This window comes from Hermetia illucens, chromosome 2, assembly GCF_905115235.1.
Source record: "Hermetia illucens chromosome 2, iHerIll2.2.curated.20191125, whole genome shotgun sequence".
Classification (NCBI taxonomy): Eukaryota; Metazoa; Arthropoda; class Insecta; order Diptera; family Stratiomyidae; genus Hermetia; species Hermetia illucens.
The window spans coordinates 108,639,521-108,761,416 of record NC_051850.1 but is presented as its reverse complement, the minus strand read 5'-3'; the positions used below and the strand labels follow the sequence as shown (position 1 = coordinate 108,761,416).

The 121,896-nt window shown below is 42.0% G+C and overlaps 1 protein-coding gene across 2 annotated transcripts; it reads left to right on the top strand.

Moving 5' to 3' along the window:
• Positions 1–7,326: 7,326 nt before the first annotated feature.
• LOC119649460 (cadherin-23) lies at positions 7,327–90,339 on the top strand. Of its 2 annotated transcripts, XM_038051615.1 has the most exons (9): positions 7,327–7,594; positions 7,674–8,566; positions 73,916–74,556; positions 74,659–75,892; positions 81,567–81,828; positions 81,893–83,498; positions 83,599–83,901; positions 88,749–89,878; positions 89,941–90,339. In XM_038051615.1, exons 2-9 carry the CDS (start codon positions 8,377–8,379, stop codon positions 90,044–90,046), a joined length of 5,472 nt encoding a protein of 1,823 aa, XP_037907543.1. In that variant the 5' UTR covers positions 7,327–7,594; positions 7,674–8,376; the 3' UTR covers positions 90,047–90,339. The 2 variants fall into 2 exon arrangements, with proteins under 2 accessions (XP_037907543.1, XP_037907542.1); XM_038051614.1 differs by having other exon boundaries at positions 7,327–8,566.
• The last annotated feature ends 31,557 nt before the right edge of the window (positions 90,340–121,896 follow it).

Genomic DNA, 121,896 nt, shown 5'->3' with positions numbered 1-121,896 from the left:
GAAGACACATGATAGGGCAACCCCTTCTCGTAGACCGTTGTTGATGTTGAATGGTCTTGAAAGTGATTCTGCTGCTTTTATCTGGAATCGCACATTGGTCAGGGTCAGCCTAGTCAGTCTTATAAATTTCGTCGGGATACCGAATTCTCTACAGTTTTACCATGGCTATGCTATCATAGGCGGCTTTAAATTCGATGAAGATGTGATCCAACTGATGTCCATATTCCAACAGTTTTTCCATCGCCTGCCGCAGAGAGAAAATCTGATCTATTGCTGATTTGCCTGGAGTGGTATGGGCCAATGATGTTCTGGGCGTATGGGGCTATCCGGCTTAGCAAGATAGCCGAGAATATCTTATAGATGGTACTCAGCAACGTGATACCTCTATAATTGCTGCACTGTGTGATATCTTCCTTTTTATGTATGAGACAGATAATGCCTCTTTGCCAGTCCTTAGGCATTGATTCGTTGTCCCACACTTGGAGCACAAGTCGATGAACCACTTGGTGTAACTGGTCACCTTCATATTTAACCAATTCAGCTCAGGCGACTTACGATTTTTAAGCCGATGAATTGCACGGACTGTTTCTTCTATTCTTGGTGTGGCAGTACTTGTCTTCAGTTGGCGGGACCTCCAACTTGCAGATGTTCTGATTGTTCAGTAGTTCATCAAAGTACTCAACCCATCGCTCCAATATGCCCATTCTGTCGGAAATCAGATTTTTCTCTTTGTCTCAGCAGGATGAGCATCGAGGTATATAAGGCTTCATCCTGCTGACTTGTTGGTAAAACTTCCACGCCTGGTTGGTTCTCCCAGGCTTCCTTTTTCCGACTGTGAAATCGCTTCTCCGCTCGCCGGAGTTCGTGATCTACGCGAGTGCTCGCGTTCTTCGACAATGCAGCATTACTCGGTATGCAGCATTCTCCCGTTCCGTTGCTAGCTTATATTCATCGTCAAACCATCCGTGCCGACTCTTTTTGCGGTTGGGGCCAAGTATGTTTTTTGCCGTATTTATGATAACGTTCTTCAGGTGATTGTGAAGATCATTTGTTGATGCTTCATCTCCAGGATCTGTGTTGACTGCGGTTATTACGGTATCCATTTCCCTCTTATAGGTGTTGCGGAGGGCTGTGTTGTGGATGGCTTCAATGTTAACTCTCACCTGATGGTCAAAGGGGATTCTGGGTGGTGTTGTTATTCGAGCTCGAAGCACCATGCCAACGGGATAGTGATCCCAATCTCTATTGGCCCCTTACATGTTCTGACATTCATCAAGGCTTAGAGGTTTGGACGTTCGATCAATACGTAATCAATTTGATTGAAAGTAATAACATATAATCAATGCATAATAGGTATCTCAACAATAGAAAATGGTGAAAACTAATTAGAAGTTAAGGGTTTTTCTTAAAGAGACATAAATCATGGTGTGTCGACATCTTATACAACTCACCAATTTGGTTTCCGTAAAACTCATTACACAATTCAATAGGTGTACAGAATCACGAAAGCGATTGAAAATGCAATGAAAAAGAGCAGCTAAGTAATTTTTCTTGAAATTGCCCAGGCTTTCGATAAGGTGGTATATAGTATCAAGGTGTGCTGTATAAATTGCGCAGGGACCTCCCGGAGGAATTCTATGAGATCCTAAACTCTTGTATGTCCGAGCGTCTATTCAGAGTGAAATACGAAGAATATACTATAAATTGAAAACAAGTCGGGAAACCGGAAGCTGGGCGCTTCAGGTATGAAAGGTTTTGTTTGCTTCTTGTGTGAGTATATTTGAGTGTAGAACTATTCCATTTGTACGCAGTCTGTTAAGAATATGCATTTACCATGTCAGATTTAGTGCTTCGGGTTGTAGATTTACAGGGTAAAGACAACTTTGAGCTACTGTAACTTTGTTACTAATAGTATGATTTTGATCAAACTTGGAGATAATATGCTTCATATTATATTTTATCATATTATATTTTATCTATTTCAACTTTTATAACTCTGAGATAAACTTAAGGGGGGTTTTACTCAATTTTCCCAAACGTATGGTTATATACTATTATTAACTTAATTTGAACAGATATCGATATGGAGAGTATTTTGAGGCCTGAGCACTATATAGAGACAGCTTCATGATTTTTTCAGATTTTTCGGTTGGGTAGTTTCTGAGAATGGGTCCGTTAAAGAAATCATCACCCACACATCACATGTGTGGGGGACCATAGGTCCCAGCTTCTCACCAAATTTCGTGTCAATCGGTATAGCCGTTTCTGAGAAAAGTGCATGTGACAGACAGACAGACAGACAGCAGTGCGTCGCCTTCGTAAAATAAAAATAGCAGAGCCCCGCAAACGGCATAGGAACACTAACATAGAATCCCCAGAGCGGACTCAAAAGCGCAAGAAGGGCAAAGTACAGCAAGTGCAATCAACAAACTTTCCCGGTGAAAATTTACCAAACCATCAGGAGATACGCGTCAGTGACTCTACTTGGACTAAAGTAGAGCGAAAAGGTTGGCCACAAAAGTGGTCACGACCCGATGCGCTTATTATAAAATCAACAAGCGACCTGACATATGCGGAAATCTTACGGAAAGTAAAAACAGACAGTTCCCTCCTGGACTTGGGTGAACACGTGAACCGTATAAGACGCACGCAGAAAGGCGATTTGCTCCTTGAGCTTAGGCCAGGAGAGAGTAAGTCCCACGATTTACATAAGAAGATCGAGTCATAACTGGGCAAAGTAGCTGAGGTAAAGGTGAGCCTGGACTCCATGCTAATTGAACGCAAGGACCTGCATGAGATCACCACAAAAGCGGAGATCTGCGAGGCCGTAAAGAATCAACTCGGGGCTAGATTCGATCCTTGAGTCAAATGTGATAAGGCTCCGAAAAGCATATGGTGGTACTCAGACGGCCACCATAGCCTTACAATTCGAAACAGCAAAAAAGGGTGCTACTGTTGGCAAAATACTTGTCGGCTGGGTCAGCTGTCGACTGTGAGAACAGATATCGCCAAATAGGTGTTTCAAATTTCTGGAATTTGGACACATCTCGAGAAACTGTTCAAGCAAGTACGATAGATCTAAATTGTGCCGAAGATGTGGAGAAGAAGGGCATATTGCCAAAGAGTGCAATGCGAATCTTAAATGCCTGCTATGCAGAGAAACACAGGAGGGTAACATCGATCATATCACAGGCAATTACAGATATCCGGCGTTTAAAAAGGCAATTCCAGCTTTTCGCAAATGAAATTCCTACAACTGAATTTAAACCATTGTCAGACAGCTCAGGAGCTACTTTCTCAAAGCGTGCTGGAACATGAAATTGACGTTGCCATTATATGCGAATATTACAAAGACTTCCACAGTGGTGTCTTTGTATCAGACAGAAGCGGCAAAGCGGCAATCTGGACTTGCGAAAACCGAGCGATCGAAAATACGAGCAATAGGATAGAAGACAGATTCACACGAGCTAAGGTAGGCGGCATTCACGTATTCAGCTGCTACGCTGCGCCGAGCCTTACGCTAGATGAATTCGCATTGATGTTGGAAAAATTAGCTTCCGAAGCAAGCCGCCATAATCCAATAATAATAGCTGGCGATTTGAACGCTTGGACCGAAGATTGGGAAAGTCGCGAAACAAGTGTTAGAGGCCGTATATTGCTCGAAGTATTTTCACGTCTGAACGTTGTTCTGGCAAATACTGGCGGCGTCAATACTTTTCGGAGACGGGATCTGGGATCGGTAATAGACCTCGCCTTTGTTAGCGATTCATTATCTAAGGATCTCCAATGGCAGATGAGCGAGGAATATGCACACAGTGACCATCAGGCTATCATCTTCCAGATGGAGCGAACGACAGGAGGAAAGTGAATCAAGAATACTGCAATATCGGGTTGGATATCCAAAAAGGGCTCACGCCGATCACCAACTCTGGTTTGCTACGGGAAATCATTAGTACTCTCTTCCCATACGTTTCAAGTGAGCCGAACCTATCCACTGTCCAGGTAGATCCCGGTGAAATTCCCGAGGTAACCACGAAAGAAGCCCTGGAAGCCGCGAAGAAGATTGCGGAAAATAAAGCCCCAGGTTTAGACGGCATTCCGAATAAAGCACTGACAGTGGCCGTCGAGACAGTTCCAAGGTGGTTCTCTGAGACATTTACGACGTGCGTCATAGATGGGATATTCCTGGAAGAGTGGAGGAAACAGAAGCTTGTGCTAATCCTGAAGCCAAATAAAGCTTTGGGTGATCCTTCCTCTTATAAACCTTTATGTCTGCTAAACGGCATCGGCAAACTTTTCGAACGGGTCATCTTCAATAGGCTTGTACCAATCACAGGAAGGGAGGGTGGTCTCTCAGACAGACAGTTCGGATTCCGAAAGGCAAGATCTACTGTCAATGCCATCAGCACGGTGACGGAAATTGCGGAAAAAGCAATGGAGGCCAATAAATCTTGCGCGGTAGTTACTCTCGACGTAAAGAATGCCTTTAATACGGCAAAGTGGAGCAAAATAATGCCTGCTTTAGCCAAATTGGGCGCTCCTAAATATCTGGTGCACATAGTCATGGAATTTCTCCGGGAGAGGATATTGTGTTACGATTCGGGCGATGGACCGAAGACGTATACAACAACCTGCGGGATTCAACAAAGATCAGTCCTCGGTTCTCTCCTGTGGATAATAATGTATGACGGAATTTTAAAGTTGCAACTACCCAAAGGAGTGACAATCATTGGCTTTGCAGACGATATCGGAGTAACTATCGTCGCACAAGACATTGATGAGATCGAGGTACTCACAAACGAGGCAATTTTTGAAATCAGGTCTTGGCTAGAGGAAGCTGGTCTGACACTCGCGGAGCATAAAACCGAGGCAGTTTTAATTACCAAGCGAAGGAAGCAGACGTCGATAAAGATCAGGATTGGAGAACACATAATACAGTCGCAGCCAACGCTTAAGTACCTAGGTGTCATAGTTGACCAAAGACTAAAATTCAAGTCCCATCTAGAAAATTTAGCAACCAAGGCTTCCGGAGTGGCTACATTGTTGGCAAGAATGTATAGGTGGTCCTAGGCAAAGCCATCGGCTCTTGATCTCGAGTTTTGTTAGCTCCATCTTGCTTTATGCAGGTGAAATCTGGGCATCGTCTTTGAAGGTGGAAGCAAACAGAAGAAAAATCGCAGCCCCATACCGATTGAGCGTATTACGTACGTCATGCGCTCACCGTACAACTTTAAATGAAGCAGCTTGTGTGATAGCCGGCATGATCCCCATCGACATCTTGGCGAACCAGGGCCGACGCCTGTATGACCCATCATATGCAATCGGTGAGTCCTATACCAATCGTCGGCAATTGGCACAAAGTGATTCTATTTTGGAATGGTAAAAAAAGTGGGTTGATTCACCTAAAGGACGCTGGACACACAGGACACAGGCACGGTGTGGTTAATTACCGCCTCACTCAATTCCTAAGGGGACACGGAGGGTACCGTGCATACCTTTATCGCTTCGGGCGTGACGACTTCACGTATAGTACGACATGCGTTATGATTCCGGAAGATGTGGAGCATGTTGTTTTTAACTGCCCGCGGTTTGTTGCACACAGAGCGGAGGCGGAAATTGACGCCGAGGCACGGTTGACACCCGAGAATATCGTGGACCACATGCTAGCCTCTGAAACATCTTGGAGGGCGGTGGAAAATTTAATGAAGGCGATCCACAATCTACTGAGGAGGGAGGAGCTTCGGAGGAAAGTTACAAATAACGACAGAAGCCGCAGTTCATAAGTGATCCTGCCCCGCGATGTAATACCGAAATGGCACTCCCGCGGGGTAAGCGAAGGAGAAGAAGGTGGTTTTAGTGAGTAAAAGCCTCACATAACCGTATGGCAGGAGCCAGCGGTAGGTTTTGAACCTTTCCACCTTCCAACGTATAAAAAAAAGACAGACAGACTGACAGACATTGAACCGATTTTAATAAGGTTTTGTTTTGCAAACATAATAAGGTTTTGTTTTGCAAACAAAACCTTAAAAAAAGTCAAGTTCCTATCATCCATTTCCAAATCGGCTACTTGGTCATAAATATCCTAAGGAAACGCGACATCGAAGTGATATCCACTAGCAGAAGACATCAACTAATGACACGATTAGGAAACGTCAAGGAACCCAGGGATGAAAACGAGAAAAGCGGAATCACCGATTGCGAAAAATCATATATAGGGCAAACTATACATACCGTCGAGGAGAAGCATACAATAACGGAGTATAACCTAAAGGTAATTAAGGAGGTTAAGAAATACCAACAGTTCGCTTTTTGGGCTAATAAGGTAAGTCATTAAATTAACGAGCAATTAAGATCTAGATTTAGGTATTTAAAGGGCAAGCTAGTCCATAAGCAATTCAGACTAAAACTCACTGGTCCTCGAAATATCGGTATATGAGTAATAATTGGTAATCCGAATTTAGAGAACAATTTAATTTTTTGCTTTTAATTTTTTTCCTTACTAAAAATTAGGCCGGACAAGACGGCTAAAATTGCTAAGAAGCGTAGTAGACGCTGCCTGATACTAAATGCATAAGGACCTGAGGATACAAACGGTTAGTGAGATCATAAAAGACCATGCAATTAAGCATAGTCAGCGATTACGTTCGCATGAAAATAAAATATTTCAAATATGGCGAGATGACTAAAAAACTAAAGACAAATAACTTATTATCATAAAGGACAAACTGCCTAAGGACTTAAGTTCTAGAGGAACAGCCAGTTCAACAACAACGCCAACCAAGGTTCAGCGTCTGACGACTGGATCTTCCAGTAATATATCACCACTTCCCGTTGCTCGATTGATTATTGCTAATAAAAAATTCGCTGATCGTGCTTCTAAGTTGCCTATATCAACATGGGCGCTTATTTGAGATAATTTAAATCTTTTTAGTTTTTGTTTCTATTCGATTGCTTTCAATGTTTTGACTATCATCACGTCGTGCTACGAATGATTCAAAACAAGAAAACATTCCAGTTTTAACTTTTACTTAACTTTACAATCGACATTAACGCATTCTTTACCTGTGAATCAATTCAATTAAATCACCCGAAATTTCTGATAATTTGAATCACAACAGAATGTTAAAGTAAAAGTAATTCCATCTAAACGCCTTCATCGAAAACTGACTTACGGTAAGCAGTGTATCTTTTGACCGCATACATCTACGTTGCGCCAACTTCGGCCGCTCCATTGAAGAAAAACCAGTCTTCGATGGAAACATTTTACTATGCGCTCATATCTTGTATCGCATTGGGCACCTTTGGAGCTGGGAGCATTCAGTCGGCATTATCTTGAGTCAACTCCACAGGTAAAAACCTGATTGTACTCAACGGACGGTGAGACTAGGAATCGGAGTCTGGGACTGAGTATTGGTCTTTTGTCCAAGGCAACGACTTCGAGGTGTAGTGCGAAACACGTCACACGTCTTTCGAATATTTCGTGTTCGGAATTCTTGCCCGCTTTTGCAAAAAAGAATATTTACTAACAAGTTTAACGGTAACAAGAGTGCTACGCATCCTTTCTAACCATGTAACATCCCTATTGGCATCCGAAGTGAGTATCATAATAAGAATATCTTTTCATCTCGAACGGGTGCTTCCAACCTAATCTATCCATACCCGCATGTATGTAGGTTATTGGGTTCGAGGACTTAACTTCCCAGTGATGTCTCTGCCTATGTGTTGCGTTTGAAAGTTTCTTTCCTCGTGACGCATCGAAGTCTTTCTCTACTCGTTCAAACAACCCGGAAGTCTCGTCCACTGCAGTTTGCGGATGTGGCCTTCAAAACATCACACCTTCTTGCTATCTTTTGTGCTACTTCTCGAAACCAATTTGTGCCGTGCTTGTCGCTGATCTGAGTTTCTAATGCCCATTGGAAACGTGCGGAAGAAAGTGCGTAAAGAGTATGTTAGTGCCTAAAGAAGTGTGAAAAGTGTTCTGGCGTCTTGGTCACTTGAAATGCGGAAAAACGAGGCATTATACTAGCCTAAAATATCTACTCGCGGTCGCTCACCCAGAAAGTTTGTCCGTTCCACTTTAGTGATCCCCGCGATTTCCGTTCGAGTGAAAAGTTATTATGTAAATGAGAAGAATAAGAAAAGGTGATAAAAGAAGTTGCAAAAGCATCCACGATTGTTGCATTCCAGAGAAGAGAAGAAGGCGTCAGCCCCATCGCCGCTGAACCATTCACTTTGCCGATTTCCAACTGAAGGTCAACTATTCGCAACTGTGCAGCGCTGCAGGCGTTAAATATCAGCAACCGGATTCCAGTATCATTAGCATCGAGTTGACCCTGTCTCTGTTGCTAACGGCGCCATTATTATCATCTCGGCGCTATGCGGCGTATCTCGAGCGATATCAGATGGATAACCTACTTCTTGGTGGTTAGCTGCTGCTACATTCTCCCCATTTCACGATGCCAAATTATCAATCGCTTACCACATTTCATACCTGGGTCGGGGGACATGGCTCGGTTCAGCTTGTCGGAGAACACCACCGTCGGCAGTGTCGTTTATCAGTTACGAGGTAAGATTTGTGTCTGTTATGCGTTAAAGGTTTACCGCACTATCATTCTAATTACTGAACAATGGAGCAGACTCAGATAGAATGTCGTTTTATGCTTGATGAGCACTCTCGGATGAATGTCACATTTCAGATCGACATGTCTTGACTTTTAATAGGAAGTCAACCGTCCATGGTTGAGGTTTTCGTGGTGTATTTAAGAAGTTAAGAATTTAAAATTGCCGTTGTTCAAATAACGGAAATATTTACAAAGATATGTTGAAAAAAGAAGAACTTGGTATGTAAATTAGAGAAGACTATCTTCATCTTGAATAAGCAAAGCAATCAGGTTAACATACGTGACTAAATCGGTGGTCAACCATAGAATTAACTTACAGCAATGACACACAAATTACCCTCCTGTATTGTAAAAGATACTAAACGCAACTCAACTCAATGTAAGGTGAAAAAAATAGATTGAAGGCTACGTGACAGAGGACGAACCCTAGATATTCCGTATGGTTTCGGCTCTCTCCTTTCCGATGAGATAACGGAACTCTGCAATTCAAAAATATAATACATTTTTGTTGTTCTAAAAATTATTATGGAACATAACATCAAATCCCAACGGCGAAACAACCGGTATCTAGACTAGACCATCTGAGGCAGGGTCTGCCATGTTTGCTTCTTTTCTTCTACCATAGATACGGCTTTTATAGACTTTACGGGCTGGATCATCTTCACCCAAACTGATTAAGTGACCCGTCCAGGCGACGTGGTATCCCTCAAAAATGTCATCATTTTATAGGCTACGGAATCGTTCATCCTCCTGTAGGGAACCGAAAACTCTTCGCAGAATTCCCCTCTTTAACGAGGCTAAGAGTTCTTCTTTTTTTTCGCTAAGAAGCCAATCCTCCAAGGAACACATGTTCGAGTGGAAAAGACTCTGTAAGTTGGAGTAGTCAATTTCACTGTCATAGTTGTTATCCGTTGATTTTCGCCCCTCAATAGAGTAAATTATGAATGATTTGAAAGGTATATGTTCTTACCTTAACTGCAGTGATTCTGCTGTTTTTATATAGCCTCGTACATTGGTGAGGATCAACTTAGTTAGTCTCATTAATTTGAATTTGTTCATGGCCGTGTGCTATTTTACCTTTGTTGTGCTTTCGTAAGCAATTTTGAAATCGATGATAAGATGGTAGAATTGATGGCCGTATTTCCACAGTTTTTCCATCGACTGACGTAGACGCAAAACCTGATCTGCTGCTGTTTTGCCTAAAGTGAAGCCTCTTCGGTGCTATCCGAATGGCCTAAAGGGTAACAAATTCTCATAAACACAAGGCTAAAATTTCTCGCAGTGGGCATGGGCATATCGCTAAGTCAAAGGCGATGGATACCTCCAGCTTTACTAGTGGATTCAAAAAATCAGATATACGAAAGGCTTTGTGCCTTTCTTGTATAAGAAGTGACTGCATTTAGTGAGATATTAACGTTCAAAGGCTTAGACTGCAATAAATTTTCACAGAAGAGGCATAATGTTATCAGTAATAGTGCCATTTCCACCAAACTTGGTATTAGGTTGTTGCACATGAAATGGCCGATTTGGTACTAAAATTTAAAACGACTGTAAAGCTTACAAACATTTATTTAATTAATCAAAATAGGTACCAGTCGATTCAAAACACTTCTCCCAGCGAGATACAAGAGCATGTATGCCAATTTCGTAGAATCCCAATTTTCGGGCGTTGATTTACCCGTCGAAAGCCTCTTCACTCCTAAATTGTTTTTCCGCCAAAAAATTATTCAAATGCTTAAAAAAGTGGTAGTCGGTTGGCCAAAAGTCCAGTGAATATGATGGATGAGGCAGAGTCTCATACTGCAATTCGTTCAACTTTTGAACCGTTGTTCTGGAAACATGAGGTCGTGCATTGTCGTGAAGGAGTACTACACCATCTCTGTTGACTAATCTCGGCCGTTGAATATTAAATTTTTGGTGCATTTCCTCGAGTTGGGCACAGTATTTCTGTGCATTTATCGTTTCTGCAAGTGCCAAAAAAGAATAGTGGATAACTCCTGCTGTAGACCACCAAACAGTCACCATTACCTTCTTCGGATGGAGGCTCGGTTTCGGCATATGCTTCGGTGGCTCATCGGCTTCTAGCCATTGTGCTGATCGGCGACGATTGTTGTATAATATCCACTTTTCATCAAATGTCGCTATTCTGTGCAAAAAGGGATCACTTCTGTTGCGAGAGAGTAAAGAACTGCAAATTTTCATTCGAAGTGCCATGTTTTGCTCCGTAAGGGCATGCGGAATCCATTTGTCGAGCTTTCCACCTTTCCAAGTGGTTGCAAGTGCCGAGTAGTATACTGATGTGTGTCGGATTTGATTAGGAAATGCAGCTCGCCTTTGTCAATCGATGGTCCCGGATGTCTACTTGGCTCTCTTTGAAGGTTTACCTCGCCTGGCCGGAATTTTTCGAACCACCGCCGTGTGGTTCGTTCGCTTACCATATCAGCTCCAAATGCGCTGTTAATGTTCCGCTGCTTTATGACCGAGTTTGAACTCATATAGAAAAAGGGGCGGAGTCAGCTCACTCTAGCTATGTCACCTTTCTTCCACACGCGGCGCACGTGACCGCGCTTTTCTCCTTTCCTCTGCCTTTCGCAATTTATCTTGAATAGACGCGATCATGGAGTTGACCGCATCCCAATTCTCTTGATGTGCTAGCATTTTCGGCACTAGATTTTCTGGTACCAGCACCTCTCCTAGAGTCTCCTCTAGATTCCTCCTTTCTTCCACAAATCTCGGGCAGTGGAAGAATACATGCTCTGGGTCCTCTGAGACTCCATCGCAATTTGGACAGTCGGGTGAGGTCTCCAATTTAAACCTGTGAAGGTATTGGAGATATCCTCCATGTCCCGTGAGAAACTGGGTGAGATTATAATTAATCTCACCGTGTCGTCTCTCCAACCACTCCTTGATGGCAGGAATGAGCCTGTGAGTCCAGCGACCCTTTCCCGAGCATTCCCACCGCTCTTGCCATCTATTTATGGATCTCTCCCTCTCAGTCTTCTTCCTTCGCGATGATAAAGAGGTTGGCTTCGCATTGTATATATTCGCCATCTCATCTGCCAAGATGTCAATCGGCATCATTCCAGAGATGACGAATGCTGCATCATCTGAGACAGTCCTGAAGGCAGAGCATACCCTCAAGGCTGTCCTTCTGTATACTGCAGTCAGTTTGTTAGTGTTAACTGACATGTGCAGTGCCTCCCTCCAAACTGGGGTCGCATAGAGCATGATTGAGGTCACCACCCTGGCTATAAGCAACCTAGATGTATGCCGTAGCCCTCCCACGTTCGGCATCATCCTCACCAGGGCCATACTAGCAGTGGACGATCTATCGCAAACATACGGCACGTGTTGCTTATAACTGAGCTTCCTGTCTATCACCACCCCCAAGCATTTGATGGTCGGCTTGGAAGTGATGATATGATTCCCGATTCTTATACAGGCGTAGTTTCTCTTCCGGTGCTTCGTGATGAGGACCGCTTCTGTTTTTTCCTCCGCCAGTGTCCGACCTGAGCTCTTCAGCCAACTTTTAACAGCACTGATTGCTTCGCTTGAGTATAACTCAGTATCTTCGAGATGCTTTGCGACAACAACTAGTGCAATGTCGTCAGCGTGACACACCACTGTGGCTTCCTCCGGAAGGGGAAGATTAAGTACATCGTTGTACATGATGTTCCACAGTAGTGGGCCCAATACGGAGCCCTGCGGGACACCCGCGGAAACGACGTACTCCTGCGGTCCGTCATCAGTGTCGTACCAGAGCCTCCTTTCAGTTAAATAACTATTGACAATTGCGGCGAGATAGGCGGGAATACCAACCTTCGCTAGGGATTTCCGAATTAGAATCCAATTGGCCGAATTGAATGCATTTTTCACATCCAGGGTTACTACCATGCAAAATTTGCTGGTACCATCATTTCCCATTCACCAATTTCCATGGATTGCATCTTCGGCCAAGCCAGTAATCAATTTGATGGCATCAATGGTTGATCTGGCTTTACCCATAATGCCGATCTGAAAGGCCGCCTTAGCTCTCAAATACCGGGAGTAATCTATTATAGATTACCAGCTCTAACATCTTCGCCACCGTGTCCAAAAGACATATGGGTCGGTATGAGGATGGTTCACCTGGAGGTTTACCAGGCTTAGGCAGAAGCACCAACTTCTGCCACTTCCATACCACTGGAAATATTCCCTCGGACATGCACGCTTCGAACAACTCAGCGAACATGTCCGGCCTGGATTTCACGGCAAGCTTAAAGGCCTTATTCGGCACTCCGTCCAGACCCGGTGCTTTATTGTCTCCTATTCTGTCTGTCTGTCTGTCCGTCTGCCTGTCTGTCTCTCTGTCTATCTGTTTGTCTGTCACAAGCACTTTTCTCGGAAACGGCTATACCGATTGACACGAACTTTGGTGAGAAGGTGGGAACTGTGGACCCCCAGACATGAAGTGATTGATATCCTTCTAGGTTGATTTTAGGGGGGGATTTTATGAAGCTGCCTCTATATGGCGCCCAGGGCTCAAAATACTCTCCATTGCGATATCTTTTCAAATTAAGTTAATAATATTATATTACAATATTTTTGGGAAAATTGAGTAAAACCCCCCTTAAGTTTATCCCAGAGTTATAAAACTTGGTAGTAGTATAAAATATAATATAAAGCACATTATCCCCATTATTATAGTTTATTATAGTTTGATCAAAATCATACTATCAGTAAAAAAGTTACAGTAGCTCAAAGTTGTCTTTACTGTGTAAATTTACAACCCGAAGTGCTAATTCTCCAATGAAAAAAATTTACACTCTCCCTTAAACTCAACGTAGAACAATGTTACTTACTGTATGCAATGGAATTCATAGTTCCCACCTTACCACCAAATGTGATAACTTTTCTGATAAGATGGGTATGAGAGACAGACAGACAGTAAACCAATTTTAATAGGATTTTATTTTATTCAAAACCATGAAAACGAGACCATACTCGAACTGCTCTCAAATCAAAATTCAAAACATAATAATATTGATGCGGGAAACTACTTGTTACCGAGAATAAAAGTAGTTATTATAACTTGTATATTTCCAAGCAATCAATCCAATCAATAAGGATAGCTACCAGCAAATTAGGGTCACAAGTAATCTGGCCGATCAAGTTCCAATCCAAAATACTTAAAAGAAGAACCGCACAGCCGGGAAGGATTACAACTTGCGCTAATTTAAGCAGGATCTGGCTCCCCATCACAAGAGCTTTTAAGTTAGACGCACAGAAACCCGTACAGGATTACGACGGTATGCACAGGCACTTTCCTATAGGAAGACCCGACATACCACTTCCTTTGCGAGTTTCCAGCTCTCGCTAGAGCTAGGCTGCGGACATTAGGTAAACAATTCTTTGGGGACATCAAAGAGGTGTCTACTTTTAGGGTGGGTGGGCCTTTGGAGTTGCTGATATCAAAGAAGGAAACTGCATTGCTAATTGGGCTCCTCGGAGCAGCTTTCTGAAAAGCTTTAAGAAAAACGGCTTACGAAAAAGTCAGTATCATCATTTTCTGGCGTGAAAATCTGTGTCCTTAACTAAGAACTTCTTAGGTAACAGGGAACATTTGACAGAATCTTAGTATTAGAATGTAAACTTTTTAAACAGAAAACTGTGTTGCGCGTTTACGATTATCTTGTTGAACGTTCCATCAGCACATATTTACCTGTTTGTTTGCCAACAACCAGTATAAGTCAGGCCTCAGTGGCTGCTTTCTAAGCAAAGCTTAGGGAGCTGTTTTCCAGATCATTCGCATCTGATATCCTGTATTCACCGCCTCATGGCAAGATCACTGCGTTCGTGTAAGCTAGAAAGCCCGCTAAAAAATCGATTAAGTTGAACAAATGATCCAATCGCTGAATGCCCTTTTCATAAAAACAAAATCTACAATGATGGAAGGACAATTTGACCAAGATTACGGGTAAACGTTCCGATATTTAATTTTCTCTATTAGTAGAAGCAAGCATATAAACAAGTCGGGGTACCGGGAGCTGGGCGCTTCGGGTATAAATGTTTTCTGTTCATCTTATGTGAACAATTCTCTATGTACTATTTTCCATTCGTATATAGCTAAAAATACAAAATACTCCAAGATACACAGATGTTGATACACATCAAAGACATAGATACTGTACTCACCCTAAATAAACAAACATTATATATTACCGCATTGAAATTAATCTAACGCATCTTCAGAATTTCCACTTTACACAAAAGCACGTGCGTAAATTAAAAGCCGCTGGCAACCAGGTACATACATGCCTATTATATTGGTTACCACCCGCACATGTCTCCCGCGAGTAATTGAAACGAAAGCTAAAGCGTCCCTACGACCTCGCGGTTCATACAAGTTCACTTTATATGACAATGACGTCATACACGCAATAAGTTTACCTGAAATACGGAATTTTGACCTTCCATAACTTTGTTAATAACAGTCGCATTGTTTTGCAAAATTATGTCCAATATTATGTGGCTGCCAAATTTTGGATTGCTGGTATGAACTTAAGGGGTTTCCGGGTAAATTTCCAAAACATGGTAATATACTATTATTAACTTTATTCGTGCAGAAATCGGAATGTGATGTATTTTAAGGACTAGATTTCATATAGATGCATCCATGTGAATTTTTCCAGATTTTTCGATTGGATAGGTTCTGAAAATGAGAGCTGTTTCGCTTTCTGGGGCACACATTTCGAGCCCTATTCCTCTATGTTTTACCCAATATCAAAACTAAGAAAGTACTATTCGAGCCCTTTCATTTGATACCCCACATGACCATAAGCTGTGAAAGAAATTGCACCCCCCTTTCGCATCTGTGGGGAGTCCCCCTTCAAACTTAATACGAAATAGCGCCACTTGCTGCATGTTAAGGGGCACACAGACCTCACCAAATTTCGTGTCAATCGGTTCAGCTGTTTCGAAGTAAATCGGGTGTGACAGACGTCTGTCAGACCGACGGACAGCCAGACATTGAATCGATTTTAATAAGGCTTTATTTCACACAAAACCTTAAAAGCGATTTCGCACAGCCCAGGTAAGCTAGTGGAACGACTATCGCAAGGCGGGCAAATTTGGAAGACAGTATAAGGAACTATTGGAAGCAGAACAATTTCCAGACCAAGCAGACACCAAGGCATTTCAAGTTCTAGATTCCGGGCCATATTGGGGTAGAAGAGATTGAAGCAGCGGATGAAGGAAGGATTCACAACCATTAGCACTCAAGGAAGGGGAAGCACAGTTATGGGAACTATACTGGAGGAGTTTATAAACCACAATTCTCGCTGGATTTTTTAAACATAACCAACAAATGCTTTATGATACCGCCTAGAAAAGTAGAGGATAGTGGTGGAAATACCCGAGAGAAAAGCAGTGAAACCTCCATGTATTCCCCACGATAATATCTGGTGCTCGCACACAACAAGAAAATATCTAATACCAAGCGATAGGATAAAACATCTAGGAGTAAACGATGTCGTAAAATGTCGTCGGTTATTGGATGGAGAAGGAAGAAGGCGAGTCTCCTGCACCTAAACATAGGACAAAATGAACCAACTAGTCCTCCAGGTTGGGGGTCGAGTAAGGCTGGCAACCCTTCACTGAAAACCGATGTTACGAACTCACAGAAGGAACCTCAGACAGGATGGACGACGAAGCCGGCAATGACAAGGCAATAACGATGTGGTCTCCAACTCTAATAATTCTATTCCAAATCAATGATGGGATTACGTATCAACTGTGTGCTGATATGTCGCTCCTGCAACAGCAGTCGCTTATGCATTGTGGTGCAGTTGCAGCTGTCTGATTACGCGGTCAAAAGATTCGTCGCAAAGTGTAATCTCGTTTTCTGATCATCCTTTTTTAAGACGAGATACCATACGGAGGGCTGCCACTGTGAATCCGATAACTTCACATTTATTCACAGTCAAATTCGAAAAATTGGTTAACAAACATACTGCATCGGGCTTAAATGCAGCAATTTAATCTATTTATTCCGCATTGTTACATTGTTTATCCTATATATGTCAAACATATAAAATTATATTAGAGAAAGGATAGGCCTCTAAACGCACATGCTGCTCGCCACGTCTATCCCTATGTTGGTCTATTGATTTCAATCTTTCCTTTAAAAAAAGTAGATAAAATTATTGACGGTATTTTACTCGCACATAATAAAGCAGTAACTAGCAGACCTAGCATTCCTTTGATCGACCGTGAGCCATACCATTGTGCTACACAAATTCCGATAGTATCTTTCTCTAAATGAATAAAAGTTTCTATGAATTTGAAAGATGCTCAATGGGCATTGTATTCTAAAAAAATTACAGCCGAAAGCTACTAACATATTGGAATGAAATTGGTGGTACTAATCAGATAGCTATGGGATACAATCCGGAAAAATTAACTTCATTTTCCCAATCTATAATTCGCTTTGGATTCATGAACTGAACAATATTGGTTAATTTTCGGATTATCTATTTTTTAGAATAAGATTATAGGTGAAGATAGAATTAACTCCAAAATTGGAAAGTTTAATTTGCAATTAAACCATTTTAGGGCAATTCAAGCGTGATTCCAATTATATCCACTTAAATTATGAGCTGCAGATAATTGCATTACGAAGATTAATGTAGTGAACTCCTTTTCAGTTTTCTACTGAAATGGAACAAAAACTGATTTTTCAAATCTGGAAAGTTAATGGAATCTTTTTTCATCGACAAATGAAGTTGTTTTGATTTTAGTGAACATTCTAGGTATTAAAAAAGTTACTTGTCACATGAGTCGTAAGATGAACAAATGACGCAGAAGAAGTTGACTCAAAATAGGACTAGCTTTGCTTGCTTGCTATCATTGACACCTTTTCTGTATTTTCGTGTTTTTCCATCAACTGAACACGAACCCTTTCTTTTCTCCAGGTTTTTTTAGGAATATACGAGGAAATCATAAAAATCCAATTTAAATCCTACTATCAAGAATAATACTGTAGAAGATCAAAAGAATATTTTCAATGGAAAATTACTTCAATCTATGAATATTTTACACTTTTTTGATATTTTATAATTCAAGGTTACGTTGATAACTACAATCCACGTTTGTTAATAGGAAATCACATAACCCTTATAATCTAAAACGCCGAGCTCTCGGGCCAGTTTGACATACATATGTACATACTACAGAAAAAGATAGAATATATCATTTACATTTAATCATAGTTATCAAACAACAGAGGTCACAAGAACAAGGTCGACAGTTACTTCTCCTAGTATGTTATGAAATGCTGCTGAGACAGCTGAACTTAAAGATAAAACGATGTTTTGGATTCTTACGAGTAAATGACATTCCACTCGAAAAGCACCTGCATATTTCAACTGCCCATATGTAGCACTAACCTCGTGTTCATGCATAAATATGTAGGTACGTGCACATTAACTCTATGCATCTATTTTACTTCATTATCATTTACGTTAGCAGCTTGCTATTTGGCCCGGCGTATGCAAATTTTCCGGAGGCTATTATACACAGGTAATCTACATTCATACATAATATGGTCAAACGCCAGAAACATATGAATGACTTCCAAGTCAACTAATATATTTATACATGCATTTGGCAGAACGTTGCCAGTGATTTACATTTATAACTTTTATTTCAAGAAAGGTTCACATTCTTTAGCTATGTATATGAATTTGGCCCCCTTATTAATTTGGTTTTGGATTTTAACTTTTTTTCATAACTACCATCGGCATTGGATAAGGCGGAGAAACATGAGTTGTCAGAAATAATGAATTGCATTTTAATCTAATTACCTGCCTTTTGGTAATTAAACATTTTAAATCAATTTATTTCTTACTATGCTCTGTGGCTAACATCCCCGAGCTGTTTCATCTTCCAAACTGCCATGAATGAATATGGCTTACGAAATTAATTTTTTCCTACTATGGATACTGAAAAAATCTTAACATCTCATCATTATTTTAGAGCGTAGTTTTAATCTGCCCAGTATTCAGTGTAGATAATGTTTAAAATATTGCTGTAGCGAACGGACTTCTTTGAGAGAACTTTTAAATAAATCTGCCGTTGATGAATGCAATGATGCAAAGCCATTCTATGGCACAGTTCACTATTGATTAATAAAAGCATTGATCCTTGAATCGTTCAGATCTCGGGAGATCACTGCCACGTTTAATTGAGATCGATCGTCAAAAACTATATTTTATTCAGATTCAACCACAAACTCTGGTGCATGAAGCGATCATTCCAGTTTTGGAGAAATTGTTAGAAACCGACTTTGTTGTGACACACCAGGTAAACATCTTTTGAATAATCATGTAGGGCTCTGGATAGAGGGGCGCTTCTAAGATGGATTCCGACAGAGACACTCAGACACCGGGTTTTGTTGCCAAGCCTACCAGACGATTTTTTTCGGAATCGAGGGAACCCTGAATCCGCCATCTATTTGATGGTGGATTGGACCAAAAAAAGGAGTCCATGAATAAGAAAAGTGAGCGGTAGTTTCTCTCCATTTGGTTTGGTCCGCCATCAAGCGGATAACGGATTCATGGCTCCCTCGATTCCAAATAAAAATTAATTAATAAAACAGGGTGACAATATCTTTTAACCACTTAGGCCACGTTGCTCCTAGGGCAGAGCAGAATCAACATATGATGAGTTGGCTCTGCCTTGAGTGAAACCGTAGTCAACTGCAAAAAAATTGGTCAAACCAATTGGGTTTGTGGGACCCACGGTCAAACGGATTTTCATGAGTGGGTCAACAACCGGATCGGCTTCACAGGAGGAGTAATTAAAATCAAACTCGAAAGAGAACCTTAAGAGGCCCCCCCCCCCTTAATAACAACTGTAGCGAAGATGTACTTGCTATCACCGAGACTTGACTGGACGACTTCCGTAAAAACCGAGGAACCCGCGATATTAATTGCTGAACATACTTAACCTTTTGTCTAGCGGATTTCAGTCTTTTTCTCTTTTGTATTCGTTGAAAGGCATTAGAGATTACAATTGGGGTGCATTTCATGCCCTAAAATATAATGGGGCATATGTTGAAATTGAAGGGAATATGGATTACCGTTGAAAAGGTGATATCATCTATTCATAAAAAGCTTGGAGGGGAGGAAGTTTGCCGAACAAAGGAATAAGTGCGCGAGTCTCGCGACGTGATGCCATATGTCCCGGAAATAGAGTGGAAGGGTAAGGAGGTGGTTTTAGCGGGTGAGATCCCATATAACCGTCTGTCAGGAGCCAACAGTAAATTTTGGTGCTCTCCATCTTCCTTCCGGCTTTAATTAGGTTTTGTTTAACAAAAAATCTTAAAAAGGAGGCGAATTGTGGTGTCTTCAAAGGGAGAGGCAACTCAGTTGCTAGCTCACCTCTGGCCTGGGAGTAGCGTGCGGGAAAGTGGATTCCACGATATAGGCTTGACTCGTATTGAAAACGAAAACCACCAAGCCTAAGTCCAATGAGGTAAAATTAATTTTCTTTTAGGACTCAAGGGATCCTGCGACGCATCCCATATTTGTGGTCCACGAAGACCTCTTTTTGTGCTAAGCAAATTGCAAGTAGTACATGGAATTTCCAAGGCAGCCTCTCACTATGCAATACCTGAAAAGTATTGGTGTGCGTGAAGATTTTTTAGATAATCATACATCAATCCCATTAGTACTTTGCCGATAATACTGGAGTAAGGCAAATGCTCCAAAATTTAATGAATATTGAGTTAAAATACTTAATAATAATTGATTTGAAAGCCGGATCAAAGTAATATTTTAATTTTCTAACGAAGAATTTGCTTACATCAGGAATATTCAGCCACATATATTACAAAAGGGTATGAGGTTCGCTCTCGGAGCCAGTCCAGTTTCAGAGCGAAGGCGTGCGGCAGGCAATCGTTAAGAGTAAAAACAGGATGTTTGAAGTTATTTATTAAAGGATGGTGTGTCCGGATAGCTGAGTGGTTAGAGCGCAAGGCTGTCGTACGGAAGGTCGCGGTTCAAATCTCACTGGTGGCAGTGGAATTTGTATCGTGATTTGACGTCGGATACCAGTCGACTCAGCTGTGAATGAGTACCTGAGTCAAATCAGGGTAATAATCTCGGGCGAGCGCAATGCTGACCACATTGCCTCCTAGTGTACCGTAACGGTCTTGAATGAAGTGCTCTAACACACTTCAAGGCCCTGATCCAACATGGATTGTTGCGCCAACGATTATTATTATTATTATTAAAGGATGTCTAAACGCAAGATGCAATTCGATGCTACGGATCTATGATTTTGAGATTTCGATTACAGAAGTATCATGGTTTCGGGTAAAATAAAACTCGGGGTTTTATAATAACGAGACACACACGTAGCAGTAGTTTCAGCCAAATTAATTACGCAAATGAAAACAACCGGCTAGACGTTTGCCAAATGTCCCTTGATGTTGCAAAAAGGGCAAGAAAAATCAAAATAAAGGTGAATACTGCCTTTCAATCATGGGCCGAATATTAAAGGTGTCAAACTGTTTGCATAAATTCGTAGCATTGTCTTCGTTCATGCTACTGAGTTTGCTAACGCTTGAAGGGTACGCTACTCTAAATATGATTCGGCTGTGTATAAACCTGGAAAATGGAACTACTTCAACTTAAAAATTAATTATAAGTTTAATTTTGGTGGTGCAATTTGTAAGCAATACTATGAAAGTTTGCACCAAGGGTTTCAAAAAACCTAAGCATGTATGAGCTATATGAAGCCAGACGAACAGAAAGTAAAGGAAATTGTTATCTTCTCGAAGAAGTCCAATGTAAATATTTACAGTAAGAACATATATAAATATGGGACTTTCAGCACAATGCTGTCGTACGGAAAGTCCGCAGTTCCAATCTGACTGGTGGCAATGGGATTTGTATCATGATTTGACGTCGGATACCAGACGACTCAGCTGGAAATGAGTACCTGAGTCAAATCAGGGTAGTAATCTCGGGCGAGCGCAATGCTGACCACATTGCCTCCTACAGTTTACTGTAGTGTACCAATATGGATTGTTGCGCCAACAATTATTATTATTATCAATTCTGTTCCACCTAATGCCGATCTTGTTGCATAAATAACGCCATGCAATTCTGAAATCAGAAATGAAATTACAATGCTGACATCAACTAATTTACACTAGCAGTTTAAGGGGGTCATTCCGTGTAAAGGCCGTTTTTTTGGATTTTTTTCGAAATTTTTTGTGAAAAACTGGAGAAAGATACAAATACGAATTTTTCACCATAGATTTAACGATATCTTGAGCGTGCATAATAATTTTTCCAGCTCGATCGCACAGTTCGTTATTGAAACACGCAGCAATTTATACGCCCCTCTCCAAAAAAATGTGTGTTTCTGTTGCTACGATAGAGGGCGCTGCGATCGTCTTAAAGGAAAAAAAGTAAACGGCATTTTAATGCACAGACTTAACTGCAGTCCGCAAACTAGGAATGTTAAAAAATATTAAAAACTAAATTTTTGGTGCAGTGTTTGCGGACCGTAGAAATATGTTCTGAATAAGTCGTGAAAATTTCAAAGAATTTGGTTGGATAGATTTTGGGCTATAGTGGCAGCCGATTTTCAATATGCAGTTTCGAGAAAAACGCATTTAAAAAGTAGAATGCGATTTTTAGCCATAAAACCTTAACTGACCATTGATCTGCTACTCCTAGTCCATAAACCTTAGGTTTTTTTGAAGAAACACATGTACGGCCTTGGCTTCAATTCTTATCCTTTTAGCGAAGACATTCGAACGTCATTCGGACCGATAAATACGAGCTTTATTACGGCGATCGACATAAATCTGGCATGTGACTTATCACGTGTTTAATAGTATAATTTCTGAATGAGCCCGAATATCAAAAAATCACTTGGCCTATCTACACTATATCTAGATACAATTGATGCAAAACAAAAATTCGATTCTTCGGATCCGACACACGGGATGACCCCCTTAAGAAAGGTTTTGATCATACAAATCAAATGCCCCAAACTTCAGTCAATTTTTACTTCCAGTGTATTATCATCATAAATTGAAAATCAAAATTTGTAACAAACAGACCGGGAAATCGGAAGTTAGATGCTTCAGGTATAAAAGGTTTTGTGGTTCTCTTTATGAGTAGCGATGAGTGCATGACAGTTCCATGGGTACTTAATTGAAAATTCAATTGCCTCTATGTATTATAAAAAGCCATCTGCATAAATAATTTGATCTGGAAAGCACTGTATTGATAGCAGTCAACCTCATACGCTTCACAATAGGAGTTCAATATTATTATTTAATGTGAAGAAGTTAACCTACAACAGATACAAATAAGTCAAAATACCAGAAGCCGGTGCTTTGGGTATTAAGGTTTTGTGTTCATCCTATGTGGGGAACTTTTTAGGCACTTTTTTTCCATTCGTTTATAGCTAAAAACCCAAACTATTGCTTCATATTTTGTTCAAACTACAAAATATACGTACATATTACAGACGTAGATATTATGCTTACCCTAAACAAAGATTGCCTATTACCGAAAACTGTATCATATATACACTTATATAAATTGATCGTACACATATTTCTGATTTACTTCGTGCACAAAACATACATTTGTACATATAAAGGGCGTGTATTGACTACCTCTATATTAATGTACAAATATAGTACGTCTACCCGAATTAGGCACAATGCCAAAGCTTCATTAACGTATACATATAAATACATGCATGTGTTTGTCTCGAATAATTGATATTGATCAATCATCAAACTAAAAGGAAGTGTTTCCCTGCTACCCCGCGTTCATATGTGCTCACATTGTTGTGGTATTGACCAATTGATATATTATGATAACATCATACACGTTTTAGAATGCACGAAATTAACATAAAACGTAAAAGTTTCACCTTCTGTAACTAGTAATAGTTGGATTTCCTTCAAATTTTCCAAAGTTATGCCTTATGTTATCCCTTCTACCACTGTACTTCTAGCATGAATTTGAGGCAAGTATGGCATTTCGAGTCCAAAATTTCGTTTAGATACACCACTGTGGTTTTTTTTTAGATTTTTTGGTTGGATAGGTTCTGAGAACGAGACATGTTATACTTTATGAGGATCGAATTCGAAAAGCCGAATAGCCACACACATAAAACCTTAAAAAAAGCAGGAGAGAAGCAGATTCTTCATGAATGGAATTTCAATATTTCACTCGAATGTCAATTATTCTCGTTAATTATGACGTCAGCATCAAACTTGCATGGCTTATGATGCAATAAGTTCGCGCGAAATTGAAAAGTTTGAACTGCTGTAACTTTGACACTAATTGCCAGATTTACATGGAACTTGGCAGGCGTATGCACGATACTATCTTCTATGCTGATGCAAACATTACTGGCATGAACTTGACGAGGGTTTTCCAGTCAATTGGGTAATATACTGTTAGAAAATTGAGCAGATAAGGGAATGGAACATACTTTGAGCTAGATTTCATATAAGCGCACTATTGTGATTTTTTCAGATTTTTCGGTTGGATAGTTCCGGAAAATGAACCCTGTCCCACATTAAGTGTGCACATTTTGATTCCGTACTCGTGCACCCTACAACCCACGTTAACACTTATATCAATTTCGGTACTAATCCAGGCCTTTAATTTGATACCCGACATGACCATATCCAGTGAAAAAAATGTTTACATCCCCGCTTTACATGTATGGGGAGCCCCTTTAAAATCCAAGTAAATTTATCTCACTCACTATATGCATGGGATTTCATAGTTCCCATCTGTCCACCAAATTTCGTTCGGATCGGTTGACTTCACACAGAAATGCAGTGAATCGATTTTAATAAGGTTTTGTTTTACATAAAACCTAGGGATGTATTTATCCATTGTATGATTGTAATTATTATAATCGAATCCATCTAACCAATCTTCTCAACTTCATCGCAACCGTCTGAAACCTTAACCCTGTTTCAGAGCGACTGGTATATTAGAAAGAAGGTTGAAGCGGCATAATTAAGTTTTGACGATCTATTCTTTATTATGATTTCAATCATTCTGCAAATATCAGCAAACGCTTAAGGTTTACGAAACCTCAGTACAAATTCTCATTAACATCTGTAGTCTACAATTTATGTTTCAACAGATTTTTTCCTGATGAAAAACCTCGACATGAATTTTCTCACCTAACAAATATATATAAGCATTTTTTGAACTTGAAGGTATGATAAACTTCCCATTTATCATATTATAATACTTTACTAGGTATTATTTGTCATTTTTCTCGCATGTTTTAGTCCAAGAAGATTAATTTAATTTAAGATTTATTTTATCACATAAGGTAAATAAAATTGTGGAAACTATCAACGGCCTAGTGGAGTTGAGTCAGCGATCTTAATCATACTCTTTAATTAAAATTCGCAGCATTCGTGTGAAATAATTCAGTAATTAACTTAGCAGACATAATTTTTCCTATTCCCGAACAAAAGTGATCACACTATTGTTAACAAATTAGATTCTCACAATTTTCCTCATTTTCAATGATTTCGCCTACAACCGTCAACAATAGTAATGAAGTCAACGCTATCTGGCTTGGCTTAGCACAAAAATGGCAAAGAACATTGTCGACTGGTTTTCGTCACATTTTCACACGACTTTAAGTATTGTAAATAAAAGATAGAAATACCTTTCGATCGGCAATGGGTTCAGTGGAAAGTAGCACACAACTACGATCTCCGACATATGACGAAGAAGATTGGATTGTTGTACCTAAATGGCAAATTGTAGAAAATGCGGTGATTCCGAGAGAGAAGAAAAGAAATTGGTTTTGTTTATTTATTATACGTGGATGAATAGGTCAGGTGAAATGCGATTTAGATTGCCAGAATAAATCCAAAAGGAGAATGATGATTTACGACTGGAGGGTTTCGGGAAAAGATTTAGAGAAATTTCAGATTAAAGTTGCGGAAATGAGTGGCGTGAGAATGTGGGCGAACGTGAGATTTCAGACTCATCCATTATTTCATTATTTTGGAAATATGGGATTTCCTTGATTTCGCGTTCTTTTCAGCCATTGACACGAGCTAGTCCCAGTAATTCCGTCCGTTAGAATTCTAGAACTCATTCTTGTTGAAAATGAGGTTGAGATCAACAAATTATTTCATTTTCTCTACTTGTTCCAGATTCCAATGAGCTCATTTCTTGCCACTTTTGGACCAGTTGATTGGATTGAATGTTTAAAAAATATAAGTATTTCGAATGACACTGCACCTTCACATCAGCTACGACTAATCACACTTACAAAACACAGTTATTGCTCCACTTACACCTCGCTAATGATCACAATACATATATCTTCGCAAAAAAAGCAAGATTTTGGTGCTAGCTAGACATGAGTTCTTGTTGTAATCTGCAAATTTGGTTTTACTTTTCTGAATTAAAATACAATATTCTACTCATTCTACTACTTCTGTTATCTTGTGTTTAGGCAAGCTCTAACGCGGCTATTCATGAAGCTTCTCCATGAAGCTAGTCCTATTGTAAATCAACCTCAATTACAATTGGTTTGTGAAAATTTATTCATTCTAAAAGTAGACAAGAGCAAGAAAATGAACTTACAAGAAATCGTTGGTTTATTCTGGAAGAAGAACGAAGGGTATCTTCTTTCACTTCCCACAGAGGGTCTCCGTCACTCCGCCGGCATGTTACGAGATCGCCTAAAACTTATATTTAGCTGTTCTCATCCATCCTTCCTTCTACAACATTTTGTGCCTCCTTGTTCGTACTTTCTCTACTCCTTATTTGGATTCGCAATTTTTAACATAGATATTTTTCCAATTTTCATTCGTTTCGGACTAATTTGCTTACGTCCTGACGCCCCCTATACGTTAAGAACCCTTGACCATTTGTCGACATTCTGCCGCGTCGATTGAGATGAACGCCTTAGCATTTTTCCGAAGCTTAGGACTCAACACGATCACTTTGTTTTTAGCGATATTGGATGTATTTTCTTGGCCGGTCTGTCACGAGACTTGTCACCAAGAGCAAGTAGTCAAGTAGGATTTAACTTAGTGGAATAACTCCAGCTATACTTCATTTCTGTCTTTCCCAGAACTCAGCATTTTATTTTTGTTTCACTGAGGATACCGGTACGGGTGCCTCAAACCTTCCTCCTCTACCTGGGAGTTCTTTCATTCCTTAAATGAAAATTATCAAATAAAAATTACCAACAATGTTACAAATAAAGCCTGAGATTGTGAAATAGTGATGGTTCGACGATCCCCTACATGATAGGCGAAGGCGATCCGTCCCCTGGCCCGTGGATCCCCCCATCATATTATGCGGTGCCGTTCCTTCTATGTGCAGCATTCGGAACCGCATTTTATTGACTTCTTTCCTTCTCGCAGCCTATGGCGGAAGAATCCGATTATTCAGTTGACTGCATAAAATCATTTGTTAGTAGCAGACTATTTTTTGAACGCTCCCATCGTTAATGCCATCTACTTATAGATCCCTTCTTTTTTTCTGAAGACCGCACTGAGTTTACGGGCTATACAAAATATACAGTGCCAATTCCCAAATTGGAACTGCAGACCGAATCATCATCCGGGCTATTGGCAACCTAAAAGTAAACTGCGGCCATCCTAGACACAACATCAATCTTGCTAGAGTCATATACCCGTAGTAGATAGTTCATCGTAGGTATAATCTACGTGCTCCTTGAAATTAACTTTCGCATCTAACATTGCCTCCAATTATTAGATGGCTGGCTTAGGAGTAATAATATCGCTCCGAATTCTAATGCGAGCGTAATTTCTCTTGGGCACTTGCTGATGAAGACCGGTTCCCTTTTTCCTTCGCAAGTGTCAGTTTAGCACTTTCTAGCCAGACCCAAACAGCACTGAAAGACGTTTGCTTCGCATAAGTTCAACTCAGCATAACCCACCACAGTGGCCTTCCCCAGAATCAATACGGAGCCTTTCGTGACAACAGCAGAAATAACGTACTGTTCCGATCCGGTATCGGTATCAGGTTTTGCAAGTATGCAACAATACGAGGTACGGGAGAACAGTAATCGTTGGCAAAAACTTTCGTATGAGGCTCCAATCGGCCGAACTAAATGCATTTTTCGCCATTACACAGTATTTGCTAATAGTACCCTTTTCGTGAATTCCATTCTCAACCAAGTCAGTACCAAATTTAACCACATTAATGACTGATATGATTTTCCGGAATCCGTACTGTTGATCTAAACAAATGGGTGCAATCTATTGTAGGGAATGTTAGATAGGGTAACATTCCTTTTAGTGTAAAAAAGACATATGTATAGGGTCTATAAGAAAACGGCGCGACTGAACGTGTAACAGCCCGAGGTTCCAACACCAGCCTCTACTGCTTCCATAATCGGGAAAATGTCCCTTTGAACATGCATGCCAAGAATAACTCAACATGTCTAGTATTGATTTCACCTCGAGTTCAAAGGACATAATCAGTATACACGGGGCTTTATTGTTGCCTATTCCGTCACGAATTTCAAGCAGCTCGTCTCTGATCACAGCAGAAATTTTCATGCATTCAGAGTTCTCCGCAAGCCAGCAGCGCTCTTCTATTGTTGACAGAAGAGCCCCTGAATAATTTTCAACAAAAAAGTCGGCCACGTGATTTACGGAGATAAACGGTACTCCAGCCATCCCGTAACAATTCTATAAGCGCTCGCCAGCAGGTTTACGTTCACCGTTGACTAGAGTTCCTTACAGCATTCTCTCTTGCTTCGCTGGATAACCAGCTTATAGTTGCGAGCTTCCTTATATGCGTGTTCTTTGTAACCTTGATTTTTTACTAGCCCGTTAACGCGCTGGATTTTGTATGGCTTTGCGACGCACCACCAACACCACAACTCCACGAGTCCTATTCTCTGCCGAAAAGACGGTTATCACTTTTGTAGGAAAGGAGGATTCATGCGAATTGGTTTGCTGAAGAAAGATTTGATTGGATATACACCTTATGCCGTCGTCGTTTTTAAATATGCTGGAGAGATTTCGGTCCAGAAAATTAAGCCTAAAGAAATTAGAGTAAATTTTGAGTTTTAGCGGAGTGGGCTTATTAAGCCGGAGTATGGAGTATAGTATGTAAAGAGGTAGTTTGCACGATTTAGAACCTTATTGTTGTGGGCGTAGTTTATAGTGACGCCAAGGTAGATAATTTAGCGCACTGTAGAAACAGATGATGTATTGATTTCTGTGGACAGGTTTTCAATATTAGCAACCATTTTCGATATTGTCATCATTTTTCCTTTAAGGAAGGCATTTATGTTGGATGAGGACTAGCCTCTAGTTTGTGAATTTAAATAGAGCACGTCTAAATATAAACTCAGAGGAACACTGTCGCGTAATATGTCCTTTGTGGTGATGTAAAATGTAACGTCGTTAGCATATGAAAGGATCTTCGTTGGATTGAATGTGGGAGCGGGTATCAAAGTAAGAAAGGGATTGCGGAGAGGACTGAGCCTTGTAGAATTCCGACGGATGTGGTGTAAGAAGATGTCAATTGCTGCTGAACTTAGGAATGCTATCTTTCTAATAAGCTAAAAATTAATTTATCATGGTGCGATTGCTTAATACGTTTTCTTTATATAAAGAAGACAGGCTGACAATTCTGCTAAATCGCGATAATATTTGCCTGAGCTCCCTGTATGTGTTTGATTCTGTGAGACTTGAAATTTGGGTAGTCTGGCTTTGAGGGGTTGGTTCAAGAGCCGCTAGATTGAGTTCCTGAAATCTGGGGCTGCGTGGCAGTGTGCTATTGATGCTAGTTACGCTTTCCACAAAACGGGCGGTGTTTCGACTGGGATTTACTCTGGTGTTGCTCTTTATCAAGAGGTGTTTGAGGTGCCGGGCTAAAATGTAAAATATTAAGGGCAGCGTCATATGTCATCAGCCAGTGGTGCGGTTTGTGCTCGTTAGTTTTGATGCAAGAGTCCAACCAGGCATTTATAGTTGTTGACGAGATAGTCGATTGCCCCACAATCTACGCGTTTAGGGCTTTCGTCCGGCATCTTGGAACACTGTCCTGGCCCATGGGTGCCACATTTGACGCAGCGATGTTAGAAGTGGAACTTCGGTGGCGCAAGACCGACTTGCTCGCGTTATTTATTCATTATCCGTTATCACTTTCACTGGAGTGACTGGCCACCACGTTCGTCCTATCTGATCTATATTAACGGGCAGAACATCGAGGTAGTTGATCAATTTGTATATGTAGGAAGCATTGTTTCTGCCGTAGGCTGCTCCAAACTTGATATCATTGAAGGCATCACCAACGTTAGCTCCGCCTTCTTTCTTGTGTCCAAAATCTGTAAATACAACTGGCTCAACATCAACACCAATTTGACACTGTTCCGCACTAATGTTCTCTCAAAAGCTTCAAGCTTTTCATCAATTTATGTGTGTCATTCTTACCTAAGACACAGTTAGATGTGAGAGTATTGATCAGAAAGGCAACAGGTCCGTTACCAGTAATGTCATACAATGGGACTTAACATCCCCATGAGTGGGTCGCCCTAGAACTATGTGTCGTAGAACAATGGAGGAGGAGTGCCATATTATCGGAAAATCATGGAAGGGTTTGTCAGGAATCGACGCCTACGTTACTATTATGGTTGACGCGCTACGCCCCACCTAGGGGTCTATAGCAACCATATCCTTTTTAAGGTTTTGTGTGAAACAAAACCTTATTAGAATCGATTCGATGTCTGTCTGTCCGTCTGTCTGTCTGTCTGTCTGTCTGTCTGTCTGTCTGTCTGTCACACCCGATTTATTCGGAAACGGCTGAACCGATTGTCACGAAAATTGGTAAGAGTATGTAATCTGCCGTTCCCTTTACATGCAGCAACTGGCGCCATTTTGTGTTAAGTTTAAGAGGGGCTCCCCATACAGTTGAAAGGAGGCTGCAAATTTTTTTTTCACAGAATGCAGCCACGTGGGGTATCAAATGAAAGGTCTCAATTAGTACTTTTCGAAACTGGTTCAATTTTTAATATTGAGTGAAACATAGGGGAGTGAGGGCTCAAAATATGACCCCCAAAAAGTGTAACAGGTCTCGTTCTCAGAATCTATCCAACCGAAAAATCTGAAAAAAATCGCAGTAGCGCAGCTCTACGAAATCTAGGCCTCAAAATATATCCGGTTCCGATATCTGCACAAATAAAGTTAATAATAGTATATTTCCATATTTTAGAAATTTACCCAGCACCCCCCTTATGTTCATCCCAAAAGTACAAAATTTGGCATACGTATAATGAAGAACATAATGCACAATTTGGTCAAGTTTGAAGAAAATCAAACTATTATTAACAAAGTTATAGGGAGTAAAACTTTACAATTTTTTGTGAATTTCGTGCACTCTACAACCTGCATGACGTCATCATCACATATCAATTCATCAATACCACAACGAAATGAGTTGCTATGAATTGGGTTGCAGAGAATTATTTTGTTTTAATTTTTTAGTTATTTGTCAACCAGACGTGTGTGTAGGTATATAGTATATGGGTGCTAATGAACTTTGCGGGTAGTGCCTAATTCAGATAAAAATAAGAAATAAATCGAAAATATGGGTACGATCAATTTATATACGTGCATATATGTGTACAGTATTCGGAAATAGGCAGTTTGTTTGTTTAGGGTGAGGATAATATCTATGGCTGTAATATGTACGTATGTCTCGTAGTTTGGAAAAATATGAAGGATTATGTTGGATTCGTAGCCAGATACGGATAGAAAAATGTGCGTTGAAGTTTCTTACATCAGATGAACACAAAACCTTTATACCAGAAGCGCGAGCTTCCGGTATTCCGACTTGTTTGTAGTGCGAAGGCTAGAGTGGGAAGTTATTGTAAACGGAATAGCATAGCCATCGGTCTTCAAATTCTAAGCAATAGATCACAGACATTAGTGCTTTTTGTCGACATAGAAGAATATGAAGAGCTTTCTGGAATTATAACTAAACAAGTCGGAATACCAGAAGTGGGCGCTTCGGGTATAAAGGTTTTGTGTTCATGTGATGTGAGAAACTTTCTACGCGCATTTTTCCATTCGTATAATATATTATTTCATATTTTTTTTCAAACTACAAGAAATACGCACATATTATAGACGTAGATATTATTCTCACCCTAAACAAACAAACATTACGTATTGTATTATATATATAATACATCTATATAAATTGATCGCACACCTATTTTCAATTTACTTCGTGCATAAACGTATACATATGTAGATAAAAAGTACGTATATTGAATACCGCTTGTTCAATGTAAAAACATATAAATCTGATTGAGGCACTACCCTAAAACTTCATTTACATATACAAATAAGTAGATTTTTCGGTTGGATAGGTTCTGAGAACGAGACCTGTTACATTTTTGAGGGTCATATTTTGAACCTTTGAACCTTTAATCCTCAACATTCCAAAAGATATTAAATATGAGACCAGTTTCGGAAAGTACTAATAGAGCCCTTTCATTTGATGGTCAGATTCTGTGAAAAAAATATTACACCCTCTATTCATATGTATGAGGAGAACACTCCCTCCTTAAACTTAACACAAAATAGCGCCACTAATAAGGTTTTGATTCACACAATATATAAAATAAAATATGTATAGAATATATATAAAATAATCCTTTTTCAGATTCATAAGTACATACCTTAATTTAGTGGTATGCTACCCAAGGAAACCCACGTTGGGCGCCATTTGTTATAAACTGCAATCCGAGGAATTTGCACAAAAATAATACAGCATAATGCAGATATTTGAACTATTTGCACTAATTTCAGTAATTTTGAATGTTTGTGTATGTTTATAGTAAATCAATACGAAAATATTGCTGTGTTTCGAAAGGAAACGTTTTCCAGTATGTATTAACATTAATGGATTTAAAGAAATAGATAATGGAGCAAAGTTATGTTGAGCTGTCGAGGAAGTGGTGGTTGAGTTGGAGGGGCGCACGCTCGACTGCGATGAAGAAAAGATAAACACTACAAGACCTCAAACTGTATTATGGGAAGAATGTTTCAGCAAGAAACTAACACGTATATGCGACGGTAGTCGAATTAACTGTAAATTATCCAGAATAGACCACGGCAGAAAAGCTAAGAACAATAAATGTGGATAGCTGAAGTTACAGATCCATGTTCTAACCAAATCGAAGCAAAACAAAAATAGCTCATATCGACATTTCATAAAGTTCATTATGGAGAAATATCATTTTGTTAGCCACCCAATGTGTAGGAAACGAAGGCATCTAAAATTGCGAATCATTGTTCCCCAAACAATTTCATACAAACAACTTACTGTCTACTTCCCTGCTCACATTATTGCAAAATGCTCATGCAATACTTAGCAAAGTAACACTGAAAATCTCATCAGATTAAAAGTCGCAACTAGAGTTAAATAACCTTTGAGATAAGGTAATATTAACAGACAGTACCTCCCTGTCTTTAAAGCATTTCTCAAAACTTAAATGCTGTCTAATTATGACGATGACTTATGAGAAGTCTTTTCATGTGCTCCAAAGTTGACGCAAGTCTACCCGAAAAACGAAAACCTGTTTGGCATCCAACTTACATCAGAGAAATATTTTGAGTGTCATGGCACAAATTTTGGTCGTAAATTAGGAGAGGAACATTATCAACATATGCATATTTAGGGTCAAAGCTTTTAACCGCTTTAGGTTCATATGAACGCGTTCTCTATAATGAGATTACACATGGTGAACGAAGGTAATTTGAATTAAACAAACTGAGGCACGTAATTGCATTGATACGCGGCGGCAGTTATGGTCGACAAAGCAGACAATATGAATATCTGATAGCAATATTAAATACTTATGTAAACCAAGTGACCAAGCTGATATAAGTCCGCTTCCTGCTTTAAAAAACTACTTTTACTTGTGAACGTTGGTTGTCTCCACCTTGAATTTATCTATCTTTTGATCTCGTGCAGACTGTTTTCTTATTACCTTTTCTAAAGCATGCCACACCTCATTGGACGCTGCTGGAACCAAGAAGCCATGCTGATATTTTCAATTTCAATTGATATACTTCCATACCAACGTCGCTGATGCTCACTTCTTGAAAGTTTAAGTTGAGCAAATACACAATAGAAAGTGCCTGAAAGATCAAATCTCCAATTTGTTGAACAACATTAGGTTTGGACCACATAGCATTGAAATTCTTGTATCAGACATTAAGAAGTAGAGTGGCATCAAAAAGCGTATGGTGATGATGGATGATAGCGCAACCGAATCTCTATTTCATACGAAAGAGGTTTTAAAGGTTTGGCATAAAGGCAACACAGGACGGACGTATTGGGTGCGCTGGTAGCCCTCAAGGTGCTAATTACCGAATTTAGTCCATGGCCGTTTCTATTTGTTTTTTGGGTGAAATTCGGAATTTTTCCTACGAAATTTGAAATAAAGAAACTAACTCGAGAATCCACTCAACAATTACAAAATTTTCTAAAGTTATTTTAAAACACAATCTTCTAAATCAGATTTTGTTTGTCTTTTCTTCTTTTTCTTCATTGTTGAAAGAAGAAAAAATTGAAAACTTACTGCTGGCTCCTGCCATGAGACTCTTGCTCACTAAAACCACCTCCTTCTCCTTCTGCTCTCCCCCCGGTACAATTCATTCTGTCTAAGCTGTTCATGAATGTGGTCTGCTGCCGCTCGACGATGGGAAAGCTATCTTGCTGATCGGACGCCAGATACTTTCTGTCATCCATCTGAAAATATTGATGAATGGAAGGGATTGGAAGCTTTATTGATCGCTGCATATTCGAACGAGATGCGCTTGAACTCCAATACCAAGCGAAATCCCGGGAGTTTGCACCATTACAAAAGGGAATGTTATTGTGCTGGGAAGCGAAAGATGCCCCCGACTTTAAGAAGTATATTTCGCATCGCGAAAAAACTTGCATGTGTTCCTCCTTGCTGTCGCAAAGGTATTAATTAAAATAATTTTTGAACGTATCGATTAACACCTCGACAGAGAGCAGTTTGATTCCCTTCTAGATCCTCGTGCATTGACGACATCAATACCCTAACTATCATTCTGAAACTTCACCTGATCTTCATAGATGTCTTGAAGGCTTTCGACAGCGTGAATAGAGAGTGCATCTTAAGTGCTCTATGCAGTAAGGGCACTCCCGCGAAAACTATCAGCTGTTACCGTGGGACGACATGTGATGGCACAAAATGTCAAGTGCTCTATCGAGGTGCAATTTCAGATGAATTTGAGGTCCAAAGCCAATTCCGCCAAAGTGTATCTTGTCGCCGATATTATTTCTTCTTGTTATCGGTCACTTTCTTGATACTGCCTTATCCGGAGGACAGGAAGGACTTCAAGGACAGCCTACGACCCCGGTAACAACATTTGTTTGCTATCTCATGAGCCTTGGCTAAATAGCTCTGGATTTGTAAGGAGAGGCAAATAGAGTCGGACTGAAGATGAGCAATAACAAAACCAAGGTTGTAAGCCTGAAGGTTGATCACACTCTCCCTATCTAAACTACTAGGCAGAGCAACGAATGCCAGGATCAATTTGTATATTGTAGAAGTTCGGTTTAGCATATCAAACGAAAAGTGTTAATACCAGATCTTTTTGATTATCTGCTTGAATTCTGCACAAATTGTTGGCCTTTCTTCTACATTTTCTAGGAAATTATTCCCCAGGTGTTCTCAATCGGGTCCTGTTTATCTAGTAATGCTATATTACTATATTTTAGAAATTCGTTAGAAAACTCCCTTTCAGTTCATTCTAGAAATACAAAAAAGAAATTTCGCGAAAATAAACCATTGTAATACTGGAAAATTTGATTTTAACGATTCGCTTCAAAACAGTACCTAAGGACAGTAGATATTCAGTCAGTTTTTAGGATCTGTTTACTTTATAAAACAGAAACTTTTTCTGTTACACTCCACTCCTCTCCGCCAATGAAATATCGACTATTTAGACGGATGATCTTCGAAACTGTTCCTTGCTCATTGAATCTGAGAAACCGATTTTTCTTCAGCTTTTGTCCCGTTCACAAGCGCGGTTTCGCCATTTGGTTCTACCAAATGCCTGATCTGGATGCAGTCGCGAGGTTTTAAATTCCCCATCCAGGGTATCGAGCCACCGTTTTTTCGGGCGTCCTTTTGGTCACTTATCATCGACCTCGATGTTCAGGCTAATTTTGGCGAGTTAGTTCTCGTTAGTGTGAATTACGTGACGATACCGAAGACGCCTCTTTCAGAAGTTTTCCACAATCAGTGTAGCAGATATCCTCATTTCGGATATGATCAAAATATGTCACCCCACTAGTCCAAAGCAACATCTTCATTTCCATTACCGTAAGACGCCGTTCATTGTCTCTTATGTTTGGCCAACACTCACAACCATAGAGAGCGACAGGAAGGACGAAAATGCGGTAGATTTTAGATTTGAGACGTTCGTTCATACGTTGATCACAAAGAACGTCAGTTGTGGAAAGCCACTTCATCCAGGTTGTGTTAAGCGATTTCATAACACAGTTCTCCCTTGACTGTTAGCATATTTAAATCGCTCAGTTCTGGGCAGATCACTGCCCCTGACAGTGATTGTGCCTGTTTCATAGGGATTGGTCGTCAAAAATTCAGTTTTATTCAGATTCAATCCGAAACCGTGTTGCATGAAGCGATCATTCCATATTTGGACAAGTTGCTCGAGATCATTTTTGCTATAAGACGCTAAAGAAACACCATCTGCGCTGGACGTTGTACGTCCCGTGTGACAGTATCAATAAAAAGAACAAAGTGATGAGGGGACGCTTCCTTGACAAACACCAATAGGGATACGAAGCAACTTTGATACGCGCGCCACATTTAGAACTTTACTTTTCGGATTGTGGTAGAGCAATTGAACCCAGCGCACGAGTTTTTCTGGCACTAAGTGTTGTCGCAGAGCATTCAAACGCTTGCTCCAAATCCAGAAATGCAATGTAAAGAGAGCGATGCTTCTCGCCGTGTTTAAGCATGAGTAAGCGCGCAGTGTATATTGCGCCAATAGTTCCTCAGTTATTGGCAAATCCGACTTAATTCACGGTTATTTTAACGATTTCGCGAATACGGTTGCCAAAAATGCATTCAAAAATCTTCAAGGTATGGGAAAGTTACCGGATGGGATAGTAATTTGAACATGCTGCTGAATTACCTTTCTTTTCCCATATTGGAACTGTGGTACTTTCTTGGCAGACAGATTTTAGTTTGTTCATTTTCCAATTTCCGAACTGCACCGAAGCGAGAACCCTCACCGACAATCTCCTGTACTGCAACTAACGTGAAATCCGAATCAATCCTGAGGATGCGATCACGGTCCAACCAGCAGCCACAAAACACCTCACTCCGAAGATCGAATTCCAGACAATGATCCCAAACGGCTTTCGGGGAAACGCAAATCCCTACAAATTGATTTAGTTCACCGTTATCACCAACACAAACACGACTGTCCGCAGGCGAGGTTGGAGACAGAAGAGACCGGCTTATTTCCATGCGGTCTTTTCCTGTCCCAAACAACGGCACTGTCTCACCGCTAGTCCTCCACTCCCGTGGTGAGTTCTAAAAAGTGGAGAGTTCTGCGCCATCTATTTGTTCGCATCCGCAACATTCGAAATAAATTTCTAATGCTGCGAATCCTGCCGCGCCAGATGGTGTTCTACCTTCCTCAATAATCGGATTGTAGAATTCACTGAGTCACAGTGTTGGGTCCCAGCTCTTCGCTTTCCAGTACTCAGATGCGATTTCGTCAGATCCTATCGCTTCCCTGATTACATTCACTTCATTGCTTTCTCGACTTTACCTGCGCTGACAGGTGGAACTGCTCCAAATATCGGCAATAATTTTGGAAGTACAGGGTGAACAAATTCGTCAGTTGAAATCTGCTCGAAATATTCTCGCCATCTGAGCTGAAATCTGCTCGAAATATTATTCGCAATTTATCCGGCGTCGCTCGACGGACGTACCATTCGTGTCATTAACACAATAGAGGTGTTCAATATGCTCTGTGCGTTCGTGTCAGCTTTCGGCAAGTCGATACAGATTTGCCTTGCCATCTCGAGTGTCCAGTTTATCGTAAAAATTTTTGTAGTGGACCACTCAGCAGACGGCGATCGCTTTCTTTGCTTCCCGGCTGGAATTCTTATAAATTTGCCATTGGCGAACGTTCTATCGTCGAGAAACTTGTGGTAGAAGCGCTTCTTTTCACGGACCTTCATTTCAACATCGTCATTCTAAAGTCAAGTATCTCGGTAGATGTACCGTTTACCTGGCTTAGTGACGCCAAGTTTTGCATGGGGCGTTTTGTGGATCGTGTCTTTATGTCAACTTGGTTCCACGATTCTTTCACAATGGTACGCGTGAGATGATTTCTTCTTTCTTCTCACCAAATCGCCACGATTTAATGTGCAGCAAACCAGCGTATTCCTTACGCTGTTTTATCGGTGGCTCGATTCGCACGAAGGCAATCAACGGTCCATGTTGAGGTGTGATCGTTTCATAGGGAACAGCTTTGCAATCAGTGGCAGTGGTGAAATGTTGGCGTCTTATGAGATTTGCGATTTACTATTCCCACTATAAAATGTGGGAAGATTAGACAATCGTTTGATGAACAATGTGTTCATAAGTACAACGTCATGGGTGTCCGCAAAGTCGATTATACGCTCGTCACCTTCATTATGCCCCCCAATGGCACCTGTTACCATCTGCCGTTTTACCCACGTGACCATTAAGGTCGCCGGGAATAATGATATAGTCATAAGCAGGCACCTTACAGGTCTTCGGCATAAGGTCGACCTGTCTGTGGTGCGCATATCGTGAAAAAGTGAATAATGCGTGGCATATAGTAATAGTGAGATTCATCAGCCGGTCATAATATCGTTCGACTTCTTTAAAGGCACCACGGAAACCCTCTGAATTGGCAATGCCAACACCGTATTGAGTGTGCGGACTACTAAAATAGAGAAGTTTGTAGCCATTTTTACCGCGTTCGCGTTCAATGTCGCAGCTTCTTCAGAGCGCAAATATCAATGCGCCCTTTCCGAAGGGTTCTTGCAAGTTCCTGCCTTTCCAGTGGAGGTGCCAATATTTAGCGTACAGACATATATTTGTTTTACACGGTTCAAATCTCACTGTGGCAGTGTACTTTGTATCGTGATTTGACTTTGGATACCAGTCGACTCAGCTGGCAATGAGAACCTGAGTCAAATCAGGGTATTAATCTCGGACGAACGCAATACAGACTACGTTGCCTCCAATAGGATATTGTAATCCTGTAGTGTATCGTTACGGTCTTGAATGAAGTGTTCTAACGCACTTCAAGGCCCTGATCCAATTGGATTGTTGCGCTAACGATTATTATTATTATATTTATCTTACACAAAACCTGAAATAACAGAAGGACAACCTGTGCTTTTGAAAATACCCACAATATTATTATTTCATGAAAAGAACATCAAAGTTAATAGATTGCATAAGAAAAATAAATCCTTCATGCAGCACATTACAGTTTGAAATTTAATTTGGTTTCATTTTGATGTGGGGGCATCCAAGAAATAATATCTCGGTCCAAAAAAAAAGTGAGCATCGCAACAATTCTCCCGTCGATTTGTGAGCAGCTATCGAGGTAGGTAACACAACATAGAGTGGTATCCTTAACTTCAACAGGGGTTAATGCACTGTATATTTGAATATCTACTACAGCGGTAATTTCAAGAATAGATGCAGATCTTGACGATGCGTCGAATTATTAACGCTACATAAGGAAAGAGGTCTTAAGGGGGTCATCCCGTGTGAAGGCCGTTTTTCTTTGCCTTTCTTTGAAAAATTATTTTGGAGGGCTGGATAACGGTAGAAACGTGATTTTTTCACCATATGTTTATTGATATCTCTAGTATATGTGATAAATTTTTCAGCTTGATGTCGTAGCTAGTTTTTGAAATACGTGTCAATTTATGCACCCATCTCCAAAAAAAGGTGTTTTTCTGCTGCCACGCTGGAGGGCGCTGTGTTCATCTGAGAAAAAAAACTAAAGGGCGTTTTAATGTGGACAATATTTCACGGTCCGCAAACTAGGATAATTAGAAAATATTAAAAGGTAAATTTTTGGTGGGCTTTTAAAGTTAATTTTTTGAATTTTTGTGTTTTTTACGGCTCTTTCTATGAATAAAAAAAACGACGCATCCGATTGCAATTATCCTAGTTTGCGGACCGTAGAAATATGTATTAAAGAAGTCGTAAAAATTTCAAAGAATTTGGTTGGATAGATTTTGAGCTATGGTGGCAGCCGATTTTCAAGATGCAGTTTCGAGAAAAACGCATTTGAAAGTTTAAATGTAATTATCAACAGTAAAATTTTAACCCACCACTGCTATACCTGGTCCATAGAGAGCACCCTCCGTTTCTTCAAAAAAGTCTTATAAGGCCGATTGTTGCTCTCTGGTTTCAATTCTGGCTCTTTTAGCGAAGTCAGTCAATCGTCGTTCGGACCGCCAAATTCGCGCTTCATTCCGGCGGTCGGCATAAACCTGACATATGTGACCAACTTGACATCCCATTGTCACTAGGATTTTGAGAACGCCATCGAATCCTTCATTGAAAATAAAATCTGCCAGAAAAGTGGCTATTTCTACGACCTTGGCCCCAGAATGAAGGTGTTTAGGAGCGAAAGTCCAGATCAATGCATTTAACGACTCATTGTTATTCTGGGTCTCTGCTCCGAAACATCTGTTCAAGAGATCATCTCGTGACAAATCTTCGTAGATTGGTTTGATGACTGTTGGAACTTCTTCAGTCAAAGGTGCCTTCTGGTGGTGGAAACTATCCAGTTCTCCTTTAGCTTCCGCTTTGCGCCATTTGCACCAACTGTCCTCGCCTGCTGTACAAGTTTGATGCTGAGGATTTTTGTCTGTAGAACATTTATGGAAGAAAGTTGCCCAAATTTCTTGCTTCATTCCTTCTATCGAATTTGCGTGTCGACGAATAGCTAGCCCAAAAAATGTAGTGAGGTCGTTAATAACCTTATCAGTAAGTTTTCCAGCCCCTTTTCCACCAATACCTTTGTGATTCTTCTTTGCATTTCTAAGTCGCGTTCCCATTCTTTTCTCGATATGTCCTACGCATTCCTTTCCAATATACAATATACAAAACTTGTCGCAATTGGAACATCCATGTTCATGCTTGCTAAAAGTTTCTTTGCTGATGTTGATGCGAAGTGCTTTTTCTTTTTTGATAACTATCGATTCCCATGAAATACTCGTTGTTTAGTGCGAGCATGACGTTCAACGTTAAAGCGATCTCCCTTCGTACGATCCATTTAAAAAAATCACTGAACACACAAACAGCACAATACTTACTACAGAACATAATTGAGTATAGCTTAAAAGCCTTTCAGTGCTCACTCTAGACTGGATTATCCTTTTTATTCCAAACAGCAAATAAGTTTAGACAATTGATTGGTTTTCCATCTTTTTATATTTCTACCTGTGTTCGAATTTATAAGGCACAGGTAAAAAGCTAACAGGTAAAAAAAGATTGGATGCTCTTTCTCATCGAGTACTCTAGCCGCGGCTGCAAACTCGTTACTTGTTTAACCCTGTAATTTCTGAACAACTCGGAATATCGGAAAATCCCTTTGCCCACATATTCTCCACTATATATAGATACAATCCATGCAAAAAAAATCGATTTCTCCAACCTGACACACGGGATGACCCCCCTAAGACTGACATCCGAATCACACTACCAATCATATGATAATTGACGGATGTAGGCGAAATTGTAAGCGTCACCATAATGACGCAGTATTTCGAAGGAGGAAGGTGTAATCGTTGCCTTTCTATATGCACATAGATGGTCGTTATTCTATTGAAAATGATCAACGATGGCTTTCGAGAATCATATGCTACCGTGATAACTACGATATACCATTTTCCTAATGGTTTTCACCATTATTATGATAATTTGTCAAGTCTTGAATCTCCCGATGTACTACGAACCTACCAAGCAGCTCCATCACGTATTTACTTTCTTGATCTTCAATTTCCTCTATTACCAAGATCAGCATGGCCAAGTAGCAGTACATTTAAGTATTCACTAACTGTGACTAATATAGCTAAACCTGCCGTTGCAAATAATCAAATTGCACGGAGGAGAGATAATTAGAAAATTTGCAAATCAGGTTAGCTCGTTGTTTTCTCAATTATCCACAAAACATTAGTTTCCTGTTAGCATCCATCAACCAGTTTTCAGTGCAGCTACGTATCTATTGCAACAACTTTCCCAACCTACCATTGACTTATCACAAATCTCAATTGCAGCATGCAATTATCTTCTGTAATAGTGTCGTAACAAAAAATTCCGCGAATAGATCTCCGAGTTCCTTATCGGCGATGCGGTTTGAGACTCGTCGACTCATGGGCGAATGTATCCAGGTTGATATCTCCACTGCAATAATGCAAAACAATGTGCATGGATGGCTATGTCGAGCGCTATTGCTAATATTTACTTGTGGACTTAAGGTGATTAGAGATACTTCGAGGAATGTTTCACGTTTACTGCCTTTCAAATATTTCAATACCTTGTAAGGCGTATAACAGCGGCTTTGAGAAATATTCACCAAAGGCACAGATTGGTCAAAAGTTGTGGATCATCTTTGAATACATAATAGTTTCCCAATAATCTTGAAATTATCTTTTAAGGTTTTGTAGAAAATGAAACCTTATTAAGATCGGACATAGGTTTTTCTGTCTGCCCGTATTTTTAAGGTTTTGTGTAAACACAAAACCTTATTAGAATCGATTCGATGTCTGTCTGTCCGTCTGTCTGTCTGTCTGTCTGTCTGTCTGTCTGTCTGTCTGTCTGTCTGTCTGTCCGTCTGTCTTTTTTTTTTTTTTTTTTCCGATGGAAGGTGGAAAGCTTCAAAAGCTACCGCAGGCTCCTGCCACACGGTTATGTGGGACTCTTACCCACTAAAACCACCTCCTTCTCCTTCCACTCTCCCCGCGGGACTCCCATTTGGTATTACGTCGCGGGGCTGGATCAGAATTTATTCTGCGCTCATGTCAACATTCGTGTTCCTCTCGCGTTCATTCTTTCGGATGACTTCCTCCTGCCTAAGCTTCTTTCCGATGGCTGTAATCACTTTTTCTACTTCGGTCCATATTCCCTTGGCTTTCACCATAAGCTCCATGATATTTTCGGGTGTAAAGTGCTCCCCGGTTGTAGCTTCTAATGTAGCCCTTTGGGTTTCGAATCTGGGGCAGTGAAAAAAGACGTGTTCTGCGTCCTCTGGAATGTTTACACACTGTGGGCAATATGGCGAATCATCGCGCCCAAATCGGTACAGATATGCTCGATAGCCTCCGTGTCCGCTCAAGAATTGAGTTAGGTCGAAACCTACTTCGCCGTGAGGTCGCTCGATCCATTTCCGGATATCCCATATGATTTTGTGAGTCCAACGGCCTTTTTCTGACTCGTCCCACTTCTCTTGCCATTCCGCGACAGTTTCAGCTCGTGCGAACTGTCGCCGACGGGCAGGAGATTCTCCGGTGAGGTACGTTCGATCGTAAAGTCGTTGTATTTCTTTCGCCAGAATCTCAATCGGGATCATTCCTGCTATCACGCAAGCTACTTCATTAGAAATTGTTCTGTAAGCGCAACATGTTCGGAGCACACTTATGCGATACGCAGCTCCAATCTTTCTTTTATTTTTCCGTCTGTCTGTCTGTCTGTCTGTCACAGTCGATTTATTCGGAAACCGCTGGACCGATTGTCACGAAAATTGGTAGGAGTATGTGATCTACCGTTCCCTTTACATGCAGCAACTGACGCCATTTTGTGTTAAGTTTAAGGGGGGCTGCCCATACATGTGAAAAGAGGGTGCAAAATTTTTTTTCATAAAATGCGGCCATGTGGGGTATCAAATGAAAGGTCTTAATTAGTACTTTTCGAAACTGGTTCAATATTTGATATTGGGTGAAACATAGGGGAGTGAGGGCTCAAAATATGACCCCTAAAAAGTGTAACAGGTCTCGTTCTCAGAACCTATCCAACCGAAAAATCTGAAAAAAATCTCAGTAGTGCATCTCTACGAAATCTAGGCCTCAAAATATATCCGGTTCCGATATCTGCACAAATAAAGTTAATAGTAGTATATTTCCACATTTTAGAAATTTACCCGGCACCCCCCCTATCTTCATCCCAGAAGTACAAAATTTGGCATACGTATAGTGAAGAACATAATGCACAATTTGATCAAGTTTGAAGAAAATCCAATTATTATTAACAAAGTTATAGGGGGTAAAACTTTACAATTTTTTGTGAATTTCGTGCACTCTACAACCTGCATGACGTCATCATCACATATCAATTTGTCAATACCACAACGAAGTAGGTTTGTATGAATTGGGTGGAAAAGAATTATTTTGTTTTAGTTCTTTATTCATTTGTATATGAATATCAATTATTCCAACGAGACATGTGTGTATATAGGTATATAGTATATGCGTGCTAATGGACTTTGCGGGTAGTGCCTAATTCAGATAGATATAAGAAGTAAATCGGAAATATGGGTACGATCAATTTATATACGTGCCTATATGTGTACAGTATTCGAAAATAGGCAGTTTGTTTGTTTAGGGTGAGTGTAACATCTACGGCTGTAATATGTACGTATGTCTAGATGTCGGATAGAAAAATGTGCGTTGAAATTTCTTAGATAAGATGAACACAAAACCTTTATACCCGAAGCGCGAGCTTCCGGTATTCCGACTTGTTTCATGGTTAAAATCTATCGTGGCCGGACACCTACGGACTAAAGTACCTACATATATTCTGCACATTCGTTCCCCGGAACCACCGTTCAGGTGATTACTGGAGGAGAATTACTGCTCTCCCTAGCTGCGCTAGTTCGTACTGTTAGACGCCTTGTTATTTCGGGTTATTTTTCCTTCCAGGTCTCCAAGTATGTTGCATTCGATTTTTCCATCTAGCTTAGGTCATTTTTCACCGGTAAATGGGGTTAGCCCAGTCTCGAGGTTTCACCCTAACTGAAGAAAATGTCTTCCGCAACTTTGGCTACAAAGTCATACGTAGGATAATCAGGTGGTTCATTTAAGGTGACGTCGTTGGTTCAGCTATTGTATTTGTAATACAACAGTCGTTCAATAAATTCTTAGAAAAAGATAAAAAGATAAAACGTTTCTCCAACCTTTTTAAGCCGTCTAAAAAGTACGATTACGTCGTGAAAATTCGAAAATAAAAAAGTCACTGGGAGCCAAATTCACTTTAGATGTTGCATCAATTCGTACTATGATTCTGTGATTTTGCGCACTGAAACTGGATAGGTGTGCATCCGTTCTTTACGTTGATGGAAAAGAATGTTTTTCTTTTTTTTTAGCTTTAATTTTTCGGCTGGCCGGAGCAATAAGGACTCATAATACTTTCATGTTATTGTTTCTCTCTTTTCCATGAAATCAGCATAAACAGTTTCGCATGCACCCGAGAAAACTGCCGGAACCTAGCCCACCGATTTCACCGTCATTTGCCTTCTTCGGAACGCGTTCGCTTTTGTTGCTTTGTTATTCCTTTAAGTCTGGAGTAAATAGTGCCTTTATCTTTTGCAATGTAATATATAGACGCAGTAATTCATCATGATTGTGGCAAAGCAGCCAAAACGGGACACCTATCTTATGGAAATTTTTCCCACATCCAATTTTTAAGGCCAAATTGAAAATACTGTCTCCTGCGATATGGCAACCTCAATTACTTTCCGCTCTTCAATTCGTCGATCACTTAAAATCGTATCGTGGACTTCAATGTCAATGATTTCAGGAGTAACCACTTCCACTGAGTGTCTCGTACAATGTTCCTCTTTTGTGGATATGCGGCCATGATTACAATTGAAAGTATTTAGTCACTGATCGAACTAATTTTTTTCATTTATCAACCAAAGGTGGGCAGACTCTGCAATATACTTTGAAGTCAAATATCTCGAAAGGCAGATTATATCAGGTTGTTGCATATGAAATGGCCAATTTGGTAATCAAGTGAAGTTAGTTGCAATTTTCATGTATCAAACCACCACCAGTTGGCGTTGTTGGTGCCGGAAAATGAAGTATAAATACTCCTACATTTAATCAAGAAGTCATTTCAGTTTTGACCATCATTGTGATAACAGTGAATAAAAAGGATGGAAAAGAGCCAAGAACGTTTACTTTTTCTCGGTCATAAAGCAGCGGAGGCGACCAGGAACATTAACAGCGTATTTGGAGCTGATACGGTAACCGCACGAACCACACGGCGGTCGTTCGAAATATTCCGGTCAGGCGACGTAAACCTTCAAAGTGAGCCACGTGGCATCTACGACCATCGATTCACTACGACGAACTGCGTTTGCTAGTAGAATCCGACACACAACTGTGAGAGACATTACAGAGAAACTGGGTGTACACTATTCGACAGTTTCCCGGCACTTGCAAAAACTTAGAAAGGTAAAAAAGCTCGGAAAATGGGTTCCGCAAACACTTACAGAACAGAACATGACGCTTCGAATGGAAATTTGCAGTTCTCTTCCGCAACAGAAGCGATCCCTTTTTGCGCAGAATAGTGACATGTGATGAAAAGTGGATATTATGCAACAATCTTCGCTGATCCGCACGATGACTAGATGCTGATGAGCCACCGAAGCATATGCCGAAACCGAGCCTCCATCCGAAGAAGGTAATGGTGACTGTTTGGTGGTCTACAGCTGGAGTTATCCACTATTCTTTTTTGGCACCTGGAAAAACGATTAATACACCGAAATAGTGTGCCCAACTCGAGGAAATGCACCAAATGGCCGAGATTAGTCAGCAGAGATGGTGTGATACGTCTTCACAATAATGCACGACCTCATGTATCCAGAACAACTGTTCAAAAGTTGAACGAATTGCAGTATGAGACTCGGCTTCATCCACCATATTCACCGGACCTTTCGCCGACCAACTACCACTTTTTTAAATATTTGGATCATTTTTTGGCGGAAAAACAATTTAGGAATGAAAAGGCCATCAAAATTGCCTTCGACGAGTTTATCAACACCTGAAAATTGGACTTCTACGAAACTGGCATACATGCTCTTGTATCTCACTGTGAGGACTGTTTTGAATCGACTGGCACCTATTTTGATTAATTAAATAAATTTTTATAAGCTGCAGTCGTTTCAAATTTTAGTACCAAATCGGCCATGTGCAACAACTCAATATTTTTAAGTAAATTATTCGGGAAAAAACTGCACATTTTTATTTGCATTTTCTACCATTATTATTTCCGAGTTGTCACAATCTCGGCAGATACCGGATTTTACCTAATACTACCACTAAGTGCTAAGCATTTAGGCTCGGACAATCCTCCCTATTTAAAAGATAAGGGGGCTCTGGTGGCGGTGGTCGATGATAGGCTAGTGGGAGAATCCATCGAGAACTCCTCACCACATCAAGCGGACTCTGGTCACTGGTCGTTCTCCATATGTTCTTTCATTATGAGCCTTTTATAAGCTCGGATAGTGACCACGCCTTCCTAGCATACAACCATCTGTTCGGCAAACGCAAATCGATCAATGAGTGGCAGAGGCAATTCACTTATTTGTCGTGTATTGCCTTCGACATTGATCCACTCTTGGTTTGACTTCACCCCAGTCAGAGGATTGAAAGATAGCCCGCAATACACCTTACAAACCGCTGCATGCAAGAGGCTTCTCTGCTTTTTTTGCTGCAAAAATAAGCGCGCAATGAATCGACTCATCGCCAAATCGTGCTGTGTCATAACGTCAACCATGCCCCAGCCTAAGATGTCACGAGGCAGGTTCATCCGCTCCACGGCAGAGTTTGGATGATGCATTCGAAATTTGGGCTTAGTAATCCGTATCCACTGCTGGAAGTTTCCCAGATCAGTTTTCGTTCACGGCAATATTCCGAATGCGTAAGCCGGTGGAAGGACAGTGAAGACATGCAGTGCGTTTATTTTATTCTTCCCGTATCGCATCTCTTGAATTAAGCACTAGCTTCACAAGTCGCAGGAATTGGAACAGAAGAGCATCCTTCAGATCACCAAACCAAGCATGGTTTTTTCGCAAAATTCCTAAATATTCGTAGTCTGCCTTTGCGGATAGCTTAAATTTGACACTTGTCTAATCTAAATTTCATCCCAATATCAAGGCTACACATGTCTACTATTCACAACAGATGCCTAACGTGGTCACCACTAACGCTTGATGTCATCTAAGTGCATCAATTGTGTCATCCAACTATCGAGTCGAAAATGGGTTGCTCTTTACAACCCCTTGACCCAACTCGGCAGTCTTTCTGCTCCTCGGACAGAAATCAATAATTTCGAGGTGCGCATTGACCCTTCCGCTAATAATGGATGTTATGAATTTGTAGAGGTTTGATAGCAAGTAATCGGCCTTGTGTCTGCGGGGTTCTGCACCGTTTCCTTTTTAGGGACAAGGCAAGTAATTTCCGCAGTGAGGAAGGGTGAAAATTAATCCGGCCGACTAATTACCGGATGTATGCTATGTGCCAACTGTAACGTGTTCACTAGTAAATTTTTTATACCAGAAATTCTGCACCCGATCCAAACCAGTCCTTCGAGTTGCTTATGTCTCGTCGAACCTCCTTTTTGGTAACATCCGCAAAATTCATGCCGGGCGTATTGGCATGGCGGGTGCCTTCGGCGGTGATCCACTCAGGATGCTCAGAATGCTGGGCAGGTAACCCCCGAAGTCCACCCCAATATTCTTTCGCTTCTCTCACCTTCCGTCCCCACGTACTCGAGGAGGGTGATCAGACCCGAGTCTGCAAGGAACTCATCTGAAGTGGCTCTGCCACGAAGCCTCACCGGAGGTTACCTGGTACCATGGGAACCGGGATGGCCCTCTGAGAGCATATGCTCCAGGAGAAATCCTGGAGGATGTGCTCTCGGCCCGGTTATTTGCGGTTGGCCCCCTAGTGGGAGTTTTGTGGCGCGGCAGGATCTGCAGCATTCGAAATTTATTTCGGATGTTGCGGATGCGGACGGGTAGATGGCGCTGAACGTGGAAACTCTCCACTCACTCGTTTTCAGAACGCACCGGGGGAGTGGAGAGCCAGCGGTAAAAAAATGCCGTTGGTTGGGACAGTAAGGGCCGCATGGAAATAAGTCGGTCTCTTCTGATCCAACCGCGGCACGGAACACTTCAGCGCGATCGTGAATTTCAAATATCTCTTTTACTGTTTTTAAAATACATAAAGTAAAATCGTGAATTAAGTTTTATCTCTTTTGCTGTTTCTTAAATACTAAAATATTATCTCCTTGTGGATTATACCGAAAATAGATTATTTGCTTCCCGTGCATTAATTTAATTAAAACAAATAAAATTGGATAAATACCAAATTGGTGACCCCGATAAAAAAAAAGAAAAAATAACAAATTATCCGCCATCGCCGCAATTGGTGAAGTTCTATTGACGACAAAATTCGTCCGAGCAACACGGCAGAAATAGAACTTTCAAACGCCTTTCACACACCGGACCAGCCATCATTGCCACGACCTTCCCACAATCTTTGCAGGAAATACTATCCGCGCTTCAGAAGTGTTCCCAAGGTGTATGCGGATTAATGGCGTAAAAATCTGACGACGTTCGTCAACAAAAAGAAAGTGTCGACGAGATCTCCATATTGCATTCCTGTAAACGCCAGACATTTCTTGGCAATCGCTTTGAATTGTGGCTGTGTCGCTCGCAGCTGTTCCGAGTCCGTGCCCAGCTTGCGCCGCTCTTTCTGCATTTTCTTTTCATCTTGGACAACGGCTCGTGGACAAAAGGAAAATCAGAATTGGGCAGAGTCCAGCCCGCGATCAGGTTCAAAGCAGCAGAATTCTACATCATCAGCAGCCGTGACATCTCTAACAACCTGACCGCCAACACTTTCATCATCATCATCATCATCGTCTTCCTCGTCTTCTTCAGACATAGCCACCATCGTTGCCACCGCAGACGTCGTAGCCGCTGCAGACGCCGTAGCCACCGCCACCACAGCGGACAATTAAGTCATTTGCTAAATTAAGTGATTTCGTGCATACATTGTTACAACAAATTAATTTAAATATTATAAATATAAAAAAAAAAGGAAAATCAATAAAATTAAAGCCGCTGCAAGAGACGGCGTTGAGGTGTTTCGAATCGCGGGTTCTCTGTTTTCCCGGTGTTTTTGGTCTGCGCTGGAGAGCGTCCGCTTCGGTCGTCGTTTTTCTCGGTTCGTGCGTGCATTTGTGGGTACGGCCTGCCGTGTCGGTGTAAATTTCACCGCGTTTCAGTATAAACTCACCGCGTCTGCATCACAATCCCGTACTTCTCGTTAGGAAAAATGTCGTTTGAAAATAAAGACGCGGCAGGCCCATCGGACCCACAAGTGACCGCCCTCGCCGTACGCGTTCCTCCGTTTCGGCGTCGGAACCCCGAGCTGTGGTTCGTGCATTTGGAAGCACAGTTCCAAATGTCCGGCATCACATCGGACGCGACCCGTTTCAACTACGCGGTGGTCGGCCTGGACGAAGAGTCCATACTTCTGGTGTCCGACGTAGTGAAGTCGGCATCGTACGCTCAGCTCAAGAGCGAGTTGATCAGGCGCCTGTCGGCAAGCGAGTCGGCAAAATTAGACCACTTGCTGGCGGGTTTAACGTTGGGTGATCGAACTCCCAGCCAATTGCTTCGTGAAATGAGGCAATTGGGTGGGAGCAAGATCGGCGACGACCTGATCAAGTCGCTCTGGCTGCGTCGGCTCCCGGAGGGCACCCAGGCGATCCTAGCCTGCGTCTCCGGTTCCTTGGAGGAACTAGCAGCAACGGCCGATCAAGTACAGGAGGTGTACGTTCACCCAACCATAGCGGCCGTTCAACCACCGTCGGACGAGGTCAGCGACTTACGGCGCGAGATCGCGGCCTTAACTGCCAGCGTGGCCGAGATGCGGGCGACGTTGGACGCTCAGCGTTCGAGTGCCAGGCCGCGAGCTCGCTCACGGTCTGCCACACGAAAAGGGCGTTCGGGTAGCAGGTCGTCAAGACAGCCTGCGGACCAGGGTATTTGCTGGTATCATCGTAACTTCGGAGATAAAGCGACAAGATGTACGCTACCTTGCAAATTCGCGCCTACCACAAAAAACTAGGTCCGCGGGGGGTCTTGGCGACGGCCACCCAGAGCGCAGCGCCACGTCGCCTAACTATTTTCGACCCCCTCAGCAGGCGCAACTACCTCGTCGACACGGGTGCGGAGGTTTCGGTTCTTCCCGTACCCCAGCATCATCGACTATATCCACAACCCCTCAAACTGGCGGCAGCAAATTCCTCCCGCATCAATACATACGGGTACAGGCAAGTGGACGTGAGTCTTGGCTTGCGTAGGACGTTTCCGTGGCGTTTCATCCTGGCGGATGTCAGCTTCCCCATATTAGGCGCAGACTTCTTGTGTCACTATGGGTTGCTGGTGGACTTGCAACATAAGTCCCTTATAGACCCCACAACCAAACTAAATTCGTCGGGCCAAATGGTATCTCACGCTGACAATAACCTTTCCGTTCTTTTGGAAGACATCTCCGACTCTCGTGTTCGGACACTCCTCCAAAAGTTCAGCCAGATAACTACCGAGTGTAGTCTCTCGAAACCAGTAAAGCACAATGTGCAGCACCACATAAATACTACTGGTTCCCCGATTTTCTCAAAGGTGCGTCCTCTACCACCCCAGAAACTGGCTATCGCGCGGAAAGAATTTGAACAACTTGTTCAACAGGGTATCTGCAGGCCCTCAAACAGCTGTTGGTCTTCCCCTTTACATATGGTCCCTAAGCCAAATGGCGAATGGCGTCCCTGTGGGGATTACAGAAGGCTAAACGCACAGACTGTTCCTGACCGATATCCGATTCCACTCATCCACGACTTTGCGCATCACCTCGCGAATTGCCGCATCTTTTCGACCTTGGACTTAGCCAAGGCATACCACCAAATCCCAGTAGCTCCTGAAGACATTCCAAAGACGGCAATATGCACACCCTTTGGACTCTTCGAGTTCACCCGAATGACTTTCGGATTGTGCAATGCGGCGCAAACCTTTCAAAGGTTCATTCACTCAGTCCTGCGAAACCTCGATTTCTGTTTCGTCTATTTGGATGATGTTTTGGTCGCTTCTTCTACTGAGTCTGAGCACTTAGCCCATCTCGAGTGCATTTTTCAACGTCTCCCTGAGGCCGGTTTAGTCTTAAACGTTGAGAAGTGCAAATTCCTTCAAAAACAGGTGAGATTCCTCGGCCACTCCATTTCCTCTGAAGGAATACAGCCCGACCCAGACAAGGTGCAAGCAATCACAAGCTTCCCGCGTCCAAAAACAGTGAGGGAGTTGAGGAGGTTCTTGGGCATGCTAAACTTTTATCGTCGTTTCCTGCCCAAGGCCGCCCATCACCAGTCCATTTTGAACGCGTACTTGTCTGGCCCCAAAACAAAAGACACACGAGAGATTGTGTGGTCTGAAGAGGCTGTCTGCGCGTTCAATAAATCCAGACAGCAACTGGCTGATGCTACACTTTTGGCATTTCCTCATCAAGATGCACCCCTAGCCGTTTTTGTTGATGCCTCTGACATCGCAGTAGGTGCTGCCCTTCACCAAAAGGTGGACCAAGTTTGGCAGCCGTTGAGCTTCTTCTCGAAGCAGTTGAATCCCGCTCAACGGAACTACAGCACCTACGATCGCGAACTGCTCGCCGCATACCTGTCCATCAAATACTTCCGTTTCTCCCTAGAAGGCAGGCCGTTCACAGTGTTCACGGACCATAAGCCTCTCACGTTCGCTTTGAAACAGAAGCCCGACAAAGCGTCCCCTCGTCAGCTTCGACACCTGAGCTTCATAAGCCAGTTCACGTCAGACATCCAGCACGTGTCCGGGAAGGACAACATTGTTGCTGACGCTTTGTCTCGTGTCTCCGAAGTTAACATCCCCGCCTCACTCGATTTCTCGGCTATTGCCAAGGCGCAAGTGGATGACGCAGCACTTCAGAGCCTCAAGTCCAACCCCAAATACAAATTTCGGGAGTTGCCCATCTTCGGCTCAAACCTCTCGCTCTGCTGCGAAGACTCGGAAAAGGGACCTCGGCCATACATTCCGGCCACATTTCGCAAGGAAGTGTTCCACGCAGTTCACGACTTGGCGCACCCCGGCATCAGGACAACAAACCGGTTAGTCACCGGAAAATACTTCTGGCCCTCCATGAACAAGGATATCAATTCCTGGGCCAGAGAGTGCATCGCATGCCAGAAGTGTAAAGTCTCCAGGCATGTAAGGAAAGAAGTGGGCTCATTCCCCCGCACTACCAAGCGTTTCCACACAATACACCTCGACATAATAGGGCCTTTGCGAGACTCGCACGGTTACAAGTATTGCCTCACAATCATCGACAGGTTCACGCGGTGGCCTGAGGCAATACCTCTGAAGGACATTACGGCGCAATCTTGTGCCGAAGCCCTCTGCCGAGAGTGGATACCTCGCTTTGGCGTCCCTGCAGTGATCATCACTGACCAGGGAATGCAATTTGAGTCCACCCTTTTCTCCGAGTTAGGCAAACTCCTGGGTTTTAAACGCCAGCGGACTACTGCATACCACCCGCAGTCCAATGGGATGCTAGAACGTTGGCACCGGACGCTGAAAGCCGCCATTATGGCACGCGACGACCCGTCCTGGACTCAAGTCTTGCCTCTCGTCCTTCTCGGCCTTCGTACAACCCGCCGAGAGGAATTTGCTGCCAGCCCCGCGGAGCTGGTTTACGGGGAGAACCCAAGACTCCCAAGCGATCCGGTCTTCGACAAGAGATCGGGTCTCACGGAGTCGGGGTTGGTGCGTCTGCTGAGGGACAATCTCCGACGCATCAAAGCGCCACCACCCACTCGACACTCGTCCATACCTGCTTGTTCGCCCAAGGAACTGGACACGTGCACGCACGTGCTGATCAGGACGGATGCCGTCCGGAAGCCGCTGCAGCCTCCATATGAGGGCCCGTACCGCGTTCTCGAGAGGGGAGAACATTTCTTCCAGCTCGAGATCGGTGGTCACAAAAAGGCGGTCTCTTTGGCCAGGCTGAAACCCGTGTGCGCCCCGAAGCAACGTCGTGTCCGCTTTGTGGATTAACGGCGAACGAAGTTCGGGGATCCGTCGCCGAAACCCCCTAGGTTTCGTCTGGGGGCGGAGTGATGTGGCGCGGCAGGATCTGCAGCATTCGAAATTTATTTCGGATGTTGCGGATGCGGACGGGTAGATGGCGCTGAACGTGGAAACTCTCCACTCACTCGTTTTCAGAACGCACCGGGGGAGTGGAGAGCCAGCGGTAAAAAAATGCCGTTGGTTGGGACAGTAAGGACCGCATGGAAATAAGTCGGTCTCTTCTGATCCAACCGCGGCACGGAACACTTCAGCGCGATCGTGAATTTCAAATATCTCTTTTACTGTTTTTAAAATACATAAAGTAAAATCGTGAATTAAGTTTTATCTCTTTTGCTGTTTCTTAAATACTAAAATATTATCTCCTTGTGGATTATACCGAAAATAGATTATTTGCTTCCCGTGCATTAATTTAATTAAAACAAATAAAATTGGATAAATACCAAAGTTTCATGGTGGTTGTGGTTATGGCTACATCGCGGGCAGAGCTCCTCGGAGCTCAAGCGTGGAGTTGCGCTGTACAACTCGGGTGCCGTACCGCTTAGTTGCGGCAGAGGTGTTAGATAGGCCTCGCATCCACTGGTATGAATGCTGAGCCTGCACTCAGTATAAACCAGGACCGCTGTGCCTGCATGGCGGGGCTCTGATTGTAGTCCCAAAATCAATCCGTGTCCGAAGAGGACCGTGGGATTAAGTCTTCACGGCAGGTACTCACGTACTTTCGCTTCTCTCACCGAAAATTGTACTATCTGGATGCTCTGTTGGGATTCGTTCAGTGATCTGAAATCACTCCGCTGGTTCCTCGCGTACCTGCGTTCTGGACAGGTCGGGAGTGACTTTCGCTATGTCGTCGTAACCGACAGCATATCACAGAAAGTTTCTGCTTTAGGTTGTCCAGAATTTCGTTCGTTTCGCTGGGTATGGCATAGTTGCTGTAAATCCTCTGCACTTCATTTTTCACCCATCTGCTGACATTGCCGGTGCTACTTTGAATCACCCTAGCAATGTCCTGCCTTAGTGAGTCCCGCTGACGTTCCGCACGAATTTTCTATGGTGAACCTCTTTGGTCACTCAAACTAATACTACAAAAGCGAATTTTCCGACCGTGTAATCTGACAGCCGCAAGTGCACCACAATGCACAAGTGATTGTAGTTGTAGCAGTGACATATCAGCTCACAGTCGAGATGCAATCTCATCATTGATTTAAGATAGAATTCTCGAATTTGCTGGAGATAAATAAAGTCTGGAAATACCTGGTCAAAGGATCATTTCTGAAAATTCTATATACTCTCTTTGGAATTCGTCCCGGACCTCAGCTAAAACTTGAGCCTGGCGGTGAAGAAGAGTGCTTCATCGAGTGCCGAAAATGTTGGGTGCGGTGCGGTATGGAGTTATTGATGCCGCCGTCTCCGTCCCCATCCACTCTTGGTCACCCCCAAATCCCGGCTCTGGGGTGAATAAGAAAGGGTCTTTTTGACATTACAGAGGATCCGTTCCTTAACGACCTTTGCTGTGTGTTTTGGATTATTGTCATGAACTAACATGATATCAGATTGCAAGCCCGATGTAGCACCCGTAGCTGATATTGGCCTTAGTATGTCAAAGTAGCTTATTTTACTTGGATAATATACACTGAGCCTGGTCCACCCCACACCATGATGCTACCACCGCAGGTTAAATTGTTGTATAAATATTACGCTCTTCTAAGGCAGTGGCCAATCTTCTCCACACCAATTGCAGACCATCAGAGGCAAAAATGTTGAATTTAAACTCGAAGCAAAAAAAAAATACAGTGAATGGTATAAATTTTGGTAGTGCAAAGGGGGAATGTATATTTTTTTCGACTGAATATACTCATATGGGGTATCAAATGAAAGGTCTCGATTATTACTTTCCGAAATTGATAATATCTTTGACGTAAATTGTAGAATGTACACTTAAAGTGAAGCCTGACCCATTTTTAAAAAGGTTTAAAAAGTCTAAAAAAAACATTCGAGTGAAATATTAAAGTTCCATGTATCAAGAATCTACTTCCCTCCAGCACTTTCAAGATTTTGCGTGAAACAAAACCTTATTAAAATCAATTCAATGTCTGGGTGTCCGTCTGTCCATCTGCCCGTCTGTCTGTATGTCAGTCACACCCGACTTATTCGGAGACTACTGAACAGGTTGTCACGAAATTTGGTGGGAACATGTGGACTATGTGTCCCTTCACTTGCAGCGAGTAGCGCTATTTTGTATTGAGTTTGAAGGAGGCTCCCCATTCACAGAATATGTATGGTATCAAATGAAAAGAGTTGATTAGTACTTTTCGAAACTAATATTTCTAATGTTGGGTGAAACATAGGGGAGATAGGAATCAAAATGTGTGCCCCAGAAAGTGAAACAGGTCTCGTTCTCAGAACTGCGGGGTCCATGGGCACGTTTTAGTTTTCCTGTTTTTGGAATTTTTTTAATTATTTGCATACCGGAGTCAATTATTCGCTTGCCGGCTTGCGGGGAGTAACCAATATAATAGATATGTGTACCTAGTTATCGCCTTTTAATTTACGTACATATTCACATGTATGCTTTTGTGCACGAAGTAAAGTGGAAATGCGTGAAGTTGCGTTAGATCAATTTATGTATGCATTATCATGCGGCAATAGGCAATGTTTGTTTCTTTAGAAAACACAGTATTCATGTCGTTGATATGTGTGTGTACATATGTATATCTTGGGGATTGGCAAAATATGGCGGGATATTTTGTATTTTTGGTCACGTACAAATTGAAAATCGTGAATAGATAGTTTCTCACATAAGATGAACACAAAACCGTTGATAATTTCTCCTATCTAGGCTCGAAAATCACAACCGATAACAGCTACGATGAGGAAATCCGCGCACGGTTGTTGTCAGCCAACAGAGCCTATTTCAACTTACAAAAACTATTCCGCTCGAAACGTCTCACCATAGGGTCAAAGCTCTCAGTATACAAGACTATGATCTTGTCAGTCCTCATGTATTCCTCGAAGAATTGGGTTCTTAGCAAGAAAAATTGCGAACTCTTGTCCGCGTTCGAGAGAAGAATCCTCAGAAGAATTTTTGGATGGAGATTCCGTAGCCTACGACGAAATCTATGAGCGATACCATGACCGTCCGATTGTGGATAAAATCCGGCTCAATAGGTTACGGTGGACGAGTCACTTAATCCGTATGGATGAGGATGATCCCACCGGGAAAGTCTATAAAGGCAAAATCTATGGTAGAAAAAGAAGACGAGGCGGACCCTGGATAAGATGGAGCGATGGCGTAAGCCAGGACGCCAGATAGCTTTCAGGAATATCGAATTGATGGACCTCGGCGCAAAACCGGGATGTCTGGAGTTTCTTATTAAGGCAGGCCTAGACCGGATACCGGTTGTTGCGCCGTTGATGATAAATTAAACTGGCGCAGTATACAGAGAGAGCATAACCTTTACTATTTTTCAAAGCTCTTTCTCCGTCGAGAAAAAAAAAACACTTTCCACTAAAGCAAAGGAAAACATTTTGAAACAAAGTGATTTTTATAGCAAATTCTAAAAGTGACACACTGTTAGCCCACGCATCTAAGACCACCCACCTAACTGGTGTCATTTGATTGACTAAGTACATTGTTCCGCATTCCAATAAAATTTAAGTACTATTATTATATAAAAACCAACAAAAGTAACTCATAAAAGTGAATATAAGAGTATATATGAATGTATCACTATTGAAAATCAACATGAATCAAATCAACTGAATAATTACCTAGATTTTCTCATAACTTCAATTGATTTATTGGGAACTAATCCGAACCCACTAAATATTAATGAAATAAATTATGTAAAAACATTCAGACGATTATAATTAGCACAATTCTTAAACCATATTAATCCGATCTGGCTCAAGACTCATCTCCATTGACTTCCAATATACCTGTATATATGTATATGCATTCAATAACATGCTATGAAATTACTTTCCTATCATGACGCAAGCTGATGATGAATGGAAAACAAAATACCCACGAGAATCTTATTTTGGCAATTTACTACAATTTTCCATGATTAATGCCGTACAAGTAAACCTAGAGGTGGAAATGAAGATGTGAAATTGAGGAAATCCATTTCTCATAAGCGAAAGTAATGATCACTTTAATGAACTCAGTTGGAGATTGGCGTTGTGAAGTGAATAAATGATCATAGGGTACTCCTCTTACGAAAATAGGAGAATAATAGATTTTTTTGTTCATGCCTTCAATGATATTTTAATGGAGAGTATATTTATTTATTTATGTAAATTATAATAGTTTGATTCAGAACCATTGATGTTGTTGAATTGGAAATACTAGAGTGTGAGACATTAAAAATGTCTGAGGCCACCGTGTTATTTATGCATAGTTAACTACATAAAGTCATTATCAATATCCCTCGGAGCGAACATTCCAATTGTTTAAATTTTAGACGCAATAGAACTTCTATTTCTTATTTCTACTTTCTTTTAAATTTGCCTGTTCTGCACTTTTAATAATATTACTGTTGCGCACGTAACAATTATATAGCAGCAGAATAAGTGAAAATACGAAACACGGATCTTCTCCCTATTAGACAAAGACAACCTTGACATTTCTCCAAAACTTATCACACAAACCTCCACTCCCACTGAACTCCCGCGATGACGAAATTCACGCACAGTTATTTCAAGACAACAGAGTCCTTTGCACAAAAAGTGTTTCACTCCAAAAGTCTCACCATAGGATCAAAGCTCTTACTATACAAGACAATGATCTTACTAGTCGTGAAGTATTCCTTGGAGACTTGAATTCTTAGCAAAAAAAATGTGAGCACTTGTTGCGTTCGCTAGAAGACGAGGATGGACTATTCCACAGCCTATATACTTATATATTTATGTGCGATATAATGACCGTCTGGTCGTGAATAAAATCCGGGACAAAGAGGTTGCTTTGGGCGGGCCATTTAATCCGTATGAGTAAGGTTGACCTAGCTTGGAAAGTTTATAAGGGCAATATGTATCTGGTATGAAGCGATGACGTAGGCCAAAATGCCAGGCAGCTTTTAGGGATTTCGAATTGGCGAAAGTGGGCGGAAAACCAAGATGTCTAGTGTTCCTTACTGCGGCACGCCTAGGCCGGATAGACATCTCGAAATCACTATTGCCAACACCATCGGCAAATAGGAAACCCAGTTTATATTATTGGATGATAAATTATCTTCAGTATTGAAGCACATTTTCAGCTCAATGGATACGTAAATAAATGCCGGATGGACAGTTGCTACGTGAAATCGAAGTGAGTTTTGGTTCCAACCATACAACGCCTTACAATAATGGACCTATTAACAATTGGTGAGCATATGATTTGACATTTCGGTTCGGTAAATTGGGCGTCTAGATCTTATGGTATCACCCTGTTGCACTATCTTGTTTGAGGTTACCTCAAGTGTTTGTCTTCAATAATAAACCAGCTTTAATGAACGCTTTAGAAGCGAGCATTACTTACGCAATTCGTAAGATATCAAGTGCTATGCGCGAACACGTCGTCCACAATTGGACCATGAATATGGACTATTTAAAGGGTAATCTCAAACAACATTTAAACGAAATAAAGTTTAAAAGCTAAATGCCAAAATTATTCTTTCCTTATAACAAAATTTTCACCATAAAATGCGATTTTATGTCTTGCATTTAAGTTTAAAATAAGTTTTACAAAAAAAAAACTTAAAAGGGTCCAAACGAGTCAATCATTTTTTTTGAGGATTCGAATACTACGGTAGTGAAGGAGTCTGTGGGATTTACACCAATCAAAACCATTCCAATCTTCCAATCTTCCTGCCCGCGTGGACTAGCGTCAAGTATCACTTGACGAAGAGACCTGATTCTTGCACTCTGTCCGCCCTAGTCTTACCCACGTGCAGTGAAGTGGATTCCACTGCATGGCATAGCCCGAAATAGAGATGCCTCTCCTTTTCAATGTGTGACCTACCTACTACCATTTACACCTTCTGATCGACACGTCCCCGTGGACGTGCCAGATACCCGTGTATTCGGCCCATTTACCTGCGAAGTTCTTCAACAGTACCTCCATGACACGCCGCAGATATGATTCAATGAAAGCTTGAATCCCCAGGAAGAGAACTTTGGCATGGAAGAACTTCAAATCGATACTGGTATCGCAACAGATACATATCTGGATTTTGGACCAAACAAGGGAAACAAATTTGGTGCCGTTAATGCATCCAAACACAACGGGTTCGGGTTCATCGTCGACAGAAATAACCATTTCTTAATTTATAAATTGTTCGATATTCTGCCCATAAAAAGAGTACGATGTTTGTTAGTATTTATCTTCATTTGGGCTCTCTCCTTGTCTCTTTCTCTAAATCCAGGCGAAGGTCCATGACCAGTTGCGACCAACCAAAACACTATGAAAAGGTCACAGACAAGGAGAAAAGAAAGTACCCATGGAATTCGTGCCTGGGGAACTAATTCCATAAAAGGTGGGATGAAGACTAGGGTACATATTGGGACTATTCACAATGACTCAATTACACAGCTAATAAGGGTTAGATGACAAATATTTCAATTACATCAGCGGTAAAAAGAAGTGATAGGTGACGATGAAATCCATCATGGAATTCCTTTACTTGAGCGGATTAGGTTTCGCGCTCCTAATCGGGCCGTTTGTTTCTCTATTTTAATTTTTTGGTTCAGCTGTCCACATTTTTGCTGGTTTCGGCCGTGCGGTGAAACCAATTCCGATGAAAGTTCAGATCTGCCGACTTTAAAACACATCATTTTCACCAACGATTTACTCTTCTAAAGCGGCTGGCAGAGTCAAAAACACACGTGTCGATATCTAGCCGCATTATGGTGCCGTGTTTTTTATATGTAAAATAACTTGCTGCCATAATTAATGATAGTCAATCAAGATATTCATTACAGAAGAGGGCGCGGCCTGAAATGCTTTTCATCGAAAAGTTGGAAATCGTGTGGACATGACAACTTTCAAAATGTGTATCTAGCATTTCAAAATAATTGTTATGAACTATACTACTACTACTACTATACTACCTCTCAAAGATTCATTTACTTACCCTAGCCAACATAACCTAATCCTGAGTACAATAGATGTTACCAGCACTTCTAGGCCAATAATCCTGCAACGCCTAAAACTTATAGCAAACTTAAATTAATAATTGTTACCTCCTAGCTATGACTGGGAAGTAAGAAATATCCAACTATTAAACACAAACCTCTTCAATAGACCAAATTTTTGAGGTATGTTTTCGATTCATCATCAACGGCGCTACAACCGGTATCCGGTCTAGGCCTGGCTTAATAAGGAACTCCAGACATCCCGCTTTTGCGCCGAGGTCTACCAATTCGATATCCCTAAAAGCTGTCTGGCGTCCTGACCTACGCCATCGCTCCATCTCAGGCAGGGTCTGCTTTGTCTTCCTTTCCTACCATTATTATTCTGTTAAGGGAAAGTTTTATCCACAACTTGACGGTCATGGTATCTCTCATAGATTTCGTCGTTATGTAGGCTACGGAATCGTCCATCCTCATGTAGGGGGCCAAAAATTCTTCGGAGGATTCATCTCTCGAACGCGGCCAAGAGTTTCTTCTTCTTCTTGCTAAGAACCCAAGTTTCCGAGGAAACTTGACTGGCAAGATCATAGTCTTGTGCAGTAAGAGCTTTGACCCTATGGTGAGACGTTTCGAGCAAAACAGTTTTTGTAAGCTGAAATAGGGTCTTAGGGTTGGCTGACACAACCGTGTACGGATTTCATCATCGTAGCTGTTATCGGTTGTGATTTTCGACCCTAGATAGGAGAAATTATCAACAGTCTCAAAGTTGAGTTGAAGTGAGTCCAAGATCTCGCGCCAATCGCCGCCTGCTCGATCTGGATGAAGCCAGTTTGTACGTCTCGGGTCGTTATTTCCATGAGGACGGTATCGTTAGCATAGGCCAATAATTGGGTAGACTTAATGGGTATCGTACCCCTCGCATTTACCTCAGCATCACGGATTACTTCCTCGAGGGCCAGGTTAAAGAGGACGCATGGTAGGGCACCCCCTTGTCGTAGACCGTTGTTGATGTTGAATGGTCTTGAGAGTGGTCCTCCTGTTTTTATCTGGCTTCGCACAGTGGTCAGGGTCACTCTAGTCAGTCTTATCAATTTCGTTGGGATATCAAATTTCCTCATGGCCGTGTACAGTTTTACCCTGGCTATGCTTTCATAGGCGGCTTTAAAGACAATGAAGAGATGGTGCAACTGATGTCCATATTCCAACAGTTTTCCCATCTCTTGCCGCAGAGAGAAAATCTGATTTGCTGCTGATTTGCCTGGAGTGAAGCCTCTTTGGTATGGGCCAATGATGATCAGAGCGTATGGGGCTATCCGGCCTAGCAAGATAGAGGAGAATATCTTATAGATGGTACTCAGCAACGTGATACCTCTATAATTGCTGTACTGTGTGATATCTCCCTTTTTATGTATGAGACAGATAATGCAACTTTTCCATTCACCAGGAATTGATTCATTCTCCCACACCTTGAGCACAAGTTGATGAACCACTTGGTGTAATTGGTCGCTTCCATATTTAACCAATTCCCCTGTAATTCCATCGGCTCCTGGCGACTTATAATTTTTATGCCGATAAATTGCACGGACTGTTTCTTCTATACTTGGTGGTGGCAGTATTTGTCCATCGTCTTCAGTTGGTGGGACCTCCAACTCACCGACGTTCTGGTTGTTGAGTGGTTCAGCAAAGTACTCAACCCATCGCTCCAATATGCCCATTCTGTGGAAAATCAGATTTCCCTCTTTGTCCGGGAGAATGAACATCGAGGTGTGTAAGGCTTTATCCTGCTGAATTGAAGGTAAAACTTCCGAGGCTGGTGTGGTTGCTTTCTGTACTTTTCGAGTTCACAGACCTGTTTGTTTTCACAGACCGTCCGTCTGTGAAGTTGCTTCTCCGCTCGACGGAGTTCGTGATAAGTCTCTGCGCGTGCCCGCGTTCTTTGAGAATGCAACATTAGTCGGTATGCAGCATTCATCCGTTCCGTTATTAGCTTACATTCATAGTCAAACCAGCCGTTCTGAATCTTTTTACGGCTGGGGCCAAGTATGTTTATAGCCGTATCAATTCTTAAGTTCCTCAGGTGATTGTGGAGATCATTTGTTGATGCGTCATCTCCAGGATTTCTGTTGACTGCAGTTATTACGGCATCCATTTCCCTCTTATAGGTATTGCAGCGGGCTGTGTTTTGGATGGCTTCAGTGTTAACTCTCACCTGATTGTCAGAAGGGATTCTGGGTGGTGTTGTTATTCGGGCACGGAGCGCCATGCCAACGAGATAGTGATCCGAGTCTATATTGGCCCCCTATATGTTCTGACATTCATCTAGGCTGAGACGTGGCGGCATTCGATCAACACGTGGTCAATTTGGTTGAAAGTGATCCCGTCTAGAGAGGCCCATGTATGTTTGTGGACCGCTTTCCGCGCAAACCAGGTACTCCCAACAACCATTCCCTGTGACACTGCTAATTGAATGATCCGCAGTCCGTTATCATTTGTATTTTCGTGTAAGCCAACGTATCGCCTGAATACGGGTTCCGTCCCTACTTGGCTGTTAAAATCCCCAAGTGTGAATTTGATATTATATCTGGGACAGGCTTCGAGGGTTCATTCTACTGCCTCGTAGAAGATATCCTTTTCCGACTCTGCAGTCTCCTCTGTAGGGGCATGAACGTTAATGAGGGTTATATTTCTAAACTTGCCTCGCAAGCGCAGAGTGCATAGCCGTTCGCTTATGTCTTCAAAGCCGATAACAGCAGGTTTCGTTTTTTGGCTGACTAAGAAACCTACTTCGAGCAGATGGTTTACTGGATTGCCATTATAATATATAATGTAGTGGCTCTTCTCCAGGAAACCGATCCCTATCCAACGCATCTCCTGTAACGCTGTTACATTAGCCCTATATTGGGACAGGGTATCGGCTAGCTGCTCATCAGCTTCATCTCTGTACAGGGAGCGCACGTTCCATGAGAAAATGTGCAAATCGTTATTCCTTTGTCGTTGCCAGGTTCGTCGTTGTGAAATCCGTCCAGTCCGAGGCTCCTGTTGTGGCTTCGTAGCAAGTTGTTTTCCGTGTAGGGTTGTCAGCCCTACCCAACCCCCAAACCTAGAGGACCAGTTGGTATAATTTACCCCGTTTTTAGGCGCGGGAGACTCGCCTTCATCCTTCTCCGTCTGCAGCTTTTTGTTAAGAAAGAGCTGCCAGCGGTCACCACGTGGAGGTGAAGATAGGGTTTGTTAGTAGAGCTGTTGGTGTTGGTTCAGGAGGCGTTTCCCAGGTTTTATGCTCCATCGTGATTACCAATCCACATTTCGCCTTGGGACCTATAGTACCCTTTAACCACCTTTTTTCGATTATTCGTAAATATTATTTATTATTTTCCATGTACAAAACAACCTGCCATATTTAACTATAAAAAAAATCAATTATCGCAATTGAAAAAATATTAAGCCTCTCTACGTAACCAAGAAACAGTCATAATCTGAAATCAGTCTATCAAAATCTTATTCAGCAACGAAAAATAACAATTCAGCTTACTTTTACCTTATGCAACAAAACAAACTAAAATAATTGCTAACGAACGACCCACGTTAAAAGGTCGTTAAGCTCTGTTACTGTTACACTTACGCATTCAATCGTTCAAATTTTATTATCATTATACAAAATAAGATTGCTAATTATTGAGAAAACAGATAAATGTGTTGTAGGCGCGCATTTGCATATCGTTTTCGAATTTCAAGATCTTTTACCCTAAGATACACGAAATCAACCGTAACGCTCTTTGAAATCTGCCACTTTCTTTTACAACGGAACTTACAAATGGGAACCGGTTTATGGCGTAAACTTAAATCTTGAGCATTATCTGTTGCATTTTGTCAAAATGGTATTCATGCAAATTTGTACTCCGAATTTGGATTGGGATTAATTGTATATTCAAATTAATCAGCTAATTTTGGGCATCTCGGATAGCTCTGTACATATTTAAACCCAGATAAATATGTATGTCGGCGAATTTCTGGCAATGAAGAATTTGTTCTAATTCCGGTCAACCTTCAAAATTTACTTTGTTAGGTTTTGTGTAAAAACAAACGTTTTCAAAGGTGTCTGATGTCTGTCTGTCGGTCTGTGACACACACTTTTCTCAGAAACAGTTAAACCCATTGACACAACATTTCGTAGAAATATGGGAACTGCGACCACGCATGCAATTGTTCTACGTCCAGTTTAAGAATTTGTAAAATTATTTTTTCACCGAAAATAGCTATGAAGGATATTTAATGTAAGATCCCGATTAATACTTTCCCAAGCGAATCTTAGTTTTAACGTCAGTTATAAAGGCGGAGTGCGGAGGCTAGAAAGGAAATACTAAAGCTCCCGGATTCCGACTTCTTTCTTTATACATTCACAATAGCAAAACTTAGTAATTTAGCATGCTAACATGCAATCAAGTGCGTTTCCATCTACCGGTCCCATACCGGAAATGGAAAAACATTATTTGCAAGCAGCGATGTTTCCCCGAAGTAGTAGTTTGTTGAAGTACTCATCTAATTGCTGATACCATATATTTTTTTCCCTTTCAATGGCTTCAACCCATACTGAATTTATTGGTTGTTTATGAAAAGTGTTATTTGCGTACACATCAATATTCTTACATTCCCATGACCATCCTTTAGAGCTCTGTAGGAGCGTATGAGCGGCTTAGCGGAGGTTCACCCGAGCTCCATACCAAATAAATGGCAGCACAACTCACCAAGCCTGAGCAACTCGGAACACACCCACCTGTGCAACTCGGCTAGTTGTCAGTATCAGGATGAGAGCCACGGTCTTGCGCGGCCTTGCAACAGTTTGCAGCCTGTCGCTCACCGCACCGGTCAAATTTTTAATATCAAAATAATATTTCTAGGAGTACATTTTAATTACAAAGGAATGTTAAAATAAAAAATATTAAAAATTAGTTATAATACAATAAAGAATTAACAACCAACAAGTCGAGATACCGCAAATTGACGCTTCGTATATAAAGGTTTTGTGTTCATCTTATGCGAACAACTTTCTACGGACATTTTTCCATTCATATATGGCTAAAAACTCAACATATTACTTCATATTTTTTTCAAGCTAGTAAATACATATACAATGCGTATATTGAATACCGCTGATTTGATGTGTAATATCTTAATTAGACAGTATTCGCAAATTTCATAAGCACATATGCATACCAACATACACACATATATCTGTCTGGAATAATTGATATTGATGTAATAATGACTAAAAAACTAAAACAAAATGTTTCCTTGCGACCGCCATTCCTACGAACTCACTTGGTTGTGGTATTGATGAATTGATATGTGATCATGACTTTATACACGTGGAAATTCACAAAAAAAAATTTCACCCTCTATAACTTTGTTAATAATAGTTAGATTTTCTTCAAAATTGACCAAATTGTACCTTATGTTATCTTTTACACCGATGTAAAATTTTGTATTTCTAGGATGAACCTAAGAGGGGTTGCCGGATAAGTTTCTCAAATATGGAAATATACTATTATTAACTTTATTTGGGCAGATGTATTTTAAGGCCTAAATTTCATAGAAACACATCACTGTGAATCTTTCCAGATTTTCCGGTTGGATAGTTTATAGATAGAACGAAATCTGCTTCACTTTTTGGGCGTTACCTTTTAAGCCCTCAATTTTATGGCTTGGTGTCGATACTTTTGTAATTCCATCTAAACACTTCTACTATTCACAACAGATTGCTAAGATGGTCGTCAGTACCAGCATACGAATTAGCATTTCAAGCTATGATGTGTGTACAGCACGTCAACCCCACCTACATATTATCGTTCATGATTTGCTGAAATGCACTTCAGCTTGAGCAGGGACTTTCGTAGATACCAACACTCTTCCTCTAATGTGTTGCGCCAAATGCTCCTGGGTCCATAATAAATCCGCTTTCTGATTACATCCCCGTTGGATCAGGTTGAGAACCTTGGTTTTGTCAGTTCGCTTCTACTTCTCCCTCTTTCCAAGACTAGAGCCATTTTGCCAAGGTTCATTACCTGAGAAGATATCAAACAGATTTCATCAGCATATGAGACGTGTTTAAGGAAATATGTCATGATCGTTTGAAGTCCTCGAACTCCAAAGCGGACAAGGCAACCTGAAGAAAGTCACCGGTAACAAGAAATAATAATATCAGTGAATCTTTACTTCGATGCAACATGTGACACTTTGCGACTTCATATGTCGCTCTGATAACAGCTATTAGTTTCTCAAGAATGTTCCTCTTTCGTAGAGCACGCCAGCTACAGTACCTATTGACTCTGTCGAAAACTTTCTCGAAATCGAAAAATCGACGAAGAGCAGTTGAAGCGAAGTTCTAAACTCAATGCAGGAGCATTCAAAACGGAAACCAACCTCCTCTCTGTAGTCAAACTTTGAAGATGTCTCTTGGTGCATCCCAGAATTGTTTCAGCTATTATCTTTACGGCCCTAAGGAAGAAGGAAGAAACGCTACCAATTGTCGAACTCAAAACGGATCCTCTTCTTTGGAATGTTAACGATCACCTCTCTCAAAGTTCTCGGATCGCCAGAATCCCAGACTATCGAGAAACGCTGCTTTACTCAATTTGAATGTATTGATTGTCGAGATGATTTCTATTCTGTTTGGAGGAGGTAGCAGCAACTAGTTATTTCATCCACAAGAGGCGGAATTTCACCGGATGTGAATAGATCCTTCCATCCCCTCGGTTCATCAATCCCATTCCATGCTTCCGCAGTCCAGGAAATCCTACGACACTCCTTCGGCACGTGGCAAACAATCTGTGTAACACCCCAGAAAAGAGCGTTTTAGATGGCTGTTCAATGCCTATTGATATTCGGGTTACTCCAGGTACCCGGGGTATACTGCCATCGGATCGGTAAGATAGTTCAGACAGGTATGTAAGCGGTCGATGTTGAATGTAAAGGGTTGGAGTTCTTCAACCCTGCAAGAAGTGGCGGGTATAACACGTAGCCGAAAGTAAGCGACCATCAGATGGTGATCCCCTTCAATATCCGTGTCAATGCGACGCACATCCAGAAGACAACTCCTAAATATCCTGCTGACTGCAAAGTGGTCAATTTGATTAATCGTGCGGTAACTGATTTTATTTCAAGTTTTGTCCTGAATCAATGTGCCACCAAGAACGAGAAGGTGGAAACTGCAGAAATCTACAAAACTCTCACCGTTTTCGTTACGATCGCAAAGACTGTGTCTCCCTCACTTGTTTGAGCAAAGTATTGCTAAAGCGTACCTTGACATTTGGATCACCCATCACGATCACAATTTCACCTTTAGCAAGCCTATCGTGAACTGCATGTAATTGCTTATAGAAGCTATCGTTTTCCACTATATTTTAAATCTTCGTCGATGCATAGCACTGTAAAATTGTGTGCCCATTAACCTGTACCGGAATATTACAGTCAAAACCCTCTCAGAAGCCGGCACCCGGATCAAGAGAGCGCACCTAGCTAAAGCCGTCAGTAACAATGCGATACTGGATTCGCGTCTGTAACCACTTGGATTCCCAGAGAAATGGCAGAGGAATAGCCTCCAGAGTCCGACCATCTTACTTTGATTAAGCCCAAAATATCCAGCTTATATCGTTTGAATTCTCGTTCGAGTTGTAGAAAGCGACCATCATAAAGACCCCGATATCGTTGTCGAGGAGCTGTGCCCACACCGCAGAAATCAATCATAGTCCGTGACGTGAGTTACTTTCCTGAAAGTTGATGACGTTTCCGTAGGGTAAAATTTCGAAATTTGCTCTGCTGCAACTCACAGGGCATAGACCATAGCTAAGCCCTTATAGAATATATTTAAGGAGCCCTGAGTCCGCCATCCATGGTGGCGGAGCAAACCAATTGCAAAGAAACTTTCTTTCTCCGTTTTTGGTTCCCTTTGTTGTGGAATACAACCCAAGTTCGAAACATATGAACGACTTGCGGCTTCGTCCACTTATATCCCACTACGAAACTCTTCAGAATTCATTTCCAGGCCGTATTTTCCCAAGTGTAAACGGACCATTAATCCCAAAATGCCGGATAGTAGTTTTTGAAAGAAAATCCAGGTGATAATGAAAGTAACCATTACCGCGTCCCCGATGCATCACACAAAGTCTAGCACCGATATTTCTCCTCGTAAAATATTAGGAAAAGTTGTGCCAGTCACACGGCTACCTCGTCGTTTATTAAATAGTGATTACCGTCGTTCTAAAATAGAGGTAAAAGTAGTTAACTGCACCCATCACCCACAAGTCAAACAAGGCAGCGCATTGGCATCCCTAACCCATCCTATCAGCCCCCCTAATTGTTCATTATTCCTTCACGACTCATTCGTTTTTCTTCATATACTACGCAAATCTACATCGTCAATGGCCACATATTTGAGTAACAGTTTCATGTAGAATCTTAGTGACGAAAGAGTGAAATAATATTTGATCAGCAATTGACCAGCATCATCGGCGAAAAGGAATTTATATGTATAAATGGTGGCAAGCACTCTTTAACTGGAATATAGTCTGTCCATCACGCCTCATTATTACCGGTTCGGTGACATGCGCTTTAGTTTTCTCCAGGTCTTCCCGAGAAACCTACACTCTTTGTCTACTGTTCTGGGCTGTTTGCTCGCCCTTTTTTAAAGTGCCTGCCACTTCCGCAATCAACGAAGAACAGGTGAAATGGAGATCTGAATTCCAAACACCGTTCCAAAATGATCCGTGGGGTGTTAATCTGGTCAGTACAAGAATATTCAAAGTGGAAATCAGTTTACTCTCTAAAGGTCAAATTTTCAAGATGTTCTTCACCGCGTTCTAGGATAATCAATACAATCTCTTGCCATCACAAGATCTTCTTCTTCAAAATCTTTACGATCCTCACTTTCTTCCACTCAATCAAAAAAATCTCAGGTCTCTCGAATTTACCGATGAGTTAAAGAAACAGCGCTGCAAAGGGAGCAGGAGTTACGGTGAACAATTCCGCAGGGAGTCGTGGAGCGCAATGCTTCGTAAAGATAATTCTGCTTTTCCAATATGACTAGCCAATTCGTCCACGAAAAGTGGAACTTCACCGGCCGCCAGTTGAACTGAATTCAATCGGGAGAGCCGTGGAAAGCCTTGAGACGAGAATTTGAGATACTTTTTGTGTGAGCATTTATCAAAAATGTTCACCAGCGATAAAGATTTCCATAAAATTCTCGCTCACACTCTAAACAAACATATCTGGCCGATTTGCTGAATCATTTCAATCGTCGGCCGCCTGAACACGCAAAATTGACAGACCAATGCATCCCATCCGCGTTATGCAAACCGGTCAAATGCAGACTCTTCAGGTGAAACAGCCAGGCTAAATTGAAAGTGTTTGGTCGGCTTAACGTTCCTCACAGGACCATCGGCAAAGTTGCAACCACCTGCAAGTTCTTTCGTGATGCAGCATACGAGTACGGTATCGTAGTTATTTACAACAGCTTCTCCTTCCCTGAATAGCGCAATAACAAATTTGCTCTTCTCCCGTAATTTGTTGCGGCAGCGCAGTTCAAGCGCGTTCGCCCACCTTCGTAGGGCAAAATAAGAATTTTCGGCTTCCTATGCTCCTTGATTCGCCTCCATGTCCCGGCAGTTAACGAGATTATTTATATTTATTATGCTGCCCCTGCGGGATGTGCAAGAGGACTACACATAGGAGATTCGTCTCCCTGAGTATTGCTTGAATTTGTATGGTGGAAGAAAAGCATTGCACATGCTCGACGTTTTTCGATAACTTACACATGAAAAATGTCGTACATTTACTCTGATGTTAGTGTATATGATGCAGAGCATTGATGTGTCCGGATAACTGAGTGGTTAGAGCACAAGACTATCGTACGAAAGGTCACGGTTCAAATCTCACTGGTGGCAGTGGGATTTGTATTGTGATTTGACGTCGGCTACCAATCGACTCAGCTGTGAATGATTACCTGAGTCAAAGGAGGGTAATAATCTCGAGCGAGCGTAATGCTGGCCGCATTGCCTCCTACACTGTACTGCAGTGTACCGTTAAGGTCTTCAATGAAGTGCTCTAACATACTTCCCTGATCCAATTTGGATGGTTGCGTCAAGGATTATTATTATTGATGTGCCGGCACGTGGCGAGCACAGCTGTTTATGGCTTGCCGCATGAGATTGGGAAACATGCACAAAAAAATGACCTTAGCGCCATCGATACACTGACGAACTAGTACATGAACCGGAAGAGCTACGGGTTACCTCGTACCTACCACACGAATTCACTAGTACGTACCTCCTAGAAACTTGATTTGCTCCTCGTTCTGTTGAAAAAGTGTCAAACAACCTCAATATTTGATCAATATTCTCCGGTGAACTGTTCGATATGTCTGCCTTTCGGTTAGCAAGATAATTTTCCCACTGTTGACCTACCCCCGCGTCTCGAAAGCGAACTGTGTTAAGCTTCGAGTTTCGAAGCTCCCACCCCTGAGATACAGAAGCTATATGCAAGCCAAAATAAGCTACTATCTATCCCAGTCTCGTTCAAGATCGATGTCAGCATCCCCTCTTGCCTCGCATACTCGGAAGCCCCTAAATCGACACCCGGTCGCGATGTGGTCGAAATGATTAGATGTACGTTGTTGAGGCATAATCGGCTTTAAGACAACAGATGTGCCCAAACAATATGCCACCATTAACGAGGCGGTGAAAGCTGCAAAAAACCTTACACCTCATACGTTGTCGTCCCAAAGCGATAGATTATCAAAGCCCACCTAAGTGCATAATGCTTGCAACAAACCACTCTTGGACTGCATTGAGTTATTCGTTGAAAGCATCCTCCCCCTGTGCCTAGGAAGTCTCCAGGGATGCGTAAGACTGCATTGCTGAGAAGCTCCTCATTCTGAACCATAATTAGCTGGCATTGCAGAATTTGTTTGCGTTATTAAGCTTTATAAACTCTTCTTAGTTCTACTTACTTCGTTACTAAATGTCTTGAATCAAGCCACATCGGTTTTGATGGCTTGCATCTAACTTCCCCAAATTATGTTTTTCATTTGTCGATTATTTATGTAGTTTACCTCTCACTTTACGTACTCTTCTTTATTATGCTCTTCTGGCAATTATACGCTGATTAGTAAGTTTTCCATGAACTGAAAAGAAAGGGTTGTCCCACCACTGGCTTCTACTTTATTTCATGGAGTGGAAAAAAGGCAGCGTGCATACTTTGAAAAGTTTTCTAAGATTGATCCAACTGACAGATTTTGGACTAAAACAAAACATTAAACGGTCATGAATATTACAAATACTGTAAATAACTCAGAAGGTCGGAAGACCACAAAGCCCATTTCTGCATTACAGAAAAACTTTACCTATATATGGTAGCCAAAATTCCCTAAATGGGGCATAGAGCGTCCACCACACCTACGTTCCATTCTTCCCAATTTGTCTCCGTTTTAGACCTCCGCAGGTCTTCCCGAGAAGCCTGAACTTCTCCTTTATTGTTCTGCACCAAGTGTTTCTTGGATGACCGATTCCTCAGCCATTCTGTGAAAGTAGATTCCAATGCATAGCATAGCTCTTCTAAGTGTCCTATCCATTGTCAATTTCAACCCCCTAATTAACGCTTCTAAAGGTACCTGGCTGGAACCCCGATTCAGTCCATCGTTTGATCATTAATGATACAGCAAAGATAGAAGTTAAGGAAGATTTGCAGCCTTTGACTAACACTACTGGTCGCTTCCCATGTGCCGCTTCCATATAATAGCACAGGGCGCGCATCTTCTCTGCTTGCCTCTCGTTCTTAATCTAAGCTATTCGGTCAAAGCCTATGACTCGATGAGAGAGCAAATAGATTATATCAGCGTAGTCGAGGCGTCTGAAAAAAGATGATTTCGTCCATTGAACCCCTTCACGTATTTCAGCCAAGACATCGAGAACATCACCGATAACAAGAAGGAATAGTTTCGGTGACAGAATGCAACCTTGCCGCAGTCTGTTGTCAACCTCAACTTCCTCGATGCAACACATGTACCCGATTTTATGCCTACGTAAAGCATTTTTGACACACTGCCGATTAATGCTGTCGAAAGCCTTCTCAAAATCAATGAAGAGCATGTGAATTATAGATCTGAACTCCGCACATTGTTCCAAATTGATCCGTGGGGTCTTGATGTGGTGAATGCGCAGCGGAAGCCAACCGGCTATATGTCGGTCAAGCTTCCGAGATGTTCTTTACTGCGTCTCAGTATAATGTTACCTATAATGTTTGCGATGGTAGTGAGCAACCAAATACTACGGAGTAGTAGGGTGAAAGAAGTAGTTCTGTACATACAGCAGGTGCTGCGGTGAAGAGTTCCGCACAGAGACCGTCAAGCTCAACGGGATTGCCGCGCTTGAGTGCGTTGATGGCCGAAAGAATTTCCCTTCCTTTTGGAGTAGCAGTCCATATCTGCAATGTTACGGTAACTAGCTACTCCCATTTCATCCTTAACAGGTGGATGAAATATTCCCTGATACGGTCGCCGTGAATGAGAAGTCTACCGTTAACGTTCCTCATGTGACCACCGACCAGCTGTACGCCTTTCGTGACACGATATACGGTGGAGATAACGTAATTATTTGCGACAGTTTCTACTTCCTTGACTAGCGCAATAAAATCCCGTTTTCTCAGGACGCACTTCACTTCAATCCTCATATTATGATTTGTGACACAAATATCCACTATCAGGCATAAAATATTTCTATCTTAAGACTAAATAATCTTTAATTTCTGTCTTAAGACTAAATAACATAAATCCAGCTTAAATTGATTTATCAACCCATTCTACTTACAGGTAGTGACCCGGAAGGTGATAAACTGCATTACAGCATATCAGGACCAGTTTTCAGCGTGAATCGGGACACAGGAGTGGTGCGATTACGTCAGGAGCTGGATCGTGAAACGCAAGATTCCGTGGAAGTAATCATAAGTATCACAGATGAAGGAGTCCTTGGCACGGAGCCCAACACTGTGTCAATTCGAAGGGTCATCCCGATTCGTGATTACAACGACAATGCTCCGACATTTGTTGGTCGACCATATACAGCCAATGTTAGTGAATCAACTCCTGCAGGAAGTTTTATCAACATCACATCTCCGGTAATAGTAACTGATCGTGATGAGGGTATAAACGCTGAAATCAAAATCTCCTGTTATTCGGGGGAAAATCATGAAAGCGATATCTGTGAAACCTTCCAAGTCACCAGCGAGAAGATTTCAGAAGGAAACTACACAGCTAGTCTCAGTTTGTTGAAAATGTTGGACTTTGAAACACGACCATCTTACATAGTAACGATCATGGCTAAAGATAGTGCAACTACTAATCCATTGACTGCATTCGCTTCGATTTCAGTGAACGTTGTTGATGTTCAAGACCAACCGCCAATTTTCTTAAATGCGCCGTACTCAGCAACCATGGACGAAAATACCCCAGAAGTAAGTGGCAAACGTATCATTAGCTTCTGGTAAAGGAATATTTAAAAATTCTTCTTCATTGATCTAAGTTTAAGCCAATGTCTCACCGGATATTGTTTTCAGGGAACATCAATTCTAAGAATCAACGCAATAGACGGAGATACAGGAAACCCACGACCACTGGTCCTCTCACTTGAAAATGAGAACATGGGCCATTTCAAACTAGAACCTATTGGAGACCCTACAGAAGGAAAGGCAATTCTCCTGACCACTGCCACCCTAATCGATCGAGAAAGCCCTGAAATCCTTCAAAATGGAGGCGTTTATACATTCAACGTTAAAGCGACTGAGTTGGCAGGCAACGAACTTACAGAAGACTTTTCAATTACTCAAGTGACAATCGTAGTAACAGATGTAGACGACCACTTTCCAGAGTTTAACCAACACTTGTATGAAGTCTCAATTCCAGAGAATTTGGAAGCAGAAACTCCACTTCCTGGACTATCAATATTCGTTGTAGACAAGGATCTCGGTGCTAACAGTCGATACAATTTGTCATTAAGAAATGTGATGAACGCCAACGAAGTGTTTGCAGTGAGTCCCACATATGGAGAAGAAAGAACTCCAGTTGTCATCAAAGTAGTGGATCCTTCAAAACTGGACTATGATGTTGAGGATGAATCACTAAGGACCTTGATTTTCGATATTGTCGCCTCAGTGCAAGGGCTGGAGTTGGCTTTAGCCAGAGTAACTGTCAATTTACAAGATGTAAACGATAATGCTCCAGCATTTGACCAGCTGAGCTACCAAATTTCTGTTGAAGAAAATACCGCGATATCGACAAAAATTGCAAACATAACAGCAACCGATCGGGATTCCGCAGATTATGGAAACGTGACTTACATCCTCAAAGGGTTCGGAAGTGATTACTTCTACACAGATCGATTGACTGGTGGAATATATGTGAAGAAAAACTTGGATTATGAAAAGCAAACCAGTTACAGTTTGAGCATAGTTGCTGTAGATGGGGGTGGTCTCGAAACCAATGCTAATTTGCAGATCAATGTAATCGACCTGAATGATAACTCCCCCGAGTTTGAATCCACGGAATATACACGGACAGTTCGAGAGGGTGCTAGCGAATTTGAACCACAGTTTTTCGTTCGGGCTACAGACAGAGATGGGCCTACCCAGGGCGGATCAAATGTAACCTACGCTATCGACTCAGATAATAGTATCTCAGGAAATGTGTTTTCGATTGACGAAATTACTGGTGAAATACGTTTCAGAAGAATTGCTAAGTCGATGGACACAGAGAGAGGCGAATATGAACTGGTTGTTTCAGCCAAAGATCATGGTAAGAGATATTCTTTATCTAATTTATTTTGGGCTTTATATTTCAATGAAATAGATTATTCTTTGCGGTAAACAACGTTATTGTAATGCAAGCTACCTGATTCATCAACTTTAAAGATTTGATGCATTAACATAAGGAAGCAAGCTATGCATACAATAACTATCACATATAATAGATTACTAAAAATTACACTGGTGAAAAGAAGCAAGCGCAGAGGAACAAGAGGCAACAACACACCGCGTTGTCAGAAAAACCTCTGCTTAAAATTAAGGCGGGCACGAATGGTGGAGCACCAGAAGAAAAGGTGGGGAAACGAAGGATGACTAGAGCGCCAGATCTGTCAAAAGAGACTCCGCCGCGCAAGCTGCAGCCAGTGCTGTCATGCAAGTCGTGGATGCGGTTGGTTGAGCGGAAGCACATGCCTTTAATTCCATAAGATAAAAAAAGACCACTAGGCACACTAGACAATACTTTCCACGTGCCGAGTTATCTCTTGCGGATATTGGTGGATTATCTGAAAAACCGCTCCCTGCCCCACGAGGCGCAAGAAGATCAGAGAAGGATGGAGATAACTTCGGGGGTGGAGCAGGTATCCATCCTAGGGCCGGATTTCTGCAACACTTTCTACGATAGTCTGCCAAGTTTCGACATGCCAGAAAAGTAACGCCTGGTCTGTTGTGCAGATGACGTTGCGTGTGGGTTAAATGCAGTGAATTTGGTTGCGAAGAGCATATATGTGTTTTTTTTTGCGTACATATATGGAGGCGCAAAATTTTTAGAAAAACACATCCGTTCAAGCTAAGCTACATGAGCGTCTGACCAAGAGCGAGCCTTGTTGTAGTTCATTTTCACAAGCTGAATGAAAAAACCATTGGGGATTCTTTTCCCCTGCCTCGAATAGGGGACATAGTGGATCAATTGTGGCATTCAAGGTACTTTTCAACATTGGATTTAGCAAGTGGTTATCATCAGGTGTTGGTGTATCCGAAGGATCGGGCCATAACTGCTTTCAGCACAGACTGGGGGCATTCCGAGTTCAGAATCATGCCGTTTGCCTCAAAAGGGGCACCGACAACTTTCTAGAAATTAATGAATTACATACTAACAGGACTACAGGAAATTCATTGCTTTGTCTATTTGGATGACATAATGATATAATGAAAAAAGTCTTGAGGACCATTACAAGTTTGATAGATTACGGAAAAGTAACCTAAAATTACAGCCTGAGAAATGTAAATTTCTGTACAAAGAATTACCTAAGACATGTCTGTTCAGAACAAGGAGCAATACCAGATCCCAGGTCCCAGTCGGGATTAGCATAGTATTAATTATAATATTCGCTGGCGCAACAATCAAATTGAATCAGGGCCTTGAATTGTGTTAGGGGACTTCATTCAAAACCGTCACGGTACACTACGGGATAACAGTACCCTGTAGGAGGTAATGTGGTCAGCATTGCGCTCGCCCGAGATTATTACCCTGATTTGACGTCAAACCCCGATACAAATCCCACTGCCACCAGTGGGATTTGAACTGCGACCTCCCGATCCGCTAACGACTGTGGTATCCGACAATAGCGAACTATTACTGGAAGTTAATTCCGGATTTCTCAAAAACTGTCCGACCACTTACAAACTTGCTTAGGAAGGATGTTAAGTTCACATGGACAGAAAAGTGCGAGCTGGTATTTAATACCATTAAAACAGCACTAATTTCACTTCCAGTATTTCGTATCCGGACTTCTCAACTCCGCTTAATGTGACACCGGACGCGAGTAGCGGAACAATAGGAGCAGTGCTGTCGCAAGGACCTAGAGAGAAAGATCATCCGACAGCCTATGCCAATAGAACACTCAACAAGACAGAACGAAATTACACGACTACTGCATGGCTATGAGTTGTGAAGAACTTCAGGTGCTTCCTACAGGGTAGGTCTATACAGAATTTTCAACGTGCAGGACCCTACAACCAACCAGGTTGGGGCATTTCCATCATAAACTGTCAGAAAATGCGAAGGAGAGCAGTCACCACGATGACTACGTTGCCACACTACTATTGGAGGAAATTCAGCAGATAAGCTTAACGCTATATACGAGAGAGAGTCATTGAATGAGCACTTTAGATAAACTCAGTTTAAGAGAGAACAAAAGGTGGGGAAATTAAGGACGCCACCCAGAAATATTCAATATTAGTAACTACATTTCGAGTCTGCAAGAAGTACCAATGGCTACCGAACAGGAACAAGTATACCCTAGGGGTAAAAGAGACTGTGGCGCGGCAGGATTCGCGGCATTCGATATTTATTTCGAATGTTACGAATACCAGCAGACAAATAACGTCACCGGCGCTCTCCACTCGGTTTAGACATCGCCACAGGAGTGAAGAGCGGAGTGCCATGAAGAGGACGGCAAATGTCATTTTTGAAAAAAAAGAGAATAATAACAAATCACTCCGCCCCCAGATGAAACCGAGGGGTTTCAAGACGACTTTGCGGAAGTTGCCAATCTCGTGTCTCAGTTGATTCCAATATTTTCTGGGGGGCAATCTCCTACTTTACATTTCGAATTAAACTCTTTCATTGGATGTATGTTCAATCTTGTTTGACTCAATCGTAAACAGTAATTTTCAATCAGATATACCGGACCAGGCTTAGAGGTAAAACCTACCAATTAATAATGGTAAACCAGCCTGCAGCCTTTGTGATGGCTACTCACGAGGAACTACCTACCAAGGGAAACATACCAAGGAGTTGTTAATAAATTGCTAACAATGAGGCAATCTCCGCTAGAATCCTTAATTACTTTCTTGTCCAGGTTGAGACAATATTTTGTAACATGCAAAGAGGCTGCAGCTAGCCCAATACACGCGCAACTAGGGGATTTTGCCATTAGCAGTGTGAGAAGCGGAGTTGCCAACCCATATTTGCGTAAGTATCTACACTCGATGAAAAATCTTGGACCTTGGAATATTGGATATGGAAAAGCTGCTGCGAGCGGCTTCCCATTATATAGGTACCCAAAACCCGGTTTCGGTACACCAGCACCAGCTTTGTTACCAAACAATGCTCAGCAAACAGCCAATGCATATTTGAATCTTACAAGTACTAACTTAGGTATTAGCATATCACCAGGGAACGCTCAAATAAAAGCTAATAGTACTGTGGGAACACGTTCAAAAGGAGCAATTAAAAACGTTACATGGTCCTGTTGTAGGAAAAAGGGACACCCGTACGATGAGGGTTTTAAACGCAAAACACCCCTTATTGTACGTCCGTTTACCACTAGATATAGCGGCACCGAAAGAGGTGGAACTAGTCGTAGTAAGTTTTATTAAGGGGAATTCCTTACAAAAAGGAACAAAAATAAATCACGAAGAGGCATACTGCAAACTCCATTTGGAAAAAGAAATTCCACGGGCAAATGCAGGGCCCCAATGTTGCTACATACGCAAATACCGTGTGAGTTATTAAATGACAATTGGGGCATTCAAGGTACTTTTCAAGATTAGATTTAGCAAGTGGTTATGATCACAAACACCACAGGCGACGCATAAAGCAAAATTGATCGCATTACTCCGGCTAAAAGCAATCTTCGACAGTGTTTCGACCTGCCAACATTCAGCAATATTCCTGCAAGTGCTCCACCAGGTGCCTTCTGATATGCATACTCCAGGTGCTCCCTAAAGCTCAGTTTGGCGTCAAGTATTACTCTCAGGTATGTGACAGTTGGCATAGAAACGGCTGCACGTCGACCGACTTCCACCTCCGTCATGTTTTTCTTACAACGGTTTGTTATTAAGGCCGCTTCTGTTAGAGTCAGTCCGGCCTTTTCCACCCAGGTCTTCGCCGCTCTCATCTTCTTCATTAAGTAAACCTCCATATCCTCTGGGTGCTTCGCGGCAACAACTACAGCCAGGTCATTGGTAGAGCCGACTATCGTAGCCTCCTCTGGTATGCGAAGTAAAAGCACTCTGTTACATATGAAATTCCACTGCACAGGACCCTACATCCGTCTCGTACTAAAGAATTCTCTGAAAGTGAATTTGTTTCTAAACAGTACTGGAAATCTTGGATAAAATCGCCTGATAGAGGGGTAACGTTGCGGAACTTTACGTAGCCGAATCAGCCCGAGCTCACCATTATCAGAATTACTTCAGTGTAATCAGCGAAAACCTTCTTCTCCACATCTAAAACTTTCTTCTCCACATAGTCGTTCGTCAACTATAACGGCTGATGAAGAGCTTACTGGGCTTGGCGACTCGAAGAGTTACATGAGTCATTGCAATATGAGGCCTTCCCAGGAATAAGGAATAAATCCCTAAGCTATGAGCGATATGACCTTCATTCTCCGTCGCCCTTCCTCATAATAATAATAATAATCGTTGGCGCAACAATCCATGTTGGATCAGGGCCTTGAAGTGTGTTAGAGCACTTCATTCAAGACCGTAACGGTACACTAGGAGGCAATGTGGTCAGCACTTCCTCATGCCCCACTTAATGTTTCCGACATGAAATTCTCCTCCAACTAGAACCCTCCTTTTAGTATTTCTGATCTCATCCTGCAAAGCATCGAAACTTTTACGAAAACCAGGCATATACACGCACAGTTTGAAAAAAGGTTATTTCGAAATAACAAACCCAGCCATTCCTCTGTACTCATAAGTTTACGGCATTTCAAACTCAGATTTCTGCACTTTCTGCCTTTGAAAACCTACAATGGCTCCATTAACATGAGTCGAGTCCTATTTCCGCATACAACGTTAGCTGCAGAGTGCCCCCATTCTTGAGACCTCTTGCCTTTATGTTCACACTTGTAACGCAAAGTGTCCCAGTCCCCAGCTCTCTTTGCATATTCCAGTAATGTGCTTTTCGAGGCATTACTTGAGACAGAGGGTCAAATCCTCCCTTCTCTGTGCACTGCAGATGATCAACCTGATCTTTCTTTTCCTGCCATTGAAAAAACGTTCCATTGTTTTCTCGGTGCGGTTGATTACGGTGAGTTTGTATCCTCTGGAGTCGGCGACTCCTAAATGCTTCCTCTACTTCGTCTTGTCCAGAAAACGATCCAGATTCCTTATTTCAGAATGGACGCCGGCTCACCGCGGAAAATAGCTGCTTTCGTCTCCAGCACCTTCTATTTTTACCACTCCTCAATTCAAGTTCGACATGAATACAATTTTACTGGTTTTAGTTCGTGCAATAGATTTGACACACATTCCAGTGTTTTTTGGTTTGGTGCTATTCCAAACATCCTGAAAGAAGTTCGCAAAAGACTTGGTTTTGGTGACGCTGCCACTCTCGTAATTAATTTCAATTTCGGTATAGGGGGATCAATACAGACGTTATTCAACCTACGTTGTTCAGTGTTTTTTACATCATAGCGAAATTCCTCCAGTGACAGCTTCGGTGGCAGACATTCGCTATTTTCTAAGCTGGCGACCGATACCCAAAGCATAGAGACCGAGTCAGATAAGTTGGTGGCAGTCTTCATGTTTGTTAAGACTACTCGGTACTTGTTGAGCAGAATCTCTTTTTCTACCATTATCTCCCGGATGAGACCCATACCTTACATCCCTCAATTTATTTAACGTAAATGCAGCAAATAATTCGCAATTTTGTACACACTTCACACTTCATATTCAAACAAATAATTAAAAATTATTAATTTGCTCTATAGGAATACCACCATTAAGCAATACAACTCGAGTTCTAGTACGCGTTGGCATATCTGGAAACCAACGACCAGTTTTCAAAGGTCATTTTCGGAATACCGAAAAACTGCCTGTTGTCGGGCCTCCAAGCTACCGAGCATCGATCCCTGAAAATGCCAAACCTGGTGACAATGTAACAATCGTATCGGCCTCCGACCCTGATGGACTGGATGAGCTTCTTACCTACAGAATTGTTGGTGCTAATGATAACTTCGTTATAGATGAAAAGTAAGTGAACTAGTTGTTTTTATGACCGATGTAACTGATTCCACTTTCCATTCCCCCTTTACAGAAGCGGACTCATCAAAGTTTCACCACAGGCTCGACTCGACCGGGATTCAAATCCAAACGATTTTCAAATAATTGTCAACGCTGTGGATGCAGGATTTCCAATACCTGAAACAGCAACAACGACGGTCTATGTTAAGATAGAAGACATCAATGACAAGCCCCCCAAATTCAGCCAAACTAATTATATTGCCTACATATCAGAGAGATCAGAGATAGGGTCGGATGTCTTACAAGTTATTGCTACCGATACTGACTTAGATGCAAAGCTTGAATACAAAATTAAGGAACCCATGAGAGCTACGAGCAAAGCCGGTGTCCCTGTAAGCCAAAGTTCATACAATATCAAGACACTTTTCAAAATTAATAAAGACACTGGCATGATTTCCGTGAATGGAACTCTGAACCACGATTTAGCTGCTGTAGTCATTTTAACAGTTCAAGTAACAGATTTAAACGCTTTTTTGAACAAGGAACATCAAGTTGCAACGGCTGACGTGACGATCTATGTTCAATCCTTCAAAGATACTAACCCTGTTTTTAAAAACAAAGGCTGGACCAGTGCTAAGCCCGTAATAAGCATCCGCATCAAGGAAGAGATGCCTATTGATTCTACGGTGTTCACTCTTCAAGCTGAGGACCCTGTATTAGGAAGGCCCATAAATAGCTTTGTTATAACAAGACCTGACTCTGGAGGCTACTTTGATTTAAATGACCGCACTGGAGAAATTATGTTAAGAAAACGACTCGACTACGAAAACCTAACAAGCAACCATTTATCTATGAAAGTTAAGGCAAACAGCAATGATGGTGGCCGCTCTTCTGAGACTGAACTAAATATCACTGTGATCAACGTTAACGATAATAACCCGATATTCGACCAGCCTGAGTACAAAGCGACTATAGTGGAAAATGAGAAATATCCGAAGAAAATAATATCTGTGCATGCCACTGACCTCGACGCCACCCTTAACGATTACGACGACAAGATTGGTTTTAACACAGTATCGTACTCACTTCAGGGAGAACACGCGAATCTATTCCAAATCCATAATATTTCGGGCGAAATCACTATCGCACCCAATCAAACGATTGATCGGGAGCGCACTCCTCTAATTAAACTGAAAGTCAAAGCTGTTGATGCTCCAGGAATGCCCACCGATTCGAAAACGGGGACTGCTAATCTTTTTATTGATGTACTAGATATTAACGATAATCCTCCCAAGTTTTCTCAGGCAAGTTTCACAGCAGTAATTCCGGAGAATGCTGCTGTTGACTCTTTTGTTACGAAGGTGATCGCAACGGATCCAGATGACGGGCCTGGAGGAGAAATACGATACGACTTTCTTAACGAAGGTGAAGTTAACGGACTGCTTAAATTAAACCCTGTGACTGGGGAGATACGAGTTTTGAAACCCCTAACAGGAAAGGGACGATCTGATCCCTATGAAATGGTTGTGAGAGCGCAAGATAATGGAGGTCAAGTTCCAAAACAAACATCTTTGTATAGTGATGCTAGTCTTATGTTATTCATTGGAGATGTCAGCGCTAATGATGGTATTCCATATTTCATAGAACCAAAGATTGGACAGTTCGCAAATGTTTCCGAGGTAAGTTTTAGCATTCTACTAGTGCCGTGTTTATCGGTTAGAACTTAACGCACAACATTACTGAAAATAACAATCAACACACATAAAAATATACTTTCAGAATGCTACCATCGGTTCGCCAGTATTCCAAGTGATCGCGAGTGATCCAGACAGCCCCTCTACTCCTTCTGGAATGTTAACGTACAAAATCCAGGAAAATACTTTGGATGCCAGTGCATTTCGCATTGATCCAGATACAGGTCTTATAACAACAATGATTCTTCTGGATCGGGAAGAAAAGGATCGCTATAAAATTATATTGGAAGTATCAGATAATGGAGAGCCACGTCAATCTGTAACCAGCGTGCTGAATATCAACATTTTGGATATCGACGACCATAAACCTCGATTTGATCGTGATGTGGTAAGTGGATCATGTTGTAGTAAACAATTCTAGCTAATATTTCAGATAAACGTTGAAAGGAGTGGTTTTTTTGTCTGTGGACAAAAACAATGTCAGTATGCACCGCGTTCGGGTCTTATTCTAAGAGATCCCCTTTGACTTAGTGCAGGTAGTCTTTCTGCGGTCTGCACCGGACACTGGCCTATAGGGGACCATGCCGTCAGACATGGCATACCCTACAATTCGCATTGTCGAAGCTACGGAGAAGTGGGAGAAAGCCTCAGGCACTTGCTTTCCAATTGACCAGCTCGAGCTGGAGCTAGGCTGCAAACACTAGGTAAACCATTCTTTGAAGACCCCAGAGAGATCTCTAGCTTCATGGTCGAATAGCTTTTTTCCTTGGTGAATGCTTCCCTGGGTCTGAAGAACTGAACCGGCTAAACTCTGCCTCCTTGATTTTATCACAGCACTCACGGTCTTAGAAGTAACGCAACGCTAACTGGGTTCATCGCTCCTGTAGATGATGACCCTTCTGGAGCCACCACCTAAGTAGTGTGAATATATCCCACTCTGCACAACCACCAACGCAGCGTCGACTGTCAGCAACATAGCCCCGCCTAGTCTGTTTGTCAGTCCGCTCGCTCTTCTTTATACTTCCGTGACCGAAAATCCAAAGGGGGGGTGGCCGCTCAGACTGTCCAGCAAGTCCTTGCTGTACCGCACCAGCCTGGACGATTTCGCCATTAAATGCCCAGAGTTTCCGAAGTACACCGTCTATAATCTTATTGTAGTCATGGGCTTCGTTCTAAATCACGTTGTCTGGTTGCATTGCACGCCACAGCGTTTTTAAAGTGAAAGTCTACAGGAAAGAGGAGGTGTAGAAGTACATCTTGAGCATTCATCATGCAGTCCTGCAGATCGCAGCAATATCTGCCCACCGGCGCACTTTTCAAAACAAGCATCTTAAATTCCACTCATAACGAAGGGAACTGTCCCTGACACCAATATCCAGAAGTCGTCGGCATTCGCCACTACCTTTACTCCACTCCTGTGCAGCATTCGTACAACTTAATCCATCATTATCAATTAGAGCACTGGAAAGATGAGACTCTCTACAAGCTAGAATGTTGCTGAGTTTCATAGATTCGCTGATACTTCCTATGTTCTACCAGGAGTGCTACCTTGCAGTTGTGGTACCCAGTGTTTATGATCTTGGGATTGAATAAGTGTTTGTTCTACCACGGTGGCAATGTTTTTTTGTTGGGAACGAGACTCTAAAAGCAATTTTGAATGCCTTCTGCAGAGCTCCGTCCCTTAACTCCAGCTTGTATGTTGTGCCAATGTTACCAACGGGAGAGCTTAGTCTTGATAGTTTGACCTAGCTTCCTCCAGTCGACCTTCCTACGATCTCTAAAAGTGTAGGATATCTTTTCAGTGAGATTCAAATCGACATGTATCCCGCCGTTATCCAAAAAGGATCTCTGAGCAGACACTTTCTAATTCTCCATCCTAAAAGTCCATTGAGTTAGTAGCGTTTTGCCAGCGACCTCCTCCTCCCGCGTTTGAAAATGGAGCATTTGTGCAACTAATAGTTTTGTGTTGATAATGAAGTCAAACTGCCCCAAAGCGTGTGCAGGGCATTGGCATCGCAGCTTATCAACAGGTTGGCCTACCTTGCTATGATGATAGACTTGAGAATTTTGAGTGCCTCAAGCTGCAGGCAGTGGAGCTAAATACCACAATTTTCCCTAGGTAATAATTGAAGAAAGAGTTACTTTCTTACCTATTAAGGCCTATGTGTAAAATAAAAACAGAAAAAAGAATGTTTACTGTCTGTCGCTTGATAGACTAGCACATATGTTAGGAACATAAGGCATTTTTTCCTACTAAAACTACCCCCTAACTTCTGTCCACTCACCATGGCACCGCCGAGAAGTAATACGTTGCGCAGTGGATACAATTCTAGTTACTTCTCTTATCACTCTTCGATTGCTTCCCGCAACCGCAGATTGTATACATTGTTTCCGCCCAACCATGACAACTGCATTCAAGTTTTCTGGAACGAAAACATTTCGCCTCTAAAGCCATTCTTCTTATTTGAATGTAGGGTAATAAAAGAAAACATTCTCCGGTTTTTCCGGGATTAAGCCACGACTAGGACAGTTCGGTAAGCTGTTAAATTTAAACTATACACCAACTGAAAAACTGAGTGAAAAACGCGGGGGCCACTACGAATACACAATAAACAAGTCGGGAAACCGGAAGCTTGATGCTTCAGGTATAAAAGGTTTTATGTTTCCCTATTTAAGGAGCATAACGTAGTTCTCTATTGGCTGATAGCATTGACCCCAGATATTTAAATTGCTCAGTTCTGGGCAAGTTACTGCATTGCCAGAACTGAGCGATTTAAATATCTCGAGGGGCAGGTTACTGCCATTGCCAGAACCCAGCGATTTAAATATCTCGAGTCAATGCTATCAACCAATGGAGAACTGCATAATGAAATTGCTTCACGCATTAACTCTACCTGGATAAAGTGCCATTCCACAACTAGTCTCCTTTGTGATCGACGTATCAGCGCACGTCCCAAATCTACCGCAATGAGGTCTGTCTGCCGCTCTCTATAGTTCTGAGTGTTGGCCGACTATGAAAGATAATGAACGGCGTCTTACGGTAATGGGGGCGAAGATGTTGCATTGCACTAGTGGCGTAACACGTTTTGATCACTTCTTAAAAGAGAATATCCCCGATCGATATGGGTTTGCACCGATCGTGGAAAAACTGCGAGAGAGGCGTTTTCGATGGTGTGGTCACGTAATTCACGCTAACGAGATTGCACTTACAAATATTGGTCTGAACATCGCAGCCGATGGTAAGCAACCAAAAAGCCGGCCAAAACAACGGTGGCTTGATACGCTGGATGGGGATTTAAAGGCCTCGCGATTACATCCTGATCAGGCATTTGATAGAATAAAATGGCGAAACCGATCACAACGAACCGACCCCGCTTATGAACGGGACAAAGGCTGAAGAAAAAGAAGAAGACGTGACGAGTGCACGACAGCTCCGTGTCACATAGCTCAAATTTCCATTGTCCTCTATTTTTTAGGAAGCGATTTAAATAAATCATTTGATGGAAATACAGGGCTTTCCCCAACCTCAACCTCAACCTCCCTCAACCTCATACGCTTTTCGCCCTGAGTTTAATATTATTAGCAAATGCGAAGAATTTAACCTACAACAGATACAAATAAGTCGGGAAACCTGAAGCCAGACGCTTCAGGTATGAAAGGTTTTGCGTATTTCTTTTATAAAGAGATTTGAGTGTGCATTTGCCCCATCAGCATGTCGCACGTAAAATATGCATATATTATGGAAAATATCCACTTTAAAGTGATACTGACATGCACGTAGTCTTGAATTTGCAGAGAAGCGGCAGTTTTGACCTAGTATAACTTTGTTAGTAATGGTGCGATATTCACCAAAGCCGGCAGGATCATGCTCTATGCTGTAGCCTACATTATTGCTGCTGTGATTCTAGGGTGAACTTAACGGGGGTTTTCCTGTCAATTACTAAAAGTTATTGTAATGTACTACTATTAACTTTATTTGAACAGGTATCGGTATGGAGGGTATTTCGGAACCTAGGCACCATATAGTGGCAGCCCCCTGATTTTTTCGGATTTTTCGGTTGGGTAGTTTCTGGGAATGGGTTCGTTAAAAAAATGATCACTTTCAACCCCCCGCACTCCCCACCTTTTTAACAAATCGGAAAACTAAGACCGGCTTCGAAAAGTACTGATCGATACCTTTCATTTGATACCAAATGACCATATTTGATGAAAAAAAAATTTACACCCCCCTTTTGCATGTATGGGGACCCCTCTTAAATTCGACGTAAAAGAATGTAACTCACTATATTCGTGAGCGTTCACAGTTCCCAACTTTCTACCAAATTTGGTGTCAATCGCTATAACCGTCTCCGAGAAAAATGCGTGTGACGGACAGACAGACAGACAGATAGACAGTAAACCGATTTTAATAACGTTTTATGTTTACAACGGTTGGGGTGAAGTAAATTCTTCATGAATGGAATTTCAATATTTCACTCGAATGTCAATTATTCTCTTTAATTATGACGTCAGTATCTTATTTGTATGGCTTATGATGCAGTAAATTCGGACGAAATTGATAAGTTTGAACTGCTATAACTTTAACACTAATAGTTGGATTTTCTTGAAACTTAGCATGTGTATGCACGAGGCTATCCTCTATGTCGGTGCACCAAGGATGAACTTAAGGGGACTTTTTCAGTCAATTTCTAAAAGTTGGTAATATACTATTAGTAAATTTTTTTGAGCAGATACCGGAATAGGACAGATTTTGAGACCTAGATTTCATCTAAGCGCACTACACTGATTTTTTTCGGATTTCCAGGTTGATTAGTTTCCGAAAATGGGTTCTGTCTCACTTTAAGTACGTAAATTTTGACTCCTTACTAGCGAATTGTGCAATTCACGGATAAACTAATATCAGTTGTGGAAAGTACTGCTCGAGACCTTTCATATGATACCCTACACGACTATATCCGGTAGAAAAATTTTTTGTATCCCCCTTTGCGTGTATGCCCCTTTTAAACTTCACCTAAATTTATGCCACTCGCTGTATGCGTGGAATTTCATAGTTCCCATCTGTTCACCAAATTTCGTTCGGGTCGATTCAGTCGTTTTGAAGAAAAGTGCGGCCGACAGACAGACAGACAAACAGTCAATCGATTTTAATAAGGTTTTGTTTTACACAAAACCTTAAAAACAAGCTATTCCTCGACTAAGAAAAAATTCATTTAACACTTGAATATGTATTCGCAGGACGCCGAACCCCTCGAAATGGAAGTAACGGAAGAAGAGCCAACCGGCACAATTGTTGGCAACATATCAGCTGTGGATGAAGACATAGGTGAAAATGGTGCTATTGATTATATATTCGTGGACGGCAACGAGGAAGGCTACTTTGAAATGTTAAGAACGGACGAAAATAAGGCGATCATAAGAACTAATAAAAAAATTGACCGGGAAACAATCAATAAATTTATCCTAACCGTCAAATGTTTTAAATATGGCTTGAACCCTCAAGATATCTCCAGATCGGATTATACAAAAGAGGATTTATCTGAAATTCAAGTTTTAATTAAAGTTCTTGATATTGACGATCACCTCCCAGCGTTCCTTCAAAAGAATCCTGCCATCGGTGTTCGAATAAATGTTCCAGTTGACACCGCCATAGCCACAATCAATGCTGAGGACCAGGATCCTGATGCCTTGCCCGTAGTCTATTCACTTGAAAACATCACATTCATTCCTCAGTTCTATAAGCGTTACAATATTTCACCGAATTCCTACAAGGAACTTTTCACGTTGAACAATCAAACGGCCGAAATAAGGACCAATGGTAGTTTATCCGACTTTGTTGATGGATACTTTGAATTGCTGATCAAAGCCAATAATTCACACAAAGTTAAGCGATTTTCCACGAATCGTGTCAAAGTTTTCGTTATCCGAGACAAGTCCTTATTGCGATTTGTCTTCTCGCGACCACCAGCTGATGTCCGAACCGCAATTCCGGACTTCCAGCAGAAAGTTCAGGCTAAACTGAAACCACTGAAACTGGAACTTCATGTTTTCGACACCCAAGTATTGACGAAAGCTGATCACAGCCTGGATTTCAGTGCCACTAGTTCCTGCTTCCAACTATTCAAGGATGGCTCGGCTTTGACTTTGAATGAAATGACCAAAGTAATGGACGGAGAAAACCTGAAAAACCAACTTTCGGATATCTACCGTGAATTTGATGTTAGTCAGGTGGAGTCGTGCTCTGTGAAGCGAAAATACGTAGCTGCTAGTCTTATATCATCGGCGGGGACATGGTTAGTCATTCTCTCCGCATTGATAGGTGTTGCTGCAGTGGTTGCAACGTGCACTATCTATTGTTTAGCGAAAAAGTAAGAAAGTATTGGCCCATTTCCCCCATTTTTTAAATTAATTTTAAACCATTGTTTTCTAGGTACAAGAAGAGATCAAAACGTATACCTATAGCGAGAGTTCCTCCCGAACCTTATGGTGCTGCAGCACCTGTCTTCTTCTCGGAGCCTATTTATGGACCTTTGTAAATACAACGATGCAAACAATTTGCGAATACATATATACTTTGAAATGCGCTTAATGTTCAGAAATAATATTACTTTCTAGGATTCGCTGTAAGATGCATTTGTGATAAAAATACTCAATATATAATATACCCTTTTACAAATACCATAAGTGAATGTAAAGCAAATGGAAAATATTATCCTCATTTATCTTTAAACGTAGTTGTTTAGTTTTAAGCAAAATTATATTTATTTCGTGTTGTATCAATGAAATTGAATAATGTTAAGTCAAAAATTAAAATTAGTACAAAATTATAGATTCCTGCACTTTTAATTGCGCACGATAACAATTGTAAATAAATTGGATCATCGGTAAAAACATGGGCGAAGTAATAAACCCTTTTTTGCACACGGATTTGTTAACAAAACGGCAATAGTACACTTGGGTACCAGTGCTCTCCCTATTTTTCCAAATGTACCAGAAGCAAATGTGCATCTAGTGGAGGAACCTTACTGTAAAAATGTTTCCTTATACTACTTGCGGTGATAAGCCTGCGGACTGACATATATGTAAGTATCTGGACAAGAAAAAATCTATATAATATTCCAATACTTTTATTACTTTGATCTTTTCCTTGTAAAAGTTGATAGCAATGTATTGACTCCTTCCTTTTCTTCTATTTAAATCACTTCAACAACTCCATTACTCTCCTAATTCCCTATTTCCCATCCCAAGATCCACCTAGTTTATATAAAACTAAAACTAACATAAACTATGGAATCATACTTTTTATTTTCAATTCTCCTTCTCCTTCTCCTTCAAGTTCATTTGAATATTTTCAAGGCTAATGCAGTTTCATAAGATTTCAAAAACGCCATTTTTAGGAAAATTGAGGTAAACCTACTCATAATTTCCATAATCTTCGTAATTTATAACATGTCGGCGGCAGTCAAAGCATGAAGAGCATTGGCTCTGGCTAATAATCTTCTGAATAGTTTATGCGAAATCAAAATCCCCCATCTCTATTGCAACTCATAAGATTGGCAATCGGCCTGGTGGGCATCGTAATTACTGTCGTAAGCAAGGAGGTTTCGTTTGTGGTGACTCCAGAACTGACAATTGGCTAAGTGGCGACATTCTTAGAGATAATGCCCTTGTTCGTGCCGAGATACTTTTGGCTAGGAATTCTAAAAATAAAAGTATTGACCTAATGGCAATCGCGATCCGGCAGGAGGCTAAATTCTGTAGGATAAGGACCAGAAGAGTAGAACGTAGTGTTTTCATTTTCGCCGAACAGATTGAAGTGATTACCCCGAGTACAAGTCTTCTTCGGTTTTTAAGGTTTTGTTTGTAAAACAAAACCTTATTAAAATCGGTTCAGTATCTGTCTGTCCTTCCGTCTTTTTTTTTCGGCATGGTGGAAAGATTCAAAACCTACTGCTGGCTCCTGCCACGCAATTATGTGAGACTTCTAGTCACTAAAACCACCTCCTTCTCATTCCACTCTCCCCACGGAACTCCTATAAAGTATTGCGTCGCGGGGCGGGATCAGCTTTTAACTGCGGCTCATTATGGTTCTCTCCCTTCCTTGTTTTCGTCGTAGTTCTTCTTGCCTAAGCTGTTGGTGAATAGCTTGCAGTTCCCTTATAACCGGATTACAGGCATTTGTTGACTCCAGCATGAACTCGACAATGTTTTCGGGTGTTAAACGCCTGTCTGCGACCGCTTCCATTCTTGTTCGGTGCGCGGTGAACCTGGGGCAATCAAATATGACATGCTCCGCATTCTCAGCCACGTTACCACATCTTGGGCAACATGGTGATTCGTCGTGACGAAATCGATGTAAATAAGCACGATCACCTCCATGTCGACCTAAGAATTGTGTTAACTCGTGGCTTAATTCCCCATGGCTTCGTTCAAACCATCTTCGAATATCCGGAATAATGAAACCGGAATAATTGCCGTCGAAATGCGCTACACTCTCCAGCTGCATACGTTTTGTCGCAGAATCGTCGGCCTTCATTCGCCAAGATGTCTATGAGGAGCATCCCTGCTAGTACATATGCTGCTGATGTCCGATACGCACTGCATACCCGGAGTGCACTTAGCCGATACGCCATTCCCAATTTTCGGCAGTTCACTTTGTTATTCAGAACAGTTGCCCAGAGTTGCACGGAGCTGACTACCCTAGAGAGCAGAAGACGTCGGCTTTGACTTGGCCCACCAATGTTCGGTAGTATCCTCAAGATCGTTACAGCGATGGAAGACGCTTTAGTTGCGGCATACTCAATGTGTTGAATTTTGAAGTTGAGGCTTCTGTCAATAATTACTCCCAAGTATTTGAGCGCCAACTTTGATTTTCACAGTTGTGGTCTTTCTTCTCTTGCTAATGAGAACTACTTCTGTTTTATGTTCAGCAAGTGAAAGGCCAGAATTCCCCAACCAGGAATTGATCTCCCATACGCTTCATTTGCATAGATCTCGATCTCGTCTTGGTGCTTTGCAACCACTGTTATTCCGATATCATCGGCGAAGCCAATAGTTGTCACGTTGTCCGGTAGGCTTAGGGCCAACACTCCATCATACATAACTAACTACAGCAAAGGACCCAGGACAGAACCCTGTGGCACTCCGCAAGTTGTCGGGAATATTTTTAGACCATCGTCCGATTCGCAGTAAAGTCTTCTCCCAAGGAGAAACTCAACCACAATGTGTACAATGTACTTCGGGACCTTCGAGTGCCTCGATGATTGTTTTCCATTTTGCACTATTGAACGCATTTTTCACGTCGAGGGTTATTACTACGCACCATTTTCCTTCTTCTATTGCAGCCTGAGCCAAACCCGTCAGCATGCTGATTGGGTCGACAGTTGATTTCGCCTTACGAAATCCGAATTGTTTGTCCGAAAGGCCTCCTTCCTTTTCCTCAACAGCGAGCAGTCTGTTATATATTACTCGTTCAAATAGTTTGCCAATGGTATTGACCAGACATATCGGTCTATATGAGGACGCCGACACGTCACTGCAAGTCTCTGATTAGAGTATCACTGACGAAGGTGAGGTCTACCACGGATTGCAATTCTCCCCTCCGGAATGTGTTGGCTCCCCCAAAGTTGGCAAGTACCACGTTCAAGCGCGAGAATGTTTCCAGCAATATTCGTCCTCTGGCGTTAGTTTCTCTGTTACCCCATTCTTCTGCCCATGCGTTGAAGTCGCCGGCTATTACTGTACTGTTGCATTAAAGGATAGTTTCTCCAGCAATGACGTGAATTCCTCTAATGTGAGGCTCGGTGCTGCGTAACAGCTATAGATGTATATCCCTCCGATCTTGGCACGGGTGAACCCGTCCTCTGGATGTTTTTTCGCATCTACTATAGCTTGGCTTCCGCAGTTCCATATCGCCGCCTTACTGGTTTTGCCTGCTATCCATACTCCGCTGATTTTTGTATTGTTCGGATACAGTGGCAACGTCGACGTTGTTTTCGAATACGCTTTGGGGAAAGTAAGTCTTGGGCCGCTCGACAGTGATTCAGATTGAGTTGCATAAACTTCATTTGACCTTATTTATGAACGACTTTCTGCACACTAGACATTTACTGCTTCCTGCAATGTGGGCGCTGTCACTATTTTTTGCTTCAACGCAGAATACGCACTTGGGAATTTCGTTGCAGTCCTTTGCAAAATGGCCTTGTTCTCTACATTTGCGGCACAGATTTGATCTGTCTTGCGAGCTAGTGCAAGCTTTCGCTATGTCACCAACCTGCCAGCACTTATAGCGTTTATGCACTGACTCTGTTCCCGTAACCGACAGACCACCCATCCAATACGTACTTTGCCCACTGCAATCGCCTTTTTCACTGCTTCGATAGGAAGACTTATCGACGCTATCTGCGTGACACCGTACGTTTTTCTAAGTCGTGGTACATTAGACTCACTCACTGATTGTAATCCTAATTGGGTTTGCAAGGCCTCGCAGATCTCAGATTTTGTAGTGACTTCATCGAAATCCTTGCATTCGATCACCACCGAATCCTTACTCATTTTGACCGCCGTAGCCTCACCTAATGATACTTCAATTTTATCCCGTAGGTCTTCGCCTCCGTCGTCACCAGTTGTAAGTTCGAACAGCAGGTCGCTTTTCTATGTTGGTCTTATCCGCGTGACATTTGCACTCAGATCCGTCAAGGAGGCATCTGCTTTGACCTCGCGTAAGATTTCCACGTACGTCAACTCGCTGGTTTTTGTTATTATCAATGAAAGCCCGTGCTTTCACGTCCTCTTTGGCCTTTAAGTATGTTGCCCTGATTGAACGCATCTGATCTTTAATCGCGTGGTGTGCATTATTACGTTGGTTAACGTATTCCATTAGATTATTGATCATCGATCCCAGCCTCGTAAATACGTCACCCTCGGCTTCAGCAGTAACTACACTGCTGCTACTCTTATGGCCCAACATGCGTTTTCCCGCCGAATTCGCTGGCGGTAATAGCACTAATTTTGCGCTCCGCTTGAAAGGATCACTCGCACTAAAAGATAACAATGGAGACTCCCCGCTGGCCATTTTGCTAGTGGGATGCCCACCGTTTGTTATATAATACGTTGTTATATAATTTGTTTGTTATATAATATGTCTGTCCGTCTGTCTGTCTGTTTTTCGGTGTGTGACAGGCACTTTTCTTAGAAACGGCTATACTGATTGACACGAAATTTGGTGAGAAGGTGGGAACTGTGGACCAGACATGCAGTGAGTGATATCCTTCTACGTTGAGATTTAGGAGGGGTCCCCATACATGTAAAAGGGAGGTGTACATTTTATTTCACCAAATATAGTCATTTGGGGTATCAAATGAAAGGTCTCGATTAGTACTTTTCGAAGCCGGTTTTAGTTTTCAGGTTTATTAAAAAGACGGGGAGTGGGAGGGGTGGAAAGTGACGATTTCTTTACTCAAAAACTACCCAACCGAAAAATCTAAAAAAAATCATGAAGCTGCCTCTGTATGGTGCCCAGGCCTCAAAATACTCTCCTTATCGATATCTGTTCAAATTAAGTTAATACTAGTATATTACCATATTTTTGGGAAAATTGAATAAAACCCCCCTTAAGTTTATCACAGCGTTATAAAACTTGGTAGTAGTATAAAATATAATATGAAGGACATTATCTCCTAGTTTGATCAAAATCATACTATTAGTACCAAAGTTACAGTAGCTCAAAGTTGTCTTTACCGTGTAAATTTACAACCCGAAAAAAAAACCTATCATACCTGAAGCGCCTAGCTTCCGGTTTCCCGACTTGTTTTTGAGTGCACACCGTCTTTAACCAGTAATTTCTACGGCAATGAATCGGTTATTAATTCTTATTCTTCGCCCCATCGTCTTCGTCAAATACAGTTGAATCATTTTTCAACTTTTCGCAAGGCGATTTCCCTGCGTTCAGCATTTCAATCCATCCGTTTCGACCCAATGTTTTAGAATACTTCTGCCTGATAGAATGATATAGCCCACTGTATGCGTGAACGTTCACAGTTATACAAACAGTTATATAAACATCTGTGGGAAAAGTTTTTTTTATTGCGGAAAATAGCGACCATTCTATTTCCACAGCAAAGCAAATGAACTGTTGCGGTCGAAAGAGAGCACTAGTCTACTAGAACAAGTCTTGTAGCAACGATGAAGAGAACAAGTGGTTCCCGAAATATCGATTTTTGCAAGGTTAATAAATATTATTCACGAAAAGGAAAGGCATAATGCCACCCACCAAAAAGACCAAGAAAGAAATATGTGCAAAACAAGAGAAATTTCATGAACATGGGAAACTTAAATTCAAATGTGAAGATACTATCCGAAGAAGTTCGTCTTTTCTCGAGTGAAATTCCACAGGTTTTCTCATAATGTGAAAACGAACTGATAGTATTTAAAGTATTTACCAACATCATCAATGGCGGAAGAACCGTATCCAATCTAGGCCTGCCTTAATAAGGAATTCCAGACGTTCCGGTTTAGCATAGAGATCCACCAATCCGATATCTCCAATAGCTGTTATAGCGCTACCTTATAGCGCTTATAGACTTTCCGGACTGAATCATCCTTCGGTTGTGATTTCCAACCCCAAGTAGGAGAAGTTATTAACAGTCTCAAAGTTATAGTGTCGTATCTTTATCACTCTCGTGTGACTAGTGAAATTCGATGTTGTTGGTTCTTTCATTTCTGGGATTGACGTTGCCACCGTATACGGCTGCCTGAGCTGGATGAAGGCAGTTTGTACACCCGGGTCGTCCTTCCAATGATGCCGATATCGCCAGCATTGACCACTATTTGGGAGGACTTAAAAAGTATGGTGCCTCTCGCATTTACCTCATCATCACGGATCACTTTTTCTAGGGCCAGGCTAAAGAGGACTAATAGGACTAATAGGGCATCCCCTTGTCTTAGACCGTTGTTGATGTGCAATGGTCTCGAAAGTGATCCAGCTGCTTTTATCTGGTCTCGCACATTATTCAGGGTCAGCCTAGTCAAGCTTTTATCAGTTTCGTCGGAATACCGAATTCTCTTGTGGAGGCGCTGTAATGTGAGTCGCTTAGCGAGGATTCTTCCGAGTTCCACTCCAAAGCAGCTCAACTCATGACAACTGGAAACTCATCCACCTGATTGGCTCGCCTATCTGTTGACAGCAGATTGACACCTGCAAGCCTAGCAGAGCAAGCTGGCAGAAAAAAAAGTCTGCCATCAACTATGAAAAGATAGAGAAGATCTCGACAAATCGTCACGACATTTTTTAAATTTAAACTTTTGATTGAGTTAATTAAACACAACAGAACACAACAAAATTAACACAACAATTTGAAAAGAAATTAATACAGAATTGCAATAATCTATTGCATGCTTGTAAAAAAATTAATATAGAATAACAATAAGCAATAGCATGTTTTCTTACAACACCCTCATGGCCATGTACAGTTTCACCTTGGCTATGCTATCATAGGCGGCTTTAAAGTCGATGAAGAGATGGTGCTACTGATGTCCAGATTCCAACAGTTTTCCATCGAATTTGTTGCTGATTTGCCCGGAGTGGAGCCTCTTTGGTATGGGCCGATGATGTTCTGGGCGTATGGAGCTATCCGAGCTGGTAGGATCATCATCATCATCAACGGCGCAACAACTGGTATCTGGTCTTCGCCTGCCTTAATAAGGAACTCCAGACTCCAACCCATCGCAACAAAATGCCAAAAATCGAAAATCAGAATTCTCTCTTTGTCTCGGTAGGATGAACATCAAGCTGTATAAGGTTTCATCCTCTTGAATTATTGATAAAACTTCCGTGCCTGGGCCGCTTCCTGTACTTTTCGAGTTCACAGACCTGTTGGTTCTCCAAGGCTTCCTTTTCCGTTTGTGAAATCACTTCTCCGCTCGCCGGAGTTCGTAATAAGTCTCCACGCATGTCCGCGCCCTTTGAGAATGCAGCATTACCCGGTATACGGCATTCTTCCATTCCATGGCTAGCTTACATTCATCGCAAAACCAGCTGTTTCGATTTCTTTTTGGCTGGGGCGAAGTATGTTTGTAGCCGTCTCAGTAATAACATTCTTCTGGTGATTGTGATTGCCATTTGTTGATGCTTCATCTCCAGGATCTCTGTTGGCTCCTGTTATTGCGGCATCCATTTTCCCCTTATGGATGTTGCAGAGGACTGTGCTTTTTCTTAAGCAGGTGGATATCTTCAAAAGACTCTTGCCTGGGCACGCCAGGGTGTGAGATTTTTACCCACTAAAACCACCCCCGACTCCTTTCCAACCCCGTGGAACCACCTTTAGGTATTTCATCACGGGGCGGAGTTAGCTTACTTTAGCTAGGTCTCCTTCCATCTTCCCGCGGAGTTAGTTACCCCGCCTTCCTCACTTCTTCTGCTTTTCGCAGTTACACCTGGATTACTGCGATCATGGAATTGATCACATCCCAGTCTTCCTGACAAGCTACCATTCTCTGGACAAAATTTTCCGGCGATAGCACTTCACCTAGAGTTTCCTCTAGGTTCCTCCTTTCTTCCACGAACCTAGGACACTGGAAGAATACGTGCGCTGCGTCCTCTGGGACCCCGTCACAGTTTGGACAATAAGGTGAGGTGCCCAATTTAAACCTGTACAGGTATTGACGGTATCCTCCATGGCCGGTGAGAAACTGGGTGAGATTATAATTGATCTCCCCGTACTTTCTCTCCAGTCACTCCCTAATGGAATGGATCAACCTGTAAATTTAACGACCCTTTTCTGACTGGTCCCATCGCCGTTGCCATCTGCTAATGGATCTCTCTCTTTCTTCTGGTGTTATAAATGTTCGGCATTTCGGTTGCCAGGATGTCAATCGACATCATTCCCGAGATGACGAACTTCGCATCGTCTGAGACGGTCCTGAAGGCAGAACACACCCTTAAGTTTATATGCATTACCTAAAACCTGCAGCGCGTTTCCCTAAACTGGGACTGCATACAGCATGATAGAACTCACCATCCTGGCTATGAGCAGCCTGCAAGTATGCGGCGGTCCTCCTACGTTCGGCATCATCCTTGCCAGAGCCATACTCGTGGTGGATGCTTTTTTGCAAGTATGCTCTATGTACTGTTTAAAATTGAGTTTTCCGTCTATCATCACCCCGAAGTATTTGATGGCAGAGGACTGTGCTGTGGGTGGTTTCAGTGTTAACTCTCATCTGATTGTCAGAGTGGATTCTGGGTGGAGTTGTTATTCAAGCCTGGAGCACTGTGCTAACGAGGTAGTGATCCGAGTCTATATTGGCGCCCTATATATCCATATTGGCGCTCCGTCCCTAATTAGCTGGTAAAAACTCCAAGAATGATTTTGATATCATATCTGGGACAGGCTTTGAGGGTTTGTTCTACCGCTTCGCAGAAAGTTTCTTTCTACAACTCTGGATTCTCCTCTGTAGGAGCATGAACGTCAATGAGGCTTATATTTCTAAATTTGCCTTCCAAGCACCGAGTGCATAGCCGTTCGCTAATGTTTTCAGAGCCGATGACAGCAAGTTTGATTTTTTGGCTGACTTGGAAGCCCACTCCGAGCACATAGTTTACTGGATATGATAATGCAATATATAGTGTGGCTGTTCTTCATAAAACCGGTCCTTACCCATCGCATCTCCTGCTACACTGCTACAGCTAGCTTGGCAGCTCCTTCTCTGGACAGGGAGCGCACGTTTCATGAAAAAATGCGCAAATCGTTGTGGCTTCATAACAAGTTGTTTTCCGTGTAGGGTTGTCAGCCCTACCCAGCCGACAACCTGGAAGACCAATTAGTATAATTTGTTCTGTTTTTAGGCGCGGAAGACTGGTCTTCATTCTCCTCTGTCTGCTGCTTTCCGTTAAGAAACAGCTCCCAGCGGCCACCACGTGAAGTTGGAGATAAGGTTTGATAGTATAGCTGTAGTTTCAGGAGGCGTTTCCCAGGTTTTATGCTCAATCGTGTATACCAATCGACGTTTCGCCCGGGGACCCATACTATTCTCTGACCACCACCTATGCCCATATGCTCCATTATTATCGGCAAAGTTTCACAATTTTCTAGTGAGATTTCAACCGCGACCTTCCGTACGACAGCCTTGTGCTCTAACCAGTCAGCTATCCGGACACCCTGGGTAAGTTAACTTAAGTAAAATTATGCCATTAGAAAAAACTTCTGTAATCCATTACTGAAAAATTAAATCAAACGGCTTTCTAGGCTGAGGATTATCCAGCCTGAAAAGTCTATAGGGGCATTATATATGGTAGAAAAGGAAGATGCGGCAGAGCCGGCCTGGGATAGAGCGATGGCGGTGATATCAGGCAGGTCGCATTTGTGGGCTTCTTTGTAAAACTGGAATGTTTGGAGTTCCTTATTATGACTGCTTTGTTGCACTTTCTACAGATGGTTGGAGGAAAAGTTTCAATATCAGCATAATTTTTCTGAGTTGAACGCTCAAAAATAAATCAGCTTTTTACCGTGAAATAAGTCCTCGAAAAATGTCGAAATCTCAGCATTGATGACTACCAAGCAGTTGTCAACTTTAAACGAGCATATGACAGTATAGATCACAACATACTATACGAAAATATGTTTTTTGAGAATTGTGCCGGCCCAGACCAAACGAGGAGCAACTTACTAAATATTGCAAAAAGGTATTCAAAAGAAGAATCTATACCTCCAGACCACTTAAGAAGCCGAAAAACAATGGAACGACTAAGTCGAGGTCAACAGTTCTTCAGTATTAGCTATAAGAAATGAGCGTACGCGGTCTTCAAATGGAGAAAGCCGAAGGCAACACATTCAGGAAGCCAAAACTCCAACACACGCTATCGAGCTGCAAAAACGATGAAAAAGTTACAAAAACCGTTGATCTGCCAAACACGTTTGGGTCCACGAATAATGCTAACCGTTTTATTAACTCGAGATTATCCACTTGGTCGCGCCGTTCTGGTCGCAACGTAGGCGCCATATTTGCTATTCCGTTAATTTATAAAAGATGCCACACGGTATGTTTCTTTTTCATTTTTACTAGTGAAGTCGGGGTCTGCCCATTTTGACCACCTCTCCAATCCTCTTCTGGTCTGGTCTTTAATAGCTTTGGTTCACGCTGTTGAATACTCCCTCTATATACGAGAGAGCACCCAAGGTACATTGTTACTAGTGTAGCGACCGCGCGACCATGCTAATTATCTCGTGAAGACCAGTTTCTGTGGATTGAGCTTTGAGGTAGAAGTTCTGAGATTTGGAAGATTGGACCACTCCGCGATAGTCCCTAAGTGAATGGTCAGACCGCATCTAGAGGAAGGTTATCCAGCCGATTTTATTCTGAAATGACTGGGACTGCATAACCTCCAAATGGAGTTTTGATTGAATTTCCCCTCGCTGGCGCAGAAGAGGGTTCGAACTAGCGGCTCCAGGCACTCACCAAAAGATTCTGTCTTCGAATTTTCAAGAAAGGATAGGCTCCTATGCTCCTCAGCCAGATTCTTACTGACTCCCACAGACCCATTTGATAAAAATAGATTATGAATTTTCATACTTAAATTCAGCATTCTGGAGGATGTTTTCTCCCTATTCCCTGCAATATTCGTTGGCCGAAAGAAGCTGTGGTGGGAAGGCAAGTCTATAGACTTCGCACTATCGGCACCTGAGGCAGCAGAAACAACGAATGCGAATATGATTTCTGGATCTTCCAAGCTTGATTGCAGTACTCGGATCCTGAGATCCTACTGAACCAACATTTTTTAGTTCCTATTTGGATTTGCCTGTGTTTTTCGCGAATTTCCTCAGATTCCTGCAAGGTATCATTTAATGTTCATGTTAGATAATGTATGAGACACTGAAGGGTCCAAAACGACCCATACAATCCCGAGCTTGACTAGCATACACACACCTCTCGACGGAACCTTCGGTGGAGGTGCTCGTAGTTGACTGGCAGAGCTGCACGGTTATCTTTCGCTACTTCATCTGTTTGAAGATAGCTCTACCCACGTTCATTGGGACCATTCCCAATATTGACGTTAATTGCAAATGGTTAAACAGTTTAGAAAAAGAAACATTTGTAACCTTACTTTCTATGGCAATAGCGTCACTTAGTGGCATGCTTGCTTTGGAATAAATAAATAATTCTGAGAGAATACTCAAAGGAATTTTTTATAGTGTAAACTCGACTTTAATAATAAAATTTCCAAAAACAAAATATATCGCATACAAGGTATAATTTCTTCGATCCTCACATTTCAATTGAAAAAGAATTATACAATTTTAAGGAGGACTTACCATCAATGGAAAACAGAAAATTGTGAATCATTTCAACAAACATTCGGTGTCAAGTCCACTTAGCAGCGCGTTTGATATACAAAGGATTGCAAATTAGATTTATTAGATTAATGACATGCATCAATTCGTTGATGAAAAGTTTTAAAAGTATAAGGTGCGAATAGAAGTGATAATTTTTTCTAAATTATATATATTTATTTCAGCTAACGCCTGTGCTTCGAGTATGTTAAATAATGTTAAATAAATCTCACGGAATACTATACAGGGTGTCCGAAAACTGCCTAATACAAACCGCACAAAACATCATACAACTCTAAGAGCTCATACGCACTAGCGGCCACCACCCTAGGTGGCTAGGTATGTAGGTAAGTATCAGTGGCCGCTCCAAAGAGCGCAATTAACGCTGTGGTGCGCCATTTTGGTGCTACAAATTCCTAAGACCGTGACTGCTGTTATGAAGTCAAGGAGGCACAGTCCAGCTGGATCAGATCTTCATAGCCAGCTCGTAGTATTCACCAAAGAATGGTCCACCCAGTGTCCGCAGTCTGACTCTAGCTAGAGCAAAGGAAGTGCCTGACGGTTTCCCGCCCTTCTCTGCAAACTTCGACAATGCAAATTAAGAGGGTATGCCGAGCCTGGCGGCATGGCCCTCAATAGGCCAGTGCCCCGTGCAGGCCGCCGTAATATTGTATTCACTTGCTCGCGCCTGGCACATGAGCTCTCGCGATCGGGCTTTATTATAAGCAGACCAAATCCTCCTAGGCTTGGCACAGGTGTTGAGCCTTCGCCATCTGATGTCCGCGGCTGCTATTATTATTATTTTGTTAAGGGAAAGTCGCACCGCGTCCTTGAAGAACTATTGTGCCCCTTTTACTGGTTATAGTGTACCTGTTGATCATAGTATCTCAAGCAGGCCAGTAACCGTTAGGAACTTTAGTATGTTCCCCACTTCCAGAAGTTTCAGCTTTGCATCTGGTATTAAGTGTTCTCCCAGATGTATCGACCTGCTTTGCACAAGTGCTGGACACTGTCCCAGGACGTGCATAGAGGTTTCGTCCTCCTCCTCACAGAACCTGCAGGCAGTGTCCGTAGATATCCCTAGCTTCCCTAGGTGGTAGTTCAGCCGACAATGACCAGTGAGAATTCCCACTATGATTCGGAGGTTCTTTTTGGTGAGGTTTAAGCAATCCTTTGTGCGCATGGGTTCGTATCCCCCAATAAGCACCCTGGACTGCTCCATCCCTGGTAGGCCCGCCCAATATAGTTCCCTCAACCGTTTTTCTTCGTTTCTTAGATTCATAGCCATGAAACCGTTTCCGATTCCACAGAAGGGTTCTGGCCCGTATAAAGGCATCCCTGCTCCCTTCTTGGCTAGTTCATCCGCTGCCTCATTGCCTTCCAGCCCAGCATGGCCTGGAACCCAAAGTATCCAGACCTTGTTGGACGAGCCGAGTGTATTCAGTCTCTCAAGGCATTCCCATACCAGTTTAGAGTTCACCTGGTTGGACCTAAGTGCCTTGATCGCTGCTTGGCTATCGGTGAGAATAGCTATGTTCTGCCCCCTGTAGTTCCTCTGCAGATTAAAGGAGGCACATTTGTCTATGGCGTAAATTTCCGCCTGGAATATGCTAGTGTACCTGCCCATTGGCTCAAAGTACATTTTCCTTGGACCAATGACACCGGCACCCGCTCCCTCTGCTGTGAGGGATCCGTCAGTGTACCAAGTAATCAGTTGCTGGTTTAAGCCGTATGTCACAGCCACGCTTTCCCAGTTTGTCTTGTTACTCCAAAGTGTTTCAAACTTCTTATCGAAGTGAAACCTCGTTGTCATGTTGTCCCTCGGTATCAGTAATTCGGGATACCGCCTAGAAAGGATATCAATCTTCCTTCGATTTAGGCAGCTCCCCGCCTCACTCATGCTACCGGCCATCCTGAATATTGATCTCCTTGCCTGCATCTGTATGTGCAGATGGAGAGGGGTTAATCCCAGAAGGACCTCCAGGGATGCCGTTGGGCATGTCCTCATTGCCCCACTGATACACACGCAAGCCAGCCTTTGGAGCTTATGTAATTCCCTGGCTTGTGTGCTGAGTTGGGTTCTTTCTGCCCAGATTACCGCTCCATAGGTAATCATTGGTCTTACTATTGCAGTATATATCCAAAGTAGTATCTTCGGGCTACAACCCCATTTTTTTCCTGCTATGGATCTGCAAGTCATCAGAGCCCTCGTGGCTTTCCGACAAGTGTTTCCGACATGTGTCTTCCAGAGTAATTTTTGGTCTAGCGTGATTCCCAAGTATTTGACCTCTGTTTCTCGTTTCACCTCCATATCATGTAATGTTATGGCTTTCAGGTGATCCAGCTTACGCCTCCTAGTGAATGGTACTATGGTGGTTTTGGTTGGGTTGATCCGCAGTCCCACCTTCCTGCACCAGGCACTAGTAACCCTTAATCCAGTTTGGATTCTATCACATAGGGTATCTTCATATTTGCCCCTACAGATTAGAACAATGTCGTCCGCGTAGCCCTGGACTTGTATTCCAGTATTAGTTAACACGTCCAGGAGTTCATCCACTACCATACTCCACATCAGCGGCGATAGTACTCCGCCCTGTGGACAGCCTTGAGTGGTGTTCATGATAATAGAATTTGTACCTGTTTGTACCTCTATTTGTCTGCTTTCTAGCATTTTGCCCATCCAGAGTGCCAGGGTGTTTCCCACTCCTTTGCGGCTCAGGGCATCCTGTATCTCTGTGTGCGATGTGTTGTCGAATGCTCCTTCGATATCCAAAAACGCGCACAGTGCAATTTCTTTTGTTTCAATGGCGTCCCGTAGTACCTCTGTCAGCTGATACAGAGCAGTTTCAGTTGACCTTCCTGCCCGGTAAGCGTGTTGACAGTGATGTAAGGGATTACGCTTTAGAACGTTAGTTCTAATATAGTTGTCTATGACCTTCTCCACCGTTTTGAGTACGAACGATGTTAGGCAGATTGGTCTGAAAGATTTAGGGTGAAAAGGATCCTTTTTACCCGCCTTCGGAATAAAGACCACTTTTGCCCGTCTCCATGCCCTTGGTATGTAACCCAGTGCTATGCTCCCCCTTACCACCCTCAGAAGAGACTCTAGGATAATTCCTAGGCCCCTCTGGATAAGTGCAGGGAAAATGCCATCTGCTCCGGGAGATTTCATTGGTTGAAAGGTTCCCACTGCCCATCTTAGCCTAGCTTCTGAGCATACCTCTTTTGCTAGTTTCCAGCTCTCTTTCCTTCCCCTTTTATTCGTTGTTGGGGTGTCAGGCAGATTATTGTCGCCTGCCGCCGAAGGGTAGGACCCTGGGAAATGAGTTCTGAGAAGCAGGTGTACCCTGTCCTCCTCATTCTCGGTGAATGTCCCATCTTCCTTTTTCAAGCAGACAGAGGATATTCTCCCGTCTTTGGCTACAGCCTTGTACAGCCTAGTTGCTTCTGTGATCTGTTCAATCCCTTCACAGAATTCCCTAAAGCTGTTCCGTTTCGCTTCCCTGATGGCGTTGCTATACGCAGTCAGTGCATTTTTATACCTCCGCCAGTCCCCGGTTCGTTTTGCCCGGTTAAAGAGTTTTCGTACCTCCGTTCTCATTCTGGCTAAGTTTCTGTTCCACCATGGTACATCCCTTGATGACTTGACTGTCTTGGCCGGACAGCTGGCCTCATATGCGTCAATGACGATTGTGTTGAGGTCTTCCACCACCGTTTCTAATTCTAATTCGCTCCTGATGTCACCGCTCCCTTGAAGGTGGGCAATGTTGTTGCTCAGGTGCATTGTGTAGGATTCCCAATCCGTTCTCTTGGGATTCCTTATTATTCTTTTTATTTCGGAGTTACCCTCAATGTCGAATCTGATTATCCTGTGATCAGACATTGAGGGTTCATCCGACACCCTCCAATTCCTGACCATCCCGTTCATTAGGGTATTTCCTAGAGTTATATCTAGTACCTCTTGTCTGGTGCTGGTCACAAATGTTGGAGTGTTCCCTACGTTGTATATTTCTAACTTATTACTAAGAATAAATTCGAGAAGGTACTCACCTCTACGATTAGTGTCACTGCTTCCCCACACTACGTGGTGGGCGTTGGCATCGCAGCCGAGAAGAAGTGGTAACGCCCTCTCCTCGCAATACTCCGTCAGCTTTGCGACTTGTTCCGGTGGAGCCCGGCTCTCGTCTCCTGGGAAGTATCCCGATGCTACCACTACCTTTCGAGTGCTCCTCCCGGCTTCCAATGAGACTTGGATAGCCACAAGGTCCCCGGTTAAGAACTCTGAAAGACATATGTATTTTAGATTACGTTTGAGAATTATGCAAGCTCTTGGTTTTTCACAAGACGAGTCCCAAATTACCTGCATGTCTCCTCCTTGCAGACCGCGAATCTGCCCCCGGTACACCCAGGGCTCCTGAGCCAGCACTATTCCAATGTTCTCCTTGGAATTTGCCCTTGCAATCACTGCAGATGCAGCTCTCGCATGGTGGAGGTTTATCTGGGCTATCCTAGTGCTGGCCATTGGCTCCGTTATTGTTTGGAGCTCTTCTCCACTGTCGGAGTGTCACCCTCCTCCTCCGACATGGCGCTTTCCTGCGCGTCGCTGTCCACCCCGAGCCCTAGCAGTCCTAGGTCTAGGTCGTCCAGCTTCTGTTCTTCACTGGGCAGCAGGTCTATTTCCCTGGTTGATCCCGTTCTTTCCGCCTCTATGGCTTCCGCGACTTCTTCAGGGACCTCGGTAAGTTTTCCACCCGATGCCTCCTCCGAGGTTTTTTTCCTTGGCTTTTCCTTGTGCACATGCACGGGTATGTTGCCAAATCGGTAGTTGATATGACAACTCCGACGTTTAATTGCCTCTAGGGATCGGTCATCTACCCCGATCGTGAGGAGTTTACCCTTTCCCTCCACCTTGCTTCTGAAGACTCTCCATAGTCGAGTATGGAGATCTTCGTTCTGAGCAATTAGGAGTCTCATGAGGTCTTCTGTTACTATTGCCGCGGCCTTTGGGAGAAAAACTGTCACCATGTGGGCTCCTGGTATATCATCTCCAGCACATGTTGACAGTTCCACCCCTTCCCAGCCTGGCAATCTAGGAATTATGGTTCTGACCCATTCTGCGGTACCTTCCGTCGCGCAGTCCACCAGTATAAGGCCTGGTCGAAAGCGTATCCCGGTGAACACCAGTTTCGACGTCCATCCCTTGATCATCTGCTTGACGACCAGTTCTTCAATGGTTTCCTGTTCCTCCCGAGTGAGTATTTGCTCGGGAAACCTTTTTGGCAGTATGGCCAGCCGAATGCCCTTGACCGCACTAGCATAGCTAATGCCGGGCTTCCTGGGTCCTGCCTTCACTCCTGACCTGCCCGAGTTTTCTCCTCCCGTGGGTTCAGGTCTGGGTTTTTTGGGGGCATTCCCTTCATGCGGGCTGATCTCTGCTGCTCCCCGCTTTCTCGGCTCCGGTAGAGATGGCTTAGGTCTGTCCTGAGCCTTCTTAAGGGCCTCTTCTGGTTTCAGGCCTTCCTTCAGATAGCGCAGGTACCATTTAACCCCGGCGCCACTGAGACCTGTCTCCTTCCTGACGTCTGTTATGTTTATCTCAGACGTGCTTTTGCTGGTCCCTGCTCTTTGAGCAGTGGTGTTCGTTGGCTGTAGTCCATGCAGTATACCAATGGTCACCTTGGATCCACTGCTTGACGTCCCAACTTCTCCCTTCTTGGGTGTAGTCACCTGGCTTTCAGTAATTCGGAGACGTGCCTCCACCTGATTAACCAGTTTTGGTGCGGTACGGGGCCCCGCTTTTTTGGTTTTTGTTTTTTTTTTCCAATTTAGTACTCATTTGATTCCCACGAGTATGGGGGTTAAGAGGTCCGCCGTGCCATAGCCCCCCGTAGCACGGTAAGATCTAACTTACTCACTGAGGCGACCAGGTATCAGTGAGGCTCCGTTCGAATACAGTCAGTTACCCCCGACTGCAAACTATCCAATGGGCACGGTTCGCATGACACCCTGGATTGGGGGAGGTGTTTTTCGACTCCCCAGTCTAGATCCGTAGCGTTTTGTTAATAGTAGGGTCACCTCGTACAGGGTGTGGCTATCACCACTCACTAACGGTCTTGGTAGACGAGAGGCTTGGCCCCTGAAAAGGCACACACCGTCCCAGAGGAGAGACAACTCATCCTTAGACAAAGATAGGTTGGCCTCAGGGAGCTATGTTCCGCATCAGTCTATCCTGCAGTACACTGCTTGACCCCCCGCGGCTGCTAAACAGGGCGAGTAGATTCTGCAATTGACAGTCGCCAGCGGGACACCGACTATACCCGTCGAAAGACTGCTAAAAGCAGATCCCACCTGGCTAATCCCTTAGCCGCTTATTATCCTCTATGTTCCTATAACCGGGAAGCCAGACTGTTCAGCGCGTTTCTGCATTGCCCTACCAGCCTGGAGGATGGTGTCGCTAAGTGCAAGGCCTTAATGGCCGGTTGGCTGTCGGTCATAACGGCTATGTTACGCTTCCAGTAACGCCAGTACTTCCGCTTGCAATACACTGGTGAAACCTGGGATACTATACAACTGGGATACACTGTGTGTATTCGAGAAAATCCCCGCACCGATTGCACAGACCATCTATGATCCGTCGGTGAAGAATACTATGGCATAGCCTTGCAACACGTCACCGTGGTTGGAAAATCCACAGCAAAGTTTCTCGTGAAGGTCACCTTGCGTGTGCCATAGTCCGTGGGGAATGCAGATTTTCTGAGGTACTTGCATTGCTGTCCAGCATCCGGATTCAAGTAGTCAGACGGCACTGTACGCTACTACTTATTTAATGTGGAGGTCCAGGGGAGGAGGTGCTGGAGTACATTGTGAGCATCTGCCGATCAGAACTGCAGAGCCCCGCTAGCACTTCCACATGCGGTTCTTCGAATCCTCTTAAGCTTCGTTCTATTCTACTTTTTGCTCAGAGACTACCACCATACAATAGAGCCGTACCTTAGGATGGGACGCACCACAGCTGTGCACATCCAGAGAACCTTCGTCGCGTAGACCCCACTTCAATCAAAAGTTCTCTTGCAGGCATAGAAGGCTTTACAGGCCTTCTTAACCTTCTATATTCTATCTTCATTCTCCAATTCATCGGATCCAAGATTACACCCAGATATTTTACATTGGAGACAAGAATGAATCTTTGTTTATTCAGTTCCAGTATATGGTATTCAGGTACCCTTTATTGGTGGTGAGCACCATCAGTTTCGTTTTGGTGGGGTTTATGCAAAGTTCGCATTTCGCAACGCCCCTTCCATGATGTCGCTCATAATATCCCTGGCGCTAATACCACCAAGTCGTCGGCATACCACCTTCACCATGCTGCTGTCCAATATTCACAAAATTTCGTCCATAACCAGAGCACCTGGAAAATGGCGCCACACTAGGGCGTACCTCTGTTCACAGCTCTGGTCAAGTGGTTGCCTTCTAGATGCGACTGGATTATCCTGGTTTTTAGCATAGATATAATCCAATGCGCGAGATACTCCTCCAACCCAGTACTGGCCAAGGCTTCCTTAATGGCGTTGGTACTAAGGTTTTTGAATGTTCCCTCTATATCCAAGAAGGCAGCTCAGGTACACTGATTGTATTGCAGTGACCACTAAACAGTACAATTACCTCATGGAGAACAGTTTTTGTGGATTTGTTTTAGAGGTAGGCATGCTGGAACTTAGAGAAAGGCGTTCCCTCCCTAATCATCCTCAAGCGAATGTCCAAGACGCGCTCTAGGGTCTTCAACACGAAAGAGATCAGGCTAATTGATCAAAAGTCCTTCGCAGCTCATGGCCGCATCTGCCCGCTTTCGGTATGAAACCAGTCCTGTGCGCCTCCAAGACTGTGGTAAGTTTCTGCTACGTACGCAACAACTGTGGCCCTACGATGTTGTGATAAGAGTTCAGCGTTGCATCTCCTTGGCACCAACACGGTCGTCAAGGCTTTCAACCAACAAAACTCCCCTAACAGGTTTACCAGCAGTTCAATGAAATGTAGGCCAGGGTTCTTGGTTCTCACATACTATCTGCCTGTCAGGACATAGAGAAAATGCCTCGACTCATTAGTTAACAAAACTAGACCCACCCGGGCTAAACTACCCTATTAGAGACATGAAGTCTCGAGGCGAAGTGATACCATCGAAGATTTTAATCCCTTTGAAGCTACACTGCCTAACAGCCTAATAAGAGAGGGAACACAATCACGAAGAAAAACCTAACGCGCAAGGGAGGGACCTAGAATTATTAGCTCTGAGCTGATTCTGGTATCTACGCGACGAATGGCCCCTCCTTCATATCTTCCTATCTTCTTCATGTTCGATGATATGATGGCCCTGCGGCGGTTCATCCCAACCTAAACGTTTGCCCCCTGCCGCTTCAAACATAAAGGGGGAACCCTAAATGAATGGGAGGACCAACGCCCTCCTGGGGAGGTTAAAGCACAAACAACTTAATTATTCATATTTGCTTTTATATTAAATTACTTTAGCAGAATTCTTTTTGTTTTTCTTTTTTTTTAATTTCGCATTTTCATATTTTTTTAAGAGAAAATTTTCCATATAAAATATAGAACCAAAAAGTAAAAGGCGTCCCTTTTATTATTTAGTAGTATACACACCTAAATATCAAATAAACTATAACATAACATCTTAGTTAATAGAAATAATACAAAAAATATGTTCTTATATTGAAAATGACAGTTTAAAGAAATAATGTTAAATGACTATTTAAAACTGGAGTCGATGCATTCCGATAATTTTATATCTCGAATTTGTATTACAATGACGAAGAGGTATTCTTCTTTAAACATGATTCATTCAAAATATTGCGAATATTCACTTTATTCCACTTCGACTAATATTAGTTCTATTTTCAAATTTAGAGAGAGAGAATTCCTCATATGTGTATAATTAATTCGATATTACTTCTCGAACTTTGTCTGAATTATATAAAAAAAATCATTCTTCTATATCTGATCGACAAATCCACGGATCGTAGCAAAACGTAAAGGAAACAAAATATTAATAAACTTTTTCTAATTCGATTTTTGTATGAAACTGGATTTTTGTATGGAAGCCATCAACTATCTTTGCTACACAGATTTGATAATTAGTCCTCCCGCTCATCGTGGTGTCACGACCCGTGAGGTATTCCGCCCTGTGGATCTCCCTAATCTCGTATAAGGAAATTATCACCATAAATGAAATTGATCGGTCACTACAATACAAGCGGTATACCCTAGCTGCATTCTTGGATATAGGGGGAACATTCAATGGACAAGTTCTGCTTCTCAATGCAGCCAATCGTCATCAAGAAAGCGCACTTACAGGAGAACCATAGATCAAACCCGCGTCCAGTTTTGCCATTAAAAAACTGGTGACACCTTGTACAATACCGGTCTCTGGTTTGCACTATATTTTTCGCTGCATGCAATCAAATAGTTCACGACCTGCAGGACCTATTCACATCAACGGCCATTAAAGCCCAAGATCTCAAACAGTTTTTGTTTCTTATCTGCCGTTCTCTTAAGATTTTACGAGAACTTTCACACGTTTTGGAAATTCACTCACGATATGGTTGTTCCATTCCTTCCGTGGCGAAACCTGACGACTCACAGCAAGGCTCTGACTCACAATCCTCCTTGCTGGATTGGGCTACGGTTTTTACGAGTAGACGAGTAGACTTATAAATTAAAATATATATGCACACCAGCGGCGCGTATTCCGTTTCCGTTCCCATCAATGTTTGACCAGTTGGAATTGAGTTTGACCGATCATTGAGCGGAAGGCGTCGAAACCACAAAAGAGCCATAATATTTTGATCGGTGCACACGAATCCTCCTGTTTGTTTTTCAGAATCCGATGCGGACCCACGCACCACTAATTTTTGTATAACGACACATGAGAGATCGAAGTGCTCAAAGGACAACCCCCTAATTTGTCGAGCCTATCTAGCATAGAGAGGTGCAAGCAGGTGTCGAAGGAGCACTTCGATTGAGCTTCCTCTTTTAGGTTTCTGGGATAGCTCTACCTTCTTGGTCGTCTCCCACCAGTTAGGATGGTTTCTTGACCATCGCAAATCAAAATTGAGTCAATACAACATCCCTTTAATATAATATTAATCTCATTAGTTAATTTTTAAGGTTTGAGGTTTTTAAAAACGGAAACGGCTTGATCAATTGTCACGAAAATTGGTGAGAACGAGTGATCTGTTGTTCCCTTTACATACAACAAGTTGCGCCATTTTGTGTTAAGCTTAAGGGGGGGGGGGCTCCCCATACCATTTTTTTTTTCATAAAATGGGCTCATGTGAGGTATCAAATGAAAGGGCTCAATACCACAACGAAATGAGTTCTTACGAATGGGGCCGCCAAAAATTGTTTTGTTTTAGTTTTTTAGTCATTTGTATATGAATACCCATTACTCTAAACAAACATGTGTGTATGTAGGTAAGTTTGCGGGTAGTGTCTAATTCAGATGGATATGCTTGTACATTAAACCAGCGGCGCTTAATATAAGTACTATATATATACATATGTATGTTTTCGTCCACCAAGTAAATCGGAAATATGGGTACGATCAATTTGCATACGTGCATATATATGTACGGTATTCGGAAATAGGCAGTTTGTTTGTTTAGGGTGAGCTTAATCTCTATAGCTGTAATATGTACATACACCTTGTAGTTTGGAAAAAAAATAAAAAGGAATATGTTATATTTGTAGCTATAAACGGAGAGCAAAATGTGCGTTGAAGTTCTCACATAAGATGAACACAAAATCTTTATACCCGAAATGCAAGCTTCCGGTATTCCGACTTAATAAAACTTTAAACTCGAAATCACGTTTCGGGGAAGTATTAACAAAAAACTACTCACCCGTTTTATTCGAAATTTTTTTCCCCATTCATCATAAAAAAATTAATTTGGACCCCCACAGACGACTGTGTGCTTCCCTGAAAGAGACAATCTTTCTTTCAAGGAGTCTACTTTGGCCATAAAAAACACACATTGAATAAAGTAAAATTAACTAAAAAAAAAATTAGTTGTATCTGTCTCATACATAAAAAGGGAGATATCACCCAGTGCAGCAATTATAGAGGTATCACGTTGCTGAGTACCATCTATAAGATATTCTCCTCTATCTTGCTAGGCCGGATAGCCCCATACGCCCAGAACATCATTGGCCCATACCAAAGAGGCTTCACTCCAGGCAAATCAGTAACAGATCAGATTTTCTCTATGCGGCAAGCGATGGAAAAACTGTTGGAATATGGACAACAGTTGCACCATCTATTCATCGACTTTAAAGCCGCCTATGATAGCATAGCCAGAGTAAAATTGTACACGGCCATGAGAGAATTGACTAGGATGACCCTGACCAATGTGCGAGGCCAGATAAAAGCAGCAGGATCACTCTCAAGACCATTCGACATCAACAACGGTCTACGACAAGGGGATGCCCTATTATGCGTCGTCTTTAACCTGGCCCTCGAGAAAGTGATCCGTGATGCTGAGGTAAATGCAAGAGGTACGATCCTCTTTGAGTCCACCCAACTACTGTCCTATGCTGACGATATCGACATCATGGGAAGAACCACCCGAGACGTACAAACTGCCTTCATCCAGATCGAGCAGGCGGCGCGAGATCTTGGGCTGCACATCAATGAAGACAAGACAAAATATATGGTGGCATGGCCCCCTACATGAGGATGGACGATTCCGTAGCTTACACGATGACGAAATCTATGAGCGATACCATGACCGTCCGGTTGTGGATGAAATCCGGTTCAATAGGTTACGGTGGGCGGGTCACTTAATCCGTATGGATGAGGATGATCCCACCCGGAAAGTCTATAAGGGCAATATCCATGGTAGAAAAAGAAGACGAGGCAGACCCCGCATAAGATGGAGTGATGGCGTAGGTCAGAACGCCAGGCAGATTTTAGGGATATCGAATTGGTGGACCTCGGCGCAAAACCGGGATGTCTGGAGTTCGTTATTAAGGCAGGCCTAGTCCGGATACCGATTGTTGCGCCGTTGATGATGATGTATATTCTTCCCTCTTCCCCCCCCCCCCCTCTTCCCTCAAAATCATTTTAAATTTTCAGCAAAATCATGTATTATTTTTTTGTCCCAAAATAAAGTAATGTAATAACGTTGAAATTTCAAGCGTCACACTATACTACTACATTACATCACTGCTAAGCCGACCAAGCACCTGCTAGCAAAGAAAGTGTATGAAAACGAAATCGATGCTGCTATTTTCTGCAAACAATACAAAAGTCTCCATCAAGGCGCCTGGGAAACGGACATAGGTGGAAAGACTGTGGTGTGAGCTTGCGGTAATCGAGCCTTGCAGCAAGCAATGAAGCAAAACAAAACGAATGCGACTTTTTAAGAATCCCTCCTTTTACTGCTTCCCCAACATTCAGAAACTACTTTCCCAACGATACCAATGAGCGCCGAAAACATCTTTCCAGTATCCGCGGATAAAATTCTGGACAGAGTTAAAAGGGCCGAGATACAATTACAAAAGCGTGTATTGATTCTGAAGCCAGGTAGCCCGATCGGTGAACAAATCTCCTACAGACCTATTTGTCTTCTGAATACAATAGGCAAGGTTCTCGAGGGGATGATTTATTGTCTAATAATGATAGTGGCTGTTGTTTTTCAAATAAGCAGTTTGGCTTCCGGAAGACTCAGTCAGCGGAAAAGCCTATAGCGATGGGAAATACTGCGCACTAGTGACTCTAGACATCAAGAATGCGTTCAGTTTTGCCAAATGGAACCGCGTCATCGAAGTGCTCATCGCGGCACAAACGCCAAACTATATATTATAGGGGTCATCCCGTGTGTCGGATCCGCGGAATCGAATTTTTTTTTTGACTTCAAATGTATCTAGATATAGCGTAGAATATATGAGCAAAGCGATTTTTTGATATTCGGAGTCGTTCGGAAATTATAGTGTTAAACACGTAATAAGTCACATGCCAGATTTATGTCGATTGCCGTAATAAAGTGCGTATTTATCGGTCTGAATGATGTTCGAATGACTTCTCTAAAAAAGAATTGAAGCCAAGACTGTACATATGTTTCTTGAAGAAACCTAAAGTTTATGGACCAGCCATAGCAGATTAATTATCAGTTAAGATTTTTGGCTGAAAATCACATTCTACTTTTTAATTGCGTTTTTCTTGAAACTGCGTATTGAAATTCTGCTGCCACTATAGCTCAAAATCTATCCAACGAAATTCTTTGAGATTTTCACGACTTATTCAGAACATATTTCTACGGTCCGCAAACTAGGATAATTGACATTCGTTCAGTAGTTTTTTTTTATTGATTAAAGAAGCCTTAAAAAAAATACCAAAATTCAAAAAAAAAGTTTAACACGGCCCCAAAAATGTATCTTTTAATATTTTTTAATAATCCTAGTTTGCGGACTGTGGTTAAGTCTGCACGTTAAAATGACATTTAATTTTTTCTTTAAGATGATCACAGCGCCCTGTAGCGTAGGAGCAGAAAAACACCTTTTTGGAGAGGGGTGCACAAATTGCTCTATTTTTCAATAATGAGGCATGCTATCAGGCTGGAAAAATTACTACGTATCCCCAAGACATTATTAAATATATGGTGAAAAATCCATATTTGTCTCCTTATCCATTTTTCACAAAAAATTTCTAAAAGAAGCAAAAAAACGGCCTCCACACGGGATGACCCTCTTAAGTGTAATCTTCGATTACTTCCGACCGCGAAAACTACTTTACGATTCGGTCGAAGGATCGAGGGCCTACGATATAATGGCAAACGTTTTCCAGAGTTCCGTTCTGGGTAATCTGCTATGGAGTTTATTATATGATAGCGTTCGACAGCTCCAAGTAGCTAAGTAAGCCGTTGTCGTCGGAATCAGAGATAAGGTTGGAGGGGTCACAAAATCCAATCACCCCAAACTGAGCTTTAACCCCACTCAAAGCTTACTGAGCAGAAGGCAAGCGAGCGAATGAGATCATTGGCTACATGGCATACAGCATGGGACTAGGCGAAGAATGGCCGGTCGATACACAGGTTTATCCCAAATATGACCGCATGAGATGAGTTCACATCGTATCAGTTCATTACCTGGCACGGTAGGTACAAGAACTACCTTCGTAGGTTCAGTTTCTCGACACAGATGCAAAAACTTCACCTGCCCAAGATTTGAACGCTCAAAGAGAAACTTGGAAGCAGAACTAAAGACCCGTTTAACTGTGAAAAATGTGGTAAAAAGGTGCAATCAAATACAGCATGGGATGCGGTAGTGACAATGGTGAAACGAATCCGCCAGCAGCTAAAAGAGACAAGTGAAGCAGAGGTATTGAAGGGACGCTACTGGCATTAACACCACGCAAAGCGATAGGAGGATCACCAGTTAAGAACTGAACAGCCCAGCGTAATACCAGAATGGTGGTTCCAGTGGGAGAGTGTGAAAAAAATATGGATGGTTTTTGTGGGTAAGAGTCTGGCATGCGTGTCCTAGTTTCCAGATGCGATTCTATGACGGATTTCCTAAAGCGAAAAAAAATACAAACGGACAGATAGACATTGAATCGATTCCAATAAGGTTTTGTTTCACAGAAAAGGTTAAAAACGGCGGGGTATTATGCACTAAACTAATACATTATTAAAAGGTAATGTTCGGATTTACATAAAGTATTGAACTGCTCTCCTCATGTCCTGTTTGTTAGCCTTGCATAAATCTAATGAAGAGTCTTCTGCCTTCCAACATATATAGAGTGTCGTAACTTGATTGAGCTTAAGAGAGCGGTACACCACCACCAGATGGTCTTTCTTCAAAAACAAAAAAATTTATTTAGTTTAGATTATAAAGGAAAGATAAATCAGCCAAACCAGAGGTGATCATATAATTATGAACCGCGTTATATGTTTAAGGTAAAAGCTAACTATTAGAAATCGAGTAGCTTCTTTTCTTCCTTGCTTGGTGATGGCAGCGTTTCTCGTCGTCTCCAGTGGACAACAGCTGGTTATTGAGTATTGATCTGTTCATCAGAATACTCAACCTATCGCTGCAATATTCCCATGCGATCGAAATCAAATGTTCATTATTGCCTAGATAACATTTCACGATAGTTTCCAGTCTTTCTTTTGTTAAATGTAAGCACTAAGCTCTCGTAATGGAAGGTCGCAGTTGAAATAACTCTGGTTTATAGCATAACTGGATATGAAATACCAGTCGACTCAGCTTTGAATGAGTATCTGAGCCAAATAACGGTAGTAATCACGATCGAACATAATGCTATCACATTGCCTCCAAGCGCACTGTAACGTAGAATGAAATACTCTAGTACGCTACAAAACCCTAATCCGTTATTATTATTTCTGAGTTGCCACAAACTCGATAGATACCGGATTTTGCCTAACACTACTACTAAGTGCCAGGCAGTGAGGCTTAGACGAAGCAACCTTCTTCAAAATATATAGGTGGGATTATTCAGCGTCGCTACCGCCGAACCATACATGCTGCCCTGATCGCTCTTCACCCGCTCTTTCATTATAAGTTTTCGTAAACGTGGGTTTCGACCACACCATCTTGAGTGGAACACATAAATTCCTCCGTCTCAGCATTTGTTCGACAAACACAAATCGACAAATGGCTGCCAAAGGCAATTCACGTATTTACAGTGCTTGCCTTCGACTTCCATTCATCAGTACACTCTTGGTCTGACTTCACCTCACACAGAGGATTGAAAGATCGATCTTTCCAATAAAGTATTGCTAATCCACAATCTGCCTTACAAACAGCAAGCACGTAGCGAATCGACTTGTAGGTGATGTTGTGCTGGAAACTCAACCACGCACCAGCCTTCGAGGTCATAAGCAGGTTCTTCTGCTCCACGGTAAAGTTTGGATGATGCATTCAGAATTTGAACTTAGTAGTCCGTATACATCACTGGACATTTCCCAAATCCGTTTTCGTCCACGCAATATTCCGAATGAATATGCTAGTGAAGGGATAGCAACATATTTTTCCCCGAAAGATGCAATATTAACTTCGCACGCCGCAGAAATTCAGACAGCAGAAAATACTTCACATCACCAAGTGCATAGGTTCTTTGCAGAATTTCTTGGTAGTTGAAGAAGTCTTTCTCGGTCATAGCTCGCCATATTGAGGCCGCCAATACTATGTCCGGTATGCGGCTCGTGATGACATTTGCGGATGACTTAAATTTTTCACTTGTCAAATTCCATCTGAATATCACGGCCAATATGACTATCAACAGCAGCATACAACTTGATGCCATCTATGTTAAGTACATTAAAAATGTCAGCTTGTTCTTAGCACGTAAGTCATTCAGTAGCTATGAAAGCGGATTCAGTGCCATCTAAAACCAAAAGGCACTTAATGAATCCTCTTGGAAGATGTCTTACCGGTGGTACCCTGAGATGAGCGCACTGACAAGGTGGTATGCCACCCTTGCATAATTATTGCCAAACATTTTATTAGTTTCAGATCAATGCAATACAGACGTATGACATCAATTAGCTAAGTGTGCGGGATGCTGTCAAAAGCGTTGCTGTAATCAGTATAGCAGTTACACGGATTTGTTTGGTATCTAGTTGCCTGTCCTACAACTAACAAGTCGATAATGAGTTGCTCTTTGCAACCCTTTGATCCTACTTGGTAGCCCTCCTGCTCCTCAAACAAAATGTTCTTGGTCTCGAGGTGCACATAAACCCTTCCAGTAATAATTAACATTAGAAATTTGTAGAGGCTAGGATAATGTAGGCAATCCTCACAGTGAGGAAGGGTGAAAATTCATCAGGCCAACTGGTTTGTGCTAAATGCCGACCGACCATGTAGACTGGTGATTTTTTGTATCAGGAATTCTACATCAGATCCAGATACGGGTCCCTCCAGTTCTTCGAGCTGAGTACGGTTCGTAAAACCTTCTCTTCGGTAACGTTATTATTGTTATGCCTTATAGAGAATGCTGGGGCAACTGCAACTAAATATCATTATTTTCCACTGCTCGGCTAGCAAGACGACATGTAAATAGCAATTACAATTTGGATTTCACCTCTTTTATTACTTTTTCAAGAATACAGAATTGATATATTGCAATTCTTGATAAACAACTGTGCCAAAGTTCGCCTTATGTTCGAGTTCTGCAGAACCGGGTCAACCTCTTCCTTAAGGTTAAGGTTTCTATTACTAAATCTCGGTTTGCAAGTTAAACGTGCATTTGTCTGGGAATGATGAAACGCGATGTGCAAGGTATAGGAAGTGCTTAAAATGATAAGGTAAGCAGATACAGTGTTAATTTTGTATGATATGTTGTTTTCACGCTAGAATCTTTCCATTTTACTCTGCTCCATGCATATATCTTCAGTTGTCTCACTGGGACAGTTCTTGGTCGATGCTTTCATTTCAATAAACTTTTGTAGTTGCACCTAAGTAAAGGCGATGAGAAGGAACCCATCTTTCTGTTAAGTTTTGTTTGTGAGCCTCTACTATTATCTCATCCATATAACCATGACCAGTATTTCTGTTATATTTCCTGAAAAAAAATGTTTAATTGTTCCAGGCTTTTTGGCAGTTGTGCATACCTTTCCTCTGCGTTTCTTGGAAAAATTTATTTTGTATTTATTTACATATATATGCATATGCAGGTCGAACAGAGTGCAATTTAGGAATATAGATCTGCATACATGTTTTGGGTTATCTGTAGAAGATGCTGATCTGTATCTTTCTAACCACCTATAAATTATAGCGATTTATAATTTTGCTGATTATTTGGAGAAAATAATTTAAGATTTTCCTTCCAATGAGACACGTTCATTTTAACTAAGGTCGACTAGCGGAAACTGTTTGTCAAAATTTGTCAGAATTATCAAAACATATACAAGCGCTTAACACAAATCCCTAGAAAATCTAATAATACACAATTTCTAGGTAATAATGCTCACATCCATCAAATCAAACGATAGCTGGTATTTTTCGATTTATTAGATAATAAGTGCAATAAGGCAATCCGAACCCTGATTGTGGATAGCCCAAATCCACCCATGAAATAGATATCTATGTTCATGTCAAGTGGGTATCTCTACGGATGGATAACAACCGTTATCAGTTAACATACAATAAATATCCGAATGACAAGTGCATTGCAAACAATAGACCACCCTGCCCTGTCCCTGCAACGGGGAGCATAATGAAATAGGTGTACAATTGTATAAACAGTAGCCAAGTGCGGTCGTAATTCGAACATGTAAATTTTTCCTACTGGTTTGTGTATACATTGTCAGGATAAATATTAGTTTTTTTCACATGCGAGCCGTTCAGGGAACATATGTTCCAGGGAGACGCAGCGAAATAGAAGCACGTTTTAAGTAGCATAATATGTCGACAGTTTATTAGGCGATGATAGCAGGCATTAGGGTGTCATAAATAATTAGAATTCTTAGCGCAACTGTCTGGCATTCACCAAGCATTCACTGCAGTCTTTGCTAAATTGACTTGCTAATATTTTCACTTATCAGGTATTTAGATAGATATCATAAGCAAATTTGAACACATTTGCCTGGGAAAAATCACATGATGTTCTTTTGATTGGAATAAATAACGCAGCACCTCACGTTTCCCAGACAAATATTGAAAACTGTTAAACCCGCCAAACGATGAGTATTTATCAGCAGAAATGCTGCAAATTTTAAATTTAACTACCGCCAATTGAGAAACGGAAAATTGACCAGCAAATAACATGCGACGCCACTTTCCATTTTCGCACGCATTTTAGCAAACGAAAGACTTCGATTCACATGCGAAAATAGGAAAGTAACCTTATCTCCCCCAAATATTTAGCAATCTCGCGAATTTGTCTTCTTTGCTATGAGAACTGATGGAAAGTTTTTCGTTTATTTTGATTGACAGCAATAATTTCATTTATAAGGACTTCTGCGTTTCAAAGAATGCTTTTCCAACTTTGTTAGTAGTAGTATTGTGTGAAAGCAAATATTAAAGCACGTTTTTACCAATACAGTAGCCGATGCATCAGCATATTCATATTTGCTAGCGTATTTATTACAATATTTTTAAGTTGGACATGATTTTGCATCTATACAATCGGAGGATCCTGTTCTACAGCACAGATAAAACCAGAATTTTATAGTTAGTTCATAAATGAATTGCGTAGATAAAACCCATGAATTTGAAATAAAGGTTCATCAATTTCCGCATTTCATCCATATCAAACTGTTGAATTTCTTTGCAAATTTCATTTTATTTCTGTATATCTAGTGAACAATTTGAGTAGAATTATTTATTTAACTGCGTTTATTCTACAATTTATTAATTTAATAAAAGTATTTATCTGATTTTTTTCATATAGCAGTGATATTCTGTGGAACGAATTCAGTAAATGATTGGTTCTGAAAGATTCATTATAAAGGAAACGATAGTAGTATTCAAATGTTAACATAGGGGATGCTATATTACATTCACGAGCCCGAATATTGAGCACATAAACAGTTCATAAGTTGGAAAGGATTCATTTTGTATCCCCCTTGCGAATTTGTAAAAATATCACAATAGGGAAAGCCAAAATAACAAATATTTGGCGATGAATTTCAATTTAATTCAATTTTTTTCCAAAATGAAGAAAAATCCAATCTCTTTTGGTAAATTATTCTTAACTTACTAAAGATTTACTTTTCGCTTATTTCTCTCTAGTATTGGTGATATAGGTGAATTATTTAAAAAGTGGCTGGTCTTTAGCGCTTCTACAGTTTCAACATCTTCAGTAAGCGGACAAAGAGGCCTGGATTTTCCACATGCCTCTATTTGCATGGCTAACATACATATTTCTTCAAATGTCAGCCTGTTCTCTTCTCTTTGGTAAATGGTGTTTGATGGATTTGACACCAGCATCCCAGAAGTCAACGAAATGGGACAACCAAGATGGTATAAAATGCCATTTGATGCCTGTTTTGGTCGTTTAAGCAATGTTGGCTTAATGCTGATCGCTTATTTAT

Coding starts and splice junctions, on each gene's coding strand:
- LOC119649460 (XM_038051615.1), top strand. CDS start 8,377: ATGCGGCGTATCTCGAGCGATATCAGATGGATAACCTACTTCTTGGTG. Junction 81,829..81,892: donor AACTTCGTTATAGATGAAAA/GTAAGTGAACTA, acceptor CCCCCTTTACAG/AAGCGGACTCATCAAAGTTT. Junction 89,879..89,940: donor ATCTATTGTTTAGCGAAAAA/GTAAGAAAGTAT, acceptor ATTGTTTTCTAG/GTACAAGAAGAGATCAAAAC.